We start from the raw sequence: 121,896 nt of genomic DNA on the forward strand, positions 1-121,896 counted from the left end.
TCCTTTCTCAAAACATCTTACAGGTACTGATTAGAAGTAAACTTTACTCATAAAGGGAAGAACGGACTGGTAAAAGCTGGTGGAAATGCTTCACCTGTTGTGTACTCATTTCAACTCAAGTGAGTTTTTTAGTAACTAAAAGCAATTTCATTTGACCTTCTCGATGACTTTCTGAGATTGGGTATTGGCAGCTTAAGGTACCTCATAGAGGAACTGGCCATCTTTCAAAAGGACCAACATAATTGGCACTCCTTCCAGTAACCTTTTCAGAGTCACAAGGGTAAGTGAAAACAGAGCAAACCAAACATTCATAATGGTCTTTCTTGGGCAAGGTCAAAGTCTTTTTTTGTTTGATTTTTGTTGTTTTGTTTTATTGTGTGGTTGTTTTTCGTAAGAGGGCACTACACTCGTAATTCTGTCAATCTACAACATTTTTTAAATATGGAGATAAAACAAAGTAAATCCATCATTACATTTATTTCCTGTAGTAGTAATAATCACTGTATGAGACACAGAGAAAAATATTTAAGATCAAAATCTGAACACAAAAATGCTCATTCATTAAGTCTCTTCATGGTCAAAACACTACAAATGATATAGCTGTGCTGAATGCAAGAAAAATCAGGGGCATTCTTTTCCTAACTAGTATGAATATCATAGGGCCGACTGTGTCATTCGGTTCCTTCATGATCTGCTAATTACTGGAATACATGACAGTAAATTAATTGGGGATATTTTTGTTTAATCCTTGGCATGGGGAGAGTTGAATTGCTCCTGCTTCTGGCCCAGTGTGTTTCACCATCTGGAAGGCCACAAACCGCCGGAAGTGCCCCCTTTCCTCCCAAATAAAAAACGAAGGATTTACATGTATTTACATGTATTCCCAATACATGTAAATCCATGGCTGATTCATATCAATGTATGACAAAACCCACTGGGAAAAAAAAAATAAATAAAAAAAAAAATAAAATAAATCCCAGATAAAAAAAAAAAAATAAAAAAAAAAAAATAAAATCCAAAAAAAAAAAAAAAAAACAACCAAGGATAAATGCTTTTGAACACTACCTTATGCCTGTTTAAACATCAGTTTCCCACTATACACAGTAGCTTATTCTACCCCTCCCCCTTACTCTTTTCACTTCCCTCCCTCCAACTCTCCTGACAAAGGGGAAAGAAAGAAGGAAATCTTGCATGTTCCACACTCCTATTATGATCCCCAGTGTGGTGCCATTAGACAGTACCCTTTCTGAGTGGGCCTAATTGGCCAATATATGGTGCTTTCTATTGATGCTTTTTAGTCACTCAAGAGTTCGATGTACTTACATGTATATAATTCATCATACGAAGGTCATTTTCTTCACCCTTTTTGTTCTGCAATTTAAATAGTTATTCTATGTGAATCTCCATGTAATTAACTGGTTTGGTAGCAATTTCAAGGACTTCAGATAGACAAAGGGAAAACTGAAAAATGCCACATTTGTGAATTGGTTTGCATTCAGAAGCATTACTTGTCGTTTCCCTAGACCACCAGATGTCAGCCTAAATTGAAGAATGGAAAAGAAAACCGTGTATCAGAGTGTTAGTGTCTAGTGTGCCAGATGGAGTTTTACACAACCCTGCAGGAGTAGTTAGCCAGCAGTAGTTAAAATTCAGTGTTAGAAGTAGCGCAAGTGACGCTGCATGCACTGTAGCATTTTTTGATTCTGGAACTTAATTGTACCATAGATCATTGATAGCTTAATTTATAAGGATTGATTTTGTTAATTCAAGCAGTTCAAAAGTCACTGTTTAAGCTTCAGTCCATTTAATTGTATCTGACTTAAGCTTTACTCATGCTCTCAGAAGACAAATGGCTGCAGAGAGGTAATACATTTTTATTTTTTCTGCTGTTTATCCATTCATTTCTGTGTGTATACTTTCCCGTGATTTACATTTCGATGAGTTGCTCTCAGTTGAACTAAAAAAGTGCAGATGTTAAACTCTTTTGAAAATATGTCACTTTTGATTTCATGACCATGGGAGAACCAACAACCATAAAATGTTAAAGATTTTCCTCTCAATATTACTATCCATTTCAGACTGGAAGATCCCAGGTGTTACTTCTTTGGACCAAATTGTCGTGAGCTAATCTAACAGAAATGGTCTGCTATATTTATCACTGATACATGCAACATTAAACATGGAGGGAAATTCCATGAACACATGCATTAGTAAAAGTGGTCAGGAATACCTTTAATTTTAATTATTTTTGACTTTAACATAGGAACATGAGTAATATGACTTCCCAGGTGGCACGGTGGTAAAGAATCTGCCTGCTAATGCAGGAGATGCAAGAGACGTGGGTTTGATCCCTGGGTTGGGAAGATCCACTGAAGTTGGAAATGGCAACCCACTCCAGTATTCTTTGCCTGAGAAAGTCCATGGACAGAGGAGCCTGGTGGGCTACAGTCCCTAGGGTTGCAAAGAGTCAGATAACTGAGCATACACACACACACACACACACACACACACACACACATACCACACACGAGTAATATATTAAATTGAAAAACAGAGGAATTAATTTAAATGATTAAGCCAATTCATGTGTATGTATGTGTGTGTGAGAGAGAAAGAGGTATGTATATTTTACCCTGATAGTTTATTTAGGATTCAATCTTGCTCAAGCTGGCTCTCATCATTGATGTATCAATGAAATGAGGTTTTTCTCCCTCTGTCTCTTCACCTTTTCCTTGAATTTTTAACCCTGATGTTATTTGAACTCCAGTAGCCAGGTTCTTATCTTTTTTCATCCCACTGAGCTGTGAAATCCAAATTCCCTTTGAAGCCAATGATAATGATAATGATAATAAAACCTCACATTTGCTTATCATTCTGAAAATAAAATAGCTTAAAATATTCTACAGACACAATCTTATTAACCTCATAATAAAGTCCTTTTGGACTTAGTGAATGCAAATTTCAAAAAAAGGTTAAAGGTTTGCTCCATTATTGATGACAGGATCAAATAGAACTCCTTATTTTATCTCAAAAGTGGCTTTGATATCCAAACTTAATTTTTAAATCAGATTAGCAAGAAAGAGGGACAAAATAAAAAGCTGGCCCTTTGTTTAGTTTTTCTTAGTCCTTAATAAGACAACCTTCTATAATGATTTTCTATAATAGAAAATAACATCTGAAAACTTAGGTTTGATTATATCCTACTATTATGTTTGTATATTTTGAATCTCAAATATCTAATTTATATGTCTATGCTTTAGCAATATTATTATAACCAAGAGGCATATTAATCTCTAGCACATTACAAACGGCCTAAGGTACAGATTTTATATTATCCCCCCTGTACAAAAATCTTCATATGATAGAGATATTACTGTCTGAAAGATGATAGGATATTCTTACTTCTTTCCCAACATAACCACCATATGCATTAAGAAAAATTTAAGAATAGATTTGATTTGCTAATTGTAATTCCAGAAATAAATTGCAAAGAAAATCAAAGACAAACTGCAACACAAGTCTATCCCATTTATTCAAGCCAATAGGTGTGGAAGTGATGTAATGGGTCCTGTAACCATGGGTATGATTAGAGATTGAATCTGAATATATGCTTTCAGGCATAAGGATGTAATGATACATATACCACATATAGTGGCTTTAGTTTTGTTTTTGTTTTTCCTATCCAAAGTGGCAAAAGAAAATTTTTGGATTTTGCCTTGCCAATGCTTCCCAAAGTCTCAAGTCAAAAAAAAAAAGAAAAAGTTTCTTAAAGTCACAAAACTGTAGGTAATAGTTGAACCATGTTGAATTTCACCAAATATTTGTTTACTGTTTAGATGACAAATAGCTTTGAGAATTTCCCTGAGGACCTATTCACTCTCATCCTCCACACAGCTCGATGCAAATGAAATCTGGGATTGCTGAGTCTTCTATCCTTTCCTACTCAATTCAGTGACAGCCCAAGTCCACCACAGCACCTTTGTCCACAATGCGTGGCAAACAGCAGAGACTCAAATGTGTACTAAAAAAAAAAAAAAAAAATTGTACAATATCATTTAACCATGTTCATTTAACTAAGTTCCGTCGCTCAGTCATGTCCGACTCTTTGCAACCACATGGACTGCAGCACGCCAGGCTTTCCTGTCCATCACCAACATCTGGAGCTTGCTCAAACTCATGTCCATAGAGTCAGTGATGCCATCCAACCGTCTTATCCTTTTTCGTCCCCTTCTCCTCCTGCCTTCATTTTTTCCCAGTATCAGGGTCTTTTCCAATGAGTCAGTTCTTCGCATCAGGTGGCCAAAGTATTGGAGCTTCAGCTTCAGCATCAGTCCTTCCAATGAATGTTCAGGACTGATCTCCTTTAGGGTGGACTGGTTTCATCTCCTTGCGGCCCAAGAGCTCTCAAGAGTCTTCTCCAACACCACAGTTCAAAAGCATCATGTTACTCTTACAAGTACTTTTATTTGTGTTTTACTTTTACATGTTACTCTTACAAGTATTTTTAGAAGTTACTTTAACAAGTCACATGTTAACCATGTTACTCTTCAATATTTCCAAACCCCTACATTGTTGCTGAATGATTTTTAAACTCTTGGCACTTTAAAGAGCCAATCTTGTGTGGCATGTTTTAGCTGTTGCTAGACATATGCATAGCTTTCTGTGTATTAAACTCTTCATTTTTAAAGTTATGTTATTTTAAAGTTCTTCTATATATTTAAAAAAGGTAAATATGCAGACTCAGAAAATGCTAAGTAGTGTAGTGATTTCTTCTTTATATTGATAAAAATTAACTGGATAACTTTTTTGGGAAAAAAATTCCATGCTGAGAAGTAAAAGATTTTTTCTTTGCATTTAATTAACTGTTGCTATTTCAGGCTTATGAAAAAGGAAATTTATTTTTACAAAGAAATTTATTTAAATTAGATAAGCAATCTGCAGATCAGTGAGAGAGAACCTATTGTTTTTGAAGAGCATGTTTCTTCAGGTTTCTCCCATTAATAGGGTAAAAGAGCATTGAAATTGCATAAATAATGCTAATTAGTATTTAATGAGTGATTGACCAAATGCCAGATGTGGGCCTACCGTGACCAAAACCAAGGAAATAACTTTCAATGATTTTCACAGTCAATATCTTTGGTGAATCATTTTTCAAATAGGTTGTTAAGATATCCCTGGTTTTCATAATCAGGCATTTATCTTCTGCTTCTATACTTAGTTAGGAAGTAAGATTCTTTAGACTTATAATCAATGAGCCAAAAACTGTGTCTCATGGAAGTACAACATTGTATACTTCAAAACTGCTGAAAGCACAAAGATAAACCCTACTATGCCACTATGCCATCCCTGGGTCAGGAAGATCCCCTGGGGGATGCAATGGCAACCCACTCCAGGATTCCTGCCTGGGAAATCCCATAGACAGAGGAGCCTGACGAGCTATGTCTATGAGGTCTCAAAGAATCAGATATGATTTAGGGACTAAACAACAACTCTTATTATTACCAGGTTTATGAGCTAAGTTGCTTTAGTCATGTCTGACTCTTTGCGACTCATTGGACTGTAGCCCTCCAGGCTCCTCTGTCCATGGGATTCTCCAGGCAAGAATACTGGAGTGGGTTGCCATGCCCTCCTCCAGGGGATATTCCCAACCCAGTGATTGAACCCACATCTCTTATGTCTCCTGCATTGGTAGGCAGATTCTTTATCATTAGATACTGCAAAGAGATTACAATTGAATTTTCACTCTTAATATTGAAATTGGGTTATTCTCCTTCATACTTCTGTTATCCTAGAAAAACTTTTTAAGTCTCTCTACACTCTTATATTCTCCATCTCTCCCAAACATTTTCATCTTACTCATTACATATTCTTAACTAGTAGGGAGTGTTGCAGGATGGATTGGCTGGGAAGATGCAATTTTGGTCCATAAAGTTTATTAGAGAGTGGTTTCCTGATTAATGACTATGGGAAGAAAAGGGAGGATAGCAGGATTGAGCAGAGGGAGAGGTTGGGTGGCAACACAGCCAGGACAACGACTTCAGCTCAGTCAGTCAGCTGGTCTGCACAGAGGCTTAGATGGCCTGTCAATGGTCTTGAGGTTAAGTGAGGGGCCATGGGCTTTATACAACTACACAGAAAAACCATTAGCCCTGGGCTGCTCTGGCCAAGCAGACTGTCTTCACCTGAGCCAATTCCAGGGCTCAAAGAGACAACATTACCAGCGGCCAGGGGAGAAGGAATAAAATACAAATAAAAATCTGCTATTTATCAAGTATCTGCTGTGTACTAGGTCTTGAGCAAGGTGTCTCAGTTCCTCACACAAACCTAGATGCTAGATAGTCCAGTTTTACACAGCAGAGCCCATGGGTTAAAGGGGTTATGTCATTTGACCGAGGCTATAGAACTAAGTAAGGTTCAAATCCAGGATGATCTGGCTACAGGCCCATGTTTTCTCAATTGTTGAGAAATTTTGAAACTTTCTCATCGATCCTAATAAAAAGAAATGATCAATCTGTTTCAGCAAAATCCTATGGTATAGGTTTTGTATTATTTCCAAAATCCTGTGTAGAATATAAACTATCATCAAATGAAGAAACAAAAAGAGAAAGAACAAAAAGATTCTCATAGTACCATTAGTATGTTGGGCTAAGGTGTTTTCAATGACTAAGTAAGAAGGTATTGTTGATTAGCCAGAATGTTATTGTCCTGCTTATTATTTGAATTTGTTATAAAATGTGTGCTCAGGTTAGTAAATTATAACCTGTTCATTCTATTATCTGATTCCAATCCCATAATATTTCATCAGTGATTATCTATATTATTTTGTTGACCTTGAGAGAGATATCTGAACTCATGGGCCAATCTCATATTTGTAACCACCAAAAAAGAAAACATGTTTGTACATGTGGACCAGGCAAGCAGCATCCTTCTCCTAATGATGCCTGAATCAGATCTGTCTATGCTTAGTTCTATTATATCTTAAATTTATAGATGTCAGAAATACTTTATTTTTAACATATCTATTAATGGCTATCATAGAAATAAATTCATTTTGTGTGACTAATTTATAGCTATAAACGTTACATATATTTGTTGTGAATCATGGAGAGGTTTTATGCAAACTGATTGCTAAAGAATAAATCCATATAGCATGTAAATATAAGATATGTTTAAATTCTAGGTAATTAATGGTGGAATTTCTACGATTAGAGGATATATCCTTTTAAATTATTTTAATATTCTTCTCCAAAGAGGCATTTTTAATAGTTACTTGGTGCTTCTTGTGCAAACTTTTTTTGATTCTTATGGGTTCATCACCACCTCCACTTCAGTACAACTATCCAATATTTTTCCATCCACTCTTCAAAGAACTACTTGGTCACTTTTTTCTATGTCTCTGGACTTAGTGTCTTTGTGACTTTATCTTGCTCTGTTCTGCAATTGATAAAAATTAGTTAACAAATGTAACACTAGAATAGCTTTCTACCACAATTGCAGCTCTGGTATTTTCATCAAAAGTTGTTATTGAACAGTTTAGAGAGCAGATATTTACCAGTCAAATCAACGACTGTCGCATGTAGGTTCTAGCATCACAAAAGCGTGACTCTCCGATTACCCGAAGTCTGGTCTCAAATATGCTTTCCTTCTAGGCAGGTCTTCTGTAACAGATCCTGTACTCACAGGCACGCACAAAGGCACTTTGTCTTCCTCTTGAACAGGATTCAAGGCGACAGCCTTGGTTTCTTTGCTTGTGGGTTCCCCAAGCTGTTCCGCATGACAGGAGGAAGCAGAGTGTGTCTGTTTTCCTCCCACCTGTCACAGCACCATGAGTCAAGTGGGAGCAAACTGTTGCTGGCCTCCATCCCACTGCTGAAGTCCAGCTTACAACTCTTAACAGGAGTCTTTAAAGAAGCAAGCTTTCCTTTAGTTTTATCTGTGCAGTTTACTTGGTGCTATTTCCTGGTAAGTACATCATACGTAAAGGCACATTATTATGTCTCAGAGGGAAGGACACATTTAGGAAATATCAATACATACAAATTAATATGGTTGCACAGGTTAGAAGAGAAAATAATGCTATTTTCCTTGTTTTACATATGCAAATTTTCTATATAGCATGTCTTTCTTGTAGAACCAACAAATACTGATGGAGCTCTTATACAAGTAAACAAGTGATGATGCGACTGATACCCCAAGCTTCCCATTGGGAGAGTGTGTTTTATCAGTGACCTGTAGTCTCTAGGAATTATTGCTTTGTTTGTGTGCCACTGTGTTTCCTTGTTTATTTCTGCTCCATTAGGCTTTATATTCTCTATCCTTCCAATTTTATTTGGCAAAAATTGCCAAATTCTATGTTTGCCCCTTTGTCATTTTCTGAATTTATGTTTGTTTCATATTTAGTCTTCATTGTTCATCATCTGGTGCAGTTTTTTAACATTTCTTTTAATTCTGAGTACATACTATTTAATGTTTCTCTCCTAGGCTTAAGGTTTTATATTCTTTCAACACATCTAAATTTTAAAGATTCTATTCTGTGTTTAGTCAGTTCCATCTTTTATTTCCCTCTTTTTTCATTCTTGCTTTTGGGTTTCCATTCCTAGACTGTGATCCTGCTGGGCGACCGCCTGTTACAGAACACAGGGCAGGTATCTCCTGGGAACAGCCTGTCAAAATTGTCTACTTGGCGATCATTTACAACGCTTGGCAGGTGGTGTGTGACTGATCACTGCTTGAGCAGAAATGTATTAAACTGATATGTGGCCACATTAGCATCACCTAAACAACTGATTCTAGATGATAAAGTAGCCATGGAGCAGAAAAATGAAATTATGTGAGCAAAAAGCAAAATTAGCAGTGAAATCACATAAAATAATGGTCAAATGTCAAAAAATAGATCAAAATATTCATGTTTTATTTTCTGAGACTTACATTTTCTTTTGCTATGAAATAATTTGGTGTTCATATGTGAAATAGCATATCATATAGACATACATGTTCTGTGATTTTTTTTTTAACATTTCCTAATTAGTGTCTTTGTATTTTTGTTTCTTATTCACTCCCAATCTAGGTCAGTATAACAGACCTAGATATTTGACACCAAAAGCATTTAGTAGAGAAGGAAACATACAGCATTATGATAATGGAGTGGGAAGTGATTTAAAAAAAATGGCCAGGAACGTTACCTGGGATCCTAATGAATCCTGGCATTCCATTTAAAGAAAACAGGCCCCAACAGTATAATGATATGGTATTCTACATCTGGGTCCTCAATAAAGTCAGAAACTCTTTAATATATGTTGGATAAAGAGGAGCAAGAAATCGAATTTTGGAAAAATAGCAAAGGAACTAGATGAAAAAGAAAATCCTTTATTGAAAAATTTATTCTCCTGTTAAACCGATAATTGTATTTAATCACAAAAATGTTTGATTAAAAGACAACCAAATGAAAAATAACAGGTATTGGTGAGGATATGGAGAAATTGGAACACTCAAATTTTGCTGGGGGAATGTAAAATTGTGCACTCACTGTGATAAACAGTTTGGCAGCTTCTCAAAAAATTTAAAAATAGAATTAGCATATCATCCAGCAATTTTATTACTAGGTATATGCCCTGGAAAACAGAAAACAAGCACCCAAGGAAATACTTGTAAATGAATGTGCACAGCAGCATTGTTTACAATAGCTAAATGTAGAAGCAGTCTGAAATGTTCATCAACAGATAAATGTATATATGCAATGTGGTGTATACATGCAAAGGAACACATTTAGTAATAAAAAGGAATAAAGTACCGATACATGTTACAGCATGGATGAACCTAGAAAATATTATTCTAAGTGAAATAAGTTGTATGCAAAAAATCACTTTTTTTTGCATGATACCATTTATATGAAATATTCAAAATAGATAAATCCATGGATTCAGAAAGCAAATTGGTGTTTGCTAGGGGCTGAGGAGAGCAGAAAATGAGAAGTGATTTCTTAGTGAGCATGGAGGGTTTTTTGAGATGATGAAAATGTTTTGAAATGGTGTACAGATTGGAGTTACACAAGATTGTCAATGTAGTAAATGCTATTGAATTGATCACTTTAAACTAGTTAAGTTTGTTATGTGAATCTTACCTTCATCTAAAAAAAAGAATCAAATAATTATTTTTTTTAAATTCAAGAGAAAGGTAAAATTTTTTCTGACAATGCCAGGAAATACATATTGTCCCAAAAGCTAAATAATCATTTTGCATTTGAAAAAATAGGTGAAATTATAGTTTTACATCTTATCTTGAAACTTTATTCATCATTAACTTATTTAACAAATATTCATAGAGTGCCTAGTATAGTCTAGTTATATTTTACTTTCACTTGGTTCATCTTTCTGGGTAAATTTTATTTTTTAATGCAATGTTACATTAGCTTTATGAATAAAAAGAAATAATTACATGTCTATTTTCATGTAGTCTATTTTCATATAGTCTATTTTCATATAGTCTTAGACTTCAAGGGTAATTGTCAAAGAACAATTTACTTAGAAGATGAATAAAGTAGGAACTAGAATCCAGCCCAATATTTCTGTCATCCTCACTCCCTCCCTCTCTTTTTCTCTTTCTTACTTCCATTTTATTTCAAAATTACTAAGTCCAATTATGAGAATATACCCTAAGTGATAGGTACAGAAGTTTAAAATATTTTTGATATGTTATATGATATAGTTGAAAATAGTTGTGTGTATATTTTTAAAATGTTCCTTTTTTTCTATCCTTAGAAGACCAATGGTTTTCTAATTCACTTTGGAGCAGAATTCTGTTTTTAAATTTAATCTCATGTAGAACCTCAATGTAGAAAACAGATAGAAATGGAGTTGATCTATTTTAAGCTGCCTCTGCTTTGCCCTTCTGCAAGTGGCCTCTGACCTTGGAACACAGTTTGAAAACCACTACTTCAACCAGTTCAATATATTTAATGACATTTCTTGTTCCCCTATTTCTATATAATTTGTTGGGCCTGTTACTACAAGAAAGGAACAAATTGCTCATTTTCAGTGATACATGGACTCAGGGATTCCTCCAGAATACATTTAGTAAATTACTTCTAGTGAGGTAAATTGTACTTTTAACCTGAAAGAGATCATGAAATTCAGAAGAAAAAGCAACCTACGTCTCATTCCATTCTTTCTGCTCATTCTGTACAGTTTGGGTTTTTAAAGGGTTTTTTTTTTTTTTTGATATTATTTGTTAATTTTTTTGTTTGTTTGTTTCTTATTCCCATCAGACTAGGTCGGGGATCACATATTGGTCCTTCTCTCTAATTTTTCATTATTAACCTTTCAAATCATCTGCCAGCTACATCTTCATCTAAGCACAGATGATTTTAAAACTCATTCTTGGGGAATGATCTGACAAATCATAGTTAATTACAGCAGGAAAAGGCAGAAACTGTATTCATTGATCTAATTATAGCCACCAGGAAGAAGTCATTCTAGCAAGATCTCCATAGGGGCTGTAAGTAAGTGAAAGTTGCTCAGCCCTGTCCAACTCTTTGCAACTCTATGGACTATACAATTCGTGGAATTGTCTAGACCAGAATACTGGGGTGGGTAGCCTTTCCCTTCTCCAGGGGATCTTCCCAACCCAGGGATCAAACCCAGATCTCTCACGCTACAGGCAAATTCTTTACCAGCTGAGCCACAGGGGAAGACCATAGAGGCTGGAGGAAGACAAAAATTGAGCCCAGGGTAGCCACTTATATGTTAATACATTAGGTGTCCTATCAAACAACTATGTACTAATTATGAATTCAGAAGCTGAACAATGCTTATTCTGATGGGGTCCCAAGACATCAATCTCCTGCAAGGAGCAGAGACTGCTACTGTTTCCAAAACTTTGTAGAGGCCAAAATTACAACTGGTGTTACTTGCTGCCCCACTATGCTATGGTTCAGTCACAAATAAAATTATTCAATGTAGGATGTGCAATTTTGGAGAGGTCTAAATCCTTCTGCCTCCCCACTCTATTTCCTCTCACCCCCACTAGCAACACACTACTGTGGCTAATACTTCTGAAAAACTCATATTTGTGTTATCCTCCATGATGGGTATCCCCCTCTTCTGCTGCCCAACTTCTTTGTTGCCAATACTCATAGCAGCCCTATCCTCTTATCTTTTTGGTGCATTCATTTGGCAAAATGACAACCCTAAATCAACATAATCCCACCTTTCTTTTCCCATTCAGGAGATACTGAATGCTCACAACTACATAAACTAATATTATAGCAAATTCATGGTGTCCAATCTTGATAAAGCAGACTACCATTGTTGACTGCCAGTGATTCTATGAGTAATTCTGTAAATATTTCAGTTCAGTTCAGTTCAGTCGCTCAGTCATGTCTGACTCTTTGTGACCCCATGGACTGCAGCATGCCAGGCCTCCCTGTCCATCACCAACTCCTGGAGTTTACTCAAACTCATGTCCATTGAGTTGGTGATGCCATCCAACCATCTCATCCTCTGTTGTCCCCTTCTCCCCCTGCCTGCAATCTTTCCCAGCAGCAGGGTCTTTTCAAATGAGTCAGTTCTTCGCATCAGGTAGCCAAAGTTTTGGAGTTTCAGCTACAGCATCAGGCCTTCCAGTGAATATTCAGGACTGATTTCCTTTAGGATGGACTGGTTGGATCTCCTTGCAGTCCAAGGGACTCTCAAGAGTCTTCTCCAACACCACAGTTCAAAAGAATCAATTCTTTGGTGCTCAGCTTTCTTTATAGTCCAACTCACATCCATACATGACTACTGGAAAAACCATAGCCTTGACTAGACAGATATTTGTTGGCAAAGTAATGCCTCTGCTTTTTAATATGCTGTCTAGGTTGGTCATAACTTCTCTTCCAAGGAGTAAGCATCTTTTAATTTTATGGCTGCAGTCACCATCTGCAGTGATTTTGGAGCCCCCCAAAACAAAGTCTGTCACTGTTTCCACGGTTTCCCCATCTATTTGCCATGAAGGGATGGGACCAGATGCCATGATCTTAGTTTTCTGAATGTTGAGTTTTAAGCCAACTTTTTCATTCTCCTCTTTCACTTTTATCAAGAGGCTCTTTAGTTCTTCTCCGCTTTTTTTAGTTCACCCTTCGCCATAAGGGTGGTGTCATCTGCATCTGTAAATATTTGTCAAGTCTCTATTATATACCAGGAGTTATTCTATGCTCTGATCAGCTAGCTGTCAGGAAAACATAAGCAAGTCCCTTCCCTCATGACACATTCTAGTTGAAGAGATAGAATATAAATAAGTGAACCAAAAATAAAAGGAGGTTTCATCTATTGTTGATTGCAATAAAAGTGGTCACCAGGATTATATGATTGAGATAGAAGTATATGAAGAGTGCCCCTGTTGGTCATGTTCAAGGAGGGCCTCTGTCTTAGACAAAATAGCATTTAACTGAGCCAGAAAAGCAAAGAACACAGAAGACATCTCTAGAACAAACAACTAAGTTTGTAATAGAAGCAGAAGTTTCAAACCAAGAAAATGAGGCCAATGAGCTTGGAGTAAAATATATAACAGTGAGCTGAGTGAGCAGGACTGATCACACAGGGTTTGTAATCAATGAGAATATTATTCTGAGTACAAGGAAAAGCTTTTTAAAGGGTTTAAATAAAAATTTCACTGTCAGAGGAAAAGTTTACCAATAAGCAAAAGGTAAATGCTAGAATGAACCAAGTGGTCCTGAATTAAATAGGAATCAGCAAGAACTAATTGCAAATATATATCTGCAAATAGGTAGATAAATAAACATAATTGTATGTGTGTGAGTAAAGGTTCAGTGTACGTACATATGTTATCTAGCTCTAAGCACTTAGACAGTCTAGAAGCATTGACTCTTTTCAAAGAGCGAACTCAGTGTTAGGATCTTGGTTTTGAATATATTCTCCAAGAAGAGAACCAGAACTCCTTGGAGAAACTGTGATTCCTGTGCTGTGCTGAGAAAAATGCAAGAGAAGCCTAGAGCATCTCATTGCGCCAGCATCAAATTGTGTGTTTGTGTGTTTTACAAACATGCTAAAAGAAGGGAAAAGAAAGTTTGGGTCAGATTGAAAAGACATAAGATTCAGTCTGAAAGAGTTTCTGATGGCCATATCTGGACCTATTAGAGCAGCAATGTAATCAACTCTGGTATTGGATTAAAATCTCTAAGACTATTAGCTAGTATGCAGGCAATCTGGTTTTGAGGCTTTTTATGGTTGACCTGTGTTTGATGCTGATTTTCACTCTTGGAAGTTTCTGTGAGGACTTGCATAATGTACTTTTTTTTTTTTTTTTACATGAGTGGTATATGACTTAATGAGCTCTTGTTGCATCCCCTCCCCACATCTATCTTTTTACTTCTGTGGTTCCTTGTCTTAGGCAGTCACACTTCTGCAGAAGGTTCCTTTCAAGATGACTCTGGCTCAGGGAAAATATTAATCTTGAGCTCGTCTGCATGTCTACAGATATAGTTTCTGGTTTTGTTTCCAATAGAGTCACCTCTGTTAACTCTAAGATCAGAAATGCCAGCTGTCTGTAACAGTTCATTTAAAACTTTTCCAGATGTGGATAACACTGACTTAGTAACTCCCTGAAACTCTGAGCAGTACAAGTCAAACTCTCTGAGTAGTCCTCCTGACTACCATCTCGATTTTCTCTTAATGAAAAATGAATAGTCTGATCCTCTCTTTTGTTGAGAGAAAAGGGAAAGGGAGAAGAAAATGCTGCAATACTTCACCAGCTTTCCTCAGAGAAACTCTGTCTCTCCCGTTCATTCACCTTCAGGCATTTAGAACTCAAAGAGGGAACAGCATAGGAAGAGGTATTGGCTAAGTGTGCAAAGTGGGTTTTTGATCACCTGCTTTATGTTTTGCATAGATGCCCAGCACATCATTATGAAATGTGAAAATATTTGCAACCCTGTGCATTAGTCCATAAACTATCAACAAATTCTCAAGCTTTTGGGTTCCTAGTATCTTTAAGACCCCAAAAGTCCTGTTTACTTCTTATTTTTTTTAACATTTTTATTTATTTATTTGGCTGCACACAGGATCATCAAACTGTTGTGGCCTGTGAGATCTTTAGTTGTGGCATATGGGATCTAGATCCCCAACCAAGCATCAAACCCAGGCTCCCTGAATTGGGAGTGCAAAGTCTTAGCCACTGAACCACCAGGGAAGTCCCTGTTTTCTTATTTTGACGTAAGAATAAACTTGTCTAATAAGAACTCATTTCTGTTCTCCAAAATTCAGAATTGAATAACTTTCCAAAAAATTCTGTGGACTTCAGTAGAAGACCTTACCTTATTAGAAAAATGAAATCCAAGAGAAATTACTTCAATTTTGCAAACTCATCTACTTCTATCCATCCCTTCCTTTCATGGAGTGTCCAAATTAATGATTTAAATAAATCCATACCTAGACACATAGTGAATATTCAGAACAGTTCTGGAAAAAGAGGAACATCTATAAGCATCCAGAGAGGAAGAGAAAACCAAAACATACTTCTGCTGCTAAGTCACTTCAGTCGTGTCCGACTCTGTGCAACCCCATCCCTGGGATTCTCCAGGCAAGAACACTGGAGTGGGTCGCCATTTCCTTCTTCAATGCATAAAAGTGAAGAGTGAAAGTGAAGTCACTCAGCCGTGTCCAATGCTTCGCGACCCCATGGACTGTAGCCTACCAGGCTCCTCCGTCCATGGGATTTTCCAGGCAAGAGTACTGGAGTGGGGTGCCATTGCCTTCTCCGAACCAACATAGGGGGCCACTAATAAAGAACGATGGGTCAAAACAATTTTGAATTTCTCCATGCTCACATAGAAAGCTAACAGGGTCATGGATAGTGTGCTAAGATAGCTGAAGGAAATTGCTTTAAACTGAGAATTTTAAATCAAACCACACTTCAATCAAGGATAGAATAAAGATATTTAGTCATGTAGAGTAGCAAAGAATTATGTCCCTTGTACACTTTCCGTGAAAGCTGGAGAAGTTGAGTCTTTCAAATGAGAGGCAAAAACTAGACACAGAAAAACACTGAATAGATTCTTTTTGGAAAGACATGAAAAGGATCCCCACAATGAGAGTACAAAGGGTCCTTGTGTGACAGTTGTGCATCAGGCCAAGAGGGCAATGAGACTAGACTGGAGCAAAACAATGGAGTTGACATAATGACTCATAAATCTGATCATTTAGGAGAAGATATTTAAACATTTGGCAAACGGTTTGGGATTGAATTAGTGAAGAGTACAGAGAAAACTAAGCAAACAAAGAAGATGATTAACTCCAGAGAAAACTCATTTGTGACTAACATTTGCATAATCATCATAATGTAAACAAAAATATTAATCTAATCAACCAAATGACATAGCTATATTGGGAGGGTTAGTGGTGGGATGGTTGTGTATTTGTGGGGCTCATCTTCCACAGTAGCAAGTGATCGAATGATTCCAAAAACTGAAATATCAAGAAATAAGACTACCAATATCACTGCCTATGAAAAGGAGAAATGTGTGAAAGACATCCAGGGGATTGCTTTGTTACCAACCTTATGCACTTTGTTTTTAAAACTTCTGTACATGTAAAAATGTTAATTAAAATGAAAAGTAAACACAGTAAAAACAAAACGTTCCAAAGGCATTTCCTTACCTTAAGTACATCTGTCATATTGGCTAACTTTTCCAGGTTCCAGGGGCTGTGTTCAGGAGAGAGGGGCATCATTTGACTCTCCACAAGTTCTCAGATAGCAGTAAATGTAACTCTCACTGTTGATGAGGGAAAAGATGCAGAGTTGAAGTGACCTACTCAGACTTATCTAATAACAGACAGGTCTGAAGCCAAATGCAAGCTCCTTGCTGCAGAGGTCTCATACTCATTTTGAAATAGAACGCCACTTTTTGTCTGATTTTGTATAGGTAAACTGGAGATCCATGAATTACGGAAACTGGGGATCAAAATTTCAGAAAGAAGTCATGAAATTTTTGGTTTTCTTTGGATGATAACCCTAAAACTTATTTTTAATAGTTAAACATATAAACTTCTCTTTTATTGTGCTAATTCGGAATTTTAAATACTTCATTAGATTAAGAATTGTGTCTTCAATTAATGTCTCTCAACTGGAATCACTTTCCCAAGGGTTCTGGAACTTTTTCTTCTTTTAAAGAAACAATGGTCGAAAACAGTGGTATAGATCAGTGTGTCAACACATTAATCATTCAGATAATTAAACAATATTTCCCCTCACACCCAGAGAAATAGAAATAAGCATTGTGTGACCAAAATCCTTCCTGTTGAAAGAGTGCTATCCTATAAATAGCAGGGTTTTCCTATTTCCATACCATTTTTTTGCAATCACACCAGCACACTGTTTTCCATTTTGTTTGTATATTTGTTCCACACATAAGGTTTCTGAGCCAAAGGGAGGAAAAGAAGTTAAAAACAATGTCATGGGTGATTAAATCATAGCACAAAGTGTGTTGGAATGGTAAAATTGCTATGGTCAGTCATCACTGCACAGTTTTCTGCACATCAGTTCTATTAGGTGAATAACCATGTAATACAAGAGGAAAGCATTCAAATTCAAGTTGTTTATTTGACAATCACTCAAAGTTGTCACAAGGAGGGATGAAGAGGTAATATCAGCATATCTTCAAAATAATTGGGTCAGTCCTAATGCTATTGGGAAATTTTCAGTTGCAAATATCTATTGAAGAACTTTTTGGTTTATTAACATGTTCAGCCCCACAACATTTTGTCTCAAAGGTGAATTTAACAAATACCATGTTCTGATTCCCATTTTATGATCTTGTTCTCAAGAATATACTCTAGGGGTATATTCTAACTCCTATGTTGGCTGCATGGGGCCTTCTGTTGTGGTGGACTGATTACTCTGGGTGGTCTGGCAGGCATGGCTAGCCCCTGTCCCAGACCCTGCCTTATGTGGGAGCTGCCAATTGCTGGTTGTAGGTCACAAGGGAGCTGGCTGCAAAACCCCAGAGGGCCACAGAGCTAGGGCTGGCTCACTGGTGGGCTGAGTCAGTCCTGGGGTTGGTGCTCACCCACTGGTGGGTGAAAGTGGATCCTGGGGCTAGTGCGGGCCCACCAGTGGGCAGAGCTGCATCCTTGGGTCTGCTGCAGGCTTCAGAAGTCCCAAAGCTGGCACTGGACCAGTTCCTGCCACACTGGCTGCAGGAGTTGGGGTGTCCTGAAGCTTGCGTTGACCTTTGGTGGGTGGGGCCAGTGCTCACCAGACCAAAGGCTGGTTCTGCTCTGCTGGTGGGTGGGCTGGGTCCTGCCACCACAGGCTATGGGGCTGTGGCTGTCCTGGGGCTGGTGTATGCCCTCTGGTTGGTGCAGCTGGTTTCAGAGTCTAGAGCAGGCTTACTAGTGGCTGGGGCCAGGCCCCAGGGGACTCTGGAGGTGGTGCCTGTCCACTGGTGGGCAGAGCTGGGTGCTGGACTGGGCCCTGCGTTGGGCAACATCTTGTCCAGGGGAGGCTGTGGGCTCAGGTTTTTTTTTTTTTTGAGAAGCCTGTCTGCTGGTGGGGGCCGGGGGAGGCTGTGTGCCTGCCCAGTTATTTGCTTTGCTTAGCCTGAAGCATCCCCGCACTGGTGCCTGCAGGCTGGTGGGCAGGGGTGTGGCTGGATCCTGAGACTAATAAGCTGTAGGGAGGATTCCAAAACACTGCTTGCCAACACTAGTGTCTGGTAGAAGAAGCTCCCCAAAATGGCTGCCGCCAGTGTCTACATTGCAAGGGTGATTTGCAGTCACCTCCTGCCTCTCTGGGGGACTCTCCAAGATAAGCAGGTAGGTCTGACCCAGGGTCCTAACAAATTGCTGCTTCTGCCCTGGGTCCTGGAGCATGTAAGATTTTTGTGTGTGCCCTTTAGGTGTGGAATCTCTTATTTCCCACCGCCCTCTATGTCTCCCAAAAGTAAGCCAGGTGGCCTTCAAAGCCAGATGTTGTGGGGACCTATCTTCCTGGTGCAGAAAACCCAGGCCAGGGAGCCTGATGTGGAACTCAAACCCCTTGCTGCTTGGGAGAATCTCTGCAGTTCTGTCATATTTGTGGGTCACCCACCCAGAGGTATTGATCTGACTATACCATGACTCAGCCTCTCTTCATCATCTCCTTGTGGTTCCTTCTTTATATCCTAAATTTTCTGGTAGGTTCTTGTGTTTTTCATAGATAGTTATCCTATAAATAGTTTTCATTTTGGTATACCTTTGTGAGAACAGGTGAGCTCATGGTCTTTCTGCTCTGCTATCTTGGGAACTCTCTCCAATCTTTAATTTTAATATCAAAATGTGAATTTTTTTCTATTGTTATCAGGCTTATACAACTATTTTTAATGCTTGATTTTAATCATGAGATCAACCAGTTGTATAAATTTAAACAAGGGTTTTTGAAAAACCTGGTTTCTTAAATAACATCAACCTTAAAATAATCTTCCTGTGCAGAAACCAAATAGAACCAATTCACAATATTTCAATGAGAGTTATGCATTAGTGTAGCAATAGAGTGGATTTTGGAGTCAGACATGGTTCATGTTTTTCCTCTGACATCCAGTTCAGATTAGTGAGTAGTCTAACATTCCAGAGTCTCTCACTAACTTCTTATGTAAAATTGGGATAATAATGTCTTGTGTGCTCAGTCATTCAGTTGTGTCCGACTCTTTGCAACCCTATGGACTATTGCCCACCAGGCTCCTCTCTCTGTGGGATTGTTCTGATAAGAATACTGGGGTGTGTTGTCATTTTCTACTCCAGGGGCTCTTCCCAACCCAGGGATTGAACCTGCATCTCTTACACCTCCTGCATTGGCAGATGGATTCTTTACCACTGAGCTACTGGGGAAATTCTAGTAATGTCTTGCTGGTAAGCTAATTTTGAGTGTTAAATTGTTATTGTATGTAAGATGCCTTGTAAGATTATTTTAAGATATCACTTTTGTAAGATTTTAAAGAAGTAGAGTACCAAAATATTTGGAACCTGTACTATAGTGGAATCCAGTGACATTTCCTGCTGTCACTAAACCATATGGATCAATATGTCCCTGTAACTATGAGTATAAATACAATTCCTATGAAAGTGAGAATTATTCAGGTGATGGTCTGATCCTCACAGTTTTACTTAGCAAATGACACTCAGGTACTTAGTCAATTTTTAAATTGATCTTTGAGAGATGAAAAGTAAACTCATACATCATCCACATAATAATGTCAACTGAAACTATACTTCAAAATGATGGTCTTTGAAGGAAAATATAAATTAGATTTAACAATTCTGGACTCACTTTTACTCAAGAATTAAATCTCATGGTTCTTAATGGTATCCTTAAAGTGAATCATAAAAAGCTTGGCAATATTAACAATAAGGTACCATATATGCTTCATGAGCAAAGAATAACCTTTATTTAAGAAAAAACATATGCTGTTTAAGAATGTGAGAACTTATGAGCAAGGATGTCAAATACAATAGATAGGTCCAACAACGTAGAGGTTGACAGCATGCTGCTAATGGCATATGTGAGCAAATGATTGGTACATTCTTCTGAAAGATGCAGGCACCATACTGTGGGAAGATCAAAACGCAGATAGAAATTTCTCATTAAGTTTGTTAGGTTGAAGGCAATTGTGTGTGTTGGCAGCACTTTTTAAAATGCTCTTGGCTAGAGAAAGCAAATTCCTTGGTAGCAAAGTATCTATTAAGCTATCTATTAAGCTGTCTATTGAGAATGATCTCTGCATTCTATGTTTTTTTCAATTCACAGCTAGTGTTTTCCAACATAGATGAAAACTTATAAAAATTTATTACAGACATGAATAACTTATATTGACCTTAATATTATTTCTTCCAAGGGAATTTACCCCACTGGATCATTCATAGATAAGATATAGGTGATATACATGTACATTTAGTGTTATCAAACTCTTAAAATTATATATAGCAATATATAAGATAAATATTAATGTTATATATTAATTTATTATACATTAATGTATTATTGTATATAGTAAAAACATACATGTATATGATTGCATAATAATTATATAATTATATACAATATACATGTATTAGTTTCCTAGGGCTGCCATAACAAAATTCTAGATTGAGAGACTTAAGCAACTGAAAATTTATTTCATTTGGATTCATAGCGTCTAAGGTCAAGATATTCACAGGTTTGTATTCACAGGTTAAGGCCTCTCCTGAAGACTTGCACATGGTCATCTTCTTACTGTGTCTTCACATGGTATTTCCTCAGTACAGGCGCTTTCTTATTATAAGGACACCAGTCAGTGGATTAAAGAAAATGAAAGTGTTAGTCACTCAGTCATATTGACTCTTTGTGATGCCATGGACTGTAGCCCACCAGGCTCCTTTGTCCATGGAGTTTTCCAGGCAAGAAGACTGGAGTGGGTAGCCATTCCCTTTTCCAGGGAGTCTTCCTGACCCAAGGATCAAACCCAGGTCTCCTGTATTGCATGCAAATTATTTATCTTCTGAGCCACCAGGGAAAGCAGTGGTTAAGACCCACCCTAAAAACGTCATTTTAACTTTATTACTTCTTAAAGACCTTGTCTCCAAGTACAATTACATTTTGAGATCCTGAGGATAACGATTTCAATATATGAATTTTGAGGGAGACACAGTTCAGTCCGTAACAATGCATTTTATATTAATTGTGTGTATAACAACAGCATTAATAGAGTTTTATTATAGTTGCTAAGTTTTTGCATAATTAAGCTCAGGGCTCCATTTTCATTTACAGAATAGCTTAATGTGAAATGACTTGAGACTCATTTTAGGTCTCAGCTGCTACAATAGTGGAGAAAGATGCCTACAGTCCTGCCAAGTGATCCTTGAGTGACACTTCCAGGGAAACTGGAAGTATTGAGGGGTGGGCATTGGCAATCTCAATGTCATAAACCTGCCGCCGCTGGTAAGTCCTGTTAGGCAAAGCTTCTGAACATCCTTCCCCATGGTATTTGTGTTGGTGTCTGGAGCAGAGCATTCCCTTCTGGGTATTACATTCTGAAAGAGGCATTGACAAGTCACAGCAAGAATGTAGAAATTATTTTCTATATGATTTTACATGGAAGAACTAAACTAATGTGAAAATAAAATATATTTTACCTTGGTATTGGGAACAATATATGTGCCTTAAAATAGAATGGGCTTCTCATTATGTGATTAACCTCCTGGCCAGTAAAGTATTCAGAGGCAGGAAAATCCCCAGACCACCCTCCATGAAATACTCATCTCTTTCAATTTCTACTATTAATTGTAACTTGTGCATATATTGATAATTGCTGATTTGTTTCCTCCCAGAAAAAAGAAACCTGCAGACAAGTAAAAAGCTTATGTTTGAGAGCATCAGGGTTTCTGGAAGATCAAAGACTGTGGTATGTAATGGAACAGTTATCATCCTCCTTCAGTTTTTCAATATTTTGAGGAGTTTTAATTTGTAAAGTTAATTTAAAAATTTAAAACTCAACAAGAAAATCTCTTTTAGTGATTTTTTTTTGATGTGGAGCAATTATGTTCTTCTCAATATAAAAGCAAATATATGCTGAGGCATTATTTTTCTTTTTCAGAGAATTAACTGTGCAGTCCATTGTATGGCTTAAGAGCTATGATCGCTTATTATAATATACAAATGGATTTTTTGGAATAATTTAAAAAATCTTGACACCCTCTTATTGTGTATCTTCTTTTTGTTGTCTCTTAACTCATGACAAATCAAATAACTAGACAATATTAACTGAAGACATTTTTATTCCCAGTGATTTAGTAAGGACTCTGCTTAGGCAGCTGCTCACCAAAAGAGAAGCAGGCATAACAGAGCAGAAGATGAGGCATGGGGATTGAAGCAGTGACTGAATTACATTTCCCAGGGGGTTGTGCACCTTGTATAGGATCCTGAGTTCAGAAGTTAGGTTTAGTTTAAGGGGAACCAGATCTAGGAGGAAGGGAAATGAATTTGACCTTGCATTCCTGTCCTGAGAGCCATATTGCTGTACCTAGCAAGTCACAGCAATAAGCATAAAGGTAAGTGGAATTCTGAATTTCAGAAAATAATTTTCTATTATATCTTCCTCTATGCTCTCATTTTAAGTAGCCAGGTATCTCTGCCAAAAACAGAATGACTGTTTTCCTAGTGGTTAATAGTACATGTGCATTTTGAAATAGGTGAGGAATCCAGAGTATAAAATTATTTTCTCTCAGTGTTTTTTTTTTCAGAATTTCAGCTTTTCATATGTGTATGTATATGTATATGTATATGTATATGACAAAAAAAAAAAAAAGAAAAGAAAACAACTGTATCTTCACCTTACTGCTTTTTCCTCTCTTTGCCAAATCACTGATCTGAGTCACTTAACTAGACAACTGAGTCAGTCTCAAGCTAGTTCTGTTATCATCTTACTCTACCTAATTGCATTCACTATCTATGGGGTTCCATTGTTTTAACATGCTTATTTTTTCATCTATGATTTGTTTTTTATCTATTAGTATGTGGAAAACTTTTGACACCAAAAGTGTGGATTTTCCAGACCAAACAATTCTGCATTTCTCAGCTAGGTGCCTACACTGATTATGCCAGTTATCTACCCAGAATTAAAGTCGACCCGCAGGTTAAGGGATCAGTCTCGCAAGACTGTCTTCCACCTTTAAATACCGATCACAAGTAGTGGGTCACCCATACTCTTCTCTGGCTTGGCTACAAATTGGGGTTTCTACAACTATCTTCTCAGTTTTAATAATTTGCTATAATGGCTCACAGAGTTCAGAAAAAAATTCTACTTAATATTATCAGTTTATTATAAAGGACACAAATGAATATCCAGATGAAGAGGTACATAGGATGAAATCTGGAAGCATTGCAAGTTGTAGGAGCTTCTGTTTCCATGAAGTTTGGGGTACATCGTCCTCCTGGCACTCAAATGCATTCACCAACCCAGAAGTTCTCCAGATCCCTTTGTTTAAGGTTTTTGTGGAGGTTCTGTTATCTAGGCATGATTGATCTAATCATTGGTTGACAGTGGTTAACCAGTCCCTTTCCCTTACCTGTAGGTCCACTGGGTAAGATTGTAAGCTTCAGCCCTCCAGTATGTGGCAGTTTCCTCTGGAAAGCTATCTAGGGGTTTCAATAACTAGTCATGTAATTAGCATATATACTCGGATATAGTTGAAAGGGACTTATTATGAATTACAAAAAACAATCTGCTCAGCCTTATCATTCAAGAAATTGTGAGGGTTTTAGAAGCCCTATGCCAGAAACTGGGGACAAAGACCAAATATATATATTTCTTTCACATCACAACATCATAAATGGATTTAATCATTCTGTATAATAATAAACATATTTTCTGAACTTCTGTTTGAGTAAATCATCACTAAATCAAGCATGCAGGAATCCATGTGGACAAAGTCTGAAATCTGTGATTTACCTGTACCATAGACTAGATATTTGAAAAGATTCAGGAGGGCAACAGACATAGGAAGAAATTATTTTAGCACTATTTGAATGTTTATGTTCTACATTAACTTACTCAAGATATTCTTAATAAAATATTTCCTGTAAGAAGTATTTCAAGTGAGGTTATTATAAAATATTATAAGTTATAATAATAACCATAAAATATTTCAAGTGAGATTTTCTGAGAATCTCATAATCTTTGTTTAAAGTGAAGTCTCTTTGAGATTAGAAATAAATAAATGCTAGATAATGAATTGAAGTGTACATCTCTGGGCAACATGGTACTGATGCCAAAGAAGTTTTTATCATTTTTAAACTTTGAGATTATTTCAATTATTTTACCTTTAAGTGAAATTTCAGACACCATAGTGAATATTTCAAGAATACCACTCATGTGCTAATTAGTATTCTCAATGCTATAGGTCTATTAATTTAATACCTGAACCAATCTTATGAGGTAAATAGTATTACTATGCTTTACAGAAGATGAAACTGAGCCTCAGAGAGGTTAAGTAACTAACCTAAGGTCACACAGCAAATGGCAGAGCCAGATTTTGAGCCAAGAAATCTTACTTATAACCACTATGCATTACAGTTCCATCATAAAACCTTTTATTTAATTGCTCTGCTCTGCTTTTACTTTAGGATTTTTTCTAATGTGCTAGAAAAGGGGGAAATATTTTTAATCCAACATTTAAAAATTCTTACTTTAGATAAGTCAAGAAATTTTAGTGAAGCATTTTACCACTACTGAACTAAACAAATCTGAGCAATATAAAATGATTTTCTTAAGGTTCATGCAATTTTGATGCATTAGAACAGTTCATGAAGTTCAATAGCTTTAATTTCTATATGTTATATGTGATTTGTCATTTTGACACTATGGTTAATATAATCTAAAGAAGGTTGGAATACTACTACAGTAAAACTGATTTTAAAAAGCCAATTATCCAGCCTAAAACTGTATTTAACTATTTATACACTTGAAACTAACATAATATTATATGGAGACTATCTTAATTTTTAAAAATTTACTTATGTGAGAAATTCTTTTTCATTTTGGCATTTTTTCATATCCTTTTATAGTTAAACATTTTTGTACACCCTTGCAAGGTTTGTGTCTCTGTGACATAAATAAAGAAAGGTGACAAATTAATACAGAATTTGAAATTCAGCAAATAATTTTGTTACATTTTTTTCTTTACATGCCCTCATTTTCTGTTTTCCCCAAACACTGATGTATTACCTCAGGCTAAAGATACGTTTCATTTCAGAAGTATTCACTCCAGTGTCCAAGGCTTGCTTTGTACTTATTTTTCCTTTCAGATTTTTAGTCTGTCACAAGATGAGTATACAAGTTTATTCTGGCAAAAGGGCATCTTTTGTCCTATCCATGTTCATAAGCGTACTCTCCTTCTGTTTACTGCTTTTCATTTTCTTTGTTAAAACTTGAATACAACAATAAGCAGTGGTTGAAAGCAGCCATTTGTCTCCTCCCCTTCTCTGGGCGTTCCCCTTTACTCTTCATGATCTTCTTTCCAGCATCACAGTGCTAGCCCATCATTTAGTGAGTATTTCCTAGGTGCTAATCATGGCTTCCAAGGTGGCACAGTGGTAGAAAATCTGCCTGCCAATACAGGAGACACAAGAAATGTGGGTTTGATGCTGGGGCCAGGAAGATCACTTGGAGTAAGAAATGGCAAGCCACTCCAGTACTTTTACCTGGAAAATTCCATGGACAAAGGAGCCTGGCAGACTACAGCCCAGGGGGGTGCCAAGAATCAGACAGGACTGAGTACACAGACACACAGCCACTGTATTTAATGTTTTACAAGCATTGTCATAATTAATCTCTATAAAAATCTTAATAATACGTGGGAACTATTTTTATGTCTATTTGCAGATAAAGAAAATGAAGCAGAAAAGAGTCCAATGCTCATGACTGAGTTTGAACTCAGTAATTTCTGCCTATAAAACCGGACCCCCTAAAAGACAGCCTCTCCCATGAAGTAGGTGTGACCTCTGGGATTGACTGACCTTTGACCATCTTGGGACCTAAATCTGTACTTCATTCTGGTCAGAAAATTTGATTTAAGGTAAATAAATAGTAAGATTAGAAATTTTAGTTAGCAATACGCAAATAGTCAAGGCTTCCCTAGTGGCTCAGTGGTAAAGAATTAGCCTGCAAGGCAAGAGCCACAGAAGACACAGGTTCTATTCCTGGGTTGGGACGATCCCCTGGAGAAGGAAACCACAACCCCCTCCGGTATTCTTGCCAGGAGAATCCCATGGACAGAGGAGCCTGGCAGGTTACAGTCCACGGGGTGGCAAGAGTCAGACATGACTTAGCGACTAAATCACCACCAAGCTGTAGTTTACAAATGATTTTTATAGCCTTTTATACAGAGTTAACATAGTTTCATAGATTTAATTGTTACATAGGCAGATTATGGGAACATCAGTTATATGAGGGAGATTGTTTTCTTAAACATTAAAAATTATACTATTTCACACTCTTGCATTCATAAATCATGTAATATGGCATCATTCTGTATGAAATAATTTTAGCTACTTTCTTAGGCAGTATGAAACATTTGTACACACCTAAAACTTGTGTGTATGGACATTTTACTCAGATATTTATTTTCAAGTTAAGTGTTCAGTAAACAAATACTAAATACATATCTACTATACATGGCCACTGGGTTAGTCCTTGTGGATATTGTAAACATTTTTGATTCTTGGATTTTTTAATAGTAGTTATGACTGAATGAAGATACCAAAAATGAGTGTTTCTTTGAATGAAAAGCAACACATATAGGGTTTCAGAAATCTTTTTCTGTTTTAAAATCTCAGCCGCTTGCAAAATAGGTTTGATTATTTAGAGAGGCCTATAAATTACCCTTTATTCAAAATGTCTGTAGTTTTAATCACGCTATTTTAGTTGCAATAGATTGTAAATTTGCAATAAAATAACAAGAGGGGAGGTTGTAACAGATGTTCTGTCAGCACACGTGATTTCATCTGAGATAATCAAGCATTCATCATGCTTAATCTTCATCAATTGAAACATACAGATTTTCAATAATGTGAGTCTGTACATTCAAAGGGCTTCTGATACTTAGGAAGAAATTTTTTTTACTGGGACTTTTTTTTGTATAATGGCTAATTAAACCCAAGGGTTGTTTCATCTCCTATTACAAATCAAATTGTTTTTATTTAGTTGTATTTTTTTTTTTACTTGATTATAAAGGTGGCTAGGTACAGACATTTTTTTTTTTTTTTTGGTAATTCATTCCATACGTTTATTTGCACAAGACAAACATTTCACCTAAATAAGTAAAGTGTTTCTTTGCACAAGATAAATATTTCACGTAAGTAAAATCTATGCTTAAACTAATTGCAATTTGTAAATAATGATGTTAAATAATTTCTTTTAAATATAATACTCAGATGGCAGTTTATTTGGTTTAGATAACTATAGAATCCTGTTGAACATAATATTAATAATAACATTTTCAAAAAGAAAATATAATTAGGCCTTCCTCAGGTCTATATGGGCTTCCTGGCTATCTCAGACAGAAAAGAATCTGCTTGCAATGTGGGAAACCCAGGTTCCATCCCTCAGTTACGAAGAGCCCCTGGAGAAGGGAATGGCTACCCACTCCAGTATTCTGGCCTGGGAAATTCCATGGACAGAGCAGCCTGACAGGCTACAGTCCATGGGGTTCCAAAAAGTCAGACACAACTGAGTGACTAACACTTTAACTTTCAGAGTAATTACTATTTTCCTTTCAGGCCTATATACAATGAAAATAAATTTCACTGAAAATATAGTATTTCCTAGAAAGTGTTTTAGAGCATTCTTGGACTTTACAAAATATGGGGCAAAAAATAAAATAGGAAAGCGTTGGAAAATACTTTTCAGAATGTCTTTCCATTTATTCTAAAAAAAATTCTCACTTTAATCTGGATGATGTTATAAAATATTTCAGAAGGGAAAATCAGAATTACGTGCCTCTGATATCTTTTCTGAGATTTTACAAAGAACTTCCTCTCCCAAACTCTACCTCTATGATTATTTAGTTATATATTTGTTAATCAAATTCTCTTTTTCTAAAAGAGATGCAGGCTGAAGTCAATGAAATTTTGCTTTAGATGGAAATTTATTTCCTTTTATCTTTTAAGAAGAAAGAAATTTGGGGAGAGAGAAAAAGGCATATTATGATAAATTATTTTATGATTAATATTTATACAGAACATACTTTATAGTAAGAGCAATCTGAATTAAATGCAGATACATTTTAAAGCCACTACTCTAATTTAAAAAAAATTCTGTAGCATTTTCTTTGCTTTTACAGCTCAGAAAACATATAAAAAGTTTAAATATATTTGCTAACTTCCCACACTTATCAGCAGCAATGCCATGTAGAAACTTGGCAGTTCTTGGTATTACCAGAACATAAGCTTAATTTGTTGAAAATGTGACCAATTTACCCATTCATGTCTTCTGTTTTAAAGTGCAGACCTGCCTCATGGGACTTCAAAGAATATGCTGAATAAACAAACTGACAATCGTTTTATACTAGGAAATAATCTTAGAATGGACAGGGAGGCCTGGCGTGCTGTGATTCATGGGGTCGCAAAGAGTCGGACACGACTGGGCGACTGAACTGAATTTTAGAATGCCACTAAAAGAAAATTTGTAGGAATGCTAACTTTTTCTCTTGTTAGAGCCATTGCCAAGTTTTAAGAACAAAAAGAAGAATATGAGAACACTATCATACAGAATTTTGGAATGAGAAAATAATTCCTTTTCCCTTTACTTCCTAATTTGTGAAGCTGGTATTATATTACTCAGAAAATCATTTCAGTTCAGTTCAGTTGCTCAGTCATGTCCCGACTCTTTGTGACACCATGAACTGCAGCACACCAGGACTCCCTGTCCATCACCAAATCCTGGAGTCTACCCAAATGCAGGTCCATTGAGTCAGTGATGCCATCCAACTATCTCATCCTCTGTCATCCCCTTCTCCTGCCTTCAGTCTTTCCCAGTATCAGGGTCTTTTCCAATGAGTCAGTTCTTTGCATCAGGTGGCCGAAGTATTGGAGTTTCAGCTTCAGCATCAGGACTTCCAATGAATATTCAGGACTGATTTCCTTTAGGATGACTGGTTGGATCTCCTTGCAGCCCAAGGGACTCTCAAGAGTCGCCTCCAACACCACAGTTCAAAAGAATCAATTCTTTGGCGCTCTCTTTCTTTACACTGCAACTCTGCCATCCATACATGACTCAGAAAATAGCACTCCACAAAGTTCAAAGGACAGGGTCAAGTTTTTTTTCAAGACAAAGTCATGGTTTTCTAAATGGCTGCTGGAACAAGTAGATACAAATAGGTTGCAGGCTTTCTCTGTGGGTTTTTCCCTTTGAAACAGTGCGTGAAACACTGACCATCTTAAATTGGTGTTGCCTCCTTAAAGAGTTGATTAGTCAAACCTTGAGTTGTTTTACATAGACAGCTCTGGGCGTATACTGGATGGGAACTCATATCTCCAGGATAACCCCAGAAGCAAGGATTTTCATCAGTCTACAAACTCAAAGAATAGAAGCATTGCCATCAGATCGCTTTCAGGTCAGTTCAGTTCAGTCGTTTCCCAGTCTTTGCGACCCCATGGTCTGCAGCACACCCTTTAGGGATTAAGAATTCCTTCAATAAGGAAAATGTGGCTTCCAGCAGCATGAGTGGCTTATATGCACTGATTTGAGACTAGCCAATCAGCTTCCAAGTTTGAAATTCCCCTAACCCCTAAATACTATCCTGGAGTCTGGAGCAGAAAGGCAGCTTTGAACCCTGTCTCCTTGCTGATGGACCTCAAAATAAAGCTCTTTTCTTTTATTCAAATGTTAATGCCAAAGTATTTGTGTCTACATGTGAGGGTCACTAAGCTCTTGCTGGGTAACAATGCCATCTGGGCTCAGAGGTAAGTTGATGAAAATGTACTATTATCTTACAACTCAGATGGTTTTCAGTCCCCCATGCTACATTGCTCTGTGTCTGACCATATTCTCTCTCTCAGTACTAACCAATTTGGCTCTCTAGTTATTTTTTCTGCTCCCTCTCATCACTCTCCCCCTCTCAAGGGCACCCTCCTCCTCCTACTCATCTTCCTTTTCCTCATTCTTATTTCTCTTTTGATCTTTCTTCTTTCTTTTGTCTCCATACATTTTCTGTCAGATAGTTGCCAGAAAGAAGCAAGAGGGAAAGAAAATATTTAGGAGCTTTCTCTCTGTAGCTGGTGTTGTGTTTGATTTTATAGTTCTAGGAAAAGATGATGTTACAGTAAACTGTAGTGATATAAGGGCAATGAGTAGCTTGTGTGATGTGTGCTTCAAGAAGAGAACTGCAATTCAAATTCTGCATAATTACTTACTGGTAAGAGAAGTCATTCTTCCTGAGGAAGTAGCTATTTTGCCTTCTTGAGAATAGTTTCCTCACAAGGTCACTTGCCAAGGTCATTTTTTCATTGGTGTGAAGAATACAGTTGGCGCAACTGCCTCAGTGTGTTAAGTATGTTTGCTAGGGCAAATAAATAGCTATTTGAAACAGCCCAGAGTGAGACTATTTTAAGAAAATTCGATGCTTTCATCACAGGTCTAAAACCTGTGTCTAACAAAGATAACAGCCTTAGCCAAATGTAGATGTCACACATTAAATCTCTAATTAAAAACAAAAATCAGGACTAGTTTTGGTATTGGTGATCACAAACTTGAATATTCAAATTATTTTTGTTCCATCAAATTAAGTAAAATGAATTTTACTAGAAAAATTTCTAAATTAGTAAAATTTAATGAATAAATTTAAGACGTTTAGTCCTTTTCAGTTCTCAGTCTGTTCTGTATATTTACTGACCTCAGTGATCGTCCACTAGTTGCAGTGCCAAGAACTTTATTAATGGGCAATGGTACCCAACCTCATGGAATTCTAAGATTCTCTACAGGCGTCTTTGTCTGCCCATTTTCCAGAATACACTACAAAATCAGTTTTCAGATACCAATACTGCTCCAGTAATATTTAAAATATATTTCTTAAGTATAAAGGCAGAGGTTCCTTTGTGAATCCCAAGAATTCCCTTAGGGTATTTTGTAGTGGTTGTTGATTATGATGGTGCTGTTGTTGCTTTGTCAAATATGCCACATGGGGTGAGAGAAGCCAAAAATATTATACAGAAATTCAGTAATGGTCTTTGTTCATTGCATGGGATAGAGTTCAGTTTGCTGTTAATATGGAGCTCTGTGCAAAGTTAACACCCATGAATGACCTATCAGTTTGCTGACCATTTAAAGGAAATAGAATTAGTGTTTATGAAATAGAATCATGATTAAAACCTTAACGACGAGCTTCAGAAAGGACAATGAAAGTAACATTAAAAAGACAAGTAATCCCTGGAGAGTGTTTTAAATTTCATCTACAGAATAATTTCCACACTATTTAACTGCCTCCTCAGCAGGATTAAAGAGATCTAAACAACAAATCTATTAATACAATGGTGGGATATGGAACCAGGTGCAGTAGGGGGTTAAAAAAGGGCTTGAGACTGTGGAAAGCATCTCTGTAGAATATTCTTTGTTAAGCACAAGGTGACTGTGACAAATAATGAAAATTAGTGCATATGAGTATATCTGAATATTAGCATGAGAAAAGCACATGTTCTTGACACACATTGGATGTTTAAGTAGCAAGTATGTTTGTCAAAGTTTAATATTTTTCCTATGATATTATTCATCTACCTATCTCAAATGATTTTTGGAAATGGTTAGGTAGTACAAAGGTATTTTTCCTACATATGTGTTCTGGCAAATTGTCATCCTTAATTCACAGTTTTCATATAGATGAAGATATAGATATGTGGTCCTCTTTATACAGATTATGCACAATTAAATGCTTTGGTGATGGTGACAGCAAAGATCAATGAAGGGCAGTTAAGTTACCAAAACAATTTTAACACTATCTGTAATCTTAGAAACTCTCTGTAATTGTCTTTTTCCTGGTAAGAAGATTCTAGGCAGTCGGTTTCTTCTCTGCTGGCTAAGTAAGCAAAGTAGAGTAGTTTTTATAAGACTGCCCAACCCTCGGCTTGTGTCCTGTAGTATTTTCATTCTTAACTTGAGTGGACTTGATACAGGATTTGTTTGAATTTAAAAGATAGGGAATTCAAGTATTTTAATCCAAACTATCGGATGTAGATTTAAATATACTGGAAAAAACACTGACTCCTAGATTGTGGTCTTATAGCATTTTAATTGTAATCTTCATTGGGCTTGCTATAAGTATTTACTTGAATATAATAGGAAATCATGTTACAAACCAGAATCTGCTATGGATTGATAGTTTTTTTAAATATGCAAATAACATTTAAAAATATTCTAAATATTACTACATCTGACACTTGTTTTCTGGGAAGTGTTATGACCAAAATCTGGGTTTTGATATTTCATGGAGAAACCCATGAATAAAAATAATTAACAAATCCTAAATTTGGACTTATCCAGAGTTTGGGATTGTTTAATTAGCATGTCAGCCCAGAGAAATGAACACTACTTTGTTATTGTTTTTTTCCCAAGCACAAACCCAGTATAGGTGATTGAAGATTCTCGCTGATCTGTGAGATCAGCGAGAATGTGCCTTATAACACTCCTCGGCTCATTGATGAAGCACCGGGTTTGAAAACACTGGGGCAGCAAATATCTCCGCCTTTAACAGGGAAGATCAACCAGAGTAAACATGCAATCTAGGAAGGGCGGGCTATCATTTTTGCTCTGAAGTGTCCCACACATGCTTGCAAAGATAGAGGATAGGCAAACAATTTTGAGAAGGGAGTATTTTATTGCATTAAAAAATTTCCCTTGAAAGCAAAAATTATTACTCAACTAGTTTCTAATGTGAAAAAATTGACAGTAATAAACTGTAGCAGTTATAAAAAAAATTGCCAAGTTGTCAACCCGTTTTCTTCAGACTAGATGAAAAGTACATGATAAAAATCTTAGATTTTATGTGTATAATATACATAATTTATATATATTAGATAGAAAAGTATTTAGAAGTATTTAGACATATATTAGATAAATGAAAACCTGAATTTACATATGACCAAATGTATGTGTAATGTAAATATCTATATGTAAATAATGTTTATATACAAATGAACTTCTATCAATTAAAAGTTAATTCAATTCAGTGAGTTGATATTTTTAAACAGATGAACAACATAAAAAAAAAATCCCCTTTAAGAGCATTAATTAAATTAGTCAAGTGAAAATCAGTTTGGCTTATTTTTAGCATTTCTTGATGCCCAAATGAAGAAGGAAATGGCAACCCACTCCAGTATTCCCATGAACAGAGGAGCCTGGTGGGCTACAGTGTATGGGGTCACAAAGAGCTGGACACAGCTAAGAGACTGAGCACAGTGCCCTAATGATACTAGACCATTCTTCCAAAATGGGCAGTTTGGTAAGATAGTAAGAAAGAACAATTTAGGCTCACTTGGCTTTGAATATGAAGTTTCTTTATTCCTGGAGTGAGCCAAAAACAAGTAATGGAAGTTTGGCCAGAGGTGTAGAAAATAGAGGGAGATTGGTTATTCAGTTCAGTCTCTCAGTCATGTCTGACTCTTTGTGACCCCCATGGGCTGTAGCATGCCATCACCAACTCCTGGAGCTTGCTCAAACTCATGTCCATTGAGTCAGTGATGCCATCCAACCATCTCATCCTCTGTTATCCCCTTCTCCAGCCTTCAATCTTTCCCAGCATCAGGGTCTTTTCAATGAGTCAGTTCTTTGCATCAGGTGACCAAAGTATTGGAGTTTCAGCTTCAGCATCAGGACTTCCAATGAATATTCGGGACTGGTTTCCTTCAGGATTGACTGGGTTGATCTTCTTGTAGTCCAAGGGACTCTCAAGAAGTCTTCTCCAACACCACACTTCAAAAGCATCAATTCTTCTATGCTCAGCTTTCTTTATAGTCCAACTCTCACATCCATACATGACTACTGGAAAAACCATAGCTTTGACTAGATGGACCTTTGTTGGCAAAATTGGTTAGTAAAAATACATTTTCCATTCTTATGGAGCTACTCATGATTTTGGTGAGAGTAAATCTGAGCATGACTCTGAATAATGTATTTCAAACGCAGTATCTGTCTGTACTGATTTACTTGATATTTATTTTTACATTATTTTAATATATGATTTATCCTGCCTGTCACGAAGTGGGTATTTATTAAATAATTGATGAATGAATGGGTATGAAATTGTCATCAGTAATTAGGGTCTGAGTATACTTTGGGTATTTGCTAGGCAGGAAGGTCTGGTGAGAGAAAAGAGCTCTGGAATTCAATCTGCAAAATAATATCCACTAAAGTCTGCTGTGTGCATAGGGAAAATCAAGAAAATCCCAATGTTTTGTTTTTTTTTTAATATATGAAAAATTTGATCATGACAGTTACAAATACATTGCTAAGCTGTCCTGCATAATATTGGGTGGCTTTTAAAAAGAAACACAAACAAGTTCACAGAAATTTAGAAGTGGCTACAATGCCTTTTGGTAATTGGTGGCAATTTGTCATTTAAATGTGTGTTTCTACAAATATGTGTAAAAATATAGGATAAAATTACTAATTAAAACTTAAACACTAAAGCATCATTTAATGCTAAATGTTCTAAATTATCTAATTACAAAATCAAAAATTAAATCATGTGTGGCAATGACAAATATTGTCAAATGACTCACTTCCTACTATTCTTGCTATTACAGAAAAGGCAGTACATTGAAATCACTGGTATCTGTTGAAAAGTATAATTGGAAAACAAAAATTCTGTTTAATCTAGGAGTATTTGAAGTAATAAACATTTCAGATTGTGATGTTATTTTAGGCAGGGACTAAAGAAATTATCAAAATTCTCCAAATACTTTTGAAAATAACACGTTTATACATAAGAGGAGAAACAAGTCATTCAGCCTTCACTTTTCAGCAACTGGCTTCCACTCTTCCTGGTATACTGGGTGAGGCTGGGCTGTGAGGGCACAGCAATTTTGGCTCAACATGAGACATTCTGCTGGGCAATACACGCTTCACACTTACCTGCAGGGCTGTCCAAGTTTCATTAGGCTGCAGGTTGAAATATTCTACAGATTGGCATATAGTATGTGTTGTGTGTTCCTTCCTTTATATCGATTGGCAGTCCTCTGGTGTGTGGATATATCCAAGTTTGCTTAACTATTCATCTATTGCCAAACATGTGGGTGAAACCTGGTTTTTGGCTATTATATACAAAGTTACTGTGAACATTTGTATACACCTCTTTGCTTGGACATGTGCATTCAAGTTTTAGAAAATTTGAAAAAAAAATTAAGTTTCTGCTCTGAGGAAATAATATTTTCACATTTAAGATTGGCAGTATTTTTAAGCACTGTCAGTTTTGATTAGTAATGGATACTCCTTTACATGAGCAAACTGGATAACAATCTTCTCAAGGGCCTTTTGATAGAACTTGTAGCAAAGTAGAAATGTATGCTTATCTTTTGTTCTTGAAATTCTCACAATTTCCTGAACTGTTGTGAAACTTACCCACTTACTTGCCTCTGTTTCTCACCAGTGTAAAGAGTATAATACATGATACATATCTCATAAGGTTAGTACATTATTCACAGGATTATAATAAGCATTAAATAACTCATGAGAAATGTTTTCCATACCAAAAACTTTTACTTCTTTCTTAGAATGTCTTACAGGAATTTCTTCTTCAGAAATATCTTGTTAAATATATAAGGGATGTATGTTTAAGGGTGTTCACTACAATAATATTGTTATAATGAAACATTGGAGATAATCCAAATGAACTTCAAAGGGATTATTAAATCAATTATGGTACATCTGTAGGAGGTAGGATAGAGAAAGGATGCAAGTGGGTGCTAGAGAAGAATGGCTGATTCTAAATCCTACCTTAGTCCTTTCTAGCTGTGAAACTTGGTTAATACCCACCTTTTAAAAATTTTGTAAGGAATCAATGAGATGTTACATATTTGTTGCATAGATGAGAACCAGGGCACAGGAAGCACACCATAAATCCATAAGTTATAGTATCACCATGAAATATATGCACCTGTTATAAAAATACAATCAAGTCTGCCATGTGTTGCCACTCATTAGAGAAAGGTGTTTTTTTTTCCCCCTGTATATATTGTATGGGCTTCCTTGGTGGCTCAGTGGTAAAGAATCTGCCTGCTAGTTCAGGAGACCTGGTTTGATCCCTGGGTGAGAAACATCCGTTGGAGAAGGAGGTGGCAACCCTGCTCCAGTATTCTTGCCTGGGAAACCCCATGGATGGAGGAGCCTGCTGGGCTGCAGTCCGTGAAGTCACAAAGAGTTGAACGTGACAGCACACACACACAGTTATTGTATGATGGAAGAAAGATAAAATACCCACTTCTGTGTCTTTAGACTTGGGTGTAAATGTTCATGTGTTAACTATTTCTTTATTCTCTAATTATAGGAAGGAAAAAATAATCTTTTAAAAAAATTTTATTGATGTATAGTTGGCTTACAATGTTGTGTTAGTTTGTGGTGTATAGCAATTGATTCAGTTACACACATATATATTCTTTTTCATATTCTTCTCCATTATGGCTTTTCACAGGACATTGAATATAGTTTAGGAAGGAAACAATAGTAAAGCATATTTCAAATTTCTAATTCAAGTTTAAAAATTTTCATTACAAGGGAAAATTCCAATATGTAAAATTTTAAAACAACAGAAAAGACTGAAAATCAAAGTTAAAGGACAACTTCTTGGTCTTTCAGTACTTGGAACTTGTGAATTTGAGAAACATATGTTATATATTTATGTACACAGGGAATCACAAAAGTTAAATGTTCTGTTGAAAAGATTACTGTGACTGACAATAGTGACTGATTGTCATTTTATAATATTCCTTTATATTGCAATGCCTTAACATGAAAAAACAAAAATAGGAATGGTTATGCTAAAAAGCTAATTTTGTTTTCTATGCTACTAAATCTGTTTAGAAGCAAAAATTCTTTCATATACAGGTTGTTTAAAAGATATTTAAATAATTTTTGTGAAATAAACAAACTTAGAGCCTTACTCAGATTTTATAAAAAGGTTCATTTTCATTCATGTTGAAAAACCAAAAATAGAGTAGATGTGCATGCAAAGATAAATAAAAACACTGGCTGCTTCTCAGTAAAGGTGACAGTCTGTCTTTCATGCTAATTTATGTACGGTATAATAAGTAACCACTAAATGTAGTGGCAGGGGGAAATTTGGCTGGAATTGTTCCTTTTACAAGGCGCAACCACACTTCCTGCCCATAATTTAATTCTAATAAGGCATCCCCAGTCAGAACTCTATCACAGTGTACTTCACGGTTACCATTTTCAGACTCAAATGCAAGCTTGTCTACTCCATCAACCACTAAAAATCCAGAGATATGAGCACTAACTGACTCAATGGTATACTTAAAAACATACACCCCAAGATAGGGGATTCTGAATTTTCCAGTTCTTGGAGTATATGAGGCTCCATAGTTGACATCCAAGTTATTAAATAAGATAGGACCAGGTGTAGTCATTCCGTAAGTATGAGATGCAAAAAATGCCACCATCGGTGCATATCTGTAAGTTCCTTTTGAAAAATCTGTTAGTGGAAAAAAAATGGAAAGAGTTGATTTTCATGTTTTGATCTTGTTTTGTTATATCTTTATTCTTTATCTCAGTTATAAAAAGGGTTAATAAAATGCCAGTTCGGACAAAAAAAAAAAATTGTTAGTAAAACATCATTCATTGGACTTAACAAGGGCATGTGTGTCTGGATGCCTGCCTCTTTTCTCGCCTGAACTACCCAAATTGCTTAGTCTCTCTGAGACTCAGTTTCTCCATTTAGATCAGGGTAGAGTGACAGTAACAGTCAATACATCACTCACAAAAACGCCTCAAAGATTAATTTGTGTGTGGCTTTGATCTCTCCAGAGATGAAGGAATTCAAAGCATTTTTTGATTATTATGGTATGCCAGAATGTTTTAAAGCCTCTTGCATGAATTAAAGCTGACATGATGTAGAAACAATTTTTCCTGCACGTTGTCAGTTTCTGGAGACTAACACGGAAACCCAGTGAAATCATATGCACTATAGAGAGGCAGACAAAAGCAATCTTCTATGTAATTAATACCAAATGTACTTACAAAGGCTGAGATTTAAAAGCAGACTAAAAAATTCACTTTATTATGCAGCATATTATTAGGAAAAGCCTGGTTTGAAACAATTTTTGCCATCATTTTAAAGAGAATATATATTAAGCCCTGAACACATTTTCTTGTGTGCAAATAAAAAATGATACACTCTGGAAGTATATCTGTAACAACCAATACTTATGAAAGTAAATGGACAAAAAGGCATCTTGCTCTACTCACTACATTTTAGCATAGTCTAACAGCCCTCAGCCAGTCAGAGTGGTACTATGACCTTCATAGAAGACATACTGCTATACACTTATTAAAGCTTTATTTATGGGATCAGATTTGATATGAATCAAAGATGTATTCTTATTCGAGGAGAAAAAGTTTATATAGATATGTATATGTGTATATATATATACTATGTATACATATATATTATATGGCATATATATAATATATATTTTATTTTAAGAACATATAACCTATAGTTTCTTATGCAATCTATATTTTCTTTTAAGATGCACTAGAAAAAACAAATTGGGGGATTTTTAATAAACTGCTTCTATTAAACCAACATTGAAAATTTCATATAGTGTATATGAATTAGTTTACCTGACAAAACCATGTACGTTATTCAGTAAATTTCAGAAGTAAAAGGAATTAATCCTCAAGTGAGTCCAGATTAAGCAGGTCTAAACATGCGTTTGTAAACATTTCAAAAAATATTTGTGTTTATGACATTGAGCAAATCCAAGGACACATGTACTTTCTTACCTGGAGCTAAAGCATCTTCTCCTGCCACTTTGACAGTACAGTTGTCACCAATGAAAGGATGTCGGCAAGCACAGATAAAGCTAGTTCTTGCATTTATACATGTACCCCCATTCTGGCATGGGGATCTACTACAGTATGAATACTCCTCTGTTACTGAAAAAGAATCAAGATAAAAGAGGGTAAAAGTGACCTGTTTTTCTGTTGATCTCAAATTATAGTTTGCAGCAAAATGGGAAAAACACTGAGTCAGAAATAGGAAAAATGCATTCCCAGGCCCAGATCACCCATCAATGCAGTCATGGGATTTCACGAAATCTCTGAACTTTCTGCACTGCTTCTTCTGAAGCTCTTTCCTGCTTCTCGGAAGTGAGAATAATTCTGTGATCCACTGCATTTATTTGTGTTAAATATTAAGATTTTTGTCAACTGTAGAACTGATAGGCTATCTGGACACACAATCACATACAAATGAAGCCAGTGCATGTCGAGGGTAATATTTCAAATCACAGAAGGAAAACAAAGTCTGTTCAATAAATGGTGCTAAGCTAAGAGTATATTCATAAAAATATAAATTCCATGTGCATAAAAATACTAAATGTGAAAAAATGATTGCATTATAATCAAATAGAATATCTTTGCTGAGCTTTAAAATTTTGGGAAGCTTTTTCAACACAAAACAAACCCCAGAAGCCATAAGAGAAAAATCCTGATGTTTGACCACCTAGACCCACAATTCATTGGCAATGAAAGCTGCACATTATCAAATTTCAAAGTGCTAAGAAAGTATTTTTTAACAGATACAACAATCTAATAACACTCTAATGATTAATATCTATAACAAATAAAAAGTTCTGACTAATCCCCACAAAAAAGAGTGTAACTCTGTAAAAATAGTGGCAAATGGGCAAGGAATATGAGCTGGGAAGTCAGTGAACAACTACAGTTCAAAACTTATTCAACCTCATTACTAATTAAGGAGTAACAAATTACCATCAACAACATTTTATATCAGGTGGCAGCATTTAAAAACAAAACAGTCATGCAGAAAATGAACATTCTCGTATAATGTTGGTTTGACCTTATATTGTTGGAAACTTTGAATAGGACAATTTGACAGAATTAAAAATGTTCATTTGCTTTGAGCCAGAAATTTCTCCCAGCAGAACATATATTCCAGACACACTTGCACAAAGATAATGTTCAAGAAATTTCTTCGTGATATCATTTGCACTAGTGAAAAATAGTAGGACCCCTAAACGACCACTGATGAAGGGACTTATTAAATGAATTAGAGTATCTTTTCAGCAGAGCTTCCCTGTATCTCAGACGGTAAGAATCTGCATGCAGTGCCGGAGACCTGGTTTCTATCTATGGGTCGGAAAGATCCCCTGCAGAAGGGATGGCAACCCACTCCAGTATTCTTGCCTGGAGAATCCCATGGACAGAGGAGCCTGACGGACTACAGTCCATAGAGTCGCAAAGAGTCAGACACGACTAAGAGACTAACACTATTACTGCCACTCTTTTTTCAGCAAGGAATATTAGACAGCAGTAAAAGAGTGGGATAAATCCCCAACATACTCAATTTGCTGAAAGACAGTGTTTCAGTTAACTTATTAGATATAGAATAATTTCAGTTATTTAGAAAGCCTCAAGTTATAAATATGGTTATAAATGATAAATATGGTTATAAACGTAATACATAATAATGTGGAAAGAAAAGGTTGGAAGAATACATTACTAGATACAGTTACCACTATGGCTCCACCTTGTGGAAATAGTGTGAACCGTTTACAATTCACTCATTTTAAAACATGGTCATTGATGATTTTTAAATTTAAGGTTATTTGCTTTAACATTTATCTCAAGAGTGAGACCTATAAATATTTTAAATACATTCTGCTTCATATTTAAATAATTCAAATTAACATAAAATGTGACCAAACTGCATGCCTGTGTAAGTAGAATGAAAAAAACTTTTTTGAAGTCTAGTTGATTTACAGTGTTATGTTATTAGTGTCAGGGGTACAGCATAATGATTCAATATTTTAATAAACTATAGTCCATTTAAAGTTATGATAAGATATTGGCTATATTCTCATTTTGAAAAAAGTATTTAATGAATACTTGTTAAGTACAGAACCTTGTAACAGAGAGCTAAAGATTGGTTGGCACTGATTTGTCAATTGAAGCTATTTTTATTTCATTATACAGTCAGATATAAATCTACTTTTGTATATCATCTGATTTGTATTATTTTTTGGTTTATTACTAAAATACTTAAAAAATGGTTAGATACTTTTATAAGTTCCTGTATTACATATTTGTGTTCAATGGGCAATTGTCTTTGAATTAATAAAAATCACACTCTAAATAAAACATCATGTCTTTTTTTTTTTACATGCCCTTTTGATAGATTTACATAGATTCTCTTAATTGTTTGATGCTCTGAAGTTCCTGTTGAATTTATCAGGTCTGTGTGCGTGCTTAGTCACTCAATCGTGTCCAACTCTTTGCAACCCCAGGATTGTAGCCTACCAGGCTCCTCTGTCCACGGGCTTTCCCAGGCAAGAATACTGGAATGGGATGCCATTTCCTTCTCCAGGGGATCTTCCCTACCCACGGATCAAATTCATGTCTCCTATGTCTTCTGCGTTGCAAGTGAATTCTTTACCTGCTGAGTCATCATGTAATTGTTCATTTGTTCCCACTTTCAATTAGAGTGTGAGCTTTTGTGAGGACAGGGCTCAGGGTTTCCACTTGTTAAACTTTGTGTCACTGCTGACTAGCACGGTGCTTGACATATAGAAGTACTAAACTGTCTTCTTAAAGACGAATAAACAAATCAATGGAAGATTGAGTAGATGATCTCATCCTTTATCTAACACTCTATTTCTTCTTCACTTTTTCTCAAAGATCAGGTACAGTTTGATTCTATGATGCCGTTGGCATGTTTTTCTAGAGACATGGAATTATTTCAAGCAAACTTTCCACAACTTCTGTCTTGGGTAGAACTTCAAACTCCTTCCAGTCCATTTATTTTCTTTGATGAAGATCAGCACAATTAAGTTCTGCCAACTCAATATTCTCTCATCTTGTGCAAATAGCATGACTAATCTGTTAATATTCATTTCCCTGATCTGAACCAGGACTAAAATTCCTTTACCACTGTATTGGAATGTTTCATAAGTCTCAATTTGTTCTGGTCTTTGCTTTTTGAACCCTGATAGGTGCTCAAGTTATACTTTTCTATTAATTCTACTTCCATATTTTATAAAGGCTCATGTTAAATTTGAACTGCTTGAAGAATTCCTTACATTTTCAAAGCACTCTGTCTTTGCCAATATTTATCATTCTTTATTTTAATTGCTTGTTTAATGTCTGAACTCCATGAGAAGAGAGGTTGTGTTTAATTTACCCCTGTATCCACTTAATTTTTCTCAGTGCTCATTCAGCACTCATTCAATAGGCATTTGATAAATAATGAAGGGACACTTCATATTGATGTCTTCTGCTTCTATTTTTGTTTATAGTACACCTAGCACCATACATGTTTTATATAATATTTTATTTTTATTTATTATTTAAATTATTTTTAATGCTTAGTTATAGATTAGCATCAGGATTTTATTCTTTTATTTCATCATTTAAATAATAACATTGTGCAGGACTGATAACTCTGATCCCTGCTGAGGTCAGGATGGAGTTTCTAACAGACTAGTGAGAGGACCTCTCAGTGCCTCTGGGCAACTTTTGTCATACACAGAGGAAAGTGCTATATAAATCCACTAGTATCTGCTCTAGATACTGTGTCCACACAACATTAAAACTTTTCTTTACCTTTCATCCTGATGCCAATGCTAACATGTTTTCACCCTCATACTAATGTATATGCTAATTTTCAGTGCTATTCTGTTTCATCATTTATCAAAATTGTATCTATCAAATAAGTCGTACCCTTTCACTGCTCTAAAAATGCTTCATATGTCCCTTTCCAACAACTTCTAGAAATGTGACCAGTTGTTTATATTACTTTTTCAGATTCATTGCCTGTCCATTAGTTACGAAAAGACACTCATACTCTCTTCATTAGTTAGAGATGGATGGAAACATTGTTTTCAACCATCTTTACTACTTTTCCTTCAATTATCAGTTTTTATTTTGTTCTCCTTCTTAAATTCATGTCTGTTGTTCTTGATCTTGTTTCTGGGATCTTTTTTCTCAACACTTCAAATATAATTTAAAGCTCTTTTAATCATATCAGCAATCTTTACCAAATGGATTAGCCCTGTTTCAGATGATTTACTCTAACACTTGTCATTTATATTTATCCTAAGTCACAAGCCAGAAAATGAAACGTTTTTTACTCAACTTCATCATCTGTTTTTGCCTTTTTCTTTAGAGTTATAATCTTCAATCAAAAGAATATTAAAAATGGCAAAGGTACTGAAACATGTTCAACAATGTTAGTCATTAGGAAAATGCAAAATAACATCACAATTAAATACAATAATATGTCTATTAAAATAGTAAAATAAACAATATCGGCAATGCCAAGTGTTGACAAGATTGTGGAGCAACTAGGATTCTCATACATTTCTAATGGAAATTGCAAGTGGTTGACCAGTTCTGACAAAGTTAAAACTATATTTATTTTATAACTAAGTTATGCTACGGCTGTATAACTCAGGAGAAATGAAAACTGTATATGCACAAAACCCTGTATGTATGAGTGTAAACCTGAATGTTTACAGCAGCTTTATTCATAATCACCCCAAACTGTAAACAGCCAAAGCATCCTTCAATTGCTAAACGGGTAAACAAGCTGTAGGTCATCCATACAATGGACCACTACTCGGCTCGGTGATGAAAAGGAACACATGCAACAACATCGAAGGATCTCAAATACACCAGGTGAAAGAAGCCAGGCTCAAAAGCCTACACAGCATGAAAGATAAAGAAAAGTTATAATGTTGTGGTGGACATAGTATCTAGAACAGATACTGGTGGATTTGTATAATGTTTTGCATGATTTAATATAAAAGATACTCTGCAAAAGATAAAAGGGTAAAGGAGAGAAAACATATCACTGTTGACAGTGACTGGGATTGGAGGTAGAGTTGACTAAAAAGGGACATAAGAGAATTTGAGGGTGTGATGGAAATGTTCTCCATCTTGACTTTTGTGGTGATTACATGACTACACATCTGTCATAATTCACAGACTGCATGTCAAAAATAGTGAATTAAAGAAAAAAACAGTGAATTTAACTCCATATAAATTATAGTAAAAATAAACAGACATCTCCCCAACATTTTTATTTCTATTATTTTGTTTGCACAGGTCCTCCTTCTACATCATTATGTCTTTTTTTTTTTTTTTATCTTTTCTTTTTTCTTAAAGACTTTGAGTTCAGAGACTCATGTACTTTCCTGGTTCTGATTACTCCTTTTTCTCTCTCCCACGTTTCTATCTTTTTCTCTAGCTACCTAATTTACTTCTGTGCCCTCAACTTCTGATTACTCCTTTTTCTCCCACATTTTCTGCTTTTTCTCTAGCTACCTAATTTACTTCTGTGCCCTCATCTATCACCTCAGTGCAATAATTTCCTATTTTTATCTACAAACCCTCTTCTGCTTCCAGACCTACATTCAGTTCAGCTCAGTTCAGTTGCTCAATTGTGTCTGACTCTTTGAGAACCCATGAACCGCATGATGCCAGGCCTCCCTGTCCATCACCAACTCCCAGAGTCAACCCAAACCCATGTCCATCAAGCCATCCAACCATCTCATCCTCGTCCCCTTCTCCTCCTGCCCTCAATCTTTCCCAGCATCAGGGTCTTTTCCAATGAGTCAGCTCTTTGCATCAGGTGGCCAAAGTATTGGAGTTTCAGCTTTAACATCAGTCCCTCCAATGAACACCCAGGACTGATCTCCTTTAGGATGGACTGGTTGGATCTCATTGCAGTCCAAGGGACTCTCAAGAGTCTTCTGCAACACCACAGTTATAAAGCATCAATTTTTCGGCACTCGGCTTTCTTTATAGTCCAACTCTCACATCCATTCATGACCACTGGTAAAACCATAACCTTGACTAGACAGACCTTTGTTGGCAAAGTAATGTCTCCGATTTTTAATATGCTGTCTAGGTTGGTCATAACTTTCCTTCCAAGGGGTAAGTGTCTTTTAATTTCATGGTTGCAGTCACCATCTGCAGTGATTTTGGAGCCCAGAAAAATAAAGTCTGCCACTGTTTCCACTGGCCCCCATCTATCTGCCATTTACTCATTGACTTTTGGACATTTCCATAGGGATAGAGGTGGCTCAGTGGTAAAATTTCGCCTACCAATGCAGGCGATCTTACCAACCCAAGCCTGGGTTGGGAAGATCCCCTGGAGGAGGGTTTGGCAACCAACTCCAGTATTCTTTCCTGGAAAATTTCATGGACAGAAGAGCCTGGCAAGGGGCAGTCCATGGGGTCACAAAGAACCAGACATGATTGAGTGATTGGGCATGCAGAAGCTCACACACACACACAGGGATAGAGAGCTTTAAATTAATGTATCACAGACTAAATTTCTCTTCCCATGTGCGTCTGCACTTCCTTCTTAACCTTTCTATTTCCATTAATGGAATGACTGACTTCTCATCATTGATGCTTTATTTAAATATTGGTGTTATTTTTATTCTAAGTTTTTGTGTTTTCAACTGGCTGTTTTCTGCTAAAGATATATTCACATTTAAGTAACATTCCAGTTTTCATTTTGTTCCTTTCTCTATCACCTTTTGAGGTCTTAATCTATTCAAGTCAGGATAGTTGTAATTTTGTAACTGATCTCTGGAAGAACTTAGAATAAATCTTAATAATGCACACACATGATTATGCTATCAGTCAGTCCGACTCTTTGTGACCCCATGGACTGCAGCATTCCAGACTTCCCTGTCCATCACCAACTCCTGAAGCGTGCTCAAACTCACATCAATTGAGCTGGTGATGCCATCCAACCATCTAATCCTCTGTCGTCCCCTTTTCCCTCTACTTCCAATCTTTCCCAGCATTAGGGTCTTTTCCAATGAAAAGGGTCTTTTCCATCTGTTCTTCACATTGGGTGGCGAAAGTATTGGAGCTTCAGCATCAGGCCTTCCAATGAATATTCAGGGCTGATTTCCTTTAGCATGGACTGGTTGGGTCTCCTTGCAGTCCAAGGGACTCTCAAGAGTCTTCTCCAACAGCACAGTTCAAAAGCATCAATTCTTGGGCACTCAGCTTTCTTTATGGTCCAACTCACACATCTATACATGACTACTGGAAAGACCATAGCTTTGAGTAGATGGACCTTTGTCAGCAAAGTAATGTGTCTGCTTTTTAATATGTCTAGGTTGGCCATAGCTTTTCTTCTAAAGAGCAAGTGTCTTAATTTCATGGCTGCAGTCTCTGCAGTGATTTTGGAGCTCAAGAAAACAACATCTGTCACTGTTCCCATTGTTTCCCCATCTATTTGTCATGAAGCGATGTAACCCGATGCCATGATCTTCATTTTTTGAATGTTGAGTTTTAAGCCGTCTTTTTCACTCTCTTCTTTCAATTTCATCAAGAGGCTCTTTAGTTCCTTTTCACTTTCTGTCATAAGGGTGGTGTCATCTGCATATATGAGGTTATTGATTATCTTATACTCTTGCTCAAAAATCTTTCATTGTTACTAACAATGAATTTAAACATATGATACTGCACACAGGGTATAAATGGTTGACTGAATGAATGCTCAGCTCAAAACTACCTCTTTCATGAGATTTGCCCAAACATCCAGTTCTTAATAAGACATAGCTTTTATGACAATAAACTCCTATAACACTCAATTAGTGCTTAGTATATGCTGTGACATGTCTCTCTTCTTTCATGTTCAAAACAGCTATATCAACATGGTGTTCAGAAGCACATGGAAAAAAATTTTAAACATAAAACACAACAATGAAATACCACATTACTCTATAGGTACATCTTCCACTGTCAACTTGTGTTACAACAAAATTACAAAGTTTTCTTTATATTCCCATTGCCTGCCGGGTTCACTATTTTTCCAGAAATTGAGCCCTATCCCATGATTTTATTTACTAATACTACACTTGGCTCCCTACACACACTCAGCACATCCCACAGTACTCTGATTCTCTACTTCTACTTTTTCCTTTATGCATAACATTCATCATCTTTTACCAGACTATATAATTTACATTTTTACTTAGCTTTCTCTATCCCTGCTAGAGTGTAAGCTCCAAAAAACACAAATTTCAAAAAAATGCTATGTATCTCAAGCATCTATAAAAGTACCTGGTTTTATTCACACTTAATATTTGTGCAGATACCTCTAGAATCTATTATAAATATTCCCGAAAATTTTTAAATTTAACACTTGTTTAAGATTATAAAGTCTAGAAAAGAGTTCTTGAGGGACTGTTGGTTATAAAAATGATATCCTTTTTTTGTAAAAGGTAGATGTGTATTTTAATTTCTACATGACTGGCAAAATGAGACTCAGTAATTTTCTTTCACTGACTTCTTTAGTTCTCCAAACACTGTGTAATAAATGTTTTTGGTAATTAGTTTGGGAGGTGAAGAGACTTGAGTTTACATTAATTAATTATGTCAACAAAACAAAATACCATGTTATACTTCCCCAAAAGTGATGTTCAAAACAAGCAGATTTGAATAATTCAAATAAAATTTATAATAAAATAATTATTGTTTCTCTTTAAAAATATTTCCTATTATTTAAACCAAATAGTGTTTATTATTAAACATCCCAGCTAGTCACTCTGGGACGGGACCCTGAGAAAATATTGATACTTTTTATTTCTGAGAAGTAATACTGAGAAAATACTTATTATTTCTTTTCAGATCCACTTTGAAGCTGTGCATAGTAAAACTGGCAATTATAAACTTCTGGGTATGTTTTTCAAATTTCATGTGCAGAAAACACATGGCAAAACTATTTTTTATGCTGCAATTTTTTTGTCAAGATGAGAGAATCATGTCCACTCAGACAGCTGTGCAACACATTCACAATTTGTGATTTAATAATCCCAACAGATTATTCCTCATGTTTGCAAATGAGTACAACATAAAATAATATTACAGTGTCAGGTGCAATTTTGAACTTACAGTGTTGTTAGCAACCAGTGGAAAAACATGCATTCATTGTATTTAATCACAGGCCAGTTAATAATTAGATCTGGTGTCAAATCTTCGGTGTCAAAGAAACAGTTTGCTGTTGAGAAATAGCTCCTGTGATTCTTGTTAGGAGACTAATCTTAGCATATGTAGTGACTATGTAAATGAATCCTCGTATCCTGTTCCATTTCTTTTTTATCATCAGATGCATGTGTTCTAAATTTTGGCTCAGATGAGAACGTCAAGCACATAGAGTTCTGACTGTTCACCTTTAGATTCCATGGTCATTTTATTGTAAGACATGAAGTAGGAAAGAATTGTCAATTTTGCCAGCATCTTCTCTTCAACTGTCATTCTTCCATACAAAGGGGAATCCTCTGGAAAGCTAGGGGATTATTTTCTTCTTCTTAGGAACAATGAACAAAACCTACTTCATTTAATATTCTCTTCAACCTTGTTTTATTGACACAAACTGGCGATGCTATCCCCAGAAGACAGGCTTGCTAACCAACTCTGGCACAAAGAATATCTTTAAGATCATGAGCAGAAAAGAGTTTATATAGCAGGCCTGAGACTGCTACCTTTAGAAATGCTGACTTTCAAGGATTTGCCCTTGATCCATATCTGGGAACTTGGCTTCTCTAATTAAAAAGTGTCTTCATAGTGCCCTGACTCATTGTACAAATTATATGTTTTATAGGCTGAACTTCTGCTTTCCTTTTAGAGTTTTGGTATGTGCTCAGCAGAGGGTACCTACATGACCAACCTTGTTTGAACTGAAAGTTTGTGTCCCACACAAACTCATACGTGGAATTTCTAACTCCCTAAGGGATGGTATTAGTAGGTGGGGTCTGTGGGAGGCATTTTAGGTATTTAGGGTGGAGCCTTCATGAGTAGGATTAGTGCCCTTTTAAAAAGGACCCCAGAGAGCTCTCTCCTTCCTTCCCTTTCTGTCATGTGAGAATAAAATAAGTTGGCAGTTTGCAGTCCAGAAGAGGGTTTTTGTAAGAAACTGACCGTGCCGGCCTGATCTCAAAACCATGAGAGGTAAAGTGCTACTGATTATAAGCCACCTTACCTATGGTACTTGTCATAGCAATATAGCAGTGTGAGCTGACTAAGACAAGCCCCAGTAAAAACCTTAGGAGTTGAATATCTGGTGGACTTCTCTGGGCAGAAATATTGCATGTTACTGCATGTTTTGGTGTCTGGAAAAAAAAAAAAAAAGATCCCACACAGAAGTGTACCCCCTTATAGGAGGGAGAGAACCTAAGAAAGTCTATGAATGGATTTCTCCAGATTCTGCCTGGGTCCTTTTCCCTTGCCAATTATATCATGTATCATTTCACTACAATAAACCTTAGCTATGTGTGTAGCTATTTTCTGAGTACCATGAGTGCTTCCAGCATATCGGCAAACATTTTGGATACCTTATGAAATGCACTGTAAACTCTAAATTGAAGCAGCAATCCTTCAAAATTTAATTAGCTTATATTCAACTATTTTGTATAGAAGTCAACTTATCCTGAGGCATATGTGAGAATGGTTATTTTTTATAACATGGAAAAGCATATCAAGAGCCGAAATACCGTGGAAAAAACTCATTAAAACTTCCGCAGATCTCTTTTAGTGCCTGTAATGCACAAGCATTTTTATACATTTAAGCCTTTACATTTTTAATCTTATTCCTTTTGACTTATTGTTATGTGATAAGCATAAGCTCATTTATAAACATGTTGAGTTTAAAACACAGTGACTTATAAATTAAAAGTAGAACACTGGAATACCATGAGCATTTAAATTATGTTGATACATGGGTATAATTACCTATCAAATATTAAGTGAAAATATTAAAGAAAAGAAAATATAAACATTGAATATAGCTGAGAAAATTGTATCATATAGTCATAACCATGTTAATAATACACTGTGTGCCAGTTGATTTCTTTGATCCTTAAAATAAACTTTGTAAGGTGGGTATGTTATTCTAATTTTATAAATGAGGAAAGTAAGTTTTAGAAAAAAAGACTTATTACAAATAAGTCTTGCTAGGCGATTCAGTGCTTCTTAGCCATCCACAACTGCCTCTATGCTGTGTCACAAAATTTATAAATGATTTTAAAATGATATAAAACAGTTAAATGTCCACTAGTTTCTTATTTTTCTCTTTTAAACTGCTTATATGCACAGCAATGATCATTTAAAAAGTTGTATATCATACACTACCAAATCTTTTATAAAATGTAATCTTTCTTAAAAAGACTAACAAATGTGATAGTGATGAATGAGAGGTTTATTAAGGAGAGGTAAATATACCTGGTAAATACAGGGGAAATAGTTCAAGTAGAAAGCCAGTGGACTCAGGAGCAGAGGACACAGCCTCAGCCGTGCTGCTGACATTGTTACCACAGGATTCAGCCTCTCTTGGAAGGCAAGCAGCCAAACTCCTTCTGCAGGGACAAGCCTGCCAATTGTACAAATAAACCCTCAAAGTGGAAATAAAATCCTCTTGATGTCTATTGGACTATTGTTTAGAAACAAATCAAATATTTAGGGATTCAACCAGAACAGTTTTTCAGCATTGGCCTAGGAGGAATCATCGTTAGCATAACTGCATGTGGAAATGGCTCAAAAGGAAGTGAGGGGAAGAGGACTCTGAAATTTACCTGCTATTGTATCAGCCCCAAGAAGATCTTGTGAATAGCCAATGGTAACTTTCTATTACAACTGCCCATTGGCCATTATCATAGAAAAGCTAAACTGAAAAACAGCCACTTACTTCCCTCTGATCAGAAGCAGAAATAAGTGGCAGTATTTGGATTCTCAAGAAAGCAAACTCTCTGGGAGTTTATGACTCAGGTCATAAGAAATATTCAGATATGGCCAGACTCTGAAATAGGTATGATGCATCAAACACAAGCAGAAGGAAGAGAAAGGCAGGTGAACACGCTTCAGAGTCTACTTGAGTACCGTGGTTCAGCTGAGCCCTGTGTCCAACAGACCAGGGGTCAGGCTCTCTCACAAGGCGTGACCTTAGGCAGAGGGTTAGTTTACTCATCTTCAAAGTAAGAATAATGATAGCTACCTCATAAATGCTAAATGAAGGAACATATGTAGAATAGTTTGAACAGAGCCTGGCATGTAGTGTTATTAAATAGTATCCAATATTACCTCATTATAGTATTCCTGTTACTAGGCTTCAAAGGAGGTTATCAGTTATTAAGATTAAACAGAAAGAGACTCACAGACATAGAAAACATTTATGGTTACCAAAGGGGAAAAGGGGAGAGAGGAGGGATAAATGAGGTTGCGATGAACATATATACACTACTATATATAAAATAGATAAACAACAAGGACCTACTGTATAGCACAGGGAACTATATTCCATATTTTATAATAACCATGAGGGGAAAGAGTCTAAAGAAAAATATGTATGATCTAAAAAAGAATCCAAAGAAGAATATATGTGTGTCTAACTGAATTGCTGTGTTGTACACCTGAAACTAAAAATATAAATCAATTACACTTCATTAAAAAATTAAATTAAAAAAACTATGTTTAAATGGTCTTTATTTCTGCAAATTGTATTTATTCTGCAAATGATAGTGGTTATTATCTGAATAATATTGTGAGAGTTTTAAAATGATGATAAGTTACCTTCTGGCATTAGGTAAGGGAATAATGTGGCTGGACTATATTTACCAGATCATAGCAAAGGTCAAAGGAAACACAGCCAAATTCAAGTGGTGTTTCACTGTGCCTCACAGCTGATATCAAAGCAAGTAGTATATTTTGCAATTGGTTTATTCTTATAGGAGAATTTAGCCTGAATCCACTGGTTTTATTACCTTACACATACTTTACCTGCTCAGCTGTCCAATGAAGGCCACTGGTTTTATGGCCCATAGAAGCAGAGCTGGCTTAATGAACATGCATATCTATGTATCCACTTGAAAGGGCCCCACACATTATGTTGCTGCTCCTGCACAAAGTGAATATCTACCCCAGATATGAAATTAGGCCCATATCTCTCCACTGCCCTGACATCATAATGGGTCATCTTTACAAAGATAAAATAAAGAACTTTTAATTAATTATTAACTTTAGGTCTATAAAAATTCTACTTACAGTAAATAAAGAAACCAGAAGCAATTATATCAAGGCATCAGTAAAAAAAGAATCAATACTAAGTTAATTATTAGCCCATTAATATAGTGGTATATAAATACTCAATGCAATTTTTATAAGCTCCTAGCATGCATTCTTTATAATGAAAGAATACGAAGCTTTGTTAGTTTTGTATGTTCTATTGAATCTCTTAATTTTGAAGCTATTTAAATTTATAGTTGCTGTATAGATACAGGTATTCTTTTTATTTAAGGGGGAGAAGGACATGGCTTACCTGGTGTATGATCACACATCCTATGGAGCTTAACAGAAACTCATTTGCAGTGTCCATAGAGGAAAGACCAAGGGTTAAAATAATATGGAGGAAGAACAACTCATTTTTCCTAAAATTATTATTATAAGAACATCTTGTATTGAAACACCGCCTTTTCTTGGAAATATGTAAAGCCTAAATAATTTGTTCTGTGATCCCATTGAGTAAGATTAGTTCTCCTGAGTCAGATTAATTTGAAAGGAGTCATAAATAAATACAATAGTTTAAATAGTGAAGAGATATCTCAACTTTGTATTACTCTGTGATTTTTAATATTATCAGAACATTCAGAGATAAAACATGAAGGGTCATATTATTCTAGGATAATGATTACCCTTTTGTAATTAAAAAGCAGTAAAATACAAAATTCATCCAAATGAGTGTATAATTCAACAGCAGACTCATATGAGAGGTGCACTGCCATTTCTTTTAGGAATAGTATTCTTTTCATCATGAAAAGATTATGTAATGTTACTCATATGCCAAACATCTTAATAAAATACTTCTTTCATACAGAGAGACTATTAAGTACTTTATATGCACTACAATAAATTCCTCTTTCCTCCCAAATGTATGCTTCTCCTCTGGTGTTTACAGTATTTGTCAATGGTACTTTTACCCTCTCATTTCCCAAGTGCAAAACCACAGAATATTCTACTTTTCTCCCCTTCCCAAGTGCCATGCATTCAGGCTGTGAATGGCTCACATTTTTTTTTTTTTACAGTGATCCAGTCTGCGACTGATACAGTTCTGAGACTGGATATTTATGCTAACGAGCTCAGCAAAATACCTATTGCAATTCTACCACATGAATGGAAGAATCTGAGATTCAGACAGGTGAACTTACTCAAGGCTACACAGACGTACTGAAACAGCTAGGACCAGAATCACGTGTTGTTGTTCCTTAGACCATTAATTTCCCCACTATCTTTTCATTTCTGCTGAGATTACTTTTACAACATTATTCATACCCATCTCCTCTGATTCAGTTACCTCTTCCTGAGATCTAGTTCTTACGATTTTGCCAATAATGTCCTAACTGGTACTCTAATTTCATGCTACACACAACTGCTGGCTTCATGCTCCTGAGATGCAGTTCTCACCATACCCAACCCTCTGCTCAAAATTTCCAAAGACCACTCTTTACAAAATCATGTCTACCTGCCTGGAATATGTCTTCCAAAATTTATAGGTTGAAATACTAACCCCTGCCATTGATGATATTAGGAAGTGGGAACTTTGGAGGTGCTTTGGAGATGAGGGTGGTGCCCTCATGAATGGGATTAGTGTTCTTATCAAAGAGACCTCACAGGCTCCCTCACCCCTTCTGCCATGTGGGGATACAGCCAGTGGTTATCAGAACCAAGTGAACCAGGAAAAGGGCCCTCACCAGATTGTTACTATGCTGGCACCTTAATTTTAGTTTCCCCAGCCTCTACCATGTTGAGAAGCAAATTTCTGTTGTTTATAAGCTACCCAGCCTGTGGAATTTTGTTAAAGCAGCCCAAAGGGACTAAGATACTTAGCTTGTCATTCAGGGCCTTCTATCATCAGCCCAAATTGAATTCCTGCTCACAGTACATTCACTGGGCCAGTCACTCAACAGATATTCACTGAGCTCCTATGGTACACCAAGCGTTTTGCCAGGTAACACCAAGATGAACAGGACACAATCTAGTCTTATTCATCAAGGAGCTCATTGTCTAATAAATTCCTTTAATTAAATATGCAAAGAAAATGTTCTACAAGGGCAAGCTTGATTATTTTATAGGGGGCCTGTCAGAAAAAAAGTTAAGACATATAGAACAAGTTTTTACACTATAAGCATTTGTTTTGTATTGATAACTGCTTTACATAGGATGATATAAGATTCAAATAATATATCAGAGATCTTTGAATTACTTAACTATTTGTCCAAGCTCAGTTAAGTGCCTTTTATAGCTTATGATCTTGCTAAACCATACAGATCTACTAAACATACTTAAATAGGAAAACAGATTAAAAGTTATTTTTTGATAATAGCTTACCAGGAAGTAGAATGTTGTCTGTGTTTCTTTGGGCCCGGCCTATCTGGAAAGTTGTCAGGTTCACTGTTGGTTTAAGAGCATTTAGTTTCTTCAGCGATGGTTTTATCTGCTTCTGTGACTTGACAATATTTGCAATGCTACTAGACAATGATTGATTTATATACCAAGTTAAATTAGATAGGGCAATTTGAGTTTTTATTTCCATTACTGATTCCACATGTTCTGTCAGACTTTTCTGAAGAAGCTGCATATTTGGTAGGGAATCTTTTATCCTCTTGGGTATGGTAGCATTTAGTTCTGATATACTTCTAGAAGCATCATGACATATTGTTACTACTTCAATGAGAGTCTTGTTAATTAAAGAGAAATTAATAGAAAGATGGATGGATTTTGCTTCTAGTGCTTTAAATCTGGAATTTAATACCTGCAGTTGTAGAGCCTGGTTGCTCTCATCTGTAGCTGCACTGTCTTTTTTTAGTGAAACATAGTAAGGTATGAGCATCTTGGTCACTTTAGACTCAATGCCTTGCAACCGAGTTTCAAAATTTTTGGAAATTTTTGTGGCTGAGAGTATTTTTTCCTCCAGCTGACTTATATTTTGCTGGAATTTTATCACTTGGGAACTGGTTTCATTGAACATTTGGGAAATCTTTTGAAAGTTGGACAGCCTTAGTTTTTCATCTTTAGGAATATATGCAAGGGCTTTGGCAACTTGCAGAACAAAGTTATATCTCTGATCGTCATTGACCAAAATCTGAATAGAATCATTCAAATGTTGAAACTGAGAAATAAATGTCAATATAGTGTCCATATTTTGGGTACATTTATGATGGATCTCAGGATTATACTTTAGTATATTTAAAGTTTCTTTTAATACATAGTTGTCTTGAATGAAATCAATGGCATCATTTACGATAGTTATTGTCTTATTTAGACCATCTTCCATTTCTAAGGCATGTTCATTGATACGTCTGTCTAAGGCAACCCCACGGCTCTGTACTTCATTTCTAAGTAAGTTGTATCTTCTTGTAAGTTCTTTAGTAAGTACATTAAGACTGTTAACAGCACTAGTCAGACTTTCCACTTTTTTCTTTGTAGCAACTACTTCTTTTGGTTGTTCGTAAGTCATTGTCTCTCTCAAGGACGCTCCCTGCTCGAGCAAGGGTTGAAGGATCTCCATATCATAAGTCAAATCATTTAGTTGCTCATTCATTTTATCCATCTTATTGTCCATTGGAAAGAGAAACTCAACCAATGTTTGGTTTAAAACTTGTAAATTCTCTTCTGTGTCCTTAATTTGAACTTTAAAATTATCTCTATACTTGGATAACATGTCTTCACATTCCTCTCTGACAGATTCTTTCTCCATCTCCAAAGCAAGGGTAAGATTGTTTATCTTGCTGTCTTGGGTGTGCAAATCATCAGATATCTGCAACAACATCAAACCTTGCTTCTTTATATTCTGATACAGAGTAGATACATATTCAGTGATGTTATTGCTAACTGATTCAGGAACTGAAACACTCTTCTGATTTGATGTTTGTTCAGTTGATAAAAGATGCTCTTGCACTTCCTTCATTTTAGAAAGGGTCTTATTCAGGGATTCATAATACAGAATTCTCCTGGAGTGCTCCTGTTCTAGAGCATCTTCTAAATGAGTCTGCTTTGCTTCTAGTTCTTTAACAGGCTTCTCACACTTAAAGGTCATTTCTTGTCTTATATTTACAATGTGATTTTTCAGGTCCAGTATATCTGTTGAAGTAGGCCTATTTTCTTGCATTAAAACAGACTTTTGCTGGACTGCTACTGAAATTACAGATTCATTAACTTGTTGAATTATTTGTTTGACATTTTCAAGTTCCTTGGAGACGGTTGATACAGTCTTGAAGAGTTGCGCTACGGTCTCTTCTATGTCATTTTGAAAAAATTTTAATTGTTCTCTTACTGTTTCTTTCACCAGATCATTAATGCTTTTGGACTTTAGGCCTGGAGAAAGAAATAAGAAAAACAATAAATGACATATTATTTTAACTGTGTAAAACTCTTTATATCTCTAAAAAGATAAAAGTTTGAGACTAAACAATAATGACATGAAATGATAAAAATATTTCTTGACTACATTTGCATATGAAATTTTAAAAAATTACTCGCATTCCTAAAAGGTGATCACTTCTTAATTGGTAAGTATGAGGGGAAAAAAATCAGTTGCAGGTAGTACACACTAGAATTATAGAACTAAGTTTCTCTGGACAAAAAGACATGAAGGAAATACTATGGACTTCAGTTAACAGACCCTTGTATGCAATGATTCTAGCCTTAGTTTTATATGAAAATGAACAGTTTGGGGCTTTCTGCCTTAGTACCTGGTGTTAGCTCACGACTGTTAATTAGCTTTCTAGTACAGCTGACCCTTGAACAAAGCAGGGATTGGGGCACCAGCCCTCTGCACAGCCAAAACTCCACATATTATCTGTAGTGGCCCTCTGTTATATCCAAGGTTCCTCTGAATCCCTTGTGGCTCAGTGGTAAAGGATCTGCCTGCCAAAACAGGAAACACGGGCTTGATCCCTGGGTCAGGAAGACCTCCTGGAAAAGGAAATGGCAACTCACTCCAGTATTCTTGGCTGGGAAATCCTGGCGTGCTACAGTCCATGGGGTCACAAAGGAGTTGGACAAGACTGAGTGACTAAAAAACAAATGTCTGAATCCACAGTTCCACATCCTTAGATTCGACCAACTGACTGTGGATTGTGAGGCACTGTCGTATTTACTACTGAAAAAACTCTGTTTATGCTTATGTAAGTGGGCCTAGGAGATTCAAACCTATGTTGATAAAGGGTCAACTGTAATTAGGTTTCAGAGATTGTATTTTGTGCTTCTAAAACTTAATATGTTGACTGCAGAAAGAAATTTCGTGAGGTTCCCAAATGAGGAGCAATATGAAGTAATAATCACAAAATTCAACAATAGTTCATAATAACAATGAAATAAAAATAATGAGATGTTTGGGGAGCCGCAAAACTAAGTCAAACAAAGACAGAAATTTAAGATATACATGACCTATCATAACATGATGTTAATTCTTTTTTAGGTGATTTTATTTATTTATTTTTAGTTTGATAATTCTTTAATTTTTTTATTGAAGTATAGTTAATTTACAATATCATTACATTAATACTTAACAAAAAGGGGAGAGGAAACTTGCCATTAATAAAGTACGTACTAATACTACCCTTTTAAAAAGAACAGATTGGTCACAAACCAGAATTATGGACATTCAAAAAGCAGCATTAAAAAAAGGGGAAAAGAGGAAAAAACTCTTGAACTATTCAGAATCGTTTAAAACAGGAAATAAATATTTTTAAAAAGTAAAAACAGACAAATCAGTTACATACACAAACAGAAAGTGGAAAAACTAAAGCATACTTGAGGCATATTTATAGTATGTGGCAATGAAATAGATATAAATGAAAGATATGTTCATTCAAATACAAGTAGCCAACATTTATAATGCAAAATACAGGCAACATATTACAAAGCATTTTAAATTGAAGGTCTGCACAATGGAGTATTGAAACAAGTTATGGCTACTATGAAGTCTATTCAAGAAAGGTGATTAGCGAATAAAAATATATAGTCTCTACATGTCTCTATTTTGTAAGCAAGTTTTTAAAAGTATATAAGTTGCTTGATAGACTTACATAAAGCATATTGTGAAAGAGCAATTATATCAAATGGAATGATGTATTGCTCAAGCATCTTGATACTTCATAATTCATGTGATACAAAGATAAAGCTGTGAATGGATAAATACTTCCTTAGAAATTCTAAACACTAAAGATGAATGTTGTTAATAGATCTTTTAAGGTCTAGGATTTCTAGAGCCAAAATTTACATTTCTAAACCTATTGGAAACTGAAATAAACAGTCTAAAAACTGTAAGTAAGTGAAAATCAACTTGTATGTAATAGAAAAAAAAGCATGTGAAGTATGAAATAGTAATCAGTGATACACAGCACCAAAATACTAAAGAAAGGCTAAGTTTATTAGAAAAGATTAAATAGCTGCAATTAAGATAAATTATACTGAAACAGTCTAGCTTTTTCACTTACTAACATGAACAATTATACCAAGAAAGTTTTTAAAGTATTTTTATTTTTAAAATTTTACTTTGCATTTGACACATCACTCATTTATACAACAAATCTTCTTTGAGTATATTCTAGATGCTACATAGAAAATGAAATTTGGTCAATGAGATTTATGACATTTAAAACAGAATACAGTAGCTTCACTGAGTGTAAGGCACCACTTAATAGAAAAGATATTTTTATGGCACTTTATATAAGATCATTTAGTCATTTTCTGTTAGTTAAAATCATCTTTAATTCTCATGGCAACAACTAGATGAAGCACAATTAAAGTTAGGAATCAGACTTCTCTGAAATTTATAACCTAACGATTTTGGCTTTAAAATGTTTTTCAAGATTGACAAGGTAAAATAAAACTTAAGTGTAACTGAATTTATTAATTGTAAACAATAGCAACAATAACAACAGATTTTTAAAGGGGAAAGCAGCATGATCTGAAAATCAGGAAAAGAATGAAAATAGGTGAAAACACTGTAAATAGGTATAAAATTCAGTACAGAATCCTGAATAAAGTAATTATGAAAAAAATAAACAATAAAAGTAACAATTTATGCTTTAAAATTTTAATGGAAAACTGCATTGGGTAAAGGGTAAAAGTTATAGCTAGTGTTTGAAAAGTAATCAGATTATTAGCTTTAAAAACTTGTTTCAAGAAAACAAGCTTTTCAGATAATGTTCATATAATTTGTTACTACAGAAACACCTGTGCAAGAATCTAACTTTTGCAAAAATAGGTTAAAATGCCTTATGTTAATATTTGAGTGAGCACATCATTTTAAGTGCATTTGATTTTGTTTCATGTGACTCCATGTGCTACTACTTCCTAAACAATTCGATATTGTATATGGTGACTTAACAGATATATCTGATATCAGATACCTAGGCATGTCCCTCCTGTGGCTGTGAACGCATGGCCTATTCGTAACACTTAGATAACTCTTAAGGTGTTGGGGCATTTGATTTTAAACAGTTTCTCCAGCTCCTAGCAGATAAAGCAGTGCTGCTTGGTCTGATGTAGTGTAAGTGAGAGAATCATGGTTTTGCTGGGAAAGTGCAGTACCTTGGGGGTGAATTTAGCTCTTGTTCCCTGTATGAACATTCATTAACTGCAAGCCATCTGGTTCTTTTAACTGATTGGGCTCAGCTCACAATTAATGCCTCCTATCACTTCCTGGCAGATAGATGGGGAAACAGTGGCTGATTTTATTTTTCTGGGCTCCAAAATCACTGCAGATTGTGACTGTAGCAATGAAATTAAAAGACGCTTACTCCTTGGAAGGAGAGTTATGACCAACCTAGACAGCATATTAAAAAACAGAAACATTACTTTGCCAACAAAGGTCCGCCTAGTCAAGGCTATGGTTTTTCCAGTAGTCATATGTGGATGTGAGAGTTGGACTATAAAGAAAGCTGAGCGCCAAAGAATTGATTCTTTTGAACTGTGGTGTTGGAGAAGACTCTTAAGAGTCCCTTGGACTGCAAGGAGATCCAACCAGTCCATCCTAAAGGAGATCAGTCCTGAATATTCATTGGAAGGGCTGATGTTGAAGCTGAAATTCTAATACTTTTGGCCACCTGATGCGAAGAGCTGACTCATTTGAAAAGACCCTGATGCAGGGAAGGATTGAGGGCAGGTGGAGAAGGGGACAACAGAGGATGGGATGGTTGGATGGCATCATTGACTCGATGGACATGGGTTTGGGTGGACTCTGGGAGTTGGTGATGGACAGGGAGGCCTGGCGTGCTGTGATTCACGGGGTAGCAAAGAGTCAGACATGACTGAGCGACTGAACTGATTGAAGAGGGACTGTTGTTACTATGAGGGCATATTTTTCCTGTGTCAGGGCCAGAATTTTTGTTAGTAGGTTCACAAAAGGCTGTTGACAGGCCTAATTCTCTCAGGTTATGATAACTAAATTTTGCTAAACAAATTTTATTACGATGATTATAGTTGATTGTGTACTGTTCCTATATAACTTCTTTCTCATGCTATCACTTCAGGGAAAATTTATTCCTTTCTCATGCTTGCTATGAGTTTTAGCCATAGGGAACATACCAGAAATGTAAGACAGAGTCTTTCTTTCAGTTGGTTAATAGCACTAATAATTTACATCACTGAAAAAATAATGATGGCTCTGTACTAATAAATGATATGGAAATCTTCACCTTTTTATTTCTTTTATTTGTGAACTACATAAAATAGAGAAAAAAAATAACATGAGTGGTATAAATGGGATGCACAGTGAATATTTTTTATGTACAAAATAAAGTGAAAGGGACAAGTAATCCTGAAACCTGGAAACATACAATAAGCCCAGTGAATTGAGATGCTCCTAGTAACCAAAATATATCTAGAATATCTATGGCCTGCCTGAAATCTCTTTGCCAAATTAACTCCTCCTGATCCATTACTTATCAGTTGACTTGGTTTTTTTTTGTAGAAGCCTTCCCTGATCCCCTTAGATTGGATTTATTGAAATTATCAAGGGGTGCTATTGTATTGCAACCATACCAATTACTCACTATACATAAAACTCTCTGGTAGGCAGAATTCTGCTGCCCCTAAGATGTTCAGCCCCTAATTGCCTGAACCTGTGAATATGTTACCTTCCATGGCATCTTGACAGATATGATTAAGGTTAAGAACTTTGAAATGAGGAGATTATCCTGGATTATCCAGATGGGTCCAATGTAATCATATGTGTCCTTAATGAGGAAGAAGGCAGAAGAGCGGGTCTGAGAGCTTCCATGAGGACTTAACAGCTGTTGAGTTGGCTTTTGTAAATGGAGGAAGACCATGAGCCAAGAAATGCAGTAGCCTCTAGAAGCTGAGAACAAGCTTAGTCATCAAGAAAATGGACCCTCAATCCTACAACTGCAAGAAAATGAATTCTAAAACTCAAATGAACAGGAAATGGATTATCCTGCAGATCCTCCAGAAAGGAACAGAGACTGCTGTTTCAAGACCACAAAATTCAGGCAAAAATGACTCAGATTTCTATGAATAATGACCTGATGGAATTTAGGATATATTTTATTGATTATATTCCATGGGCTAGATAGTTTCTGGGGTAATAATATATTTTAGATTTATACTCAATATCTTCATCAATATTGAGACAATCATGGATCTATGTGCCTTGATAAGCATCCCTTGACCTCATCTTTATCTTGAACTGGAAACCACAATGGAAGCAGATTAAGTATAGCTCCTTTTACCTATAAAGAAATACAAGTAAGGCTATAACTAGGTACATAATGTCAGTAGGTCAGATGAAATATTCAAAGATTTGTCTGTATTAGTAAAAGTATATTTATATGTTCCCAATTATTTCAGAAATTAAGGGATTTAAAAGTATCTTATTCCCCGCAAAATCTGTTTTAGACTTCTCTACCTCCCAATCTAAAGAAAAGATCTTAAAATGATGTGAGAAGAGATAAATGAGTTATTTGCCTTCTGTCTCAACTAAATTAATAATTTATGTTTACCTTTTAGAAAAGATTGAAATTCCCTGCCTTTGTCTTCATTGAATTTCTCTTCTAGTGAGGAATATGTGCTCCTTACATCACTCACGGCCAAAGAAATATTGTCAATCTTCTTCTGCAGAAGGGTTAGTTTCATTGCCTGGTGGTTCATCTGGTCAGTCATTTTTTGCGTCACTGCTGATATATAAGATAAGAAAATATGAAACATTTAAAAATTCATATTTAAAACCATTCAAATCTCATGATAGGTTGGTAATTCAGATAAACTGTGTTTGCACTTCATATTTGAAAATATAGATTATATACACTTGGCAAATGGCATCCTACATTTTATACTATTTAGGGGAAGAAATTTGTAAAAAGCATTCCAATATCTTAGAAGTCTAAAATGTTTTAATTTTGCCCAGAATTTTCAGTCTCTCTTTTCTTAAAGAGTGTCTGTTATATTTTCAATAGATGAGGAAATTGAGAGTCAGAAAACTAAAATAACTTGCTTGAGGTTACCAAGCTAATGTATCATCTTCTGCTTTCAAATCCAATGCTCCAAAATTGAAGAAGTGTAACTTTATATATATACATATACATGTGCATGCATACTACATATATATACCTACATATGCATATACTACATATATTACATATATATGTAGTTTGTATCTATATTCTGATAATTTTTTATTTACTGAGGTATTCTTTAATGAGAGATAAAGAGATTCAGAATTTGGTTAGAATCACTTTATAAAGCAATGATACTTTCCATACTTTTACATGTGATTTCAATAATTCAAGGAGGGTTTCATTGTATTTTGTGAAAATACTGAAGTTTGACCCCTTAACAAAAATTGAGTAGAGTTTATAAGCTATATTCACCTAAATTCTTAAAGAGATTCCCTTACATCAGATTCCTCAATTTGAGTGCCTTGTTTTGTATGACTAGATATATGCCAAATGTAGATGTTTTTAGCAGTAACCAACTGTATGTTTCTAAGAGATGAAGCCTAAAAGGAATGGTGAAATATTTATGATTAGAAAGATGAGAAAGTATGTGACATGCCAACTTTAGATCAACATGGTATTCTTGTTGATTCTGAGCCACAATTCTTTGCTCTAGTCTGTGATCAACATGCCTTGGTAATCTCTTATCAAACAAGGGAAGAGAGGCTACTTAGCTGCTTTAAAATGATCAAGTCCTTCCATCCATGCCAAAGTTCTTCCATAATTGTACTCTTTGGAGGACAATAATGTGATTTAATTTGAAAACCTGTGAATTCCTTACAACCTAGTGTGACAGCATTTCTATTCCCTTCTGTGTCTGTACAGAGAGTTCCAATAATTACACATGTTTCCTTCATGCTGGGAACCAGCAGCTCATTCAGTTTCACCCAATACACAGAAGCAGTAGAAAAGGGTCAAGAGGTATGTTAATGTGCCATCATCAAACATTTGACAGGCATGTGAAGTGTTGTTTGTAAGTCTTCAGGAAAAGAGCTGACAGTGACTGGGTTAGGGACTATAGTAATTACAGTCTGTGACCTGGGTCACCACAGTCTTGCTGCTGCTGCTCCAATGCTCCTCTGCCAACAGCCGCGTGACTTTCAGCCTGTTTGCTGTGTATCAGCTGCTGTTGTTCCTGGGCTAGATAGAAGCAAAAAGAGAAGAGAGAGAGTTAAGCACTGGGTTGGCCTCACTTTTTTCCAGTCCTGAGAAGCAATGTGGCTATCGCGCATTTTCCCATGTACTGAAGCATGATGGTCATGGTCCAGCATGATTGCAGAGTGAGCGGCCCTGCCCCCATCCACAGGGTGATGTGCTACCACATTGGTGCTGGAAGTGCAAGATTCTAGTTCTCTTTGAAAAAAGTAAAATTATTCAGGTTTCCTTGTAATTGAAAATGGATGATAGTTTGGGGACACTGTGTAAACTGGGCGATATATACTGCCAGTATAATTGAGGGGACCTTAAACTAAGCTGTGTTAAAAGCTGTAGCAGCTTTCTAAGTGGACTGTCTTGAAGACGGCTTGTTTAACAAAGCAATTTCCAACTGGTGGCCACTTAAAAGTAAGGGAGAGCTACAAGTGCTTTACTAAGAGAATATTTGCTTAATAGTGCCACTTAAATGGATTTTCCCCAGATTTTTAAGAAATACATAGGTTCAAAACAGAAACACTGTAAGTAAAAGTAAACCATTACAGGGCATGTCTAAAGGGGATCAAGCAGTAAAATCAGTGAAATTTCAGAAAAATAGAAATTCTTATAAAATAAATTTATTCTCTTAAAGAATTGCTTCTTTTTTGCCACAAATCAAACAATATTTTAAATGGGAATATAATTTTTTACTGGGGAAAACAATTTAGAGGGAAGATTTATTAAAAATATTGAACACATCAAGTAATATATGTCAGTAATTTGCATACTTCTAATGAACAAATTTATTCATTGAGGTCTGAATATCAGACACGAGAAAACAAGTGTTTGGTGTCTGCTTCTTCCCATGTGAAATTATGTACCAATGAAACTGCACTTCTGGCATATGTTAATTATGCTCCATAAGGATATGTTGCTATGACAATAATACTAAATCATCTCTACTCCATAGAAAGTATACATATTTGGCACTAATTTTGACTTAGTCTCTATTGTTGAATTAAATTTTGCATTGCTTTCTTTAGGGCACTGAGCTAAATTAATGAATCTCCATTCATGTCCAGAGTTTTTGTTTTGATTTTCTTCTCTCCACTGCATAATAAATAGCCCAGCATAATTTTTTATTTATTTAGTGGAAGAAGACAATCTGTAGCTTGGGGAAAAGTGTATGTATTTGGGAGCTGTGGTAGGTGGTGAAGACTATTAACTTTATGCTAGATCCTAGCAGTAAAATTATTATAGCCCCAATTCAAATTAATTTATAGAAATATATGTTAAATAATTGTATAATTTTTAAAATCAAGATACCTTCTTAGATGTAATAAATCTTGGCTAAAATCTATCTACTTAAGAGTGTTACTAAAGAGTAAAGCATTGGTTTTTAAACCAGGGTCCCTAAATCAGCAGTATCAGCATCACCTAGGAGTTATAAAAATACAACTTCTGGGCACCCCTGCAGACCTGCTAATTTAAGAAATCCTGGAGTGAGACAGAAATCTGTGCTTTAACAAGCTCTCCAGCTGATTCCAATGCACACTGAAGTTTGTGAATCACTGGGATTAAATCCATCTATCAAGATAAATCATTCTTAGCAACTTTCCACCTCACTACCTTACCCGTTCGTCTTAGCAGTAGAAGACTGTTCAGGATATGGACTTGTATTTATAGCAAAAGGAAAAGGTGGGTTTAGCAAAATGAACAAATGGTCTTTTCATTTTTTTACTGCTAACCTTTCTGAGCCAGATCATAGGAGGACAAAAAGAACTGGTGCATTGAAATGCCTACCACAACCTGGTAGGTAGAAGATTTTGTTAGGAAGCGATTTGTAATTATAATAAAAACGAAGACCACATATTTTGTGGCATACAAACAAGCATACTCTTCAAATTTATTTTTCTATCATTAACTTTTAAAGCATATTATGTTCTTGCTTTTCTTCTTTTTTTCTTAACATTTCTTTAGACCAGTAGTTTTTTGTCATGGATGGAAATCAGAAGTGACTGTTAACTTCAAAACTAAGTGTCAATGTTCTGTCCATCTTCCTTGCCCCATCTGAAGATTATGAATTGTAGTTCTGTTCTGGGGAATTGAAAAGGTGTATATATAGTTCTTTAAACTCTGCAGGGGATTTCAATGCATGACCAAGGTTAAGAACCATTAATTTAGAACAAATTTCAAAATTTTCTAATTCTAATAAATAAAGTCAATGTTATAAGGCATAAAGTACCAGATTTTTCTTTTTTCAGAAAACACCAGATTTTTTAAGTTAAAAATTGCAATCCAGAGTGCAATTGGATTGATCTTCAGAAATTTTAAACAACCACTAGCTTTGCTGATAATAAGAGCACATGTTAAACACTTGATTTAATAAGTGAATAAAAACCTTTAGTCTCCTACGATTCCATAGACAAGCAGACCTTTATAAGGAGTAAATGAAGTGAGGTGGATGTGGAGGGTGGTTTTCACAGTTCCCATTCCCTACTATAGATAATACTATTCTCGGTGTTAGGACGCACAATCCCCGAAGAGAGATTCCTAAGTGTGTGCATGTGAAGTGTTTGAGCTACCTACCCAGCAATCAAATCTAGAGCCCACTGACAATTTCAGTATGTCTCAGAAATAAAAGAGCCTTTCCACTCAAAGCCTAGGCTATAGCACCTCACTCTTATCTGGTAACATCCCACAAAGCCCTAATTCCAAAATTGTATTTAGTCAGTATGCACCAATGTGACCTAGCAATTATTAAAATATTGAAATACAGCCATGGTAAAGTAAGTAAAGTCGCTCAGTCGTGTCCGACTCTTTGTGACCCCATGGACTGTAGCCTACCAGGCTCCTCTGTCCATGGGATTTTCCAGGCAAGAGTACTGGAGCGGGTTGCCATTTCCTTCTCCAGGGGATGTTCCCGACCCAGGGATCGAACCCAGGTCTCCAGCATTGCAGACACTGGCAAATATATTATGATAAAGTGCAATAACTGATAAGCACCTCCCTAGTGACTCAGTGGTAAAGAATCTGCCTGCCAATGCAGGAGACATGGTTTTGATCCCTAGGTCAGGAAGATACCCTGGAGAAGGAAATGGCAACCCGCTTCGGTATTTTTGCCTGGGAAATCCCATGGATAGAGGAGCCTGGTAAGCTACAGTCCATGGGGTTGCAAAAGAGTTGGATACAACTTAAATAACAATAACTGATAAACTTAGTTTAAAAATTGCAATATTAAATTATTCCAAGTTAATTGTGTATGTGTGATAAAAGATTTCTCGTTTAGGATACGTGATAAATGGAATTCCTTTTATAACATCTGAGAATTGTTTTCATAACTAGCAATTTATTGGGTCCGTTTTATGCCCTACATAGTAGTAGCAGTAGTCGCTGAGTCATGTCTGACTCTTGGGGACCCCACCAACTGTAGCCCTCCAGGCTCCTCTGTCCGTGGGATTCTCCAGGTAAGAATACCAGAGTGGCTTGCCATTCTCTTCTCCAGAGGATCTTTCTGACCCAGGGATCAAACCCGAGCCTTCTGCATTGCAGGCAGATTCATTAGTTTAAGGCAGATTCCTTAATTGACTCGCTACATCAATTTTTTCACAGACATCAGTTTCTTATTTTGGAGAAGGAAATGGCAACCCACTCCAGACTTCTTGCCTGGAAAATCCCATGGACAGAGGAGCCTGGTGGGTTGCAGTCCATTGGGTTGCAGTCGGATACAACTGAGCACACACACACACACAGTTTCTTATTAGGTGTGATTTATGTAGTAGATAGAATTTCTAAATTGTTTGGTGCTTACTTTAGTTTACTTTCTAGTACATACTAATTGTTTTCAGTACATAGATTTTACTAAATATTATTAAATAATTTATAATAAATTATTAAAAACATTGGAAGAGACAAAAGTTTAAATTTTCAAAGTATTTCTTTTGGATATCATGAATGTGATTTTTTGAACCTTAGAAAAAATAGAAATGTTATCAATAATGAACCTAGTCCTGAATTGTCTAATGATACAGTGCAAATATCAGTCTGGTACATCTTTTGATATATAAGATATCAAAATCAAAAATAACAAATCAATATTAAAAATAAATTATATTTTAAAATATAATCTATATTTTTGAAATAAAATCAACTTGATTTTCAATAAAAATTAATGAACTGTTTTGTTGTTTTTTAGTCCCTAAGTTGTGTCCAACTCTATAGTTGACTCCATGGACTGTAGCGCATCATGTTCCTTTGATCATGGAATTTTCCAGGCAAGAATACTGGAGTGGGTTGCCATTCCCTTCTCCGGGGATCTTACTGACCCTGCGATCAAACCCTCCTTTCCTGCATTGGCAGGTGTGTTCTTTACCACTCAACAACCATGGAAGTCCATCAGTTTTCACTTAATATGAAATGTTGATTTCAAATAATGATCTAAATTTGTATTATTAAAAATTACTAGACTTTTTTGTCTTCAATGACATTTAATTTCTGTTAAAATTAATTTGTGATCAAGAGAAAAATATTAAAGAGCTTTATGAAATTGCATGTGTGCTAAGTCACTTCAGTCGTGTCTGACTCTCTGAGACCCTATGGACTGTAGCCTGCCAGTCTCCTCTGTCCATGGATCCTCCAGGCAAGAATACTGGAATGGGTTGCCACTTCCTTCTCCAGGGGATCTTCCCAACCCAGAGATGGAACCCATATGTCTTATGTCTCCTGCATTGGAAGGGGGGTTCTTTACCACTAGTACCCACCGATTAGTTTCATGAAATAAGCTTTTGTAATAATAAAAATTTTCAAGTAAAGCCTTTGAAATAAAAAACTTCAAAAACACTTTATCAAATATGTTAGTAAAATTCATAAAATAAGAATTTTAGAAAAAATTAGAACTTTTAACATCATCATGATATTCAGATCAGTTTTATGTTTAATGTTTGGAAAACAAGCTTTTTTTTACAGAAAGGAAAAGAAGAATTGGTTTTTATAAATGACATTCTAAATATTTTTTTAACTGTATAAGGAAAAAATTATTTCCCTTTTGAACTGAAAATAACTTGAAAACTGATAAAAGATATTTTAGATATGAAAAATGTTTACAGATACTACTTAACACAAAAATTAATAAGGGAGAAATAACATGATAAAATGTACAGATTTTCTAATAGCTTATGTGAAAATGAAATTTTTACGACAAAACTCAAAAGTGTAACGCTTAAGCACCTTGATTTATGATGCCCTAAATTTGATCAAATGTTTGCAGAGCTCTGAGAGACTTCACTTTCATTTTTCACTTTTGTGCATTGGAGAAGGAAATGGCAACCCACTCCAGGGTTCTTGCCTGGAGAATCCAAGGGACGGGGGAGCCTGGTGGGCTGCTATTTATGGGTTGCATAGAGTCGGACACGACTGAAGTGACTTAGCAGCAGCAGATGAATTGGTTAAATAGGACATTCCTATAAGAATTTTTATGATTTAGTTAATAATAAATATATTGAATATTTAAAAATACACACAGAAATACTGAAAAAACATAATGCAATCACTGTTAACTCAGTCTAGTACATAATTCAGTGGCGTGGCAACACCACTGATGTTAAAAGAACTTATAAACTTACTGAGATTTCATGTCACTCATGGCTCTAAATCTGATGGAGATGTCTTTAAAACAGATCGAGGCAGTTACCTATATTAAATCTTATCTTTGATGGGGACATCATTTAGCTGATGTCATCCATATAAAAAAAAAGAGCACATCAATAATTTATAGAAATTAATAAATTGCTTAGAATTTATTTGAATAATATAATGACTGATTTGTGTTATGATTTATATTACTTGGTATATAATTTTATAATATAAGTAACATACGCACTGGAATGGGTTGTCATTTCCTCCTCCAGGGATAACTTGAAGTAATATTCTTAATTTTTGATTTTTATATTGACTTATATATTAATTGATACCAAATCAGTTGTCGAATTTTTGAATATGACCCCTGCCCCTTGCCACCCCATTAGCATAATCAAGAGGCAGATTAATTGAGGCACTCATGACCCTGACTAAAGTGGAGTAACCTCAATAAAAATTGCAATAACATGTTACACAGTACATTCTCAAGGGTTTAAAATACAATGTTAAAAGTTTTCATTACAAATTATAAGGCATTATTTTATATTGCATTATCATATTTTAATGAAATCGGGTCTCTTCTCTTTACAAAGTATTAAATCTTAAATATTTGATGTGGAGATTGTAACATTCCATTTCATTGAATGTTCCTGATTTGGAAAGTACCAGCAAAAAGAGAGTCATACACACACACACACACTCACACAAGAGGAAGTGAAGGGTATTCTATGTGTGTTGGGTTCTATTTGAGGCAGAGTACTTCATCCAATTATGGTTGTCTCTTTGCCACTCACTCCAGGCCAGATTCTGAATGTGCAAGAAGTGAAAACAAACCTAGATAAGAGGTAAAGGGTCAAGAACAGAAAGGAGGTGTACAGGAAGAATTTAAGTGTAATTTTCTATTCACCTTAGCATCAAAAGAATTTCAAGTAAGTTTCATTCATATAATCTGGAAAAATGCTATTGCATTGCCAATGAGAGAATAGTAAGTGACATACTAGAGCAAATCAGCAAATTAGAATTAAAAAGATAAGAAAAAACTTTAGAATAAGAAAATGGGAGAAGAGAATTAAATAAAGAAAGCTTTCAGAAAGTCTCAGATGGTAAAGAATCTGCCTGCAATGTGGGAGACCCAGGTTTGATCCCTGGGTCTGGAAGATCCACTAGAGTAGGGACTGGCTGCCCACTTTAGTATCCTTGCCTAGAGAATTCCATGGACAGAGGCTACAGTCCACGGGGTTCACAAAGTGTCGGACATGACTGACTGACTAACACTAACACTTTAGGAAGAAAAAAGAAACTGAAAAGGATAAAGATTAACACAGAAATATTGACTGAAGTCTTTAGTTTTCTTGCATACTCATCTTTGGTGATTCATTCCTCAGCATGTGGAAATAAATTTATGAAATAACAGTTAATATTTCTCCATATATATATTTAATTAATTTATTTTTTGTTTAAGGATAATTGCTTTACAGAATTTTGCTGTTTTCTGTCAAACCTCAACATGAATGGGCCATAGGTATACATATATCCCCTCCCTTTTGAAACTCCCTCCCGTCTCCCTCCCCATCCCACTGCTCTAGGTTGATACAGAGCCCCTGTTTGAGTTTCCAGCCACTATAGAAGATGGTATGGAGGTTCTTAAGGAATCTAGGAATATTTCTGCGTATTTTTTAAAGTTTTAAAAAGACTGATTTGAAAGAAAATATAAGTGGAAAGAAACTCTTTCAATATTGAATGACAAAAACTAATGTGATTGCATGTGTGTGTGTGTGTGTGTGTGTGTGTGTATAAAACTTCACATTTGCTCTTAGCTATAGTTATTTTTAATTAATTATTTTAGGAGGAAATGGATGAAGAATTGTACTCCTAAGTAAAAGAAACAACCATAAGCACCACAAAAGATCTTTGAGATCCAATTGTCATATGAACCTCTTTTCTGTGGAATTCATTGGATGGGGTCTCTGCCAAGGCTGTTAAAAACCTGAAATGCCTGTTTAACAAATTCAATAGTTTGTTATCTTTTCTTAGCTCTGTTTGTTGACTGGAATTCAATACTTGCATTCATCCCAATTTATTTCTCGGGATTTAGATGGTGGAGAAGCACTGATAGGATCTCTGAGAGTGGAGTCAGTTACTCTCCTGTGATAAAATTCCTGGTTGATCGACGCTCTTTTATTTTTTCATTTAGCAATCTTTCTGTCTTCCTTATGTATTCTCTACCACAGGACTGCCACGATTCTAGGTTTTCCAGACAAGCTTCTTTTCTTGCGCTTAAGCAGAAACCTTTGTTTTGTTCCATTAGGTACAAATTTCTAAGTCTTTTTTTCTTGATCCTTTCTAAGAGATTGGTGCTGAGACAGGACATTAATTTAAGTAGAATAATTCTACAGATCTTTATGTTTTCTGATTTTTAAAAAGTTCAATATATTTTAAAAACTGAATTTCTTTTTTCTCTTCTCCCAATATAATTACTCTTTTTTCCCTTGCACTAGAATCTCTGATCTTGGTGGATCAGGGCTTAAGAGAAGCAAGGTTAGCAAGTGTCAAGAGCAACTGTTCCTTTATTAGGTGCTTTTCCTTTTTTTCTTTTAATTAGATAGGTGTTATTTTTGAGTTTTTTTTCCTTCCAGGCTTTTGAGGCATGTGGAGGAAGTCATTAATGGTGTCTCAGTATTGAGGAAGCTTGCTCTCTCCACCTTAGAACCACACTTCCTGTGTGGCTTGACAAGGCCAGTTTCCAGCTGATCCTTTGATCACTGAACCCTCACATGATGACGTTGAGTACATATGTAAACATTTACTGAGATTTAGTAGCTAAATAGAAGAATACAGTTTGATGCAACAAAAGTACATTGTGGTTTTTTACTAAACGTATTGTAATATTATTGAGCAGAGGAGGTAATGTTCTTTTTCAGGGGAAGGCATTAATTACCACCAAGAAGAACTAGATATGAAAAAAATATAAGAAATATAGTTTTTTTTTGTTTCAAATATTGTAATTTTATGGTATATTAATTGAAGTAATTTTCAAAATAATCTTACTAGAGAAGCCCCATATTTAAAATAGTACAATAGCTCTTACATAATTTATTGAATTAGTGCAGACTTATGAAAAGAAATATTTTTATATATTCATGACATATGGCAGGGTCTGTTTATTCTAATAACCAACTAATTACATTTTTTGACATTCATAATAACTATGATATATTTTATAAAAGTTTTACAAAATACCTTTTTCCTAGATAGAGGATCTGATTAAAGCTGACTGGATTTTTTTAAAAACAGATTTTTAGGGTTTTTTACCCCTCCTCTCTAATCTAACATTATTTGAACTTAAATTCCTGTCCTTTGTGTCATTAGAGCAAGCCAAAATTTCCTTTAACTACTTCAGAACATTTTAGAGACATCTACTGGAAAAGCACATTATTGCAAAGTTTATAAAATTGTCTTAGAAAGTATATCATTACTGATATTTCAAAACATATCTTGGATACCATATCACAAATCTAGGTCACTTTGTGAAGAGAAGCTTGCTGACCCTCAAGAAAGGTGTAACAAATGTAAAATATATAAAAATGTTACTTTGATATTGGACTTGGTGCTCCTTTTTCTTCCCAACAAAACTCTATTCACTTACGCTTTTTAAAACTTAGTTTCTTCTTAAGAGTATGACTAATATTTTAGTAGCTAATCTAGAACTTCTTACCAGAATTTTGATTCTCTGAGTTGCAGCAAAAAGAGCATGTGTGGAAGGTTAGTAATAATATAAATAGTATGTTGGAGAATAAGACCACAGAAAGAAATGCTCCATGGGTTTTTTTTTTAATGCTTTATTTTATATTGGTGTATAGGTGATTAACAATGTTGTGTAGTTTCAAGTGTACATACAGTAAAGTGATTCAGTTATACATAAACATGTACCTGTTTTTCTTTTCAAATTCTTTTGCCCCCATGGATTTTGGATCACACATCCTTTCCTAACAGGCTGGGGACTGGTCTAGTGAAAGAGAGAGAGACAGAAAAAGAGAAGGGCAGAAAATGAAGCTGGAGAAATAAATGAGAGTATAGTTGCCAGCAATTCCATTTTCTGATCTATTGATTATATATTTAAAAAGACCTCCCTAGCCGCAGCAGCAGCAGCAGTGCAATTTAAATTAAAATTGTTACTTTTTCTATTATGAAGTTAATTTTGTTGTGGGAAGGAAAGTTGTGGGGAAAGAAGAATTTATGAAATTCGTGTAATATTTTACAAATTTTCTATGAATAAAATAATTCCCTCCTGTTGTAAAGGACTAACACGGAAGTAATTGTCATCGTGGCTACATAACCCGGTTATTTCAAACCCTTGAGGGCTCTGAAGGGATTTAAAGAATGGATCAGCCACACTGATTGTTCTTGCCGTATTTGGAGCTGCTTGTCATATGAGACAGCATTGAGAGTGCTGTCAAAGGAAACCTGACAATTTTCTCTCCCACGTATGAATAAAAGACTGTTGGCACATATATAAGGCGTGATGAAAAGGGGAGGAGTACCTTAGTATGTAATTGGGTAGGAATCAGAAGGAAAATGTGTGCACTCCCCCTCACCCCCCACCCCCTGCCCCAAGGATAGATGAGATAATGAAGAACGGTTCAAGGGACAAAGGGACACAGAATTTCTTGATACTACCAGTGCATCAACTGCACTAATAAAAAATTCAACAGCTTTTATGTACTGCAATAAAAGTGAAGACTGGGATGGTCAGGATATCGTACGGAGCAACAGTAGGTTCCCTTGGAATCACAGTTGTATTAGGGTTGATTGTATGACAAAATGACACAATGGGCACATCTACCATCAGAAAATTATTCCTACCATAGATTTCAATGGAAAGAAGACCTTCCCACAGCAGCTTAACCAGCAGGTACCTGCATAATTCTAGTTACAGTATTGTGACAGAAAGTCGGAGTCAGAACTGTTGTGGGATGTGTTTGTTAATGGGGATTCAAGATAATGATTTGTGAATCTAGTATTAAAGGTATCCACAGGTTGCTTCCATTATACCAGGAGGTGTTGTTAAAACACAAAGCAAATCCCATTTGGATTCAGTTTAAATATTTCATATAATACTTTGAAAAAAGAGTACATAGTATGTATTCAGAACTGTCAACCAATCTTTTTTTTAATTGTGTGTGTCTATTCATAATGATGGAATTCTGTGTTTTTTCCTCCTAGGCATAAACAGTCCACCTTTAGTGATTAATAATCCATTAGCAGGTATAAAAGGAAGAAGCATGAAGAAACATAGTCCTCATCAGCTGGAGACCATGACAATCTTTGACATACAGACTCCTCTTCCTGCTACATGTCTGCATTCAGTCCGTTAGGTACAATAGGACGTGGAATGACATTCAAAATTTCTAGAAGGGTATATTGTGAACCCTTCTGAACAAACACTGAATATTTAAGAAATGCTAATGGAATTAATAATCCTAAGGATCTTTTTTCATAAGAAGAGAAATATAAAAATGAACTGTAGACTTTAGAAATAGAGTACTAAATGTTCTCCAGAACTCTTAACCATCTGACATACATAGACTATAAACAAATATGTTTTATCACAGAGAGTATGTCTGTGTACCTGATGGAAATCAGAAATCCTTTGAAAGCTGGATCATATTTTGAGGTTTTTTTAGAACATGCCAAATTACCTTGTTTGCAAATATTTTTGGTATAGATGCTGCTATACTCTGAAAATGTATTAAGTAACATTTATGAAATTCAGTCCAGATCCAGAATAAATAGCAGTACAGTGAAATTTGCTTAGGATTCTCAATGAATGGGCTAGAAGAACCATATATAATATCCTTAACTAAACTGCAAGTTTCCTAGAGCTTTTATATTACAACTTTCTTTTTTTTAAATGTGAATCATAATGGTTTCTCTACACTTACATTAATTTTTAATCACAGTCTCTTACACTGTTGATTGAATTCCCTGCTACCGCTAATGGCCTTTCTTGTAATATTCATTCATTTAAAATATGTATTCTGATGCTGTATTTTATTTTTCAAAGGAAACCTATTTAAAGCCCAAAGCAAAATAATAGTCACATGGATGTTAGACCATAGCAGGTTACCATGCATTTGATCAGGCTTGCCACCAGAAAATCTTTAAACTTTGTTGAAAAATGGCTCCATTAGGATATGTTTCAAAAAGCAGAATTTCATTTATAGATGATATTATTTCAAATGATTGAACTGGAACAAAACTAGAAGATGATTTTATTTTTACATAGGGTCACTTCTAAAGACAGTTTACTTAAAAATATAAAGTTAGGATTTCTGATATTTTAATAAGGCATTGTTGATGCCATAGAGCTAAGGGAAATTAAAATATTTAGATGGATCTCCAATTATTCATCATATGAAACCAATACAAAAATGAAAGAATTTAAAGGATGGCTTATGAAATTTTAGGGTGCTGGAATAGCTCTCACATTAGGAAGCTCTAAAATAGTAAGTCTTGGTAGTTTCGCTGCATGTTAATTTACTTGGGTTCAAAAGAGAAAACACAACTCCTTTGGAATCAGTTGCTTATTCTTTAGTAGTTTTATGCTTCTCATTGTGATTATGAAATTGCTATTAGAATATACCTTTTTAAAAATTTTAACTGGAGGCTAATTACTTTACAATATTGTGGTGGTTTTTGCCATACATTCACATGAATCAGCCACGGGTGTACATGTATTCCCCATCCTGAACCTCCCTCCCACCTCCCTCCCCATCCCATCCCTCAGGGTCATCCAGTGCACCAGCCCTGAGCACCCTGTCTCATGCATAGAACCTAGATACCTTTTAGCTGGCACTTTGGTCCGCTGAAACCAGGACAGCACTTCCATTCTAATGAGGTAACAATCTTATGTTGCATCCTGTACACAGAATTTGATATCTTCTGAGATCTAGAGGAGAGGAGCACAATTGGGGGAAAATAGATTATTTGTCTCACATTAAATTATCGGTTGGAATAAAAGTGTTGGGGATGATGCCTTTAATATAATAAGCATATGTTAAGTGTTATCTGTTATTCTTCTTATCATAATAATCTTCATCATCAATATTACTGTCAAACTTAGAGTTCTTTAAATACATTATAAAACAACATTAAGGTTTATACTCTTTGGTATTTAAAATTTATACCTATCATTATGTTTTCTAAAGATACTACGATTTTTCCCTTGATAATGCTTTTCACTAAACCAATGTTAAAATCTATTTTGATTCTAATGTTTAAATAGGTTATGGGAATAATTAGTTTTAGTTCTTACTATTTCTTATATCATTTGGATTAAAAGAATCTGTTTTTCTCCAGATCAATATTAAACAACTTGAAACGAGTTAGACATTGGTGATCTGATTAAAAATATGATACCACTATGATTTTAACCTGTACTTTCTTATCTCTCAAGTTTTTAAATTATACTACCTATTATTTCTCTTATATAGTATCTCTCTTAGAGGGAGAGAGAGAGGAAAGAAGCCGGGGGTGGGGGGTGGGGGGAGAGAGAGAAAAGGCTCTAACATGAGAAAATGTTTCTGAGAAGAAACCATGAAAGGGAAATGAAGAAACTATAGCATTTTAAGTTAATAATCAATATATAATAAATAGAAAATGGTACTAAATTGCAAGCTTTAAATATGTAAGTGTAAATCATAAATACAACTTGGTCACATGATTCTTATCCCTATGACTTTAATATTTAGGTAATACTTCTTATTAAGTGGGTCTGTGAAATTGGTTTGTATTATCTTGTTTAATCCTCGTATTAGTTCTATGAGGACAGTATTATTACCCTGGCTTGCTGATGAGGAACCTACTATTATCTGAATCTGTCACATATGACTATGTGGAGACAACAGTAGTCACTTTCATGGATAAACTCTGATTATGTGGGGAAATGTATTATAACAGGCTGGGTCTTACTTTCTGTGATAACTTGACGGGTGATTAATTATGTGTGAAATTATTTCTCAATTTTAAAATGAGCTATACGACTTCTTTCATCTCTGAAAGTAGGCTAATCATTTATCTGTATTTATTTCTGTAAATTATAATCAGCAAATAATTCTGTCCAGTGAAATAGCGTCTCTAGTCCAGCAGCTAATGCTAAACAGGGGGTAAGGCAGTTTGGGAAAAGACTCTAGAGTTTATCAGGGTGAACTCAAGCAGTTAGTTGCATTACTGTCGGACTCAACCACTCCTGCTTTGACAAACTGTATCCCTGGTGCATGTGGCTCAGACAAAGAAAAACTGACAAATGTTGCATTTGTACTGAAATAGAAGGTAAATGGAGAGATTCACTCAAATGTAGAGAAAGATTAAAAAACGGGAACAAAGATACATATTTCTAGTTTGTTCAAAGAGAAAAAAAAAGCTCACCTTAAACTCAGAAGGGCAGTGTGATTAGGGTTACTCTAGTGATATTTTCACTACTAAAGAATTAACAGTCCTTTCTTTGTATTGCACATTGACTAGGAAATTGTCGTAAAGCGAATAAATGCCAGAAGAAGAACTGGACCTCAGGTCTCCCAAATCCCTAAGATGTGCTTAGCTCATTGGACCTTGGACCTTAGCTTTGCCCTTAGGGACTAAGAAACACCTTGATTTTATGTATCCTTACTGCACACTGTTCCAGACTGATTCATTGCCTGAGTTATTTTGTATGATAATTTGCATAACATTAGCCATCATGGCCTGAATAACAATTTTAGTTTTTATTGCAGGCTTTCCTGAGACACCCCCAGCTGAGCTACTGTGACTGCATGAATTCAGAGAATTTATCACTCAGCCTCACATTTTAGGAGAATTATATAATTAAAAAAAAAACCCTAAGTAACATAAGTCATTAAAATAGACACAAGAAGAAAGAACCCACCTAGGTGCTTTACCATGCATAATTGCAATTAGTGGCTTGCCAAGTTATGGGCTTCTCTTTAGCCTAGTATGAAAGGGAAATTATCAATAAACCTTTAGAACCATATGAATTTCATGGAATTAAAGGATTGTTGGTCTGGTCATAGAATAATAGTAATAATAAAAATAGAAACAAACATAAGAGTTAACATTTATTAAAAACCCACAAAGTACCAGGCACTAGGCTAAGCATGTTACTCCATTTATCTCACATATGCTAAAAACACCCATAAGTGGCAGTTCAGTTCAGTTCAGTCGCTCAGTCGTGTCCGACTCTTTGTGACCCCAGGAACTGCAGCACGCCAGGCCTCCCTGTCCATCACCAACTGCCAGAGTCTACCCAAACCCATGTCCATTGAGTCAGTGATGCCATCCAACCATCTCATCCTCTGTTGTCCCCTTCTCCTCTGCCTTCAATCTTTCCCAGCATCAGGGTCTTTTCAAATGAGTTTGCACTTCACATCAGGTAGCCAAAGTATTGGAGTTTCAGCTTCAACATCAGTCCTTCCAATGAACACCCAGGACTGATCTCCTTTAGGATGGACTGGTTGGATCTCCTTGCAGTCCAAGGGACTCTCAAGAGTCTTCTCCAACACCACAGTTCAAAGGCATCAATTCTTTGGCGCTCAGCTTTCTTTATAGTCTAACTCTCACATCCATACATGACTACTGGAAAAAACCATAGCTTTGACTAGATGGACCTTTGTTGGCAAAGTAATGTCTCTGCTTTTTAATATGCTGTCTAGGTTGGTCATACCTTCTCTTCCAAGGAGTAACTGTCTTTTAATTTCATGGCTGTAATCACCAACTGCAGTGATTTTGGAGCCCAGAAAAATAAAGTCAGCTACTATTTCCACTATTTCCCCATCTATTTGCCATGAAATGATGGGACTGGATGCAAGGATAATTAGTTTGTGCATTTTAACTAAAGATCACACATCTAGTTTAATGTGATGGCCCTACCCTGACCCTCCTGTACATACATGTACTTGGTATGATTAACTTTCTCTGCATATTACAGGCCACACATGATTATGGTATAAGCAGTGGGTATTTTCAAGAAACATTACATACCTTTGAGGACAGGGTCCACTGGTCCAGCCACAGGGCCCTCTGCCACTTGGAACATAAGTGACTTGGTTGTCCAGTATCACTGTTGGAGATAATCTGGTATGTACATAAGCGCACCAGTTCCTAAGGAAGAGATCATTTACATTAGGGAAATATTATTTTCAGAAAGCATTCTTTTCATCAAGATTATTTTCATAGACCTATGTCTACTGCCACTACTGTATATTAGATACCTTGAAAATTTGATATCTAGCTTTAAAATATCTAGAAATGAAAGAAAACATGCCTGTTATTGCATGACTGTATTTATGGATAATAAACATTGTAAGATCAAAGTAAATTAAGAATAAATCATAGCTAAAACCAGAATCTCTACTGTTGAGCTATAAGCTAAGTCAAAATCCAAGATTGCCCTTATGCAAATTATCAATATTAGACTGAGATAGTGACTCAAACCTAGACCCATTGAACAATATGCAGTAAGACAAATGTAAGCAAATGAATGGTGTAAGGTTCAAAAGAGAAGAAAAATTGTTATTAGCCACAGGTGACATGATTGTGAATGAAGAAAATACAGTCAATGTAAATGATTATAATAAATGAGTTTAGCAATTTAGTGAAGATTAATATCAACATTTTTATAATTAATAAAAAGTTTAGCCATATGGCTAAGATCAGTTATAGTTACAATAGCAAAAATAACATTAAGCTTATTAAATTTTAAACAGCAGGTAAAATATTGACCAGCTTAAACCAGTTTCGTATTCTTAAATACATCATTGATTAATCAAATGGAAATAGCACCAGCCTAAAGGGGTCTTGCTTCCTTGAGCAGACTGTTGGTTAATGAAACCTTGAGTTATTTCACAGAGACAGCACTGGGCACATGTAAGACAGGAACCCTTATCTCCAGAATAACTGCAGGATCAAGAATCTTTGGTTTGTGGAGCTCAATAGGACAGAAATGTTGCTATTTGAGGCTTTCATGAAATGAGAAGTTCTTCAATCAGGAAAATCTGGCTTCCAGCAACAGAGGGAGCTTATATGGACTAAGTCAATCAGGTTCAAGACTAGTCAATCAGGTTCCAAGTTTAAAATTTCCCTAATTCCCCCAAATTTCACCCTGAGCCCTGGATGCAGGAGACAGCCAGTCAACCTTGCAATACACTTTTATCTTCTCAAAAGCTGGTACCTTGGCTTCTGTGCACGGTGGAGAGGGAGCCCTTGCTAGGTAGAGATTTTGGTGATGCCAAGGGAGAGAAATCTTATGACTGTCTGCCAAAGGCACCGGGGCACTATGGCCCCTGGCAGCATGTGAACCCTGGCCCGACCCTAAGTGGCCGCCCAGACCAAACTTGTCTAGGGGTCAGCAGTCAGGTTCCTGTATCCCTGCTGCTGCTCTCCAGGCTCCTCCGTGCTGTTTTCACTTCTGAGAGGAGAAACTGCTTCAGGATAAGACAACTTTAGGGTGAGTAACCTTGTTAAAAGGTGCCTGTGCTGAAATTGTGCTGAAACCTTCTCAGGATTGTTAGAGTCCCACCGTAAGGGTGGGTGGTGTGGCTTCCCGGGTGGCTCAGACGGTAAAGACTCTGTCTGCCACTCGGGAGACCCGGGTTCAATCCCTGGGTCAGGAAGATTCCCTGGAGAAGAGAATGGCAACCCACTCCAGTATTCTGGCCTGGAGAATCCCATGGACAGAGGAGCCTAGTGAGTTATAGCCCACAGAGTCGGACAGGACTGAGGGTCAAACACTTCCACAAGGTAGGGTGGGAATTAAAGGCTGCTGAGGTACTCAAAGGATTGAGTCCCAGGCTTTTGAATTTCTTTGTCCATGCTTGTCTGTATCTATTTTGTTAGGCTTGGTTAATAGCCATTGGCTCTTGGAATGACTGCTACCAAGTGATAAACTTGATACATTTAAAAAAAACAACTTTTATTTATTTATTTTAATTTTGGCTGTGTCCTGTTTCCCTTGCGGCTCACAGGTTCTAGAGTGCAGGCTCAGTAATTCCAGCAAACGGCCTTAGTTGCCAGAAGGCATGCATAATCTTCCCTGACCAGGGATCAAACCTGCATCCTCTGCATTGGAAGGTAGTTTCTTACTCACTGGACCCCCAAAGAAGTCCCTAAACCTGATATTAATGAGGGCCCTCTGATTCAGGAGAAGACATTGCTCTCTGACTAGAAATTTTGCTTTCTGCAGGGGTTGGCTTTTCACTCATGCCTATATGATTGCCTGGAGGTATAGATGTATGTTCTTAATGGAACCAGCCCTGATTACTCTGCTGTGTGAGACAGTCAAGGAGAGATGAGGGAGTGTAAATCAGGAAAACTGCCCACTCCAGAACAAATTCTGTGCCTGGGTTAGGGGAATTTTCCACCTAAGACACCTCCTTGGTATCATTTTCCTCTGGTCTTCCTGAGGTGTAGGGGGGAAACTTCCAAAATGGGGTACCTCAACCATTTACTTGCAAATTTAATGGGAAAAGAAAAGAAGTATGTGACCATGCCAATCGGCCTAAGGAGTAAGCATAGGAAAAATAAATGGGAAATACATGAAATAAAATTAGTAAAATGGGAACTAGAAGAAAAATCATCGATTTCCAACTTGGTCAGCATGATATGAGACACCCATGAGCCTTTAGAGTGAGTTAATGAAAGAGATTAAAGAGAGAAAACAGGTGGGGCAATGTTATTAAACAAATAGGAATTTAAGGAAGGTTGAGATAGTTAAAGAAGTAACAGGAAAAAAGAATTTTATGTAATTACTTGCAGTTTAAATAATATGGTAGTCAACTTGGCCTGCATTTAGCCAGCTATAAAAGCAAAAAAACACCTTCCAAAACACAAATAAAACTTTAAGAGAATGCTTAGTAAGCTCATTGAAAATAGCAGTTAAGTAGTATTAAATACATCTAAGAGTGGCTGGAGAAAGTTGAACTATCTCCAAGATGGAGACACTTTCTAATGGAGATATCTAAGAATCATTTGGTTACAGAACTCTATCAGTAAGTTTGTACCTGTCCTTGCTTATAACATGGCTCTTTCAATTATGTGCTTTTATTCTTTAAAAGGTAACATGTTCTTGCAATTCTATATAAAACTTCCTACTGTATATATGGTATATTAAAGTTATGAAAAACAACAACAAAAAGAAAATGGCTTTCTTTTGTTACACAGCATAGCTCTAACATCAGCTGGAGTCTGAGGCAAATGCCACAGAATGGCCTTTGAATTATAACACTCTCTTACAATTAGACTTCTTTTGTAAAAGAGGAAAAATGGGAGGAAATTTGCTTTATCCCTGTTTGTTGAAAGGGAAGAAGCCTTTATACAATTGAATACATTTTGGTTTTTCCTCACTGATAATTTTAACCTTCTTTTGTATCAGCCAAGCTAGCAGGCATTAAACAGCTATTAAGTGTGTGTGTGTACATGTATGCAGGGCTTCCCTGGTGGCTGAGCAGTAAATTGGCCTGCCAATGCAGTAGACACAGATTCCATCCCTGGGTCAGGAGGATCCCCTGGAGAAGGAAATGGCTACGCACTACAGTATTCTTGCCTGAAAAATCCCATGGACAGAGGAGTCTGGAGGGCTATGGTCTCGGGGGTTGTAAAACTTCAGACATACTTTAGTGACAACAACATATGTTTGTTTGTCAATATATGGCAGAGAGGAAACTCTGCCAGTAGGAACAAACATTGGTGGTGGTGCTCAATGCCACAGGCTATAATGTGGAGGAGGCTTTGAAGTGAATGCTTTCTACCTGGAAATTGCCCAGATGTCTTGATTCACTTGTCTGTGGTCTTTACTGGGGAGGTAAAATGCTTTGATTTTCTACTAGGAAGATTAAACCCCAACATGCTCTGAAAGAAGTGAGTGCTTGATTATTTCAACCTGTTTAGTTGTTCAGTTGTGTCCAACTCTTTGCAACCCCATGCACTGCAGCATCCCAGGCTTCCCTGGCCTTCACTGTCGCAACCTGTGTCCTCTGTCAAATTCAGCTTTGAATCTCAGGTAGCCTCCTCACTTCACTTTCTTCAAGGTGATATGGTCACCTCTTCCACCCTCCTCATCAGGTAAGCTTTCAAGGTGGTGATTGAGACAGATCCTCTGCAATAGGCAAGCCCACATCCAGCACGTGGGAGAAAACTACTGACGGTCCTCTGACCAAGCTGGCGGCAGTCATGGGAATGCGTGGATGGAGTTCCTTGGCAACTGGCTAACACGTGTGTACACTATACTTCCGACAACCATCTCTAATGGAAAGGTTTCCAGTGACCCCTGAATGAGTCCTCACATCCACGCGGTTCATCTTTGAGACTGTCGGTCTCTTCAGTGGTGTCTTGGGGAATTCTTACAGCCAAGTCACTGCTACGTTGGCTTGTTTCTTTCCAGAAACCAAACAAAACTAGGAACTGGCTTCTAAATCCTAAGGTTCAAATAAACAAATAAATCCTAAGGTTCTTGCTTTCTCTTTCATGCCTATTGAGGCTGTTTCGTTTCCTTCTTTTTGAGGGGAGTAAGGGAAGGCCATTTTCTCGAGACTTGCAAACCATAGACAATCCATTTGCAATCCATTCTCAGCTCTTGGGTTTAAAACTTAGGATATTGACCAAGCTTTGATGTAGGGGTTGCATGCCCACCCAGGTGCTCTCTCTCTCTTTCTAAACCTTCATTCTTGGAGGGGTGGGCTAACCCCTCAGAACCAGCATTAAGGTGAAAAGTTGGTGAGGAGGGCAAGACTCTACTCTATAAAGGAAAAAGTATGCTTTGAACCCCAGATTGGTGCCTTCATCTCCGGTGAACTCAAGGGTGCAGCCAACATTGCATCACCCAGATCTTGAGTTTCTGCTGGTAGACACCAGACCCACCCTATGTATGTGAGAAAAGGCCTTTCTAGGCTCTTGGTATTTTTGCTAGCCAACTAGTAAACTATTTTGAGCACTACTATGGAAACTCTCCAAGCTGTTCTGTTATAGTTGGGAGAAAAACATCAACCTGAAATTCCTGAAAAATTTCAGGAAGGTAAGTCTAGGTGTTTGGGATGACAGGAGGACAGTAAGAACTAAGATGGCTGACCCAATAGTAGTAAAAATTCGTCCAGGTGCCAGGACTCCAAATTCAAAGCAATAGCCTTCAAAAGAAGCATGTGGAGGAAAGTATAAAGCCTCTGATAGCCACATTTCTTATATGCCAATTAATCTGACTTTCTTAACCCCCATATAACCCTCCAATGCTGCTTGTACAAAAATTCAGAGAGGGGTCCCTAGCGAGCTTCTGGTTAGGATTCCAGTCTTTCACTGCTGTGATCTGTGAAAGAAAGTGAAAGTGAAAGTTGCAGAGTCCTGTCCGACTCTTTGTGATCCCATGGACTGTATAGTCCATGGAATTCTCCAGGCCAGAATACTGGAGTGGATAGCCTTTCCCTTCTCCAGGGGATCTTCCCAACCCAGGGATAGAACCAGGTCTCCTGCATTGCAAATGGATTCTTTACCAGCTGAGCCACAGGGGAAGCCCTGTGATCTAGGTTCAATACCTAGTCAGGAACTAAGTTCCTACAAGCCATGTGACATGGCCAATAAATAAATAACAAAAACTCAGGACCAGAGATTATCATTTTTGTACATTTGAAAGCCATTAACCAAACTGTAGAGGATATATATCCTGTGGTGCCAAACACATATACTTTGTGAACAGCTTTATCTAGAGCCTACTGCTGGTTTATAGTTCTGGATTTAAAAGATGCTTTTTGCTACATAGCCCTGAGTCCCAAGAATTGTTTGCCTGTGAACGGGATGAGCCAGAGACTAATATAAAGACATATTTTTTGGATGGTATTGCCACAAGGATTTTAGCATGCCCCTCCCTGCTGCTGCCTATTTTGCGGGAAGACTTAGCCAAGGAATTTAGGGATCTCTAATTGATGGAGTTTTAATCTAATATGTGGATGATATACTAATTGCTAGTAAAGTTAAGGAAGCTTCAGACCAAAATATAATCCTCACTTTAAACTTTTTGGTAGACCAGGGATATAAAAGCATAAATTTTCAACCAATTTTAAGATATATACAATTTGAATTATCAAAAGGGCAAACAGATTTACTGCAAATAGGAGGAAAGTATTGTCTAGAGTAGCTGTACTCACTATTAGATGGCAATTGTGTGGATTCTGGGGAAGGGCTGAGTTTTGTCATATTGGGATTCCCAAGTTTGGACTTACAGCTAAGCACTTATATGAGGCTCTTAAAGAAAAGTGAGCCATTAAGATGGAACTTTTAACATTTTACTGGAGGTTTTATTCAGGGTAATTGGGGAAGAGTAAAAAAAAAATGGATCCATACTAAAAAGGAAGAAGTAAAACTTATATTTGCATATTTCTTGCATGTAGAAAATTCTGAGTCCACTAAAACACTACTAGAGCTAATACGCAAATACAGCAAGGTTGTAATATATGAGAAATAGTTGTATTTCTACACATTAGAAACTATTCAAAAAATGAAACCAGGAACAATTCCATTCACATTAGTATCAAAGTAATCATGTCCTCATGAAACATTTAACAAAGGAATTACAAAAATTACAAAATAGCGTGGAAAGAACTTAAAGGTGACGTAAATAAATAAAAAGTGTTTACCAATTAGAAAACTTAACATTGTTAGGTCAATTTGGTGAATATTGCCATCCGATCTCTTAAACACAATCCTGGTCAAAATCCCAGCTGCCTTTTTTGCAGAAATTTAAAGCTTAAAATTCATATGGGAAATGCAAGTAGCTCAGAAAAGCCAAAGCATACTGGGGAAAAGAAAAATAGAGCACTCTGTACTTACCCTATCCAATTTCAAATCTTATTACAAAACTACATTAATTAAGACTTGCATTTGGCTTAATTAATAGGATAAGAGATCAATGGGTCAAAGTTAGAGTCCAGAAATAAACCTTTACATTTATATTCTGTTGATTTTTGTCAAGAGTGCCTAGCACTTTAATGGAGGAAAGAGTACTCTTTTCAAGACCAGACAAATGGATAGCCACATGCCAACAAATGAAGTTGAACTGCTATCTTAAACCAGTTATGAAAATTAACCAAGTAACAGGTCAAAGGTCTCAAAGGAAGAGCTAAAACTCTAAACCTCTTGAAAGCATAGACAAATATCTTCACTACTTGGGAAACTTTTCTAGTATAATAAGAAATAAGAGAAAGGCACATAGACTGAAAATAAGTAAATTATGTTTACCTGCAGAAAACATGTTTTATGTGGAAGATTGTGATGTATTTACAAAAAAATTTTGGATGTAATGAGTGAATTTAGCTATCTTGTAACATATAAGGTTAAAGTACAAAAACAACCCTCTTGCTTTTCTTTGTACTAACTAAAATACTTAAAATATATAAAATTTAAAAAATTCTATTCATGTGAAAGCATCAGAAGTAATCTAAAAAGAGAGACTGTGGATCAGGAGAAGATATTTGGCAAAGACAAAATAGCATCCAAAAAATATAACAAATTCCTACCAATAAATAATATAAAGACAAAAAATAGAACACTGAAAAATGGATAATCTACTTGAACAAACATTTTATACAAAGAAATACTAATGTCTATTATATGTGTAAAAAGGTCAGTCTTGTCAACATCAAGAAAATGCAAATTAAGATCATAATGGAATAATGCTTTATACCTCCAAAAAGCAAACATTGAGGATTTGACAGTCTCATGTGTTCAGAGGAGATAGAGAATTGGAATCTCATACATACTATTGGTGGAATTATAAAGTGGCACAACCACTTTGAAAACCAATGTGTTAATATCATGTAAAAATGAATATTGAATCCTCTGATCCAGTGGTTAGATATACACTTTAGAGAAACCACGGCACATATGTACCAGGAATCATGTATCTGAGTATTTATAGCAGTAATATTCATAATTATCAAAGCTTAAGAGTAATTTCAATGTCCATTTACCACAGAATGGTGAAATAAATTCTGAAATATTTACACATAGATTTATTCATCAATACTTAAACTTGTGTGATGCAAGCAAGTTACAGAAATAATACCATGTGATGCCCTTTTCTTACATAAAGCTAAAAAATAAATAGATTTTTTATCAAATATCACACAATTTTAAGTATGCTTTAAGAATAACATAAAAATAAATCCTGCCTTACAGAAAGATTCAGTTGAATTGCTGTGCTGATCTATGTCATCAATTAGACCATATTGTACCTATAACTTTTCTCAAGCCCATTTCTAAAAAACTTTTTTTATATCCATGCATGTATGCTTATTCTCTCCAACATATAAGATAATAGAGGAATATGAATTGACCATTCCCCAAGGAGGCTGAGAAACTATAACAACATTAAAGTAGGTCATTTGTCAAAATCGCCATGATCAGACAAAATAGCCTTTATTAAAGTACCTATTTTTAATTGACATTCTGGCAGAAGCCATCCAAAATGATATTTAAAGATATTTCACACCTCAAGGAATCTTAAATTGAAAATACATATTAATGTTACAAATGAAGTTGTAGGGGAATGGAGAGAGAGTTAAATGTTAACAGTTAAATGAGTATAGACACAAAAAAATTATTTTATAAAAATAATTGATTAAATCATGTGAGAAAGAAAATTATCTAACATAAATGGATGAAACTTAGTTACTGTAGGCAGAATTCTGAAAAATGTTTTTACTGTGCCTGTAATATCTGAAAAATTATTTTTCTAATTTTTAAGGGAATGAGACTGGAATATATAGATGCTATTTGGGAAAACAAAAATCAGCCTTATTTCTGGGTGTAATACCAGTTGTTTTATTATAAGAGAGATCCTATACTAAACTGTAAGAAAGTTCTTAATAACTATAGATTAATTGAATGATTGGATTATATGATTTTTTCATTCTTAGGTTTCTGTTTCTATCATTTTTCCCTATATATAAATATAACAAGATACATATTCCCTCTCATTTGTAACTGAGACTGTTTTTATTGAGGGTAAAGGCAGAAATGATTTACAAAGTATAGTAGCAAAGCTCATGACTATAGCATCAAATGAACAAAAGAGCCTCTTGACGAGGGTGAAAAAGGAGAGTGAAAAATCTGGCTTAAAAACAACATTCAAAAAACTAAGATCATGGCATCTGCTCTCATCACTTCATGGCGAGTAGATGGTGAAAAAATGGAAAGAGTGACAGACTCTATTTTCTTGGGCTTCAAAATCACTATGGACGGTGACAGCAGCCATGAAATTAGGAGATGCTCGCTCCTTGGAAGGAAAGCTATGACAAACCTAGACAGCATATTAAAAAGTAGAGACATCACTGTGCCGAAAAAAGTCTGTAGAGTCAAAAGTATGGTTTTTCCAGTAGTCATGTACAGATATGAGATTTGGACCATAAAGAAGGCTGAGTGCTGAAGAATTGATGCTTCCAAGATGCTTGAGAGTTCTTCGGATTGCAAGGAGATCCAACTGGTCAATCCCAAAGGAAATCAACCCTGAATATTCATTGGAAGGAATGATGCTGAAGCTCCAATACTTTGGCCACCTGATGCAAAGAGCCAACTCATTGGAAAAGACCCTGGTGCTGGGAAAGATTGAGAGCAGGAGGAGAAGGAGGTGACAGAAGATGAGACGGTTGGATAGCATCACTGATTCAACAGACATGAGTTTGAGCAAACTCCAGGAGATAGTAAAGGACTGGGAAGCCTGGCATGCTGCATTCCATGGGGTTGCAAAGAGTTGGACACAACTGAGCAACTGAACAGCAACAAATGAGTTCAAATCAGTATGAGATGTATGTCACCAAATCACTAGAATATAAGAAATCTATGCTGCTTAAAATAATAATTATTATTAAAATAATACAACAATCAACCTAAATGTTAAAAACCAAAGAAGGAACACATTTTCCCCTAGAGTCACTAAATATCTGCTTTGAAATATTTAGGTCTTCTACAAATAAAGCTGACTCAGTCATTCATCTGTCTAAGGCAGATAAATTGAGCATTATACAGCTTATTGTGCAAGGTTCTTTTGAATGAGAAGTTGGACAATTCAGTTCTATAAAGACATAAAAAGACACGTTAGCAAATTTTGTTCAAGTGTGGTGATATTTGGAAAAATAATGTGAAACAAAGAACTGGAAGAAACAGGTAACAAAAATTTTAAAATTAAAGACTACAATAAAGGGATATTTTAAAAATAGATTTTTCATGCAAATCCATTGATTATCCTAATTACAGGGAATGATTAACTTCAGCTGAAGCCCAGTTAAATTGTCTGTCATGTAAGCATTGGCTGAATGATTATGGAGGGGACAGTATGAGGCAGGAAAAAAGTACCACTGTGACTACATAACCTGGATTTTGGGGGAAAAAAAGATGATAGAAAGATAGCTAGATATTGTTTGTGAGAGTAAATCAGCATCACCTGCAGTGATTGTTTAAAAGTCTAAATAGTAAAACCATTTCATTACTAAAGTAGTATAGAAAGCAAAAAAGCAGATCAGTAAGTTGCTCATGGCCCAGCAATCTTTGATCCAGTGTAAATTGGGAGAACTATCCACAGCCAAAGAGTCCCTGGTGTGACTCGTAATTAGGTTTATGCTACCAACGAAATAAGCTCATTAAGGGATATTAAATATGTAAATATAATTTTAAAACCAAATAATTTGAAAATATAAGTTTAAAAATAGAAAATTCAGCATGGTGAAATGGTGACAGGCAAGTTTAAAAGCAATGTAATGATCCCAGACAAGCATTTTGCTTAAATCTAGAAATCCTTTGTACCTTTCCAGACTGATTATGGCAAACAGAGAGCAGTTTCTTTGAAGTGTTGAGCTTTCCGTGGGGTCCTAACCCTCCAAACAGCAGACTGCATTTGGGATTCTCTTTAAGGGTAATAACACTTGCTTTTGTGCAGCAACATGTACTGAAAAAGGCTTGTATTGATCCTTTGGATTTTCCAAGTTAATAGGTAAAAGATTTGTTTGAGGGAAGAGCAGACATCTTTGGCTATTTATGAACATGAGATGCACTTGCAGAACTTAAAAAAGTAATGATTGAAGAAGATTCTATTTTGATTCAGACAAGTTGAAGTCTTATGGTTAACGAACTAAGAAAAGCACTGTAAATAAACAATCATTTTACTTTGAAACATTTTAGAAATCCAGTCTTCCAAGGAGACAGTGAAAACACTAAATTAGAAACAAAAATTCCATGAGTTGGTCATTTGCCATTTGCTGTGCACACTGACCAAACTATGGCCCACACATATCCATTCTTATCCTGAGTTGAGGGTGGGCTGAAGCAACAAAAGATGCATTTAAATAATGACCATGACAAGTATTTTTCTTAAGAAAGAGAAAGCACCAATCTAAAAAAATTAATGTTATATATTTATACTAGTCCTTAAAACTCAGATTAATAAATTGCTTGTCATCCTGTTCATAGAAGAAAATGTTTAAATGTTTATATTCACACCCTGTGATTTGAATTGACACAATACCGTGAAAATACCAATTTCTGAGACTATACACTAGAAATAAAAGTCAATCAGCAAAATTCCCACCATAAACTAGCCAATGGTAGGTAACTTTCTCTTGAAAGTTGGATAAGGTTTTGTACTTGGGGAGACTATGTATTTAAAGACCTTTTAACTTCATTTCCTGTCATCCCCTTATTGAGATGAACAGGGATTCAATGAGGGACAAGAGGAAATTAAACAACTTAGCCATAAGCTTATTCATTAAATGTGGCTTCCTCATCTATACAATAAGTTTAATAATGTTACCTACCTCACAAATTGTTGTGAGATTAAATGACTTAATATATTTAAAACAGCAGTTGCTGCTGCTGATAATGACTACATGATTCAGAGAGTTCAATAGGATATTTTTATGAAGGGAATAGATACCTATATAGCTGTATATATGTATGTATAAATCGCCCACTTTGTTTTTTGCCTCATACGCTAGTAGAGATTGCTCCCTTTTCTTCCCTAATGACCTGATAAATTCATCTTAACCATAAATGTTTATGTATGTCAGGTCAATACAGAAGACTATAATTGTTGCTGTTCAATGCATATGATGAAGCTTAGCTCTCAGAAGAAATATATTCCAGATGTCTCTATAGTCCCAAGAAGACATGAACCTAAATACTTCCCAAATGTTATGTAATCTTTATAGGAATCTTTATTTTCATTGGGCTTCCCTTGTGGCTCAGCTGGTAAAGAATCTGCCTGCAATGCAGGAGACCTGGGTTCCATTCCTATGTTGGGAAGACCCCCTGGAGAAGGGAAAGACTACCCACTCCAGTGTTCTCACCTAGAGAATTTCATAGACTGTATAGATTAGTATTTATAGGTAGTGCACCAGTTACAAAGGAGAAAGTAGTCCAAAGAAAATAAACAATGTGAAAGAAACAGTAACAGGACTTGGAAGTAAGCATTTATATTTAGTGAAAAGATTCTTATAATGTAAATCACACACAAATAAAGCATTAGACATTTTATATTTAGTTTTGGCAGTTAGTCCAAAAGATAAGTCCATCTTGATAATAATCTCCTTAAGAAAATGACTGTTTTCAAATTTTAAAAATTGTGGTTCATTTTATTTTAGTGTAACACCTTTATATAGCCCATCCGTTTTCTAAAGTCTATATAATATTTAAACTGGGATAGAAGTATTAGTTTTATAAAAGAGTCATAGAAATGTTTGAAACAGATCTTGAGAGGCAATCATGAAAATCTCAGATGATGGGAAATTTCTGATACTTAAAATTTCTGGTTAACTTAAGTTTTAAGGAAAAAAACCTTTTATATACCATCCTTTGCAATGAAAGTCTTTTGTCAGGCACCACTGATTTGCCTCCCATGGTGGGCACAATGTAGTGGATATAATTGAGTTTTTAATGACATATGCTCAGAGTCACAAATTACTGCGTATATACAATCATAATAGTAATAGTAGTAATTTTCAGTGTAAAATTTTAGGAGACTGAGCTGAGGGTTCCCCCCTACCCAGGATGTGCATGGAGTTTGCCTTTTGGACCGAACCTATTTTTCAAGTTTTAAAGCGAATGATAGACCATTTTTAAGAGGTACATTGAATTAGATATGCATAACATATGCATTTTTATAAATAGCAATCCCTAAACTTACTTAAACTTTTTTTCATACATGTTTTATTTTACCTAATTTTATCTTATTTTTTGTTTCTTTTCCCCATCCTGTGATTTGAGTGTTTTCAGGGACATTGTAACTCTGCTCCAGTAGGTGTCAGACTTTCCCACTGTGCAAACTGCAGAGCCTCAGGAAGGGCAGGCTAGTAGACGCTGTGATGCTTCATGCTATACTTAAATCAGTTGCTCCTGCAAACTGAATCTTTTAGCATCCCCCCCTCCAAGTAACACTTTTTTAAATTAATTTCATATTTAGGTAAACAAAGTATACAACACTTCTCATCGCACCACCTAGGTTATATAGCCACCCCTTAAAATCTGGCAGGTATCATGCAATGTGTATTTATATATTCAGCAGCAATTCAGTGAGTAAAAATATCAAAGAAGTAAAAGGAAATGATTAACAAGAAAAAAATGAGATGCTGAATATACTTTAGTATTTTCACTGGCAATAATGTACTAGATACATTTATTTCTCAAGGACACAAATGGTGTGTTTCCTTTTAGATATTTACAGCATGTGAGAATAATCCCCTTGGATGCTACTAGGCCTTTAACTTTGCAAACTACATGTGTTATAGACTGAATGTTTGTGTCCCCCTCAAACTCCATTTGTTGACATACAAATGCCCATTATGATAGTATTGAGAGATGGGGGCTTTGGGAGTTATTAGGTATAAAATATTAGTGCCCTTATTAAAGAGGCCTGAGAGAGATCGATCCCTCATCCCTTCCACCATGTGGAGATAAAATGAGAACTCAGGAACCTGAAAAAAAGCCCTCACTGACCACGCTAGCAACCTGTTCCTGGGCTTCCAGCTTCCAGAACTGAGAAATAAATTTCTGTTGTTTATAAGCCACCCAGTCTTTCATTTTGTTATAACAGCCTGGATGGACTAAGATGTTATCTGAATTCAATTGACCAAATTTTTCACATCTAAAATGTCATAATTTACAGAATAAGCAGAAAAATGCTTATTATAATAGGCAATATAATTAATTAGATGATTAGTTTTTGTGATTTTAAACCATTAAATTTTAAAATTGTTTTTAAAATTTCTATTTACAAGAGGTCTAATTAATAAAAGACTTGTAGTATTTATTATTTTAGACACACTGTGCTATGCTTAGTCGCTCAGTTGTGTCTGACTCTTTGCGACCCTGCTGGCAGCCTGTTAGTCTGCCCAGTCCATGGGGATCCTCCAGGCAAGAATACTGGAGTGGGTTACCATGCCCTCCTCCACGGGATCTTCCCAACCCAGGGATCGGACCCAGGTCTCCCGCATTGCAGGCAGATTCTTTACTGACTGAGCCACCAGGAAAACCCTTAGACATACTAGAAATCATAATTTATTTAACTTGAGCCACCTATTTGTACTAAAGCAAGTTATATAGTTTATAGAAAGAATAAACAAATGAAATTCTAAAATAAATAAAGTTTCCAGTAAACTCAGCAAATAAAGTATTCATCTTGTTCCATATTCAACTTTTCCCTTCTGGCCTTTTCATTAACATTTTACAATGTTTCTGGCTATTCTATATGCAAAATAAAATACAATGGCAACAAGAGAGTGGGAAACTCTCAGGGCCAGCTCTGACTTCTGCCCTCTCTCCCTTTTCCTTTTCATTTGAAAAAGAAACTCCTCAATTGATTATCCATATTTTTATAGTTCTCATATTTTCCAAACTTATGTCTCTAGCCTTGATCTCTGCTTCAAACTCCAAATCCATCCAATAAGCAGTCATTCCACAGAATTTTGTTTGGCTTTTTCTATGTGCATGGCACTTATATTAGCAGTTGAATAGAATAATGATTGAGAAGGGCAAGGTTCCTATTATCACAGGGTGCATGTTTGACATGAAAAAATATAAAATACACGAATGTCTATATTAATAAACCAAATAATTTCAAATAAAAGCTTTAAAGAAAAAAGTAAAGGTGATAAGGATGGCAATTTGACATTGGGTTGTCAGAGAAGGTCGCTTGAGAGAGGGACATCAATGCTAGAGGTGCATGAAGAAAAGGAATCCATCATTCAAAATACTGAAGTTAGAGCATTCTATCAAGAGCAAATAGGAAATTTCCTTGAGATGCATATGAACTTGACATGGCCAGTAACCAGAAGGAAGCCCATTGTGGCTGGAGAAGCTGAAGTGGAGTGAACTTGGAGCATGGAGGAAATTTAGATCATAAATATAGGGGGTCATGAGCAAGACCCAATGTGCATGGTGAGGATTTAGAATTTTATTCTATAAGTAATGGAAAGCTACCAAGTGAGTATGAGCATGTGAGCAAAATACCAAATTTCACCGATTTTTAAGACACACATCTCTGAAATCAGGAGTATGTTTTGATTCCACACCAGCAATTGTGATGCTCTCTTTTTCCTCCCCATGTCCTCCTGGACCGCAGGTTCCATGAGGGCAGAACAGGTGGGAGCTTGTTTTCACTGTTTTACTCTGAGCACAAGCACAATGCTGGGGACGTATTGAAAGTTCAAAGTGTTAGTTGCTCAGTCATGTCTGACTTTTTGCGACCCCATGACCTGTAGCCTGTGTTAGTCCTCAGCAAATATTGGCTCACTTCATAGATACATTAATTCTAATTTCTCCTTTTTATCCTGCCTGTTTCAAAGTGCTTGGTCACTGACCAACCTCCATTGTGCTAGACAGGAAAACACAACTCTGGTGTGGCCAGGAGTTTTGTGGTGCTAAGATGAGACAAAATACAAGATGAGACAAAAATATGCCAGAAAAAAATTCTATTGATGTAAGTATTCCTTTTAAGTAGAATCACTATAAAATACCAAGAACAGTAGGGAAAAAGCCCCAAAACCTAAAGATGAGTTTATCCCTAGTCAGTCAGGTTTTCTTATACAGAAATAATAATTCTTTAGGAAGGATTTGTCTATATATTCACATATAGATCCATAAACTTTACATTCAGTTCATTAAATACTATGTACTTATTATAAACCAAATACTTTACTAGCAATAAAAAATATGTCCCTAAAGGCAGGGAGATCACATATATAATTATAACACACTAATGCAAGTGCAGCGAAAGAAGAATTCAGAATATATGTACAGTCAGAGGGCCCCCCTGACTGAGACTGAGAAGGCTTCCTGGAGGTGTTATTATTAGTTGTAAAAGAAGTAGGTGATAGGAAAATAAGACTGTGCTAGCCAGAAGTACAAACGGGGACCAGAGATGGGTTTAACAAACAATATACTGTGGACTAGAAAACTACAAATTTTAATGGCCAGAAAGTGACAGAAGATGAGGCTGGGGAGATAGGCGAGAGCCAGATCAAGGATGGCATTGTGTGACTGACTGGGTAACAAATCTGGACTCTGTTATGGAGCAAAGAATAGCCGCTGAAGCTTCAGAAGTGGGGAAATATACTGGCCACTTGTTTTTTTCCAGTTGGGATAATAGAGTTTGCTGAGGGAGTATAACATAGGGATAGAATGCTTTGTCTCTGAAGATAGTCAGCCTGGGTTTGCATTTTTGCCCTGCAATTTACTAGCTAAGTGACCCTAGTTAAGTTTCTTAACCTCTCCATAATGAAATAGTAAAAGAATCTTCATATAATTATGGTAATATTCAAAGGATTGAAAATTATATATTTTCATATATATATATATATATACATACACACACACATATATATACACACTCAGAATAGTACAGTACTAGGGAAAATACCATAAAGTGTTTGCTACTATTATTGTTTGTTAATCAAATGAAAATATGAAAGATCTCTCTTGACCTTGTTAAGGTTTCTTTTCGTCAGCACTGTGTCCATAATAGATGGACCTAAGTTTTCTCTAACACCACTATCAATTGCATGGCTTAATGAGTAAGAAGTCTGGGACTTAATGAAAAGTTTACCAAAAGAGAACTTCAGGACCGCCCTGGTGGTCCAGTGGTATATAACTAGGTGCTCCCAATGCAGAGAGTGTGACCTCTGGTCGGGGAACTGAGATCCTGCATGATGCGTGGTTCAGCCAAAACAATGAAATAGACCCTCAGCTCTCCAGGACTTCAGGATGTAGACTCTCTAAGTTGTTGCTGTTCAGTCCTCCACTGTCTCCTGGAGTTTGTTCAAGACTCTCTCAGTACATGTGTGCTAAGTCACTTCAATCATGTCTGACTCTGCGCAACCCTGTGGACTGTACTCTGCCAGGCTCCTCTGTCCATGGGTTTCTCCAGGCAAGAATACTGGAGTGGGTTGCCTTTATCTTCTGCAGGGGATTCTCCCGACCCAGGGATCAAACCTGCATCTCTTACATCTCCTGCATTGTCAGGAGGGTTCTTTACCTCTGGAGCCATGTGGGAAGCCCCAGATATAAGATTATTTTCATTGAAAAATCCAAGGGATGGAGTTCTGCTCAGCAGGTTACAACTTTAATGTCTTGTTTCCTCCCAACATATAGTGAATTTTTAAAAATCTGAGACACGTTGGTGCTTACTTTTTATAGAAAATATTCCTTGGAAGCAGGAATTATTTTAAAAATTCTCTATTTCCCCAGAGACCAGTACAATGTTAGGCACATAATAGGCAATATATAACAATCATCAAATAAGTAGGTGTTCATAAGCTTTGACAGTGAGGTCTCTGGGTAAAACAATGCACATTTATCTAGTATTCATCAAGTCATCAATTACTACTTCTAATTATGAAACAAGTATATGCCGTTTCTAAATGCCATGTAAAACTTAAGCAGTATTTTAATTAGAACTGTTGCCTTTGTCTTCTGGTTGTATTTACTAGTCTACTGAAAAATCTTGACACACATCTCTAAAAAGTTCAAGACATTTTCTATGAGTGCCTAAAGTTTCTATACAACTTGTTTAAAAAATTAAATCATAGAATATTACAAAATATTAATAGAGATGATTTTATAAGTGACTATGACTCTCAATAGTTTACATTTTACTATTATTTGATAGTCCATATTCTGTTGTTCATAAACATGAGAAAGTTTAATTTATATCTGTTAAAATGTCTTTTATAGACAAAGTATATTCATCCCAAGTTGAACATTTTATAATCTGTAGTATTTATTTTATAGTACATTGGCATGTTCCACATTCCACCAAGTTAATGTTTTTAGTTAAAATCACATTTACTTTCATATTTTAAAAATTCTATATGGAATTAAATAAATACAAATCTATTGATTTATATGCCTCCCAATGTGTCCTCATCTTTATATCAAGAACACCTTTATATCATTAACACAATGCCTTTCATATAGCAGATGTAAGTTGCTATTATTAACTTGAATTAGTTTATATAGTCAGGTGTTACCTCAGGCTTCCAAGGTATTATTTGGTGTCTTGAAATTTTTATTATAGGCAAAAGGTATTTGAAAGTTTAGTTTCATAATACTAAACTTCTAGTATTCCAAACATAGAAATAATTTTGAACATTAAATGAACAGAACATTGACTTGCATTTCTGTTTTGTTCTTATTTTTTGGGCCTTTTAAAAGTCTTCTTTAATGATACTTTTTTAAGCTTTATTATTTTGTTTCAACAATTCAAATTGAATTTTCTCTCATTTTAAATCAAAATCCATTTGAAAAATTGGCCTTTCTAATCAACACATTAATGATAATGGCATAACTCAGTATAACGGTACTAGTAAAATATGATTTGTTGAGCACCCATTCTGTGAGAAGCATGTTCTAAGCACATTTCATTAATTTGAATCTTGCATGATAACCCTGCAAAGTTGGTATTTTTATCTGTACTTCCTATCTGTACTTTACAAATGAAGAAACTTAGATTCAGGAACATCAATTGATTTGCTCAAGTCAAGGATCTAGACAGTATGGGAGCCAGAATTCCAACCCAGCTCTGCTTGGTTTGATCTTAATAACTGTTTAGTTTCCAAAGCACCAGGCTGTTTCAACTTTTAAATCTGTTCACACCTTAACTACATTGACATTTTTTTTCTTTCACCTTGTGTGTGTAATTCTGAGCACAAACAACATATGCTTGATGTGAGTTAACTAACAAGCCACTGTAGGGTTACACTGTTAGTGACCATCTCCAGTTAAAGTACCTCTAGTAGTAACTTGGACCACTTCAATTAAAACAAATTGCTGCATTTTGTTTGTTCAGCTTTTCCTTTTAAGATAAGGTAATGCTCAATTCCCTCATCTAACTGACATATGATCTGGTTTCATCTTGAACATAAAATCCTTTCTGGAAATAAGACCATTTAACTGTTAGCTTGCAATCTTATAAATCATATCATTAGAAAGGGGGAAAAAAAAGAATTTTCTTACTTTCCTCTGGTTGTTTCAAAACTTGACTTTTGTTTGCTGGTTCTTTGGCTGCCAGGGCTGTCACCTCTGCTGAGATACGTTTCCCGTGGCGATCGATTTCCCATGCCTCCAACTGAGTTTGGAGAAATGTCTCGTTCATTCGTCTTTCTGGCAAAGCTCTGAAGAAATTTCAGGGTGGAGTTGGAAAGAATAAATGACTCTGCCTTAGGACTGAGCTTGAGGGCAGATTCTGTCTGGAGGGCAAGAGTTTGTAACTTCAGCATCCCTTCTTCTGTCTTCTCTGTGGGTGTGAGAGTTTGTTTTCTCAAACCCTCAGGAGATGCACTTGTCTCTGAGGGCAGTGGTATTGATTTCAGAAGACTGTCTTCGGAAGTGCTGGAATCAAGAGCTGTGGCCACCTCAGTTGATGTTATCTGGGGGGTTGGCAGCACCTGGAGACTTTGTCCTTTGTTTGGAGGAACTGAAGCAGAGGTCGCGTTCTTCTGGGAGTTCTCATCCTCAGGTGTAGTCCAAGTGTGCATAGGGTCATTAAGCCCAAAGCCTCCACTCCATAAACTAGAAAGCAGGATAAATAGCCTTGCTCCTTTCATTTCAGTAGTTTGAAGCTAGAAAGCGCATGTAAAATTGGGGGATAAAGTCCTTCTAGCCTGTCGGACAGCTGCTTCCACACTGAATCTGCTAAGACAGAGGTTTGCCAGTTTGAGATGTGAAGAGGAAACAGGTTTCTGTGTTTTGTAGTGGACTCAGGAAGTTTGATTTCCTGTTTCTGTAGGTTCTGTGAGATCTGTGACCTCTGGTAGGATGATCTATGGAAGCAGTAAACCGTGTCCGACGAAGCTGAGGGTAAATGGAAAAACACAGGCAATGATTATCAGGAAAACCCATGAAAGAAACATGAAGTTAACTTTCCCAGGTCCACTCATATCTCATGTGTCGCTCGGTTTTGAAGATAAATTTCATGGTGATGATGGAATTTTGTTTGGATGGGTTAAGTCAAAGAGTTTACATTTTGTTCTACTATGCAAGGAAATTGAGAAAAAAAAAATGTGATACTTCAACTGTGCCCCATCCAGAGAGCCATGTTTTGTTTAAGGACATGTACACACACACACACACATAAATAAAAGTCTGCTGCATCTCTGCCCTTTCATACATCACAGGCTGAATTGTGAAAAAATTAAAACATATCCCTATTTTTCTATCTACACTTTAGCTGTAGCATTATTTGAAGTCAATCTCGATGATGATAATAAAAAAGAAAAGCATAAATTACTGCATTATGTGAGTACACAAGAAACTTACTTTAAATTTCACTCTCAAAATTTCTATTAGAACCAATTATTGGAATGAAGCATCAGAAATTTAATTCTTTTATTTTCTAATCCTTATCTTCTCATGGTTGGGAGTGATTAGTATTTTACCACTAAAAAAGGATGAAGAAAGAGGGGACTCATATGAAAGTAAATTAAGATGGAATCATATATGTTAATTTTTGTATTTTCACTGTAGTGCCAAATATATCAGCAGCAGAAAATAGGGAATTGCATTGATCAAAGACTTTTCAATGGTGGTTTTCCCAGTAGGGATGCTTCATGGGATTTATGATTTCACTGTTCCAACACATGTCTGATTCTCAGGCTTCCATTAAGCTCTCTGAGCTATAAAAAATTTTCCATAGCATACTCTTCAGACATATAAGTAACAAACTAGAATAATTCATCCATCCATATACTTCTTCTTTCTTTCATTCATTCACTAATAACCCAAATCACCTGCTAGCTTTAGTGAGGTGCTCTCTTAGATGCTGAGATTATAAAGCAAGAATATTCTTGGGTCTCAATGTACTTGTGTACTATTATATATTACCTGAAGGCTAGATCTCTGGGTAATTAATCTTTTTGCCAACTTCAATGTCTGGTATTAAATTCTTGTTAATATTCAGTCTTGTAATGTCTTCTTTCAGAACCAAAAAACTGGAAACCTTGTGATGATTTGGTTATATATTATTATAGATATATACTCTTGTCTCTAATCCTTTATACATGGGGTTGCAAAGAGTCCATGGGGTCACAAAGAGTCAGACACAACTGAGCAACTGAACAACAACTACAGATATATATTCTTGTCTCTAATTCTGTATACAGGACACCAGGTTTCGAAACAAGGCCTAAATTTCCTCTGAACTACTAACTTTTTGGTGTTAATACATTTTCTCCCCTTCATCTCGGCCATTCTCTTATACAAGCTATTGTTGACATTTAGACAAGATCGGGCACATTCAAGGTGGTATGGCTGCAGACTGTTGTTGACATTTGGACAGGGTATAACATGAGGTTAATTAAACTACGACACACATTAGTCAGCAGCAACCCAACTGACTTTGATATGTAGTACAAAACATCTGTTTCTCAGATATATCACAGAGCAACTAACCAACTTTGCATTTGTAAAAGAGCAAATAGGTCCAGCACAGACAATCCAGGCAGTAATTACGTACTAAGAAGAGTGATGAAACTGCATAATTTTTACAACATAAGCATGGTTGTCAGTACTAAGAAAAAGACATTACAGCTTCTTTATCTGGAAAAGACACAAGCAACTATCTTTGACTTAGAACAGAATAGTAATTAGAAAGCTGTAAGTGAAGTATTTCTATTTAGTGTACAATTTTAAATCATTTTCTTAGATTTAGTAAAAATAGACAAAGAGACCATCCTGAAAGTTTAAGAAATAATCAGAATAATGACACACATACATTTTTTTGTTTCTATGATTTGAAAAAAAAAATCTTGATCCTATTTAGGACAAATGAACTTGAGTGGTAAAGGGTCACTCATTGGATCTATAAGAGACAACAAATGGCTCTCAAACGGTAATAAAAACTGAGCTGAGCTAAAGCAATTCATTTCTCCTCCTGTAACATATTGACCAATAATGATTTTGGTTACCCTTATCCTAGCTTACAAGTGACCTTGTGATCAGAAGGCTAAAGGTTCTGTATCTCATTATCAATCCAATAAGCCATCTTGTGCTGTAACTCCCCAGAGAATCACCATCTCATCTGAGGGATTTAGGTGTATGGATCAGTCCTTAATTGGAGACATAAAGTAAGTATCTATACTTAAGAAACTGTCAGAAGTCTAGCCTCAAATTCTGCTTTTGAGACTCATTAATATTCATCAACTAACAGTTAAGAATAATAATATTCCTGGGATTATTGCCTAAAGAATATTCAGTCATTCTTCTAATTACTATAAAAACTATCTCTGGATTGAACTATATCATCAGAATTTTTACACCTGAACCCAATCATTTTGCTGTACCCCCATGGTTGCTAAATTGTTTAAGTTAAATTGTTTTACTCTATTGCCATTTTTTTCATTGAGTAATTTATAAGAAAGCAACTATAAAACTCATTATATTATGTACTATCATCTGGTTTGTATGTCATTTTTTCATTTCACCTTAAAGATTGAATATATTTTGCAAAATGGTGCTCTCCAGCTGATGAGATAATAGGGTTATTTCCATTTTCTTTTTGTAATATATTATTATTCATTATTATTATTTTAGCCTTTTCTAATCATAAGAAAAAATCATATTAAGTTGAAACAAAAATGTAATTAGGAGTTAAAAGACAATCTTAGATTAAGGACTTCATGATTTGTAGATTGTTGTTCAGTCACTCAGTCATGTCCAACTCTTTGCAACCCCATGGACTACAGCACACCAGGCTTCCCTGTCCTTCACCATCTCCTGGAACTTGCTCAAACTCATGTCCATTGAGTCGGTATGCCATCTAACCATCTCTTCTTCTGTCATCCCCTTCTCCTCCTGCCTTCTATCTTTCCCAGCATCAGAGTCTTTTCCAGTGAGTCAGTTCCTCAAATCAGGTGGCCACAGTGTAGGAGTTTCAGCTTCAGCCTCAGTCCTTCCAATGAATATTCAGGACTGATTTCATTTAGGATGTCCTCGTTGGATCTCCTTGCTGTCCAAGGGACTCTCAAGAGTCTTATCCAACACCGCAGTTCAAAAGCATTAATTCTTTAGTGCTCAGCTTTCTTTATATTCCAATTCTCAGATCCATATATGACTAAAAACATCTACTTTGACTTTATTGACTACACTAAAGACTTTGAGTGAATCACAACAAACTGTGGAAAATTCTTAAAGAGATAAGAATACCAGGCTGCCTTACCTGCCTCCTGAGAAATCTGTATGGATGTCAAGCAACAGTTAAAACTAGACATGGAACAACAAAATGGTTCCAAATTGGAAAATGAGTATGTCAAGGCTGTATATGCACCCTACTTATTTAACTTATATGCAGAGTACATCATGAAAAATGGCGGGCTGGATGAAGCACAAACTGGAATCAAGATTGCCGGGAGAAGTATCAGTAACCTCAGGTATGCAGATGACCCCACCCTTATGGCTGAAAGCGAAAAAGAACTGAAGAGCCTCTTTTTGGAAGTGAAAGAGGAGAGTGAAAAAGTTGGCTTAAAATTCAACATTCAGAAAACTAAGATCATGGCATCTGGTCCCATCACTTCATGGCAAATAGGTGGCGAAAAAATGGGAATAGTGACAGACTTTATTTTCTTGGGCTCCAAAATCACTGCAGATGGTGACTGCAGCCATGAAATTAAAAGACACTTGCTCCTTATAAGAAAAGCTATGACCAACCTAGACAGCATATTAAAAAGCAGAGATATTACTTTGCCAACAAAGGTCTGCCTAGTCAAAACTATGGTTTTTCCAGTAGTCATGTATGGATATAAGAGTTGGACTATAAAGAAAGCTGAGCACTGAAGAATTGATGCTTTTGAACTGTGGTATTGGAGAAGACTCTTGAGAGTCCCTTGGACTGGGAGGAGATCCAATCAGTCCATCCTAAAGGAAGTCAGTTCTGAATATTCATTGGAAGGACTAATGCTGAAGCTGAAACTCCAATACTTTGGCCACCTGATGCGAAGAGTTGACTCATTGGAAAAGACTCTGATGCTGGGAAAGATTGAAGGTGGGAGGAGAAGGGGACGACAGAGGATGAGATGGTTGGATGGCATCGCTGACTCAACGGACATGAGTTTGAGCAAGCTCTGGGACTTGGTGACAGACAGGGAGGTCTGGTGTCTGCAGTCCATGGGGTCACAGTCAGACCCGACTGAGTGAATGAACTGAGATTGAGACTGATGTCCAATTCTTCTTTCCATCATCTAACAGTAAACTCCACTGCCCACCCCCCCACGCCAAAAATAGAAAATTAGAAGACTAGTTTACAAAAATCTAGAGAAAATAATTTTCAAGTTGTCGTCATTCATTTTCTCAATTGTTTTTTACCGTATATTTTGCTTTTATGTCACAGATAAAACATATAGTGAGATACTGCTGATAATATTGTGATTTATATTTGTTTAAATTTATGGAGGGGAAATTTTTTGTTTGTAAATTTGCTTTTAGTCTAATCTTTACTACTGTATTCTCTCGTTTGGCTGCCTTTTTCAGTTCCTGTTCAGTGTTGTATGATCACTGATCATTCGCTAAGTCATGTCCAACTCTTTGCAACCTCATGGTCTGTAGCCCACCAGGATCCTCTGTCCTCCACTAACTTTTAGATTTTTCTCAAATTTGTGTCCATTGAGTCAGTGATACTATCTTTCCCAGCATCAGGATCTTTTCCAAGAGTTGGTTGTTTGCATCAGGTGGCCAAAGGATTGGAGCTTCAGCTTCAGCAACAGTCCTTCTGATGAATATTCAGGGTTCATTTCCTTTAGGATCGACTAATTTGACCTCCTTGCTGTCCAAGGGACTCTCAAGAGTCTTCTCTAGCAACACATTTCAAAAGCATCAATTCTTCAGCACTCATCCTTCTTTATGGTCCAACTCTTATATCCATACATGACTCCTATAGAAGCCATAGCTTTGACTAGATGGACATTTGTCAGTGGTGTTGTCTCTGATTTTTAATACATTGTCTAGGTTTGTCATAGTTTTCCTTCCAAGGAGAAAGTGTCTTTTAATTTCATTGCTGCAGTCACTGTCCGCAGTGATTTTGGAGCCTCAGAAAATAAAATTTATTACTGTTTCCGCTTTTTCCCTTTCCATTGGCTGTGAAGTTACCGGACCGGATGCAATTGCCTTATTCTTCACTAGCACGGATAATATGCTCCTTCATTTGCTAGAGCGAAACCTTCAGGACAGTATGAGTGCTACATCCCCAGCATCTAGAATAGTGTTTGGTAGACATTCAATAAATGTTTACTAAATAAACGAATGAACGGATAAAATGATGAAGTACTTCTATATAGCTGTAGTAGCACCTGTCAGGGGTTAGAGAGGAGGATCCATTCCCCAAATCATAGAGAAGGAAATGACAACCCCCTCCAGTATTCTTGCCTGGAGAATCCCATGGACAGAGGAGCCTGGCGGGCTACCGTCCATGGGGTCGCAGAGAGTTGGACCCGACTGAGTGACTGAGCACAGCTACACACACACACAAAAAAAAAGCAAGGTATATAAATACAAAGTACTCCTTCTATGAGTACAACTTCAGGAAGTCTTCTAGTATACCCTTTTAATACGATTACCTCTTGCATGCAAATCCTTCCAAAATAAGACTCAGAAAGCCCACTGTTTCTACCTCATCTCTTTTCAAAATATGTTTGAGACAGTTTATCTTGAAACCATCACAGGCACATGAGAACTACAAAGCAAAGTCTAAGAGCTGTATACTAAAGGGTAATAAAGAAATAGTTATGGCAGTAAAATCTCAGGTGTGCAAACAAATCAAAATTAACTATAAAATTTAGGTCCAGTAGTCTGGTAGGAAAGGAAATATGGAAGTATAATGAGTCAAATAACTTTTAAAATTAAACGAGACAAGCTTATTAGTTTGTCAGGAAAGAACATATTCCATCCTAATATAAAATTTTTAACTCTATAATTAGGAACATTAAGAGCAAATTGATAAAAGATGACCAAATAACCCTCTTAGGAAATGTTTATATTGTAGTTTTCAAAACTTCCTATTGCTTATTTTATATTTTCCATTTAAGTAGAGCAATATACTTGAAAGTATTAAAAAGTCTTTAAGACTAATTTCTTTTGCACATTTTAGAAACAGCATTTTCTTTTTCTTCATGAAAGTTCTGGCTAATCATTGATTGATTATCATTAATGACTTCTGCTTCTGGAAATATAGAAGCATATGTTTTCTTCTTCCTCTTACTAAGTACATCTAAAACTCCTGACCACTATATATAATACAAACATAAGAAGACTCTGGAAGATGAGGAAGGTGGATGGGCTAGGAGACCTGAGGAACAACTGCACGGGGTTCTCTGGATTTTCTTTTTGTCTATTATCTGCCCGACCAAGTATGGCAGAATTTGGCAAACTAGAAACACTGATGGCGTAAACAATAAAAACCCCAAGAAAATCCAAAGGACCAGAAGAAAATGGTCAACCTAGAAAGACAGAAATCTTTGTAGACAGTAATTGCTCTACTCCCAACAAACACCACAGTTCTTTCTGCCTTGTCCCTGCCTGAAGAGGCTGAATGGAGAGCTTAGATTCTATACTCAGAGGACTGTTACAAGCAGCCTCAGCTTCCATCCCTTCCCTGGTGTAGTGATAAGAAAAGGCTAACAGAGGAGGAATTAGTTTTCACTAAGTCATTTCCATAACCCTCCAAAGGCTGGGTAAAGGGCAAGAGGACTGAAAATAAAAATGGTTTTGAGGTATGCTAGTCTTCACTGAGCACACTTCAGTGGTCCCCTAAAGGCAGAACATAAGGCAAAAGGTGGGAGAAATACCTTCCATAGTGTAGAAATCCAGGGGTGGTTCTGGAGAAGAAAGATAACTCACTAGAGATGAAAATAAAATAGATTTTTTTACTGTAAAACAGGAGATCTCCTACAGCATTTTAATCACCTCCGCTTCACTGGTGAGTAATTCCCACCTTATGACGCTAGGGATGGCTGACACATGACACCTGACAATGGACAAATGAGATTGGTAGCAGTTTGCACATATACTCACAGTCCTGGGAAGGAAGACACTACATGCCACACTTGTCTGCACCGAGGTTGTACCTGAGAACAGAGTAAAATAGCCAGGGGCTGTAAGGGGCCGGCTTTATAATATCAAGAATGTAGGTTGTCCCCTGGCTCTCACTGGAGGGTAAAATCGGCTTGTTTGAATAATTCTGCAAGCTGGCAGAGAACTGAATCCCACTACTCAGGCATGAGGAGGAACTGTGCTTGGTCCCCTTGATAAGGAGAATTATTTGCCCAGGGAACCTTATCCACTGGAGCAGAATGGGGAAGGGAACTTGTGGTTAGGGCCATAAGAAGCCCTCTAGGTTTCACATGTTGAGGCAGTATATAATTGGAAACCTTATTTTTAGGCCTGTAACACACAAAGTTCAGAGATATTTTTTCTGTATTGCAAAGAATAAAGAACTCTTTGGAAATTTGTTTGTGCTCTGATCTCAAGCTTAATCGAAAGGAAAATCCTGATCATACTCAAAGTATGATCAATTTTAAAACTGTGTTGAGTTAAAACAATAAAAGATATAACAACTTTAGCTTAGATTAAACCTACCTCAACTACAAACTGGTGTGACTTAGACCCCATATTGGGGCTTCCCTGGTAGCTCAGTGGTAAAGAATCTGTCTGCAATGCAGGAGACCAGGGTTCCGTCCCCGGTTGGGAAAATCCTCTGGAGGAGGACATGGCAACCCACTCCAGTAATCTTGCCTGGAGTATTCCATGGACAGAGAAGTCCATAGAGTTGCACAGAGTCAGACGTAACTGAAGGGACTAACCAGCAGTGTACCCCATATTTGAGACCTGATAGGTGAAGTATGCCCCTCTCTGAAGTAAGTATTATTTACTACAGTTCTTTTACACACAATACTCCCAAAAAAACATGAGACAAATGAAGAAACAAGAAAATGTGACCCATAGTCAAGAAAGAAAACATTAGTAGAAAAAGGTTCAGAAAAAGCTCAGATATTATATGTATTGATATAATTTAACTTAAATATCCCAAAATGAGAGCAACATGTCTGAATACAGAGGGAATGTCAGCAGAGACAAAAGGTATAAAGAAAATAGAAGTAATAGAAACAAAAATATATAATTAGAAATAATTTGATAAGTTTAATAACACAGTGGACATAGAAAGGAAAACAACTGGCTAATTTGAAGACAGGCAGGTTAAAAACAAATTGGCCAAACTGCAACACAAAAAAGATAAAGGTGTAGACAAACAAAACAGTATCTGAGATCTGTGGGACATTTTCATATGATATAACATAGATGTAATAAAAGGAAAAGATTTAATAAAAGAAAAAGAAAAGGAGACTAGGACAAAACATACAGTTTTAAAAGACAATAGATAAAAATTTTCCAAAATTGATGAAACACATTAACCCAAATGCTAAAGAAGTTCAGAAAATCCTGAGAAGGAGATGGTGCCTGTACATATTGTAGGTAAAATCCTGAATAGCCAAAGAAAATACTGAAAGCACTCAGTAATTTTTTAAAGTAAGTTACTTTACACAAAGTGTCCAACTATTATTCCTGACTTTTAATTAAAAACAATGAATGAGAGAAGGCAATGGAATGACATCTTTAAAATACACAAGGGGAAAAAAATTTAAGCTAGAATTTCATATCTATGTAATAAAAATATCCTTAAAAGTAAAGGAGAAATAAAGACATCTTCAATAGGCAAAACCTAAAAGGATTTGTCTCCAGAAGATCCACATACCAATATACTTGCCAATTTAAGTGAAAGGACATATTATTATATTTTTATAAACAATAGATAGAATCAAAAAAATCTTAAAAGCTACATTCATAATAGACTTTCCAACAACAACAAAAAAAAAACTCCAAACCCATATGGATTCATTAGTAGGTTCTTTAAACCATATATCATGTCTTCATGAACTCTTTTAAAAAGTACAAGAGGAATTAATATTTTCCAACTCAATTGGTGAGGTCAGAAAAAACTAGAACAAAATACTTTTTTAAAAAATCCAAATATTTCAATAAAAATAAAACCACAGACTAACATCCTTCATGGACATGTAAACAAAAATGCTCTCAATAAAAGCAGTATGTAAAAGGCTAATATATCATGACACCATGACGATTATTTTAAGAATTCAAGGTTAGTTTACAGTCAGAAATCAAGCAATGTAATTGATCACATTAGCAAAAGAAAATACATAATGAAAAATGTAGATATATATGTCTAAATAGATGATGGAAAAGCATTTGACAAAATTAAACACCAGTTCATATTAAAATCCCTTGATATACTGGGACTAGAAGGCAATCAATAAAAATCTACAGACAATATCTGTATTAATCATAAAACATTTGAATGTTTTTCCTCTGATTTAAAAAACAAGCAAAAATCCTTGATCTTTTAACTTCTACTCACTATGGTATTGGAAGGCCTAGTCACTGTTACAAGGCAAGCAAAAGAGACAAAAGCAGAGTGAATGAAAAGGAAAAACAAAATGCTGTTACTAGAGATAGCATACCTATGTACATAGCAATTCTGTGTAATCCTCAAAAAATTTTTTAAAACTTCTACTAATTAATGAACTTAGGCAAGTTCACAAGAAAGTGAATCTAAAGTGTTCAACCAATTTTCAAAAAGAACTAAATTGATTAACTCTCACACCTGATTTCAAGACAATCTATAATCTAAATAGAGCCATTTTGGTATTCCAAAAAATATAAGGCCAAGAGAGTTTTCTCTAAAAATAGAACAGTGAAGGAAGTAGTGAGTCCGGTAGTCAATCAACAATGATTTGGGGGCAAAAACACTGTCAATTCTATGATTAAAAATCTTACTGATAAAAGATACAGAAGCAAATAAATATATAATTTTAAAAAATGAAACTTTACCTCTATTTGACTCCAAACCCAAAATTAATTTAAGATGGATCATAGACTAAATTTAAAACCTAAACCATAACCTTCAAAAAACAAATGTAAGAGAATATCTTCATGATCTTGGTGCAGAGGAAGATTTCTTGGATAGGAAACAGAACGCATGCGCCATAAAAAATTGATCCATCGAATCCCTTCAGAAGTAAAACCTTCAGCTCATCAAAAGATAGTTTTCTTAAATGAAAAGCAAGCCTCACATTGGAGAAAAATTATAGAAATTCAGATATTTGAAAAAGTTACCTATCCAGATTATAAAATGTATTCCTGTAAATAAATAATAAAAAGACAATACAATTAATAAATTGGCAAAAGCCTTAAATAGACATATAACAAAAACTATGTAAAAGTGGCCAATGTATGCATGAAAAGCTGCCCAGAATGTATAGTTATCAGAGTAAAGCAAAACAAAAATATAATGAAATACCATTTCATTACCATTAGAACTAGAATTTAAAAAGACTTACAACACCCAATGTTGGAAGGTAGTAAAGCAATCAGAACTCTCATGTATTTCCTGTAGAAATGCACAATGGTGCTATCACTTTGGAGAACTATGTGACAGTTATAAAGTTTAAATATGTATCTCACCCTTGTCAAATAAATTTTACATGGAGATATTTATCCAAAATAAATGAAAATATGTCCACAAAAGCTCCTGTACAAGAGTATTCATGTATGCATGCTCAGTCGTCTGACTCTTTGTGATGCTACGGACTGTAACCCGCCAGGCTCCTCTCCATGGTATTCTCCAGGCAAGAATACTGGAGTGGATTGCCATTTCCTCCTCTAGGGGATCGTCCCAACCCAGGCTCAAACAGTGTCTCCTTGCATTGGCAGGCAGATTCTTTACCAGTGAGCCACTTGGGAAGTCCCTTATAAGTGTATTCTGATAGACGAGTATTTCAGTTCAGTTCAGTGGCTCAGTCTTGTCCAACTCTTTGCGACCTCATGAACCAGAGCATGCCAGGCCTCCCTGTCCATCACCAACTCCCGGAGTTCACCCAAACTCACATCCATTAAGTCAGTGATGCCATCCAGCCATCTCATCCTCTGTCGTCCCCTTCTCCTCCTGCCCCCAATCCCTTCCAGCATCAGGGTCTTTTCCAATGAGTCAACTCTTCGCATGAGGTCCCAAAGTATTGGAGTTTCAGCTTCAGCATCAGTCCTTCCAATGAACACCCAGGATTGATCTCCTTTAGGATGGACTGGTTGGATCTCCTTGCAGTCCAAGGAACTCTCAAGAGTCTTCTCCAACACCACAGTTCAAAAGCATCAGTTTTTTGGCACTCAGCTTTCTTCACAGTCCAACGCTCATATCCATACATGACCACTGGAAAAACCATAGCCTCGACTAGATGGACCTTTGTTGGCAAAGTAATGTCTCTGCTTTTTAATATGCTATCTAGGTTGGTCATAACTTTCCTCTCAAGGAGTAAGTGTCTTTTAGTTTCATGGCTGCAATCACCATCTGCAGTGATTTGGGAGACCCCCAAAATAAAGTCTGACACTGCTTCTACTGTTTACCCATCTATTTCCCATGAAGTGATGGGATCAGATGCCATGATCTTAGTTTTCTGAATGTTGAGCTTTAAGCCAACTTTTTGACTCTCCTCTTTCACTTTCATCAAGAGGCTTTTTAGTTCCTCTTCACCTTCTGACATAAGGGTGGTGTCATCTGCATATTGATATTTCTCCTGGCAATCTTGATACCAGCTTGTGCTTCTTCCAGCCCAGGGTTTCTCATGACATACTCTGCATATAAGGGTGACAATTAACCTGATTATATCTCCCTTTAACATTTTCCAGGCTAGATTTAAGGAATTTGGTGATGTGGGCTTGAGCAGTACACTTAAGGTATATAAGGTTTTCGCAAAAGTCAGTCAAAGTCCCTGGCTAAAGAGGAGACTCTGCCTCAGACCCACTGGTATAATAAACTGCACTCCACTAGCCATGCTGTTCTTCTGAGTGAGTTTGTTTCCTGGAATGTTTGGCTATAACATGACTAGAATATGAAATGAAAGAAAAAAATACAGTAGGACATTCAGTGAATTCTGCTGTTAGAATCAGGACTAAAATTCAGATTTTGTAAAATGAAATCAATGGTCTTTTTATACCTAATCTGTCTTCATACACATTCTCTTAAAAATATCTTAGTAAATTTTACAGAGCTTAGATGATCTTGTCTAATTTTAATACTGGGAAAAATGCTAAGTGCTCTTTCCAACTGACTAACCATGAAACATATGCACGCATGTGCACACACACACACAGACTTAGTAATAAGTGGTGATAAGTAGTTGACTAACAATCAAACAATTCATTTTTTTTACCACGACAAAATTTCCCTAAAATAGAAAAATAAGAAGCCAATAATTTTGTCACATCTTAGAGGAATTAACTAAAAGAAATATGGTCGTTCTGCAGGGACTTGATTGTAACACACAGAGACAAAATATGAAAGTAATTTTCCTAAGAAGTTTACTTTTCTTAAGCAGCAGGAAAATGGTTTAATACCTTAATTTAAATAAGCTTAGCTTAAATTTAGCATGATCCCAGCTGCTAACAAACTCTCATTAGTAATAAATTAAGGAATGACCAGATGTTGTAAACAGTGTTATAATCAGAACAAAAATAGCTCACAAAGGACTTTGCATTCATCTGAAGGATTCTCAGCAGTTGTGATGCATAACTTATTATACTCAACTCCTTCATTAGTAGTATCATTACTGTTATGTTCCCAAAAGCAAAACTGTAAGTTGAAAACAAGACCTGCAGAAATGGATTCAGTGTATTACTCACAAAAATACAATGGATTGCAGAAGGTATATAGTATTTGACTGGATAAAAATATAAATCAATGCTAGTAGAACCACTATCAGAGTAGTGATAACAGTACTGAGTAGACTAAGACATCTTACATTCACCATGGGCAACTCTAAGAAACATAAAACAACTTTAACATTTCTGTCTCAATCTTTTATTTTAAAAAGGCATATAACTCATTCATACACACATAAGCATTTACACAAAATGAAAATACTTTCATTTCATTTCTTTTATAGTTAAAAGAAATCATTTTAACAAAACAAGTGTATCTAACAGTAAGTAACTCCCAAGTTTTGAAGATTTTTATATGTGATAACTAGAAAACAGTCACATTACCTTGGGTCCTTTAATATCTTAGAATAAGCAATTCCTATATTTAAGAAATATGTTGCAAATGCATTTGCTTCAACTTCACAAATGGAATATTGAAGTATGTATTTGCCAGACTGTAATTTAAACCTTAACTAGATATTAGCCTACATGCCAGTAAAATTAAGAAATTGCCTCCATTGACAGTTACAGTTCATTGCTTAGCATAGAGTATGCAGATCTGTGTATTGTTAGTTAAACTGAAGAAATAGAAAAGGGAATTATCCATTCAAAACATCCCTATGACTGTAGGCAAAGGACCTCTCTGGATTTACATTGAAGCAGCCAACAAATGGCCTTCCCTTAAATTTATCAGCACTTCTGCTCCTGAATCTCAGTAAATAAATCTCTTTTCCAAATACAGCTACCCCATAAAGCACATAATTTTTCTCATATTATCATGAACCCTTTCTCTCCAAATCTTTATCTATTTCTTTTACAAGAATAGACAGTGCAGTGTGGAAAGAAGGCAGCATGGCAAAAGGTCTCAGGTTTGAACCTGAGATCTTTCTCATCCATGCTCTGTGCTGGACTGCTGGTATGATCTTAGACATGTCCCTCAATCCTGCCAAGCTTCTGTTATCTCCTCTATAGTGCCAAGCTTCTGTTATCTCCTCTATAGTCTCCTTCTGATGATTACATGGGTCAGTGTACATGAGACTTTTTATACAATGTAAAGTAATATGTTGGTCAAAGTTGAGATGTTACTATATCAAGAAACCAGAGTTATACTTGATCAACGCAGTGCTTAATTTCCATTATATTTTCTGGTGGTGAAAGAAAAGTCCAGGGCTATAAAGAACAATATTGCATAAGAACCTGGCATGGTAGGTCCAAGAAATAAGGTAAATTGGACATGGTCAAGCAGGACATGGCAAAAATGAACACTGACATTTTAGAAATCAGTGAAATAAAATGGACAGGAATGGGCGAATTTAACTTAGATGGTCATTATATCTATTACTGTGGGCAATAATCACCTAAAAGGAATGAAGTAGCCCTCATAGACAAGAAAACAGTCCAAAACGCAGTCTTTGGGTTCAATCTCAGAAACAACAGAATGATCTTGGTTTGTTTCCAAAGCAAACCATACAACGTCACGGTAATCCAAGTCTGTGCCCCAACTGAAGAAGCTGAAGTTGAATAGCTGAACTGTTCTATGAAAACCTACAAGACCTTCTAGAACTAACACCAAAAAATAGATGCCCCTTTCACCCTAGGGGTCTGGAGTGCAAAAGTAGAAAGTCAAGAGATAACTGGAGTAACAGGCAAGGTTGGCCTTGGAGTACAGAATGAAGCAGGGCAAAGGCTAACAGAGTTTTGTCAAGAGAACACACTGGTCATAGAAACACCCTTTTCCAACAAACCAAGAGTCCGCTCTACACATGGACATGGCCAGATGGTCAATACCTAAATCAGATTGATTATGTTCTTAACAGGCAAAAATGGAGAAGCTCTATACAGTGAGCAAAAACAAGACCTGGAGATGACTGTGGCTCAGATTATGAGCTCCTTACTGAAAAATTCAGGCTTAAATTGAAGAAAGTAGGGAAAACATCTATGCCATTCAGGTATGACCCAAATCAAATCCCTTATGGTTATAGATTGGGGGAGGGGGAGGTGAATAGATTCAGGGATAAGATCTGGTGGACAGAGTGCCTGAAGAACTATGGATGGAGGTTTGCAACATTGTGCAGAAGGCTGTGACCAAAATCATTCCAAATAAAAAGAAATGCAAGAAGGCAAAGTAGTTTTCTGAGGAGGTCTTACAAATAGCTAACAGAAAAAGAGAAGTGAAAGGCAAAGGAGAAAAGGGAATGATATACTCAACTGAATGAAGAGTTCCAGAGAATAGCAAGGAGAGATAAGAAAGCCTTCTTAAGTGAACAAAGCAGAGAATAGAGGGAAAAAAATATTGGGAAAGACAAGAGATCTCCTCAAGAAAACTGGAAATAAAGGACAGAATGGCAATGATCCAACAGAAGTAAAAGAAGTGAAGAGATTACAAGAACACAGAGATGAACTATACAAAAAAAAGTCTTAATGACCCAGATAACCATGATGGTGCAGTCACTCCCCTAGAGCCAGACGTCATGGAGTGTGAAGTCAAGTGGGCCTTAGGAAGCATTGCTGCAAACAAAGCTAATGGAGGAGATGGAATTCCAGCTGAGCTATTTCAAATCCTAAAAGTTGTTGCTGTGAAAGTGCTTCACTCAACACAGCAGCAAATTTGGAGAACTCAGCAGTAGTGTCCACAGGACTAGGAAAAGGTCAGTTTTCATTTCAATCCTGAAAAAAGGCAATGCCAAAGAATGTTCAAATCACAGTATAATTGTGTTCATTTCACATGCTAGCAACGTAATGCTCAAACTCCTTCAAGCTAGGCTTCAGCAGTATGTGAACTGAGAACTTCCAGATGTACAACCTGGATTTAGAAAAGGCAGAGGAACCAGATATCAAATTGTCAGCATTCACTGGATCATGGAGAAAATAAGAGAATTGCAGAAGAACATCTACATCTGCTTCTTTGACTACACTAAAGCCTTTGACTGTTTGGATCAACAGTCAAACTGGGAAATTTAACTGGAACAAATTTTCCAGTCAAACAAAAATTGGAAACTGGAAAATTCTTAAAGAGATGGGAATAAACAGATCACTTTAACTTCCTCTTGAGAAACCTGTATGCAGGTCAAGAAGCAACAGCTATAATCAGACATGGAGCAATAGACTGGTTCCAAATTGAGAAAGCATTATGTCAAGGCTGCATATTGTCACCCTGGTGATTTAAGTTATATGCAGAGTACATCATGTGAAATGCCAGGCTGGATGAAGCACAAGCTGGAATCAAGATTGCCAGAAGAAACACCAGAAACCTCAGATATGCAGATGACACCACCTTTATGGCAGAATGTAAAGAGGAACTATAGAACCTCTTGATGAAGGTGAAAAGGAGAGTGGAAAAGCTGGCTTAAAACTCAACATTCAAAAAACTAAGATCATGACATCTGGTCCCATCACTTCATGGCAAATAGATGGGGATAAAATGGAAACAGTGGCAGATTTTATTTTCTTGAACTCTAAAATCACTGTGGTCTGTAACTGCAGCCATGAAATCAAAAGATGCTTGCTCCTGGGAAAGAAAGTTATGACAAACCTAGACAGCATATTAAAAAGCAGAGACATTACTTTGCTGACAAATGTCCATATAGTCAAAGCTTGGCTTTTCCAGTAGTCATGCATGGATGTGAGAGTTGGCCCATAAAGAACGCTGAGCACCGAAGAATTGAAGCTTTAGAATTATGGTGCTGGAGAAGACTCTTAAGAGTGCCTTGGACTGCAAGATCAAACTAATCAATCCTAAAGGAAATCACCCTGAGGTTTTTTTTTTTTTTTCCACCCTGAGTATTAATCAAAAGGACTGATGCTGAAGCTGAAGCTCCAGTACTTTGGCCACCTGATTGAAGAGCTGATTCATTAAAATAGACCCTGATGCTGGGAAAGGAGAAAGAGGTGGCAGAGGATAAGATGGTTAGATAGCATCACTGACTCAATGGACATGAACTTGAGCACACTCCGGGAGACAGTGGAGGACAGAGGAGCATGGCATGCAGCAGTTTATAGGGTTCCCAAGAGTTGGACAAGACTTAGGTACTGACCACCAACAACAATGCTTAACTTCCATTATATTTTCTATACTCTTGACAAAGTAAGACTTGGACCCATCTATTCTTGAATTTCTTTGATCTTCAAGGAAGGATTTTTCTTACTCAAAACACCAGAAATCCTTCTGTGTGGTTCATCTCTTTTTAAATGTTTTGTTGGACATATTTATACATTTTTCTGTTTCCCCTTATGGCCTTAGACAGACAAACACATAACCTCTCCTGATAATTGCAGTAATACTTTAACTTTGAGGCTTTGCCCTCTTCCCAGGTTATCCTGATATCATGTATTATGCTAGATTCTTCATTTTTGTTGACACACAGAGGCCAGTTCCTGTTATATTAGAAAACTGGTTGAAATAGTTAACATGGAGCTTGGTTTCAAAAGGAAAGAAAGCAGTCAAATTTGCAAATGGACAAAATGTCCTTCATGATTTCTGTGTCCAGAGCAATCAGAATATCTGTAAAATTAAGGCAGCAGCAGTCTTTTCCCAAAATATTAACAGCTTCACAGTACAAAGTCCATTGATTTAGTTTATCAACTAAAGAAAGTTAAATAATTGTGCCTTAGGCAATAATAGCATGATAACAGTTTTCACCATAAATGCTTTCCTTCAGTCTGTATTGTTAAATTCTGCCAAAAAGATTTTTTCAATTTCCTGCTGAATTAAAAGTGCCACACATTTTAAAGGAAAATCAATGCCTTAAAAATAAATCTATTGTGTGTTCAACAAAATACTAATACTGTTAATACTCAAAATAAACCTATAATTTTATTAGAGTTAACAATATCAAACTTCTGTTTAAAAAAATTTCCTTCAAGTAGAATGCAAATTTAGAAAAACTCCTTGATAGCTCTTACCTTGAAATTCTTTGCCCAGGGATATTAACTAGATGGTAATGTGTGGAAATTTCTGTTGGCCTCTTTGTAGTCTGTTTCCAAATAGTCACTTATTTCAGAACCAGAGAAACAGGAGCTTAGGAGGGAAAGGGGGGAACCCACCCTTAAACAATAGCCCAGCCTTTATTCTCTGTAAGTGCCTAGCAACAGAAGCCCAGAGAAAGAGAAACTAAGATGCCTGAAGGCACTGACCCCCAGCCTGCTCCTGTCCTTTCAATGCTGATGTGATCCTAAGGCTGTTACTAAGAAGCGTTATCCAACCTGGAGATTTAGCCACTGTAATGGAAGTGTTCTGACTAATAGAAGTCTAAGAGAGTTTTCTCAAAAAACTTGACGGCATTATACTTTGGTAATTAATAACATTTAAGTCAGTATTGAAAACAGGCATAATATATCAATATATATAAATCTTATGTATTAAGATTTAGACTTAATTCTATCAGATCTAGGAAACAAAACAAAAAAGTGGTGAAAGCTAGGGTAACCTGCTCTAGCTTTTTGATTAACGCCATTGCTGCAGGCCTGGGTTACATTACTAAGAGCATTTCATAATCAGCCACCACTTGCTGATAAAATCTGCTCTAATTCTTTGCTAACGTGTTCTCTATAGTTTCTTATACAGCTCTAGGGAGTGGATGGAAAATGAGTTCTTGAGAGTTTGCCTCTGACAGAACTTTTCTAGAGTCTAGAAAAGTTTCAGTCAGCTAAATCTCTTTACTCTTAGCTTCTGCCTCTGTTTCAGCATGTGTCACATTTCTCCTGTTGAGTAAAAAGATTTTCCTCTGCTAGCCAGTGGGAAGGGCCATGTGCACTGTTGGATCCCAACAGTCTTTTGAATCCCATAGGCTTAGTAGTGCACATGATTAGTGATCAGTTCATGGTGTTCCTTTTTGTAGCTCAAAGGAGTGGAAGCTTTGACATCAGTTTGATGTGTATTTTGCTCCCTTAAAGATTTTTCTCTCCCTGATCAGCTCAGACTCCCCAACTAAATGCATGGTTTACGATTGAAAAACAGTCTCCAGGTTATAGTACATTCAGATCTCTGTCTAAAACACATTTAAAAGTTTAGAGGCATGTGGATGGAAGTGTAGCTAAATTCCAGTGAGTTTTCAATGTTCTGCTTTTCACACACACAGTCTATTTAAGAAAAAACAAACAAAAAATATAAACCCTGACTAGAACAATGTTCTTTTTAAAATTTAAAATCCATTTATGCTTCAAATATTTGCATGCTGCATATACAAAAATTATAACTTTTGGAAAAAAATGGTGTTCTTTTTTCTTTAATTATGTAAGCATTCCAATAGTTACCCTACTCTTATGAAATGGGTAGAATTGTTGCAGGAAGGGGGACCCCTTCCAGGGCCCGAAACTGGGCTCTTGTCTAACACTCGGAAATGAATTGTCTGAGGAGACACATGTTGACAAAGCAAGAGATTTTATTGGGAAAGGGCACCCGGGTGGAGAGCAGTAGGTCAGGGAACCCAGGAGAACTGCTCTGCCGCATGGCTTGCATTCTTGGGTTTTATGGTGATGGGATTCGTTTCCAGGTAGTCTTTGGCCAATCATTCTAATTCAGAGTCTTTCCTGGTGGCACACGCATCGCTCAGTCAAGATGGATGCTAGCAAGAGGGATTCTGGGAAGTGGACACTCGGTGTTTCCTTTTGACCTTTCCCGAACTCTTCCGGTTGGTGGTGGCTTATTAGTTCCGTATTCCTTATCAGGATCTCCTGTCATAAAACAACTCATGCAAATGGTTACTATGGTGCCTGGCCAGGGTGGACGGTTTCAATCAGGGTGCTTCCCCTAACAGAATCATAGCAAAGTATCATAAATCTCTCACATGAAATAATCCAAAATTCTATCACAGATTTTGTGAAAATACAACATATAAAAGAGCATTACATTCAGTTCTATTTTCCACTAAGCTATCCTATTCAGAGTCAATGTAGAAAACTTCTAAATTGTTTTATAAATATATGTTAGGTAGTTAGAATAGGACAAAGGAGTCCAAAATGGCGGTGGCCAAAAGACAAGGAAGGGAAAAGCCCACAAAAATAGAACAAAGGAAGGTCCGAGGACTGGAGTGAGGACCTCAGGTAGAACAAATAGCACTCCTGGCTAGCCCAATTTATATAGGGCAGGCCCAGGGGGAGGAAAAACATAAAAAGAGGAGCCAAAAGGCTGGGGGATCTCTTTCTCTCCCTCTCACATGAGTGCACACGTACATGCACGCTCTCTCTCTCTTCTCTTTGTGTCTTTTGGGTCAGCATGCGTTCACGCCTCAATGATGTATTTTCCTTTTATTTTCTAAATAAAACTGAGCTGTAACATGGAGCTGTAACACTATCTGTCCAAGAGCTATAACATGGTCTGAGAGCTGTGACATGCTGAGTGCTTTAACGTCCATTGCTTCAAATTTTTGTTGTGATGAGACAGAATCGAGGAAATTACACACTCCCCTGACATATCTATCACAAGTAGAATGAGTTAAATAATAATTAGTCATAGGTAAGCAAAAATATTTTTGCCTTGACACTAACTTTTGACTTATATATAAAAATAAGAAATGCTTATTTAGGTATATTTTCACATAAAACAGGAAAAGATGATATTTAAAATAATTATTTATTAAAATTAAAATATAAAATTATTTTTATAGAAACATATGAACACAAGTTTGTGAATTCAACAGTGAATATCCTGTGGTATGTTATATAGTATGGGGCATGACAAAATTGAGATTACACTACAAACTATTAAAGTTACTACTTTTATTCAAATAGTTAACAAACATGAAAACTCTATGTATTACTGCATAATTTAGCATGGGCATATTATATATAACACTATATAGTAGTCTATATACATATATAATATATATACTATACATACTTAAGATATAAATGTGTATACATACATAATTGTGTTCATGCTCAGCTGCTCTCATGCCCATGTTCAGTCGCTCAGTCATGTCCAACTCTTTGCAACCCCATAGACTGTAGCCTGCCAGCCTCCTCTGTCCATGGGATTTCCCAGGCAAGAATACTGGGGTGGGTTGCCATTTCTTACCCAGGGGATCTTCCCCAGCCAGGGGTCAAACCTACATCTCCTGCACCTCTTGCATTGTCAGGTGGATTCTTTACCACTGTGCCATCTGGAACCCACATGCATCATATACACACATACATACATAATATACATGTATAGCATATAGAATATATATATAAAAGGTAGTATGCATACAGATAGTGTGTGTATGTATCACAAATAATTCTAATACAAGGTAAAAGAATGGTATTTTTTAAAAGCAAAAATAAATATATGAAGAGCTATAAGAGTTATTCAGAAATTACTTTTCATACATTCAGTTTTATAAATTTGTGTTTGTGCATAGAGAAGTGATAGGCATAGAAAGAGAATCGCTTTATAAAAAATTAAGCTTCATTAAGCAAGATATTTTGTCTGTTTTCTCATCACCATATTTCTAGAGTGTGGAACATTTATGTATTTATTAAATAATTGTTGAAAGCAGTTCTCCAAAATAATGTCAAGTTTTCTGAAGTCTTTTAATCCCTAAGTATCAG

General features: G+C 36.1%; 1 protein-coding gene across 2 annotated transcripts; it reads right to left on the bottom strand.

Annotated features, from left to right (window-relative positions):
• Positions 1 to 37,045: 37,045 nt before the first annotated feature.
• MMRN1 (multimerin 1) lies at positions 37,046 to 100,263 on the bottom strand. Of its 2 annotated transcripts, none has more exons than XM_043871299.1 (8): positions 99,574 to 100,263; positions 80,080 to 80,199; positions 76,887 to 76,993; positions 64,318 to 64,419; positions 62,788 to 62,958; positions 55,148 to 57,133; positions 39,509 to 39,661; positions 37,046 to 38,195 (listed from the first exon to the last, which is right to left on the bottom strand). In XM_043871299.1, the coding sequence occupies exons 1-8, from the start codon at positions 100,161 to 100,163 to the stop codon at positions 37,774 to 37,776; spliced, it is 3,651 nt and encodes a 1,216-aa protein (XP_043727234.1). In that variant the 5' UTR covers positions 100,164 to 100,263; the 3' UTR covers positions 37,046 to 37,773. The 2 variants fall into 2 exon arrangements, with proteins under 2 accessions (XP_043727234.1, XP_043727233.1); XM_043871298.1 differs by having other exon boundaries at positions 62,788 to 62,961.
• Between the last annotated feature and the right edge of the window lie 21,633 nt (positions 100,264 to 121,896).

The sequence above is a fragment of the Cervus elaphus genome, chromosome 17 (assembly GCF_910594005.1).
Source record: "Cervus elaphus chromosome 17, mCerEla1.1, whole genome shotgun sequence".
Classification (NCBI taxonomy): domain Eukaryota; kingdom Metazoa; phylum Chordata; class Mammalia; order Artiodactyla; family Cervidae; genus Cervus; species Cervus elaphus.

Excerpts from the sequence above, each read along its gene's own strand:
- MMRN1 (XM_043871298.1), bottom strand. The coding sequence starts at position 100,163 with ATGAAAGGAGCAAGGCTATTTATCCTGCTTTCTAGTTTATGGAGTGGA. Across the intron at positions 62,962-64,317 it reads GCAAGACTGTGGTGACCCAG|CAGTGACGCAAAAAATGACT; the intron begins GTCACAGACTGT and ends CTTATATATCAG. Across the intron at positions 38,196-39,508 it reads AGAAGATGCTTTAGCTCCAG|ATTTTTCAAAAGGAACTTAC; the intron begins GTAAGAAAGTAC and ends TTCCACTAACAG.